The sequence below is a fragment of the Neomonachus schauinslandi genome, chromosome 2 (genome assembly GCF_002201575.2).
Source record: "Neomonachus schauinslandi chromosome 2, ASM220157v2, whole genome shotgun sequence".
Classification (NCBI taxonomy): Eukaryota; Metazoa; Chordata; class Mammalia; order Carnivora; family Phocidae; genus Neomonachus; species Neomonachus schauinslandi.
In genome coordinates this window covers 113,286,914-113,411,191 of record NC_058404.1, presented here as the reverse complement: position 1 = coordinate 113,411,191, position 124,278 = coordinate 113,286,914, and the positions used below count along the sequence as shown (strand labels likewise).

At 39.2% G+C, this 124,278-nt stretch overlaps 1 protein-coding gene across 3 annotated transcripts; it reads left to right on the top strand.

Moving 5' to 3' along the window:
• Positions 1–10,408: 10,408 nt before the first annotated feature.
• EGF (epidermal growth factor) lies at positions 10,409–111,307 on the top strand. 3 transcript variants are annotated; one of them, XM_021684486.1, is made up of 25 exons: positions 10,409–10,535; positions 35,844–36,043; positions 38,601–38,782; positions 39,354–39,581; positions 40,522–40,724; positions 54,415–54,540; positions 55,594–55,716; positions 68,290–68,412; positions 69,289–69,414; positions 70,482–70,618; positions 73,043–73,191; positions 77,553–77,657; positions 79,195–79,418; positions 83,608–83,775; positions 84,465–84,614; positions 87,910–88,020; positions 92,730–92,846; positions 93,541–93,663; positions 97,132–97,254; positions 98,615–98,759; positions 103,692–103,856; positions 105,069–105,186; positions 108,268–108,345; position 109,153; positions 110,740–111,307. In XM_021684486.1, the coding sequence occupies exons 1-25, from the start codon at positions 10,409–10,411 to the stop codon at positions 110,979–110,981; spliced, it is 3,594 nt and encodes a 1,197-aa protein (XP_021540161.1). In that variant the 3' UTR covers positions 110,982–111,307. The 3 variants fall into 3 exon arrangements, with proteins under 3 accessions (XP_021540161.1, XP_021540162.1, XP_021540163.1); XM_021684487.1 differs by lacking the exon at positions 54,415–54,540; XM_021684488.1 differs by lacking the exon at positions 97,132–97,254.
• The last annotated feature ends 12,971 nt before the right edge of the window (positions 111,308–124,278 follow it).

Genomic DNA, 124,278 nt, shown 5'->3' with positions numbered 1-124,278 from the left:
AAATGAGGGAAAACCCATAATCTTACTGCCTAGTCAAATAAATTATTATCAGTTTTTCTCTGTTCTACAAAAATAAAATACTAAATACTAAATAAATACTAAAATTGTAGGACAGATAAGAGTTTGTATATTTTTCTATTAATATTGTGGTAAACATGTCCCTTTTAATGAGTATGTCATATTCTCATAATAATTTCTTCACTATTTGTTATTGTAAATGAAAACTCTAATTTTTGCTACCATGAATAACATTACAATACCTTTTTGTATGATTATAACTTCTTTTTTTAGTAGAGAGAATATTCCTTTAGTGAGAAATTGCCAAGAGTGAGATTACATGGTCAACGCCTATGAATATTTTTATGGCTCTGAAATGTGTTGCCAAATTGCTTGCTAAAAGGGTTGTACCAAATGCAAGTTGACTTTTAAAGGTCAGACTTATTTTGATACAAGATCAACATATGTGCTATATTAAACTAACCATTTATCAACTGGTGAGAAACAAAATATATCATTTCCTAATACATAGAATAAGAATATAATCCAGGAATCATGCCAAAGTCTGCCATATTGTGAATGGGCCAGGCAATCACAAACCTCAGTTCTGTTCATTTTGGTCACAATTCTAAAGTGGATCCCTTCTAGAAGTTACATTTTGGACAAGCTGTGGCCTGATGCCCAGAGAAGATAATTTCAATGCTTCTTTTTGCCTCAGCACACAGCAGGAGGACCGAGGTCGTAGTTTTACTTGTATATATGCATAGTGAGCTCAATTTTATTTTGTAATCTCCTTCATTTGAGAGGATTAAGAACGCAGATTACAGCTAATTCCCAAACTCCCTGGAAACAAGGTAATTTTCCTTTTAAGAAATCAGGGAGTCAGATTCTGATGCATAGTTTAAAAATACACAGGCACAAGCAGTTCTATCTGTACAATGCCATAGTTGTATAATTTTGTTATTCTTGGTTTAGCTGATACATTTAATGAAAGGGCTAAAATGAATACATGAATGCATCCAGGGAAACTGGAGCCACAGGTGACCTATGAGAGAATGAATCCTTTCCATGGCATAGATTTAACTCAGGTGAATGATCACAGGATCTGAGATTCAGTGTTTTAACAACTGCCCCAGGATGTCTTGGTCTCAGTAAAAGTGGCTCAATCCCTTCCTCTCTTCTTTCTCTAATACACACAAAGTCTTTGTGTAGAGTTTGGAATAACACCATTTATCTGTTATTCCACAAACACTCATATTCATTCTTCGGGTTGTTTTCTTACATTCTCATTTGACTTCCCTGTCTTGCGTACTGAATTAAACTTCCTTGATAATCAGGATATCTGTTTATTTAATGTAATGGCTGCCTCTTTTTTCTTATTGTCTCCAGGCACATCTTTATGGATCACTGAAAAAAAACAACTTCGTTTCTCAAACAACACAACCAGCAGCCAGAGGGACCTTATCAGGTGGAATTCTCAATGCAGGGGAGACATCAAGAAGTTGGCAAAAGGGAACAGAAGGATGGATATGGTAACCCATATTTTCCTGTTGGTGCCCTGGCACAGGGGATGGGGGAGATGAGCGCCCATCTTAACATTTTTACCAAAATAAAAGAAGCCCTAGAGACCAGAGGTTTAGGCAAAAGTTCTAGAGTCAGACAGACTTGTGGTGTATGTCTCTCAATCACTTCATAGCGTCTCCATTACTCAATAGCTCTGAGACTTTGGGCAAGATCCTGAACTTCTCCAACCTCAGATTTACCTTCCATAAAATGGAGTTAATGTCTACTTTTCATAGGGCCAGGTAGAGGTTTTCTTTTCCAGTCTTTTTCCTGATGGTGGCTCCTGACTGATGGCAAGCAAAGGTAGCTGATATCTGAGAAAAAAAAACATGACTTTGTATCTTATTTTTAATTTTACTTCTGGTATTGTGGGTAAAACATTAGGCTTTGGACTCATTGAAAAAACTCCTTATATAATGAATTATTCAGTGAGGTAGTAGGATACAAAGTCCCTGTATAAAACTCAATTTTATTTCTATAAAAGAGCCACAAATAAGTAGAAAATAAAATTGAAAAACTATTCATTTACAGAAACATTCAAAAACATAAAATACAAATAAATTTAACAAAAGATACGTAAAGTTCTACACTGAAAAGTGAAAAACATTGATGAAATTAAAGAAAACTTAAAATAAATGGAGAAATATATAACGTTCATAGATTGGAAGACTTAGTATTATTAAGATGTCAGTTCTTCCCAAATTGAACTATATATTCAGTGAATATATATGTGGAGAAAAATAAACTTCTACTCCAACCTCACATAATACACAGAAATTAACAAAGATGAATCACAAACCCCAACATAAATGCTAAAACTCTAAAAGTGCCTAGAAAAAACCCAGGAGAATATATTGAGCCTGGAATAGGTGACAACTTATTAGAGAGAACACATACAAAAAAATGTAAGCATAAAGAAAAAATTAATAACTTGGACTTCATCAGAATTAAAATCTTTTGCTCATCAATGAAAACTATTAAGAAAATGAATGGACAAGACACGGACTGGGAGAAAATATTTGTAATACACAGATATGAATTTATATTCAGAATATATACAAAGAACTATAAATCAATAAAACAAAAAAATGAAAAAACCCAATAAAGAAATGGGCAAAAGATATGAATACACATCTCACAAAAGAGGCATGATCAATTAACATATGAAAAAATGGTCAACACTATTATTCATCAGGGAAAGGTATATTAAAATTGCAATGTAATATTAAGTCATGCTTATTAAAATATTTAAAATTTAAAAGATGGATAATACCAGATGTAGGTGAGGATGTGAGACAACCAGAACTGACATGCATTACTGGTGAGTGTATAAAATGGAGCAGCCCCTTCAGAAAAATGTTTAGCAGCTTCTTATGAAGTTAAACATATACTTAACCTATGAACCAGCAATTAGGTGTTAACAGAACAGAAATAAAAACATTCATTGAGCGAAACCTAAAAACAATTCAAATGTCCATCGACAGGAGAATGGATAAATTATGATACATTCATACTAAAGAATATGCCCTGCAATAAAAAAGTACCAATACATGCAAGATGGATGAATGTCAAAAACACATTGAACAAAAGAAGTCAGATACAAAAGCAAACCTACTGTATGACTGCATTCTTCTCAAGTTCAAGAACAGACAAAACTAACCTATGATAGACATCAGAACCATGGGTGCACCTGTGGATGTGGGTGGGACTGACTGGAGGGAGCACAGGGGACATTTTGGTGGTTTTGGAAACATTTTTCATCTTGGTCATTGTGTTGGTTTAAAGTGTATATACATTTACCAAAACTCATCAGATTTTATACATAAGATCTGTTCTCTTTAAATTTTATTTTAATAAAAATAAAAAACGAATGCATCTCAATTGCAAGTCAGGCTGGGAAAACCAAATGAAAGCAACTTTATTTTTGTTTCTCTGGTATTCGAAATTTTAAAAATATACCATTTACTCAAATATTTTCTACCATCTACATCCTTCCAATTTTAAGTGGTAAACTATGATTATTTCCCCCAAAATAATTTCTATCCTTGGAGGTAGAAGAAAGGAAATAACTATTTCAGTTTTATAAATATTATAAGAACAAAGAAAGAACTGCAAACTATGGTTTACATTTTCATTAGTTTCCAGCAAGCAGTTTTTTAAATTTTTATTTTAGAGAGAGAGGGAGAGAAAGGGCATGAGCGGGGGGGGGGGGTAGGGAAAGGGGGAGAGAGAGAGAGAACCTCAAACAGACTCTGCTAAACTCGGAGCCCAGTGCGGGGCTCAATTCCACAACCCTGAGATCCTGAGCCAAAACCAAGAGCGAGAGGTTTAACTGAGCCACCCAGGCGGCCCAAGCAAGTAGTTTATAGCATTTCTAGTACTCCTGTCAGCCTTCTAACAGTCTACACTTAAAAAAAAATTTTTTTTTTGAAAAAAGATTTGAGAGGAGAGAGAGAGAGCACGAGCGGGGAGGAGGTGGCGAGGGGCAGAGGGAGAGGGAGAAGCAGATTCCGCGCTGAGCAGGGAGTCCGACTCGGGACTCCATCCCAGGACCCTGGAATCATGACCTGAGCCGAAGGCAGACGCTTAACCGACTGAGCCACCCCGGCGCCCCCAGTCTATACTTAATGGAACTATGCTTCCTACAGATTCAGTGGAATTGAAAATCAGGGGAAAGAGTGTATTACGGATGATTAAAAAAAAAAAAAAGCCAGAGTTCTTTCCCTAAACCTTAACATTTTTAGAGGTTAAAAATAGGGGTGCCTGGGTGGCTCAGTCGGTTAAGCGTCTGCCTTCGGCTCAGGTCATGATCTCAGGGTCCTGGGATGGAGCCCCGAGTCAGGCTCCCTGCTCAGCAGGAGTCTGCTTCTCCCTCTCCTTCCCGCTTGTGCTCTCTCTCGCGCGCGCTATTTCCTCTCTCTCACTCTCAAATAAGTAAATAAAATCTTAAAAAAAAAAAAATAGACGATAAAAATACCTGAGAGCAAGGTGAAGGAAGCATAATTGGATGAGATCATGGAGAGGACGTGAGGCTGGTTGACCTGCCAGATGGACCAAGCAGTGGGAGGCTCCCACCTCCTCCCCTGGCTTGGAAGGTCCGTTCCGCTCATTGTTCCTGTAGCCGGAGCCATTTCAAGGATGCAACCTTGAGAGAGCAATGTGTTGCTGAGACTATCTGTAGGATATACACGATTGAATCCTGTTACGGCTTCTGTATAAACTTTTAAGATTCTGGCGAGTGAGTGCAGAGATCCACTTGTCTTGCAACCTCCTATGACGAGCCTCCTAAGTAAGTTCCCTTGCTTATTAAAACTGCCACCTCCCTAGCTTATCCTAAAATGTGTGTAAAAAGCAGGTACTTTATGATAAAATTGTGTAGTGCATGCAATGTGTGGAATTCAGAGGAAAACCCAGAGTCAGTGATTAATAATGACAAAAAATGCAGGTAAATTAGCCATTGTTCAAGGAAAGCAGTGGTGCCATTTCTCTTTTGTGGCTTTTTAGACTTTTGTTGCCCCGAACTTCCATTTTATTGGAAACTCACTCTCTACCTGGTCTTCGTTTTTTTCCTTTCTTGGAGAGAGTGGGGGGAGGGGCAGAGGGAGCAGGAGAGAGAACCTTTAAGCAGACTCCACACCCAGCACAGAGCACCGCCGCCCCCCAGGGTTCGATCCCACAACCTTGAGATCAAGGCCTGAGCCGAAATCGAGAGTCTGATGCTTAACCGATAAGCCACCCAGGTGCCCATCCACCTGGTCTTTCTTGATAGGTTTTTTTTTCTTTTTCTTTTTCCTATTTTAAACAGTTTCTAAATAAAATTCTCTATTTCAGGAGTAAAACAAAAACCAAAAAGCTTCCACTTACCCATCTGGAGTGGCCTGCCCCTTTCTTGGCTTCTCCCTGCCCTTCCAGTACAGGGTCAGTTTCAGATTTCACCCAAGAAACTCCTCAGGTTGCAAACAAACAGGCAGGCTGAGATTATGTAGATAAATGCAATAGTCTAAAATGAGCTTTTCTTTTAATTTTAAATTTTGCTGCTGCTTCATAGAATTATAAATTATATATTATAGATTGTTATGTTCTTTTTTATTTGTCCAGTTTCTGGAGGCTTGTTTCTTCCTCTTGGTCAGAGGAACCTTTCTAGGTGACTGGGGTGGACTTAGCTGAAAAATGGAGCATGGGCAAGACTCCTCTTCTACTCTTGTTTATCAAGTGCTTTTAAAAATCTGATTTCATTTGGTAGAAGAAGCATGGCATTACTTAATCTGTGCATTAAGCATAGCATTGCTTAACTGGATAGTGGATAGTGACTCCCCTCCTTTTCTTAAAAAAATAGACCATTTTTATAAAAGCAGATTTAGACTTACAGAAAAACTATGCAGAAAGTACAGAGAATTCCCATATTCCTCCCTCCCTCCCTTTCCCTTGTTGTTAATACCTTGCATTGGTGTTCTACATTTGTTACAACTGATGAGCCAATATTGATGCATATTGTTATTAACTAAAGTCCATAGTTTAGAGTTCACGCTTGTTGTACATTGTATGGGTTTTGATAAATACATTAATGTATAATGGCATATATCCACCATTATTACATCATACAGAATAGATTTAGTGCCCTAAAAATCTTTTGTGCTCCTCCTATTGATCTCTCCCTACTGCAACCCCTGACCACCACTGATCTTTTTTACTGTCTCCATAGTTTTGCCTTTTCCAGGATGTTATAAAGTTGAATTCATGCAGTATGTAGCTTTTCAAATTGGCTTAACAATATGCACTTATGATTCCTTCAAGTCTTTAATGGCTTGATGGTTCATTTTATTCATGAGTGATATTCTGCTGTATGGATATACCACAGTTTATTTTTCCATTCTTCTCTTGAAGGACATCTTGGTTGCTTCCAACCTTAGGCAATTATGAATAAAGCTGCCATAAATATTTGTGTGTAGGTTTTCTTTGTGGACATAGTTTTCAGCTCATTTGAGTAAATACTAAGGAGCACAATTGCCCTTTTTCAAGAAAACTTTTACATCTGTTATTTGTATCTTGATAGATTATAATTTGCCTTGTGTAGCTAACTCCTGTGACTGTGTCCCTCCCAATTTCTTTCCCTTAAGACCATTTCAATTTCTCTCACATATGAATCACAAGAATGCCAGACACATGTCGACAACTTTCTCTTTGAAAAGCAAGATGTTTTCAGACTTGTAGGAACTACCCTGATACACCTGATAGTCATTGACAGAAGCAGCCCATGAAATAGCTTGTATATTGCTTCTGCAGGTGGATGTTAAGTGCTAATAGTTATTCATATGGAAATACACTGCCTTGTCCCTTCGGGTTCCTGCAGTCATATGCATGTGTGTAGTATAAGCTTTGCTCTTTCTTTTGGTGATGGCCCAGCCTGTTTATTCCTATCAAAACCACTGTCAAGAAGGAGACAGTAATGACTTCAGAGTTTATGCCCTCTATAAATGGATGTGATACTGGGGAAATTTCTCAGTCTTTCTGATCTCCAGTGTCCTCATTTGTGAAATGGACCTCATTTGTGAATTGCAAGGCGGTGGGGAAGATTGGAGGTGCTGTGAATAAAGCATCTACTTCCTCTATGCCTGGCTCATTGGGAACAATCTGTTGATGGTGTGGTAGTGGTGATGATGAACAGCAGCTGGGCATACAACAAATCTGTAACCAAGGAAAATTAGGTGCTTTGTGCCTCAATAGGAAAATTTTATCTGCAGAGTAAGAATGGTGACCAGCACATATAACCATGTCTCCCAATAGCCTACCTTCTTCTATTAATGTCCACTTATGCTTAAAAACATTCACAGCTGTCTCCTTGCCATTAATGCCTAATTCTCTTACTGACCCACCAGTAGGGTTTCCTCCCATCCATCCATGTCCTCTCAGGATCTAAGGATCCAATAAATAAGCATTTATTTTCTTTGTCCATTTCCTGTTCCACGTCCTATGGTCAGCCTGGCTTTCCTCCTCTCCACTCTGATCTGAGATTTCCTGTTTATCACACGAAGCTTCACTGCATGCTCCAGTCCACAGTTTGCTGCAGTTGCCCAGAATAATTGGTGACTGGCCATTCATTAGCTCATACTCATAAACTATTTTTTGTTGTTGTTAATCCGCCTAAGCAAGCTCTTAAACTTAGGGGCCCATGACCTCTATTTCGTGTACAATATCCTATCATATATAGATGTTTAATTAATCAATGAATCAGTTAATTTGACTCTGCCAGAAACTGAAATGGGTATTTGGCCTATAAAACTGATTTCTTTTTTTTTTTTGCTTTTAAATTTGTTTTTTTTAAAGATTTTATTTGAGAGAGAGAGAGAGGGAGAAACAGAGCATGAGATGGGGGGAGGGGCAGAAGGAGAAGCAGACTCTCCGCTGATTTCTGGGCAACTTTATTTTTTTTTATTTTATTTTTTTTTTAAAGATTTTATTTATTTATTTGAGACAGAGAATGAGATAGAGAGAGCATGAGAGGGAGGAGGGTCAGAGGGAGAAGCAGACTCCCCGCCGAGCAGGGAGCCCGATGCGGGACTCGATCCAGGGACTCGATCCAGGGACTCCAGGATCATGACCTGAGCCGAAGGCAGTCGCTTAACCAACTGAGCCACCCAGGCGCCCTCTGGGCAACTTTAAAATACGGATGATGTTCATCTGCCCAGGTCAGGTTCAGGTTTATCTAGGAGTAAGAATATGGAGTAATAAAATATTGCTGCAAGTCCTTCCTGCATGGGTAGCTCTGGCTTAAGATTTTGCTATCTGAGCAACCCTGGATTTTCTGTGGATTAGCTGAGATTGATCTTTTCCATCAGTCCCCAGTCTTGATGTCCACCATAGCCATGGCTGTCTCCATCATCTCCTAAGGGGCTTATGCTCAACATTAATGACCATATTAGCCCAGGTGACATGTAATTAGGAAAGTGAGCCTTTTTATGACCAAAAATAGTACAAGAGATTCTACATCCAAATAGAATATAGTTGTGGATTACTTCATATCTGTGCTCATGTCATTCCTCCTCCTCTCCACTAATCCAGCCTGATGCTTGACTGTCCTTCTAATTGTTGTCCTCTCTAACACTGACTATGCATTTTGCTGAAGGGGAAGCTTAACAAGGTTAGTAACTTAGTGCAGGTTATTGGTAGGACACTCATTCCGAGTCTCAAGTCCAAGTGAGTCCAGAAAGCAATGGAATATTCCATATGTCCCTCCACGTGACTTCTGCTGCCCGCCAGGGTCTGCTTCTCTTGTGAGAAATCAGAGCTGTCTGGCAGAGGCCGGCTAAAATCAGAGAACTCCTGACTTTAGCCATTTCAGAAAGCAACCCGGTATCTGAGGAATGATGAGGACATAATTAAATTTGACTGAAAGGCTTGGAGTTCTTCCCATTCTCTACCAGAATGGGTGTTCACTAGTGTGACTGTTGTTTTTGTGACTATCGCTTTATCTACATTTTGACTAGCACTTGGAACACTACCTCTGGGCAACTTAAATGAAAGCTTGTTTTCCAGGATGAAGTAAACTGACAGAAATTTCCACTGTTCTCAAATCTGGTGTAAATGGTTTGCCTGAGCTGGATATTTCTGGGTGCATTCCTGACAAAATAACTGAGGAGACAACTAATGGGTATGTCAAGCTTTTATGTTCTATCCCTGAGAGGTGAAAAGAGAGCCTAAGTTGTCTGGGAAGGAACAGCAGTCAGCTCTGCTAGATTTCCAGTGCTTCCCAGATTTTGCACTGTTAGCTTATTTTTTCCAACGTGGCTCTGTAATAACAACCCACTCCTTTCCTTGCACTCCTGGCCCCTCATGATGTTTTATTATGCTCATGCTGAAAGAAAAGGTGTCTGTGCATACTGTATCTCTTCATTTGGCTTCAGGGATTTCCCTTTGATTTGGAAAGAATAATCTTCCAAATTCCGCTATAAAATATACAGGAGAAAATAAAAAAGATAAAGCTCCAGGAATGTGCACTGGTGTTGACATTTTGTTCTAATATTGCTCACGTGAATGATCAATTACTCCAAGTCTGAATTATCAGGCACTGTTTTTCACTATTGATTTGTACGGCACAGTTTAACTTTGTTTCCATCCTTCCCTGTATTAAAACATAGCCACTCTTCAGCAGGTACCCCCTAGACACCAGGAGCAACTCCACAGCCCCCTAATTGCTCTCTCCCTGGTTCTGCCCAGAATATTTATGGTGAGTCGCCAGTTATCTCCTCCCTGGCAGCCGTCCCCGCTTTCCTGCAGCGAGCAATTGACCACACTCACATTTGCAAACAGAGGCTCACTCAAGTGTCACTAAAGGAGAGAGGAGGTGGAGCCAAAAGGGCTTTGAAAAGGAAAGGGAGTCATTCTACTTTTCAAGAAGAGAAACTGGGGAGGAATCCTATCTCTGTATTTCTTCTTTCAGCCTCATCAAGGGTCGCGGTCGGAACTTTCCATCACTTTCCCTTTTTCCTCTCTCTAGCCGTGGCCTACACTGCTCTGCCTGTCGCCGCAAAAGTCAGCGGCAGACCTCTACAAGTCAGTGGCCGTGAAACTGCGAAATTTGTCATATGGGTGTCGGGTATTTCTTCCTGACTTCCTAAGAACTTCGATAAAGAAATCTTTCCCGAGGGTCCCTTTCTGGCTGCAGGCCACTGTCTTGAGTTGAAGGAGGACGAGCTGGAGGACTACAGCAAAAAAGCAGAGTGAAAGATGCCCCAGGGCTGCCCGCCAACCCAGGGGGGACACGCTTGGGGTCCGACGTAACCACTCTGCCCCGGCTATGCTCAAGCAGAGTCAAGTTATTTTCTGTTGAAAGCTCAAGCCCATCAAGATTATGCTGCTCTTCCTAATCATTCTGTTGCCAGTAGTTTTTAAATGTAGTTTTGCTAGTCTCTCAGTCCTGGAACAATGGAACTGTCCTGGAGGCTCTCCCCCAGGAAAGGGGAATTCTACTTGTGTGGGTAAGTAATCTCATTAAAAGGAATTTACATCCTCCCAGAAACTGCCTTCATATACCTGTTCATTCCGTTTTGTATACTTGGGCTTTTTTTTTCTGATTTGCCTTTGGGTGGGTACCTTTGTGTAATTTTTGTTTTCTAATGCATGTATATTTTCTTCCTGGCTGTTAGAGGAAATCTGCTACCGACTATAAAAATTCACGGCTCTCAAACTGTTCTTGTGTGTGTGAGTGAATATGTCTCATGTATAAGTAACTGAACATTTCTTTTCATGCAAACTTCTGTCTTTACTCTGACAGGAGTAACTACTCACTTAGCTGGTCAGCTTTATGTTGGAAGCTGGGGAAACAGGAGTTTTTTGGGAAACTGTTTCTATATAAGCTATAAAGAAAAAATCCTTCTTTCTGATAACTTTGTATAAGAACTCAGAAGTTGCTAAAACACCAGAGGACAATGGGAAGGAAATAGGGAATAAATGTGATTCTATCATTTTGAAAGCTAAGTTTCAAGTTAAACCTCCTCTCCTCTCTCCCCTCTCCTGCTGTTTCTGGAGCTCTGAGGGCAACTTCAGTTTTTGAGTAACAGGTGCATTGAAACTTTGAGCACTGCTAAGAAATGACAGTATGCCACACCCCTCCCATATTAAATGGGTTTTTCATCAAGGAGAAATGGGACTTTTACCACATGCAAAGAATCATCTTGCTTAAGGACTTCACCTGAAAAGCATCTCTCTCCACCCTCCCGCCGCCTCTTCCCCCTTCCCTTCTTCCCTTCTCTCCCCTCCTCCACTCTTCCTCTCTCCATCTTCCTTTTTTCTCTCTCTCTCTCTCTCTCCCTCTCTTACTGTTGATTTGGTTTGTTTACTTCTTGGGTGTGTCTCCAACCTGTTGCTCAAACAAGACAGCCATTTCTACTCATTAGAGGGCATAAACTCCCCTGACATACCTTTTCTGTCATCCTGACCTTCTGAAAAGGGGTATGGCTCCCAAAAAGAGGTAGAGGGAGGGAAACACAGTAAAGTTTCCAGAAGAGAAACCTCTGGAAGACAGGACAAAATCATGGGAATAGAGAGAACAATTCTGAGTCAAACTGCTGACTTTGGGCTCCTGCCCTGGCTCTCCCATGAAGGAAGTTCCGAATAAGGAAGTCAGGTGCTCTTGCTCAGAATCTCAGGACTCTGTCTCCAGGCAGTTCTCACTGTAACAAATGAGCAGAACCCTAGGGTACTGGAAGGAAGGACGGAATTCTAGTGACCTCTATGTCTCTGGCACCTAGAACATTTCTGCTTTTATAATATGTACTCTATAAATTCTTCCTAAATGAATGAGAAGTCTCTCCCTGGCCCGCTAATCACATTGTCCTAGAGAATAGCTACGAGAAGGGGGTGACAAAAGACGAAATGACCCCACGAGCCTGTTACTCAGCTGTTGGAGCAGAAGTAAAAGCTTTTGGACAGTTATGTTAAGTGGACTGGAGCCTCTCTGGGGTGGGAGAATTTTCTGAGAGTAGTTGGCAAATGACCAGACAGGCTCTGCCATCTGCATGGGATGTGAGGGGAGATGGTAGGAGCCAGTCAAGAAGCAGAACCTGAGAGAGAAAAAAAAAATGACAGAAGTGAACTGCTACACATAGCTTTAGAGTCTCAGGGAACAAACGGATTCCTGCTTGCAGAGGAGCCTCCGCCTTGTGCTTCTCGCTGCCCCTGCTGGTGGCTCAGAGGCGCCTTTACTGAGACTGGTTGCACCAAATAAACCTGAAGCCCAGGCTAGAGACGGTAAGTGAAGCGGGACTGTGTCACAGAGTGGAAGGTTTTAGAAGCAAACACGCCTCCTTTCAAATCCATTCTACCTATTTATTTATTTATTTATTTTAAAGATTTTATTTATTTATTTGAGAGAGAGAGAATGAGAGACAGAGAGCATGAGAGGGAGGAGGGTCAGAGGGAGAAGCAGACTCCCTGCCGAGCAGGGAGCCCAATGCGGGACTCGATCCTGTGACTCCAGGATCATGACCTGAGCTGAAGGCAGTTGCTTAACCAACTGAGCCACCCAGGCGCCCTCTACCTATTTAATACTTGAATAATACTGGAATATTGCTGGGAAATAAGACCCCATTTCAGCATTGTTGTGGGGATCACATGAGATAACACATAAAATGCACCTAGCATAGAGGCTTGCAGATGGTGCTCAATAAATATACCCTTGGCTCTTCCACGTCTTGGCTAAAACCCTTTGATCAGATCATACCAGGTAGTGCCTTATTTGAACAGTGACATGGCACAGACCCCACAGAGTGTAGAATGTCTGGATGCCACTTTGTGACTCTGCCTCTGCTCCCTCGTTCCTTGCAAGTCACGGGTTTAAACCCCCTACTTTACACTCCACGTCTCATGTTAGCTGATAACTGCCTGGGTCACACCCTCGGCCCCCTGCGTTTCAGAGGATAGTATTTCTGCTCTCTAAATAGGTAGAGTGCTAACATTGATTTTTCTCCCAATTAAATTCTCGCCTTTTTTTTTTTTTTTTAAGATTTTTATTTATTTAACAGAGAGAGAGAGAGCACAAGTAGGCAGAGCAGCAGACAGAGGGAGAGGGAGAAGCAGGCTCTCCGCCGAGCAGGGAGCCCGATGCGGGGCTCGATCCCAGGACCCCAGGATCATGACCTGAGCCGAAGGCAGCCGCTTAACCGACTGAGCCACCCAGGCGCCCCTCTACTCGCCTTTTTACTTGCCCTTAGCATTGAGCCAGACCATCTCTGGCCAGCAGGAAGAATGCTTTGTGGTTGGACAAGATTCAGGTTACTTTACGCCAGGTTGTCATTCACGTGACTGCTAGCCAGGTAAACCACTTGATAACACAGGACTGGGTTTTCTTCTCATTTCCCACTACCCCCACCACCCTTCCTTTTTTTTTTTTTTAATTGCGTGAGTATTTTATTAGCCTCTATTTGAGCTAGAGTAGGTGAGGGGAGCGCAATAAGGAATATTGCTTGGCAAGGGGCTTCTGAACTTTCAAGCCTATTTGCCCTGGAGGAGAAAAATGAGCAGAAAAAAGGAACTTTTCCTGTTTGCCCTGTGTACCTGTATTATTTGAGCTTTCTTAGTAAATAAAGGGTGAGGAAGAAGTACAAGCTAACCCTGAGACAGCTGACTGCAGGAGGGATCCTGGGGCACTAAGTTAGCCAACCGGGGAGATCACTCAGTAAACAGTGAAATCCCTGATTTCAGCACTGACTACGGCTTGGTCAGCCTCCCAGTCATGTGCAAAGTGGAGTAATTCCAGGATCAGAATCTTGTTTGTTTTTTCAGCCAAGGTTATGCAAAAGTTTGTTTTTTTTAAAATCTAACTGCAAAGAAATTATAGAAATGATCTTTTATGCTTACCATGGGAGTGAAACCACCCCCTCAAGTACACAGTGCTTTGTGGTCTTTGAGGGGTCGTCGAGCTTAGTGGTAAAAAGCTTAAGTTTTGGAGACAGACCTGGGTTCAAATCCCAGTTCTCCTGCTTGTGAATCCTGTCTCATTTTCCTTAGTGCAAAACAGAGATAATTACCCCCTCAGGATTGTTGTTGTCAGGATGATGTTAATGTATTTGTTTTCAATGCTGGCCACACATTACAATCACCAATGTCTAGGTTACCACCCTGGTCCATCTGGGTCAGAGTCTCTTCTGGGGGTGAAATCCAGGCATCATTTTCTTTGTTATTCTCCTTTGGCAATTCTAACAGGCATAATGGGCAGCCTCGGTTCAGGACCACTAAATTAATACATAAGAAGTGCATAAAACAGAGCCTGGCATATAATTAGCTCTCAATAAGTCTTAACTGCTATTAATATTTTTATTGTTGTTAACATTATTTTTATTGGTGGTAATAGTAGTAGTATTTTCTAAATGTGGTTTGGTTTCTTCTACAATAATTGAATATTTTTTTTTTTACACACAGAAAAATGCCACATTGAAAAACTTGAGGATAGTTTTACCACATTAAAAAATGTAGTCAAAATAATTTCAGCATCTATAACTTGTATTTTTGTAATCAGAAGAAATGTTTATTAAAAATACAAAAACATATTAAACTGACTTGAGTCAGTGTTCATGCAGACCTGCAATTCCAATGTTAGCCTTTCTGTGATATCAACTGATAAAAAATTGCACTAAGCACAAATTAAAACTGCTTGCTAGATTTCTTATCAGTAATAATTTTATTTTAATAACAATAACAAAAACAAGCCACTTGAAAATGATTATTTAAATTTCTTGTGTATTTTTTCCTTATATTTGGAACCAGTTTCTCTAAGATTTTTAAAGTGGTTGAGGTCATATAAAAAAATAATAAAATAATTCTTTAAATGAATTTACATTTTTGAACAAGTTGGGGTTGTCCAAATATTTGACATTCAATTTAGAAGTTGGAAGGTGGGAATTCTTTGCTTTTGTTCAGAAGAGAACAGCTAGTTGTTTCCCATTAAAAGTAAATGGACTAGTAATTTGGCTCACATAAATTCAGAATCTTGCTTTACCATCTACAACTTTGCCTTCATGAAAATCCATTTGAGATAATTTCTTGTTTAGTATGAATGGTTGTTTTCTTTTTTCTTTTTTAAAGATTTTATTTATTTATTTGACGGGGGGGGGGTGCGGGGGAGAGAGAGCACAAGCAGGGGGAGTGGCAGGCAGAGGGAGAGGGAGAAGCAGACTCCCCGCAGAGCAGGGAGCCCGATGCAGGGCTCCATCCCAGGACCCTGGGATCATGACCTGAGCCGAAGGCAGACACTTAACCGACTGAGCCACCAGGCGCCCCTCTCTTTTTTTTTTTTTAACATCAGTAGTCTCCAAACTCCATCCCGTTGAGCAAACAAAATGTGGGCACATGCTTTCAGGATGTGTTTCTTTGTCAGTTCCTTACATGTTATCAATACTACAATGATGAACATTACATAATATTTGAACATACATGCATAATATGAACACATAATATTTCCCATATTTCCTTTCCACACAATAGTGAATCTTCATACAGACTCTAAGTAGTACACATCCTACTTGGGAGAGACTGTTCTAGAGAAGTCATAAAATGATGGAACAAATGCTTTAGCTTCCACCTAAGTATGAAGAGATAAAAGGATTGCTAATTTTTTTTTTTTCAAGTAAAGGGGACTGATTCATAGTGAATGACTGTTCTCAGAGTGTATAAGAGAAGAAATAAAAATGTCCTGTGCTTCCATCCTGGGTTAGGGGGGAACCCAGTGTCCCCCTCCTTTATCTTGGAGGGTTCCTGGGCATGGGGACAGTGATGATTAATAATCAATAATTCAGTCCTTGCACTGAATTATTGATCTACTCTGTGCCTCCCTTTCCTCACGTGCTGTCCCTTTCCCACAGTCCATCACCTCACACTGGACACCACCCTGTTACATTTCTCATTTATGAACCATGAGGGTACAGATTCTAACTGAAGTCTTTGGGCAAAAACTTCTAGCCACATCCTGATCCAGCACATCAGACACTTAAAATATTTTTCTTTCTTGTTCTTAAAAAGTAAGCGATTGTTCTCTGGCAAAGTCTTACCAGCCATCTCTCTTTCTTGGCATTAGCCTTCCACTGCAGTCGCTGGCCCCCCTTTCTCCCTGGGTTGTGTTATCTGTACCTAGCCCTCTTCCCTTAATCTATTAAGGAAATCAATTAAGGCCTTCTTAATCTATTTCAAATGACCTATGCAGAACATTTTATTTATTTTATTTATATTTCCAGTATAGTTAACATACAGTGTTATATCAGTTTTAGGTCTACAATATAGTGATTCAACAATTCTATGCATTACTTAGTGCTCATCATGGTTAAGTGTACTCTTAATCCCCATCACCTATTTCACCCATCCCCCCACCACCTCCCCTCTGGCAACCACCAGTTTGTTCTCTATAGTTAAAAGTCTGCTTTTTTGTCTCTATTTTTCTTTGTTCATTTGTTTTGAATTCATATAATATTTGTCTTTCTCTGACTGACTTATTTCACTTAGGACTATACCGTTTAGATCCATCCCTGTTGTTGCAAATGGTAAGATTTCATCCTTTTATATGGCTGAGTAATATTCCATAGAATGTATATATATGTATGTGTGTGTGTGTGTGTATACACACACACCCCTTCTTTATCCATTCATCTGTCAATGAACACTTGGGTTGCTTCCTAATTTGGCTATTATAAATAATGCTGCAGTAAACATAGTGGTTCATGTATCCCTTTGAATTAGTGTTTTTGTATTCTTTGGGTAAATATCCAGTAGTGGAAATACTGGATCATAGGGGAGTTCTCTTTTTAACCCTTTGAGGAACCTCCATACTGTTTTCCACAGTGGCTGCACCAGTTTGCATTCCCACCAGTGGTGCATGAGGGTTCCTTTTTTTCCACATCCTTGCCAACACTTGTTGTTTCTTGTGTTTCTAGTTTTAGCCATTTGGACAGGTGTAAGGTGATATCTCCTTGTGGTTTTGATTTGCATTTCTCTGATGATGAGTGATGTTGCACATCTTTTCATGTGTCTCTTGGCCATCTGGATGTCTTCTTTGGAGAAATGTCTGTTCATGTCTTCTGCCCATTTTTATTTGGATTATTTGTGGGTTTTTTTTTTAGTGTTGAGTTATGTAATTTCTTTATATATTTTGGATACTAACCCCTTATTGGATATGTCATTTGCAAATATCTTTACCCATTCAGTAGGCTGTCTTTTTGTTTTGTTGATTGTTTCTTTGCTATGCAGAAGCTTTTTCTTTTGATGTAGTCCCAATAATTTATTTTTGCTTTTGTTTCCCTTGCCCCAGGAGACATATGCAAAAAAAATGTTTCTATGGCCGATGTCAGAGAAATTATTGCCTGTGCTCTTTTCTAGGGTTTTTATGGTTTCGGGTCTCACATTTAGGTCTTTGATCCATTTTGAGTTTATTTTTGTTGATGGTGTAAGGAAGTGGCCCAATTTCATTATTTTGCATGTAGCTGTCCAGTTTTCCCAGCATCATTTGTTGAAGAGACTGTTTTTTTTTTCCCATTGCATGTTCTTGTCTCTTTTGTTGAAGACTGTTGACCATATAATTATGAGTTTATTTCTGGGCTCTCTATTCTGTTCTGTTGATCCATATGTCTGCTTTTGTGCCAGTACCACACTGTTTTCATTACTAGAGTTTTGTAGTATATCTTGAAATCTGGGATTGTGATACCTCCAGTTTTGTTGTTCTTTTTCAAGATTGCTTTGGCTATTTGGGGTCTTTTGTGGTTCCATACAAATGTTAGGATTATTCTAGTTCTGTGAAAAATGCTGTTCATATTTTGATAGGGATTTCATTAAATCTGTAGATTGCTTTGGGTTTTAACAATATTTGTTCTTCCTATCCATGAGCATGGACCATCTTTCCATTTGTGTCATCTTCAATTTCTTTCATCAATGTTCTATAGTTTTCACAGGACAAGTCTTTTACCTCCTTCATTAAGTTTATTCCTAGGTGTTTTATTCTTTCTGGTATGATTGTAAATGGGATTGTTTTCTTAATTTCCCTTTCTGCTGCTTCATTATTAGTGTATAGAAATGCAATGGATTTCTGTATATTGATTTTATATCTTGTGACCATTGAATTCACTTATCAGTTCTAGGACATTTTTGGATGGAGTCTTTAAGGTTTTCTGTATAGAGTATCATGTCATCAGCAAATAGTGAAAGTATTACTTCTTCCTTACCAATCTGGATGACTTTTATTTATTTTTTTGCCTGATTGCTGTGATTAGGATTTTTAGTACTCTGTTGAATAAAAATGGTAGGAGTGGACATCCTTGTCTTGTTCCTGATCTTAGGAGAAAAGCCCTCAGTTTTTCACCATTGAGTATGATGTTAGCTGTGGGTTTTTCATATATGGCCATTATTATGTTGAGCTATATTTCCTTTAAACCTACTTTGTTGAGGGTTTTTATCATGAATGGATGTTGTACTTTGTCAAATGCTTTTCCTGCATCTATTGAAATGATCATATGGTTTTTATCCTTTCTCTTGTTGATATGATATATCACATTGACTGATTTGCAAAGATCAAACCACCCTTGCAGCCCAGGAATAAATCTCACTTGAATATGGTGAATGATTTTTTTTAATGTATTGTTAGATTCAGTTTGTTAATATTTTGTTGAGTATTTTTTCATCTATGTTCATCAGAGATATTAGCCTGTAGTTCTCTCTCTCTCTCTCTCTCTTTTTTTTTTGTCATGTCTTTATCTGTTTTTGGTTATAGGTTAGGGTAATGCTGGCCTCATAGATTGAATTTGGAAGCTCTCCTTCCTCTTCTATTTTTTGGAATATTTCGAGAAGAATAGGTATTAACTCTTTAAATGTTTGGTTGAATTCACCTGTGAAGCCATCTGGTTCTGGACTTTTGTTTGTTGGGAGTTTTTTGATTACCGCTTCAATTTCATTGCTGGTTATCAGTCCGTTCATATTTTCCATTTCTTCCTGATTTAGTTTTGGGGGTTATATGTTTCTAGTAATTTATTGATTTCTTCTAGGTTGTCCAATATTTTGGCATATAGTTTTTCTTAATATTCTCTTATAACTTCTGTCTTTTTGTGGTGTTGGTTGTTATTTCTCCTCTTTCATTTCTGATTTTGTTTGAATCATCTCCCTCTCTTTCTTTTTTTTAATGAGTCTGGCTAGAGGCTTATCAATTTTGTTGATCTTTTCAAAGAACTATCTCCTGGTTTCATTGATCAGTTCTATTGTTTTTTTTAGGTCTTTTTTGTTTATTTTTGTTCTAATCTTTATTATTTCCTTCTTCCTGGTTTTGGGTTTTGTTTGTTCTTTTTCTAGCTCCTTTAGGTGTAAGATTAGGTTGTTTGTTTGAAATTTTTCTTGCTTCCTGAGGTAGGTCTATATTGCTATAATCTTCCCTCTTGGACCAGCTTTAGCTGCATTCCAAAGATTTTTTTTTTTTTAAGATTTTATTTATTTATTTGACAGAGAGAGACACAGCGAGAGAGGGAACACAAGCAGGGGGAGTAGGAGAGGGAGAAGCAGCCTCCCCGCGGAGCAGGGAGCCCAATGCAGGGCTCGATCCCAGGATCCTGGGATCACGACCCGAGCTGAAGACAGACGCTTAACGACTGAGCCACCCAGGTGCCCCCCAAAGAATTTTTTAAAAGATTTATTTATTTATTTTGAAAGAGAGGGAGGGAGTGTACATGAGCATGCATGAGCCGGGGGAGGGGCAGAAGGAGAGTGAGAGGGAGAGAATCTTAAGCAGACTCCCTGCTGAGTACAGAGCTGGATGTGGGGCTCGATCTCACAGCCCTGAGATCATGACCTGAACCTAAATTGAGTGAGACACTTAACCAACTGAGCCATCCAGGTGCTCCTTCATCCCAAAGATTTTGGACCATTGTGTGTTTATTTTTATTTGTTCCATGTGTTTTTTGATTGCTTTGTTTTGAAATAGGCAGGCTGGGTCCAAGAACCCAGAGAGGGTCCCACAGGATCAGCCAAGAGGGTCCTTGGGTATATGCAAGACAGAAATCAAACATGAGCTAGGAGGGAATGAGAGCAGAGTTTATTGAAGATATAGAGAGAATGCAGGTACAGACAGAGGCTGGGAGATTCCGAAAGGAAAAGAAGAGAGAGTCTCATCGTTGCTTGGGGTCTGGGGTTTTTACTGAGGATTGTGGTCTGGTGTACGTGTCCTCCCAGGCATCCAGGAGCTAGTCAGATCAAGGACAAGAGCTCAGGTGTCTTCCATAAGTCACTTGGAGCCTGGGGGTCTCGGCGTCTAGATGTCTAACCCCGGTGGTCTGGAATATGCACAGGATGGCCTCACCCAGTCATTCTTGCCCAGTCTTCCCTTAGATGTTATCTATTGTGCTGGAAGACTCTAAAGAAATCATTAACTCCTTGTCTCTTACAAGGAAGACATACATTATTTGTACCATGAGGCATGTGTAAAGCGGGGGTACAGGTCCTAGCAAGAATAGAAGCAGGAAAAGGAGCAAAAAGCAGATTTTTATGGAGCTCTTTAGTTTTCCTATCTCACTTTGATGCTGGAATGTATGGAAACTTCAGTTGTTTTAGCCGAGTACTAGGCAGAAACTTTTGCTCTCATCACCTCTTGACCTTCCTTCTAAGCCTGGAGTCTGAATTGGTGTGCATGTCTGTTTTTACTTTATGACCTTGATTTTCTGAGTCTCCCAAGCCTGGCTAACCATGCTAATGTCTCTGTGTCTGGGTTTCCCAAGTATTTCCCAGGATACTGAGTACGCTGGAATTTGTGTGAGTGTGAAGGCATTTGAGAGCCAGCAGACCCCTGTGACAATGACTCATGGTTTACATTGATTTATTTGCAAGCCCCCTCCCAGTGACAGGATAGAAAAAGGCCTCTCAGAGGAAAGCACTACCTTCTCCCCTCCATTCAGAACAGCCTATCAAGGGCTATAGATCAGCTTTGTGTGGGTACCTGGGTTTCATTCATGAGGTGGTTCTTTTTGTGGGTGGGTGGTTGCTAGGATACAGATAGTCCGAACAATATCATGGCAGCTGCCTTGTTCTTCAGCACATGGTATGGCAGTTGAGAAATATTTTATTTTATTCATTTCAATACTTTTCTGGTTAAAATTTCAAAAGCTTGAAGAAGGATCTTTCTTCTGTAGATTCCATCCTTGTATAAACAGATCAATGATAGAGGATCAATCAAATTTGATACTATATAGCTGCTGACACCAATCCTGTGTATTATGGGCCCTTCCCTTATGAGGTTTAAAAACAGGCACAGAGACAGAAGCTACCAGGAATCTTCTGGTGTTTTTCTCCCTCCCTCTGAAGTATACAGTTATTCTGTTTCCTGTAGAATTTTCTTTCTTTCTTTTTTTTAAAGATTTTATTTTATTCATTTAAGACACAGAGATACAGAGAGAGAGAGAGAGAGAGCACGACCAGGGAGAGAGGCAGAGGGAGAGGGAGAAGCAAGCTCCCCGCTGAACCAGGAGCCCAATGTGGGGCTCGATCCTAGGACCCTGGGAACATGACCTGAGCTGAAGGCAGACGCTTAACCATCTGAGCCACCCAGGTGCCCCTCCTGTAGAATTTTTGACAAAAAGGAATTTAACCTCTTCTTTGCCTGCAGGGAGACTGCAAAGGTTGCTGTCATTAACGTTAATTTGCCCAGTATGTGGAAATGTAAATCTTTTAGATTCAAGCGACATTGTTGAGAATTTTAAAAGCTCTAAGTGGATCCAAAAGTTTATTGTATTTTGGAAAACAAATTTGAAAAAATCAACTGAAAGTTTTATGTCTTGGTTATCCTAATGAATCATGACTAACAATTTCATCTAAGAAGAAAAAAAGGTCCATAAGAAAAATTTTCATCTAAAATTTCATCGTATTTAAAAAGCACCCAACAATGCTCAAGAAAGGATGATAGGTGACTTTCTTTTCTTTCTTTTTTTTTTATTATGTTATATGATTTTATTTATTTCAGAGAGAAAGAGTGAGAGAGAGCATAAGCAGGGGGAGGGGCAGAGGGTGAAGGAGAAGCAGGCCCCCGCTGAGCAGGGAGCCCGATGTGGGGCTCGGTACCAGGACCTTGGGATCATGACCTGAGCTGAAGGCAGATGCTTAACCGACTGAGCCACCCAGGTGGCTACTGTCTTTCAATATTGATATATTATCTTCTGGAAAAGAAAGCCAAAAAGAAGAACACTGTTCATGGATATCCCTCTTTAACATAAACACATCAATGCACATGAAATGACCAGGTTTTATTACATCCAACAGAGAGGATGAAATGTCATTTTGAAACAAAGGACCCATTTTAAGCAGAGTGAATTGTGGTTGGTACATTACCCAAGTGGGTTGATCTTGTCACCGGAAAAAGTGGGGCAGTTGCAGACAGGTGGTTCTGGTGTCACCTTGCTTGTTGTCTTATTTTGCATGAAAGTACATGTAATTAGTTGATGAATTTTCTAGACTTCCTCCAGAGGGTCGAGCATATGTCACAGCAGGCATGGGCATTGTTTGTTTTAGGTTATTGTTTTATTTCCTTTTGTAGAGCTCATAGTGACAAATTATTAATTTGATATTTGAAGTTTAGAGAAGCAGAAAGAAAACATTTTACAGAAAATAGGTGTTAAGGTGAATAGCATTTATTTATGAATTTACCACAAGCTCAGGCTTCTTTACAAAATGCCCCAAACAAGGAAACTATTGAATTCTATAAGACCAGCAGGATAGGAATTGAATTGTTAATATTAGATTAGAAAGACCTGGAAGATCATTTAGCCCAACCGTCTCCTGTTACTGATGAGAAGTTGAGATCCAGAGAGGTGAAGTAACTCATTGGGATCCTGTAATACTTTGAACTCAGGACTCTGGACTCATAAAATCTACCATGTACATGCCACCTCCTGTGACTGATGTTTGAAAGCCCACCAATGTAATGATTAGTTCTTCCTACCAAAAAGTATTAATAATATTAAGTTGGTTTAGGTTAAGTCTCTTAAAATATCTAGTGGTTTATCTTTAAATCACCTTGAAAGAAGGACTAAGATTTCCTTTTATATAAATTATACCAGCAAATTAATTCAAATCAATTAAACAAATATTTATTCAATATTAGTTATGTGTTTGGATGGACAGTGGTGACATCACTGATCCAAATGCCCAGGATCTCCTGGGGGGACAGTGGGGTTCCCAGCTCAGAGAGCCAGGTGTGGAGCGGGCTGCAGTTTACCTGATGACTTATAGACCATATTAGTTGGATTTACCAAAACTAATTTTGACAAAATCCAACAAGTGGCTTAAAAACCTTCCTGCAAAGGAACTAAAGATTGCAGACAATGCTACTAATTCAAACTCAAGAGAATAATGATGGAAGGACAGAAGGACTCTTCTCTCTTTCCTAGAATAAGCTCTTTCTTGGTTTCATAAGAGACAAAAACAATGTAAGTCTCTTTAGACTTGACAAAAAATAAGAAATAAAAGAGAAAAATTAAGAAGAAGACAGCCTGAAAAGTGGATTTATGTTTATTAATGTTAGCGATGAACCACACAACAAGTGTAAAATTTGCCTTGAAATGTTAGCTAATGGTAATATGAAGCCTTCAGGACAAGCATGATATTTTAAAATGAGTATCCAGCAATGTGAAACGACTTTTTCTGATTTTTACAGTTGTGTTCAAAGTTTGGGTATATAAGACTATAGTTACTAAGCTTAATGATAAAAAGTTAGAAGTCTCTCAAGATTTCTGACATTACAGCAAAAATAGACAAGCCTCTTACTATTAGTGAAATATGTATTTCCCCTGCTTCCTGCTGTGGTAGAACACAGCTAAAATAATACATGGAAAACCGCATAACAACAGATTAAAATGTGTTCTTTTGTCAGCACTGTTGAAAACTTCACAGAAAGCATTACTGAAATTTTGAAGAAAAAGTATTATAAAAATTACACAGTTGAGTAGAAGTAAAGGTATTTCTAATATATCTTGGCTTATGGTATTTTCCAGAAAGTAATAGTCAACGCTTAAATGACTACTCCATCTCCATTTAAAGATGACGAAACTGTGGGGTGCCTGGGTGGCTCAGTTGGTTAAGCGACTGCCTTCAGCTCAGGTCATGATCCTGGAGTCCCAGGATTGAGTCCCACATCGGGCTCCCTGCTCAGCATGGAGTCTGCTTCTCCCTCTGACCCTCCTCCCTCTCATGCTCTCTGTCTCTCATTCTCTCTCTCGCAAATAAATAAAATCTTAAAAAAAAAAAAAGATGATGAAACTGATACACAGAGAGGTTAGGTAATGAGCTAAAGGTCACACAGCTAATAAGTAATAAGTAGTGGAGCCAGGAAATACTCAACAGTGATCTTAGCCACTCTTTGTGCATTTGTCTTTGTTTCAACAATGAAATGCACAAAGAACTAACATTTCTCTGTTTCAACAATGAAATGCACAAAGAACAAATACTTTTTCATTAACCAATAAAGGAAAAATGCATCAGAGAAGAAATTTTCTCCATAGTCAATGACTTCTTTATATATTGACAAATGTATTATGAAAAACAAGTAGCATAAGTGTACCAGTGACAATGGAACCACTGCATTTACTGGCACATCCCCAAAAAAGATTCTTAGGTAAGATCATGGTGGGCCCTATAGGACAGTCCTCGGCAGTCTCCCAGGGCGGCAGTATTGTCAAGAAATTGAAACTGGAATTGCACAAAGTGCTATGCGACACCACTGATTGTCTTTACTCCTCTAAAACAAGACTAAACTGGGTTCTTTGTGATACTTTGTATTGGATGGGGAGTAACTATGAAACTATTCTTCCCACAGGCTTGCCATAGAGCATCCTGAAGCAAAGCACTTAAGAGGCAGTGTTACATAGTTTTCTTCTTGAAAAAAGGATAAGTTTCAATGTTGTTTTTTTTACCTTTTCTGTGATTACAAATATATGTTACTAGTATGCTACTCAAAAAAATAAAACCATAGAAATTTATCCCTTCAAATTGAAGGTGACGTTCTAACAATGAGGAAGTGACTGCTGATTATAAGAAACTTGTGTATGAAAGAGCAGTTTGAAAACAGGTGTTTGGAAAAATCTCCATTGTTATGTGATTAGGTACCTAATGTCAATATGCCACCTATTAAAAATTCTTATGTCTGCACTCAAAAAAAAAAAAAAACAAACCTTGTAAACACATTTCTTGGAACTTTAAAAAACTTCTAAATATTTTTGTTCCTTTTAATTGCTAAAAATATAAAATATGACACTTTCTGGTTAGTTTGCACTTACTGGTTGAAATCTAGGAAGATAGAGATTTGCTAGTCTAATTCAATAAAATTTGTGAGTGATTGATATATTTTGTGACTTTTGTGCATACAGCCAGTGAAGCATTTCTTTCATTTGACATAGATATAATTGTGAATGAAATATGGGTGGTTTTTTTTTTGTCTAGGACAGCTATCAACGTATCAAAACATTGAACTTTAAGCCAATTTTTAAAATTCTTATGTTACATTCAATCTTTTTAGTAAATGCAAACTAACCAGAAGGTATTGCATAGTCTCAATTTTTCACATGCAGAGGGACTTTTGGGGCCGTGGGATATCCCCAGCTGGAAATGCTGAGCAGAGAGTAGGAAATATAGTAGAAAAATAGTGATTTCTGAGTCTTATCACGTGTGTATTTGTGTGTATGTGTGAACATCTGGAAAAACTTTTCTAATGCTTTAATGCTGGTGAGTGTATTTTAGTCTGGTAGCAGCAGTCTTTAAATAAAATTGAGCATAATTTACAGTGATAAGATGAGAGATACTTAAACATGCTTATTTGAGATGAGGGATTACCTACAGCACAGGAACCTTATAACAGGATTCACTGTCCTACAAAACTGCATTTTTATGAGTTTTTAAAAAGTTACACTGAGCTGTGGTATTAACCAGGAGATGGATACATAAATTAATGGAATGGACTAGAAAGTCCAGAAATGGACTTGAGCTAATATGGTCATTTGATCTTTGACAAAGGTGCAAAAGCAATTCAATGGAGAAAGGATAGTCTTTTCAACAAATGATGGTGGATCAGTTAGGTATCTATGAGCAAAATAATGAACCTCAACCTAAACCACATACCTTATGCAAAGATTAACTCAAAATGGATCATAGTTCTAAATTTAAGATGTAAAACTATAAAAATTTTAGAAAAAAGCAAAGGAGAAATTTTTGTCTTGGGGTTAACAGTTCTTAGAAATGACACCAAAAGCGTGATCAACAAAAGAGAAAAAAAGTTGATAAATTATACCTCACCAAAACAAAAACTTTTGCTCTGCCAAAGGCAATGTCAAGAGGATGAAAAGACATGCTATCTGCTGAAAGAAAACATTTGCAAATCACGTATCTGACAAAGCACTTGTATCCAAAGTATATTTTTAAAAAACCTTTCACATGTGACAATAAGAAAATAAATAACATAGTTAAAAATGGGCAAAGGATTTTTTAAAATTTTATTTTGTTATGTTAGTCACCATACATGACATCATTTGTTTTTAATGTAATGTTCCATGATTCATTGCATATAACACCCAGTGCTCCATGCAGTACGTGCCCTCCTTAATACCCCTCACCAGGCTAAACCATCCCCCTCCCCCCTCCCCTCTAAAACCCTCAGTTTGTTTCTCAGAGTCCATAGTCTCTCATGGTTTGTCTCCCCGTCCGATTTCCCGCCTTCATTTTTCCCTTCCTACTATCTTCTTCTTCTTCTTTTTCTTCTTCTTCTTTTTTTTGACATATAATGTATTATTTGTTTCAGAGGTACAGGTCTGTGATTCATCAGTCTTACACAGTTCACAGCGCTCACCATAGCACATACCCTCCCAATGTCCATCACCCAGCCACCCCATCCCTCCCACCCCCCACCACTCCAGCAACCCCCAGTTTGTTTCCTGAGATTAAGAGTCTCTTATGCTTCGTCTCCCTCTCTGATTTCATCTTGTTTCATTTTTTCCTCCCTTTCCCTATGGTCCTCTGTCTTGTTTCTCAAATTCCTCCTATCAGTGAGATCATATGATACTTGTCTTTCTCTGATTGACTTATTTAGCTTAGCATAATACCCTCTAGTTCCATCCACGTCGTCGCAAATGGCAAGATTTTTTTTGATGGCTGCATAATATTCCATTGTATATATATACTACATCTTCTTTATCCATCTGTTGATGGACATCTTGGCTCTTTCCATAGTTTGGTTATTGTCGATATTGCTGCTATAAACATCAGGGTGCATGTACCCCTTCGGATCACTGCATTTGTATCTTATGGGTAAATACCCAGTAGTGCAATTGCTGGGTCATAGGGTAGCTCTATTTTCAACTTTTTGAGGAACCTCCATACTGTTTTCCAGAGTGGCTGCACCAGCTTGCATTCAAAAATGGGCAAAGGATTTAAGCAGATATTTCACCAAAGAGAATATAAGTATGCTAATTAAGTTCATGTAAAGATGCTCAACATTATTAATTGCTATAGACTGAATGTGGCCTATGTTTATGTTTTAATTTCTGGAACTTGTGAATGTTACCTTATATGGTGAAAGGGACTCTGCAAATGTGATTCTGAGATGGGGTGGATATCCTGGACTATTTAGGTGGGTCCTAAATATAATCATCAGGGTCCTTATAAGAGGGAGGCAAGAACATGAAAGGAGGAAGGAGGCAGTGGAAGTGGAGAGATATTTGAAGAGTCTGCACCATTGGCTTTAAACATGGTGAAGGAATACATTAGATATAGGGAATACATATATATGGGATGCAATATATTATAAAATTAGAGATGCAGTTATCCAGGTGATGTAATTGTAGGAATCCATTTAAAGGGACCCACTTTTTAAACTTTTTAAATTATTATTATATAAGTTTCAGGTGTATAGCTTTATAATTTGACATCTGTATACAATGAAAAGTGATCACCACCACAAGTCTAGTTACCATCCGTCGCACATGGTTGACCCCCTTCCCCTCTAGTAATCACTAGTCTGTTCTCTGTATTTATAAGTTTGTTTTATTTTATCCATTCCTCCCTCCCCCTCCTTCCCTCTCTCCCTCCCTCCCTCCTTCCTCTCTCTCTCTTTCTCCCTTCCTTCTTTCCTTCCTTCCTTCCTTTCAGATTCCACATAGGAGTAAGATCATATTGTGTTTGCCTTTCTCTGTCTGACTTTTTTGCTTAGCACAATACCCTCTAGGTCCATCTATGCTGTCACAAATGGCAAGACTTTACTTTTTGTGGCTGAGTAATATTCTGTTCTGTATATCTATGTACCATATCTTTATTCATTCATATATATATATTTTTTTAAAGATTTATTTATTTATTTGAGACAGCGAGAATGAGAGAGAGTACATGAGAGGGGGGAGGGTCAGAGGGAGAAGCAGACTCCCTGCCGAGCAGGGAGCCCGATGCGGGACTCGATCCCGGGACTCCAGGATCATGACCTGAGCCGAAGGCAGTTGCTTAACCAACTGAGCCACCCAGGCGCCCTATTCATTCATATATTGATGGATACTCCATTTGTTTTCTTGTATTGGCTAGTGTAAATAATGCTACAGTGAACATAGGGGTGCATATATCTTTTGAACTAGTGTTTTTATATTATTTAGATAAATATCCAGAAATGGAATAGCTGGTTCATATAGTAGTTCTAATCTAATTTTTTTGAGGAATCTGCATACTGGTTTTTGTAGTGACTGCACCAATTTACAATCCCAACAGTGTATGAAGTTCCCTTTTCTTCATATCCTCACCAACACTTGTTACACTTGTTATTCCTTGTCTTTTTGATAATAGCTATTCTGACAGGTGTGAGGTGTTATCTCATGGTTTCGATTTGCATTTCCCTAGTACGATTAGTGATGTTGAGCATATTTTCATGTGTCTGTTGGCCATCTCCTTTGGAGAAATGTCGACTCAGATTCTCTCCCCACTTTTAAATAGGGTTGGATTTTTGTTGTTGAGTTGTAGGAGTTTTCTATTATTTTGCATATTTACATCTTATCAGACACATGGTTTGCAAATATCTTCTCCCATTCAGTAGGTTGCCTTATCAGTTGATGATGTTTTCCTGTGCTGTGCAGAAGCTTTTATTTAGGGGTGCCTGGGTGGCTCAGTCATTAATTGCCTGCCTTCGGCTCAGGTCATGATCTCAGGGTCCTGGGATTGAGCTCTGCATCGGGATCCCTGATCCGCGGGGAGCCTGCTTCTACCTCTCCCACTCCCCCTGTTTGTGTTCCCTCTCTCGCTGTCTCTCTATCAAATAAATAAATAAAATCTTTATAAAAAAAGCTTTTATTTGATATAGTCCCATTTGTTTATTTTTGCTTTTGTTACTCTTGCCTTTGGAGTCAGATCCACAAAGACAGCACTTAGACCAATGTCAAGGAGCTTACCTCTTATGTTTTCTTCTGGGAATTTCATGGTTTCAGGTCTTCCATCCAAGTCTTTAATCTATTTTAAATTAATTTTTGTGTATGGTATAAATAATAGTATAGTTTCATTCTTTTGCATGTGGCTGTAGCAGTTTTCCCAACACCATTTATTAAAGGGACTGTCCTTTCTCCACTGTATGTTCTTGGCTCCTTTGTTAAAGGGACCCACTTTCTAATCAGTTCCTGGAACGTGAATGCAGAGAATCTGGCCTTAGGGTGAACATACCTAGAGTAGTGTTTCCTGAAGTGGGTTTTTTGACACAGTTGAACTATGAGACACTATCCAGTAAGAATTCCTGTTAAATTCAATTTGAGATAAACATTACAGCATGATGTTTAAAAGCTGGACTCTGTGATCAGAAAGACATGACTTTATTATTTACAGATAACATAAATCTGTTATTTATTGGCCATGTAACTATGGCAAGTTAACTGCTCTAAACTTCAGTTTCTTCTTCTGTACAATGAAAATGCTGAGAGCCCCTACCTCCTAGTGTTACACAATTAATTGAAATAATGCATTCAATGCACTAGTGATAACACCCAAGATGTTGGCTATTACTATGCTGGTGATATTTATCACCTACCTTCTTGGAGCATCAAAAATTGTCATGGCACATTAAAGACTGAGAAGTCCTATTGAAAAAAAAAACAAAACAATTTTGCAGAACCTTCTAGTCTCAGTTAGTATCCTGAGAACCTGGGAGTAGACCTCTTAAGCCTGACAATGAGAATCGGGCTAAGGATTAGGTAGGAGATATTTTCTGCTTTAGATGATACATGTCCACCACTGCTCTGGGACTAAATAGGCAAACTTCATTCACATATTCCAGAAAGCAAAATTGAACCCCAGAGCTTGTCTTATAGAATTAAGATTTAAATTCACCTCTCTGGCTCCCATTTCTGGATGTATTATTTCTGGGTCACTTGGTGTCTCTCTCACCTGCCTTGAATGCTGACACTAATGAACAAGCTGAGAATAAAGATATGATTGCTCCCAAATTAAATGTGTGCCCTTTCAAGTATGGTAATTAGAAGAAAAACAGATGGAGATGGACTTTTAGAGTGAAATAAAACTTTCTGCACTTCTTAAAACCCAAGTCAGCACTGAAGTCAGCCCCTTGAGAGGTAGACTTTTATTAGGGGTTTATGGAAGGAGCAGTGAAAGGAGGTGTCAGGCTTTCTTCCATCAGGTCTGTCAGTTTGTTTATTTTTATTTTATTGTTTTTTAAAGATTTTATTTATTAGAGGGAGAGAGCGCATAAGCAGGGGGAGTGGCAGAGGGAGTGGGAGAAGCAGGCTCCCCACTGAGCAGGGAGCCCGATGCGGGGCTCTATCCCAGGACCCTGGGATCACGACCTGAGCCGAAGGCAGTCGCTTAACCGACTGAGCCACCCAGGCGCCCCTCACAAGGATATTTTTTTTTTTTTTTAAAGATTTTATTTATTTATTTGAGAGCGAGTGAGCACGAGCGGGGGGAGGGGCAGAGGGGGAGGGAGAAGCAGGCTCCCTGCTGAGCAGGGAGCCCGATGTGGGACTTGATCCCGGGACCCTGGGATCATGACCTGAGCCGAAGGCAGTCGCTTAACGACTGAGCCACCCAGGTGCCCCAGTTCTGTCAGTTTAAATATATATTCTTTTTCCATGGTGTTGTTGAATCCTGAAGGTCCAGAGCTCCCTTTTCACTGTCTGTCCTGTGAACCTTCAGTCTGTCTCCAGATTTAGAGCAGGAAACCAGTGGTGGGGAGAGCAGGGTGCCATGCTGGCCCGAGAGAAGACGAGGATTTTCTGTTAATCTGGTTGCAGGACCATTTCTGTGTTCTGTAGTTCCTGTGAGTCTTTGCCCCCAGGTAGCTGAAGACCTTTGCTTTCTCTTCTCTCTGACCTCTGTGAGGCCACTCCCACCAGTTCAGAGCCGATGTAGAGGTGCCTCTTGTGAAATACTCTGTTTCTGCTGCCCGCTTCAATCAAAACCTGCTTGTCCTAACTGACCTCTGAACCAGTTCTTGGAGTCACTAATAAAAGTCTTCAGCGGGCTCCAAACATCCTGGCCTCCTTTCTTATTTCTGCAGATCCCCTACTAATCCCCCAGGTTGGGAAGTCAGAGGTTCCGATTGATTTCTGTGACCTGTTTGCTGGCTTTGGGTTTGTATTCCTTAGAAATGATGTTTGATTTTCTATGCACTTCCCTCTTGCTGAATGGCACCCAAAATGAACGGCATAGGAAAGTTTAGCTGTTCAAATATGCACACCCTGCTGACATTCAAATCCACGGATTGTACCACACACTGATATGTACAGAGTCTCTGACAAGCCTGAAAACCCTAACTGATTACCATTTCCAGTGGTAGTACAGAATGACTATTCCATCAAGCCTAATTCTCAAAGTCTTTCATTTTTAAAAAAATCATATTCCATTTCAGGTCTACAAATAATTACCCAGGCCCTGATTTATACAAAATGATGCCCGCAGTGTAGAAAAAGGAATGAACAGTGTTTTGAGGGAAGTGGAATTAAAATCAGTTACATGGGGACGTCTGGGGGGCTCAGTCGGTTGGGTGTCTGCCTTCGGCTCAGGTGATGATACCAGCGTCCTGGGATCGACCCCCCACATCGGGCTCTCTGCTCAGCAGGGAGCCTGCTTCTCCCTCTGCCTCTGCCCCTCCACCCCCCACCACCCCTCCACTTGCGCTCTCTCTCGCTCACTCTCCCTCTCAAATAAATAAATAAATAAATAAAATCTTTAAAAAGATTTTAAAAAATCAGTTACATGGGGACATCTGGGTGGCTCAGTTGGTTAAGCGACTGCCTTCGGCTCAGGTCATGATCGTAGAGTCCCAGGATCGAGTGCCGTATGGGGCTCTCTGCTCAGCAGGGATTCTGCTTCTCCCTCTGACCCTCCTCCCTCTCATGCTCTCTCTTTATCATTCTCTCTCTCTCTCAATAACTAAATAAAAATCTTTAAAAAAAAATCAGTTACATAAGTAAAATGAACATAGTAATGTCTTGACACATGACAACTCAGACCAAGGCAGGGAAAAGGGCAATGTTTGACTGCTAATTCCAACTCTGCCACCAACCAGGGGTGGGTCTTTGGGAAACATCACTGAATTTCCTCATCTGAACTAGATCTATGATTTCCAGTTCACCTAGTGTAAGAATCATCTGGAGTGTCTATTCAAAACACAGATTGCTAGCCCTTGGCCTACCCCTACTGAACTGGAATCTCAAAGGAAGGGATCTGCAAAAGACACACATACTCACAGCACCCCGTGTGATTCTTTTGAACAACAATTTTGGAGAACAATGAATTAGGTAATATTTAGGGTTCTTTTCAGTTCCAAGAGGCTATGATAAACCCTGGGTGCCATGATTCACCAGTGAATGGGAAAAATCTGAAGAGAAATTTCATTAGTTAATTCACACTTAGTAATTTAATAAATATTTTCAATTTATTTTTTGAAAAATTACTGAAGTTAACGTTATGGTTCATGTTTTATGGATCTAGGTATTCTTTAGATTTCTCTTTTCTCTTTGATTTATTCGTTGTAATATCTGGCCTGTCTAGTTCATGGTGTTATGTTAAGCATAAATGAGATCAGGATGTGAAAGTTTGTTGCTATCATTATTATTATTATTGCTATTAGTAAAATAACTATTGTAGGATTGACTCTGCTTTTATGAATTTGATGTATCTTCTGGTGTCTTCAGCTTTGTTCCTATGGCTAAAGCCAGACAAATGAGCAAAACACATTTATTTATTTATTCAAAAATTTTGAGTACCTATTATGTACAAAGCATAATGCTATATTCTGTCTAAAATGTTTAGAGTGCCTTTTCTTTCTCCTTTTTTTTTTTAAAAAAAGCTGGAAACCTCCCATTTAGTAGTACTTTTATTTTTTTAAAGTTTTATTTAATTCTTTTATAACCTCTACACCTGAGGTGAGGCTCAAACTCATGACCCCGAGTTCAAGATTCACATGATCTTCTGATGGAGTCAGCCGGGTGCCCCCATTTAGTAATACTTTTAAATGAATAAAATGTTTTATTGGTCTTATCATGTATCAGTGCACTAGAAAATTAATAATATGGGTACATTTATTCAGTTTATAGAGAATGCATGATACACATTTCAAAGAAATGACTCCTAGTGATAAATCTACAGGCCCACAGATCAGTAGCTTTCAGTTTAGGGTGACTTTTGTATTCATTCCTTTCCTCTAAGACACATTGCTATGGGAGAAATGAGTTACACCAATGTTCTCATCCAGGGGTTCAACCTGAACAGTGGCACAAACCTATGTAGTGAGACCTTGGTTCTGGGAATCAGCAATGGCAAATTATATTTGCATAGTGCTCCACAATTAATAAAATACTTTCTCATCTAAAATTTTATTTCTGGGATACCTGGGTGGCTCAGTCAGTTAAGTGTCTGCCTTTGGTTCAGGTCATGATCCCAGGGTCTTGGGATCGAGCCCCGCATCGGGCTCCCTGCTCAGCGGGGAGTCTGTTCTCCCTCCCCCTGCTCTTCCCCCTTGCTCATGCTCTCTCTCTCTCAAAATAAATAAATAAATTCTTTAAAAAAATACAACTTTATTTCTTTCCCCATTAATCCTCTAACACAGGCAGGGAGGTCCAGTGAGATGTGTGGGGAAGCTATGGTGCCAGGACTAGAAACAAGGCCTCCTGGCTCTCAGTCCAATGCCCTTCCCATTTCTTCTGTGATACCTCTGGTTCTACAGCTGGAGTGGCAATAGAAAATGGGCTCTCCTCCATATCTGTGCAGGGGTCTTCTATCGTGAGAAAGATATGGGAAGAGTGATTTGAGCTAATTCTCTTAGATATGTATGCTGGCACCGATTTCAAACTCTCATGATCTTGCACTTCTTCCTTCCTCTTGTATCTATTCCAATATCCTCTAAAGCGGAGTTAATGTCTTCTGACTGTACAACAGAATCCCTGAATAAGAGGAGGTTAATCCATCATTTCGTTTAATCCTCAGAACAATAAACACATTTACTATGTTACATTAAGGTATTAAAGGCTAATGTGAAAACAGAATAATGTAAACCTAATGGGGAAGCAAGAATATGTTAGCATTCATCTCCAACGTCCCACTCATCCCAGAGGCTCCAGAGTTATCTAAAGGCACAGTGGAAGGAGCCTCGTCACCCTCAGGCAGAAGAGACCAAGGCAACTAACCTGGCTGTAGGAAATGAAGCTATTCTCTGGCATTCTCTTGAAGCATCAAAGGCAAGCTCTGCAGAGTCAGCCAATGATTTGTGTTGAGGTTTCCAAAGAGAGGTATTGGATTCCCAAGCAGGTGCTGACTACCTGGGAGTCTGAATGGGAAGGTGGCCATCACCTGGAACAGGAGATGATAGGGTTAGAGTTCAGGGCAAGGTCCTGCAGGAATCAAAAATCCAGGGAGGTCCACTACCCAAATCTAGCAAATAAAAATATATGGCAACTAGTTAAATTTGAATTTCAGGTAACAGTGAAATAATTTTTTAGTGTAAGCATGTCCCATGCACTATATATGCAACTCAAATTTGACTAGGCATCCTGTATTTTATGTGGCAATGCTAACAGGGACAAAACACTTCAGAGCTTTCACAGGATGGCATCTCAGTTTTCCCTGCTTCCACTTAAGACCTCTTGTTTTCGGGCGTCTGAGTGGCTCAGTTGGTTGGGTGTCTGCCTTCAGCTCTGGTCATGATCTCCGGGTCCTGGGATCGAGTTCCACATCGGGCTCCCTGCTTAGGGGGGGGGAGTCTGCTCCTCCCTCTACCCTTCCCCCCTGCTCATGATCTCACTGACTCTCAAATAATTAAAATCTTAAAAAAAAAAAAAAGATCTCTTGTTTTCCCTATTTTCTTCTCTGTCATTACCCCGAGGTTCTGTTCAAAAGGTAAGAAGAGGAGGTAGGTTCCATTTCCAAAATGATAGTATCTGTAGTATTATTTCCAATTTGCATAATTAAAATTTACATTCATCCAGACCCTACCCACAACAGAGTATAGGAGGTGGTTTCTTTTTTAACATAAAATGGCATTTTACAGGTAAGAGTAGAAAGTGGTTTTCTTTTCAAATAGTTCTTTCTTCCTAACTTGGCAACTTTCATTTCTTACAATCAATTTGTGAAGAAGATGATTTATAAAATTAATGGTGAACATCCACAGGAACTTGTTCTTCGTATAACATTCTCTATTTAAAATATAAACCAGGAATTAAAAATTAAGCCTACTTGTACTGGTTGTCATGGGGAAATATTTAGTCTAAATCAAATAAAATATTGAAAATATACAGTTTGGTTTCTTTCTTCCCACTCAGGTCCTGCACCCTTCTTAATTTTCTCCCATGGAAGCAGTATCTTTAGGATTGACCTGGAAGGAACTAATCATGAGCAACTGGTGGCAGATGCTGGTGTAGCAGTGATCATGGATTTTCATTACAATAAGGGAAGAATTTATTGGGTAGATCTAGAAAGACAACTTTTGCAAAGAGTTTTTCTGAATGGGACAAGGCAAGAGGTAAAGTACATCCCTGAAGTATTTAAGAGATTTTTGTATAGGCTGACAAACACGGTATCATTAATTAGTAATGTACAGATGAACGAAAATTACACTCCAATTCAAATGTTTCAGGCATTTGTAGATATTTGTTTAATTTGCATCTGTGGCATGTTACTGAACAAACCCACTGATATTCAGAAGACCCCAAAAGGAGTCAGGATGTCAATGGAATTTTGAAACTATACATGTTTATTAAGTCAGATCACCATTTTATGGTTAAAACAGATTATTTACATGATTATTTTTGGCTCCAGTGGTTCTCAGCTGAGGACAGTTTTGCCCCTCCAGGGATATTTGGCAAAGTCTGGAAAGATTGTTGGTTTTCACAACTGTGTTGGGAAGGAGAGAGAACGTGCCACTAGCATCTAGTGGGGAGAGGCCAGGGATGCAACTATATCCTAAAATATACAGGATGACCCCCACAACAAAGAATTATCTGACCTTAAATGTCAGTTGTGCTGAGTTTGGGAACCCTGTTTTGTCTAAAATGTCTGTCATAGGTTTTAGCACCTGGTATTTAGGAAGAAAATCTTTTTTGATTCTTTTTTTCTTTAAAGATTTTATTTATTTATTTGACACAGAGAGAGAGAGACAGTGAAAGAAGGAACACAAGCAGGGGGAGAGGGAGAGGGAGAAGCAGGCTTCCCAAGGAGCAGGGAGCCCGATGCGGGGCTCGATCCCAGGACCCTGGGATCGTGACCTGAGCTGAAGGCAGACGCTTAACGACTGAGCCACCCGGGCGCCCTTGATGATGATGATTCTTCTTCTTCCTTCTTCCTTCTTCCTTCTTCCTCTTCCTTCCTCTTCCTTCTTCTTCCTTCTTTCTTCTTCTTCTTCTTCTTCCTTCTTTCTTCTTCATCTTCATTTTATTTATTCATTATTCACTTGAGAGAGAGCACAAGCAGAGGGGAGAGCCAGAGGGAGAAGCAGAATCCCCACTGAGCAGGGAGCCAGACGTGGGGCTCAATCTAAGGACCCTGGGATCCTGACCTGAGCCAAAGGCAGATGCCCAACCATCTGAAACACCCCAGACACCCCACCTTTTCTGATTCTTAAGGTGTTTGCACTCTGGAAGAAAAATAATAAAGCAGGTGTCAGATATAAAGTATTTTGCTTCAAGTACATACAAAAGATCTTTAATCTTTCTCTGTAACTGGTGGAACCTTTAATTGAGTCCCAGAAGGAATGTTCTCTTGTTTCCTGAGAGATGGATTACAGAGACTCGTGACTGGAGAAACCTTAAGCATTTATTCCCAGCACAAAGTGCTCACTGTTTTGTTTGTTTTTCTTCAAACCTTTTTCCCTTCAGTTATTCTTAAAAGCTTCAATTAAAGTGCTAATTTCTTTTATCGCATCTCTTCTCTGAGACTTAACTAATGTCACCTTTAACAAGGATGGCTACTCATTATTCTCCAGCCATTGGTAGAATAGTTTCAAAAATCTTGAGTCTCAAAATCTGGGAAAAAAGTTAAATACTTGTGAATTTGTGTCAAGTCATTAGGAAAGGATTGACCTGATGCCTAAAATCCACCATTGTATCCTCTTCTTTGAGTTAAAACACAGTTTACAAAAAAAAAAAAACAAACCAACACCCGTTAAAATACAATTCACCTGGGTGAGCTAATATATTAATATATTAGCAACTGGTTCAATGGATTGGCTAGATTACTTTGCATGAGGTATAGGAATAGTGCAAGCTGGTGAGACTAATCTCTGCCTCATCCGAGTTCAGTGATGTCGTGTCAGTGGCTAGAAATCAGCTATGGTGGGAATATTTACACCAAATGGCAGGAATATTTACAAACCAAGGAAATCTGCAACCACACAAATCAGGGCTTCTCCCTACCTCCCACCCTCCACCCCCCAAGAAGACTGACCGGTTTACCTGCACACGCTGGAATTAGGAGATAAAAGAGGTTTTTGTTTGGTCGTTTTATCATGAGAGAGCAGGAAACACTACACGCAAGAGGCATAAAGAGAAGCTCTGGTCTTTGGGCCATAGGGTCATAGTGTGAGGGCCCTGAAGACTTGTAGAAAAGATGGGGCCTGATGGAAGAGGAGGGGCCAGGAAAGTGGGGCTCTAATGAGAAATTCATTTATTTTAGAGCTCTGTGCACAAAAGTCAAGGGCATCTTGCCAGATTTTGGCAAACCTTAGAATTGGGTTCAGGTGAGAATATGGAAAATTCCATTAGCAAATGGATACACTGTCTTTAAGATAGCATGGAAATTTCACTGTTATTATAGTGGAAATCATTAATACATTATGGTTGATTGCCTAATTTCAAGAAGCATAGGATAATTTTCCATTTAAAGCCCAAAAATACTCATGTGGGAGGGTTAACATTGCTCCATCAAAACAATGGCACCATATCTGTGACTATTTTATGATTTAAATAGTTTTATGAATGCACAAAAAAATGGCAAGTACTTAAAAGAATAGACTTTTATACATAAAGATAAAAAATGTTGATGTGAATGAAAAAATATTAATATTTTGAAATTTGATTTTACAGAGAGTATGCAACATAGAGAAAAATGTTTCAGGAATGGCAATAAATTGGATAAATGAAGAACTTATTTGGTCAAATCAACAGGAAGGAATCATTACAGTAACAGATATGAAAGGAAACAATTCCCGAGTTCTCTTAAGTGCCTTAAACTATCCTGCAAATGTAGTAATTGATCCAGTAGAAAGGTAACTGCTGTTTTCAGACATTGAAATATATCAAAATCTGATGATAATTCATAGACTTATAATATTTTGAACTCAGAAGGACAAAGGTTGTCTGGATTTGAACCAAGGCAGGCTTCCTTCTACAAATGGTGCTCTTGATTATCATGATTTCCTACTAGAGAAGAATAATTCCTTTTTAAAAAAAATTTTTTTTAAAGATTTTATTTATTTGACAGAGAGAGACACAGCGAGAGAGGGAATACAAGCAGGGGAGTGGGAGAGGGAGAAGCAGGCTTCCGGATGAGCAGGGAGCCTGATGCGGGGCTCGATCCCAGCACCCTGGGATCATGACCTGAGCCGAAGGCAGATGCTTAACGACTGAGCCACCCAGGTGCCCCAAGAAAAATTCCTTTTTTAACTTGAAATCACATGGAATGTCCACAGCAGGGCAATAAATATTTGTTGAATTGGAATTTCATTCAAAATAGTCCAGCTCCTCCTGTGCGGACATCCAGGGACTGAAACACTGAGAGTTGGCCATTTAAGTGACTTTACCTTCAATTATGTGTCTATGTAATGTGTTTGCTCTCAGGTTTATATTTTGGTCTTCAGAGGTGGCTGGCAGCCTTCACAGAGCAGATCTCAATGGTGTGGAAGAGAAGATTCTGTTAGAGACGACAGAAAGAATAACAGCTGTGTCATTGGATGTGCTTGATAAACGGCTTTTTTGGATTCAGTACAACAGAGATGGAAGCAATTCTTATATTTGTTCCTGTAATTATGATGGAGGTTCTGTCCATTTTAACAAACATCTTACACAGTAAGTTTTGGTTTTAGTGCAAACTAAAGTAATTGCCATTTGAAGTTTGTCCAGCTGACCTAGCGGAGTGGCTTAGCACAGATTTGGAAGTCTAAAAACTTGATGAGTACATGTCCTAGATATACCATTTATTGGGCAGTTGGCTTTGGGAAGATTACACGACTTCTCAGTTTGTTTGTTTTTTTAAGATTTTATTTATTTATTTGAGAGAGAGAGAGCACAAGTTGTGGGGGAGGAGGGCAGAGAGAGAGGGAGAAGCAGACTTCTCACTGAGCAGGGAACCTGATGTGGGGCTCGATCCCAGGACCCCGAGATCATGACCTGAGCTGAAGGCAGACACTTAACCAGCCGAGCCACCTCAATTTCCTTTAATGTGCGGATAATAGTAGTAGCTATTTCTTGGGGTTATTGTGAAATGTAAGTAAAATTAATTAAGTAAAGACATGCAAATAAAAATAATTAACAGAGTTTTGGCGACTAATAAGTTCTCACTTGTTGGTTATAAGTTATAGCTAATCTTTTGGAATTACTATGTCCTGTATTTGTGAAGCACCTATTTCATTTGATATGCTCTCTTGCCTGTGACTGACTCACCAGCTTGTGGTAAGAGGCCGAAATTAGTCAAGTGTGAAATGGATACAACCAGAATCCACTCTTAGAGTATTCCTATTTTCTTCCCTGTTTTACATTCATCACACTTAAATGCTGATTAGCAAAAGAATGGGACAATGAAGCTGAAGCTAGAAATTATATCCCATTAATTCAGATTATGAATACATAAATAAAATTTTAAACTTAGTATCTGCTTCTAAACCTAAATGAGATACAATTGAAAAGGTAGGTAATTAAAACTCAGTCAATAAATTAAAATGAAGTGAAATGTTAATAAGCCTGGGAAGAAATGTTCTGCCATTCTTTATATTTTTCTATTGTTTTTTAGGCACAATTTGTTTGCAATGTCCCTTTTTGGTGATCGGATCTTCTATTCAATATGGAAAAAGAAGACAATTTGGATAGCTAACAAACACACCGGGAAGGATATGGTTAGAATTAACCTCGACCCATCATTTGTACCAACTGTTGGAATCAAAGTACTGCATCCACTCTTACAGCCCAAGGCAGAGAGTGATGCTTGGGCATGTGGTGAGTCATATTTGACCTTGAATGGAGTCTGGCACTTCATCCCCACCCGTCCACCTACTCAAGCCAGACACTTAGAGGCCATCCTTGGTTTCTCTCACTGCCTCAGTCCCAATTTTCAATCTACTGCCAAATCCTTTCCATTCTACCTCCTAAATACATCTCAAATATCCGCTTCTCTCCTCTACTGCTACGACTATAGTCTAACAACCAGCATTTCTTGCCTGGCCTATTGTAGTAGCCCCTCAACTAATCTTTCTGTTTTCCCCTCTTGCTTTTAAATAGTTAATCTGATCCATTAACTCCCCTGCTTAAATCCTTCAAAAGCTTACCTTTGCATTTGGATCAAAATGTAACATTTTACCAAGCCTATCAATATCTGATGAAACTGATCTAACACTCCTCCTCCTCCCCTCGCTAGAATCTGACTCAAGTCTTTCCATAGTTGCTCAAACATGCTGTCCCATTCATGCCTTTGGGCTTTAGCAGTCACTCCTTTCTCGGCCTAGACTTGTCTTCAGTTCTGAGCTTAAGTATCATGTCCTCAGATTAGCCTTCTCTGGTCATCCAATCAAGAGGAGGTGAAGAGGCCTACCTCTCACCTCCGATTTTTTTTTCAGTACACTCTTCACTGAACTCATCCCAAGATGTAATTACATATTATTTTGCTTTCTTTTTGATATTCTCTCCCACTTGATTATAAATGCTGTGTAGACAGGGACCAACGCCTATTATTTATTTATTTGTTTGTTTATTTATTTATTACTTAAACCTCCCTCTATTCAGTGGTTACTGATGTATTTATAAATGAAGAATTTTAAATAACATTAGTTAAATGAATGGTTTGATTGAATCTAGTCGCAGTCCCAAATTTCTACTTTCAAATGTAGTCTCTGAATTCTTTAGCATATACTTTTTTTTAGGTAGGCTCTTCAATATGGTTTATATACCACACAAATGATGTTGTACTAACATTTTTTATATGTAAAAGGTTAATTTCAAGCAGGCTTTGACATATATTTACTCTTATCCCCAATTAGCCAGGAGAGGTTCTGAAGCAGAGATCGAATTCTTTGTTTTCTTTCTATCTATTGGGTGCCACTAGGGTTTGGTAATAGTGTGGGAAATGGTTGGGACTGTGTGTCCCTGCCACAGTTAGTAGATGAATGTGTTTGTTCCTGCCCTAGACATAGCTCCTGAAGAGAGCTGTGGAGACTGAACAGGACAGGCACGAGATTGCTGAAGGGAGGCTGGAATCTAGGGCAACTGACATTATTATTTCTTATATCCTCAAAGAGTTAACTAATAGAAGGACTTTTTAACTGATTTCTTTAAAAACTTAGGTAGAAACCATAATTTAATTTGTGTAATGACTCTGCTTTCAATGCAAGTGATGAGGAACTTCCAAAGATAAAATAAATTCCAAGAGATGGAGTGTTTACTCAGATAAATTATTTTTTTACAAACGGATTTACTTGAATTCAGCTGTGGGTTGGAGCATAACATTAAGTAACAACCTAGTGGCAATGTTATAAGTGAGATGGTTGACCATTATCCATGCAGTAAAGGCAGCGAATCTGATATTCTGCCAGATACCTTCCATGGGAAATTTTGACTCAAGCTGTCTTCACATATGACTCATTGTCCAAGTGGTGGTGACTCACTACAAAAGTAGAACCAACCACAACTATGAATAAGTAATTATTGAGTCTCATTAGTAATAGTTATAGATATGTCCATCACCGTCTCTTAATTTCTGTGTAATCTCTTGCTTTCCAAAGTATTTTCATGAACATTATCTTATTTGTTTGTCACGGTAACATTGTGACACAGAAAGATCAGCAATTATTGTACTTATTTCATAATTGAGAAATCTGGAGCCTAGAGAAGTAGAGTGTGTTTTCCAAGATTACACAGCTTGTTAGTAAGGGATTTTTGGAAACGACAATCTTGGTGATGAGTCTGTCAGTTTATTATTCTTTCTACCATAAACACTTGAGCTCTTTAGAATCCTCCACTGTTACTCAGCTTTTTTGATAGGGAGGTCAAATACGATCACTGAAAGCATGAAGTTTAGAAGAGAATCTATAGTGATTCATTAAAGAGCAGCTTCAACCCATCTGGCAAATCACGGACTTTGGTTGGGAAGCCATGGCCAGCTGCAGAGCTGCAGGAAGACCTGAAATGTAGAAGGCAGGTGGCACTGGACATACTGGTTCCAGTCAGTGACCAAAGAACGTGCTTCACATACACCCCAAGTGCAAAGGACTTTTGATTTCAAAAGCACTGTTACTTTAGCCATCATTAAATAGGTTTGCATTTTTTAGTGTCTGGTAGAGCAGGAACTCTTCAAGTGGGATTTAAGGACTGTGAATCTCTTGACTGTATGGGTTAGATGAAAATATGCAAGTGGCCCTCCCTACGCAGGTGGTATACAGCTGTCATCAGCTTCTTCAAGCGCCTTCACATTTAAAGACATACGACTTCTAGAGGCTGGCTAGTTCCTCCTGGATAGTGGGCTTGCAACCTCAGCTCCTCTGGAGAGGTGGATGGTGGCAGTACTTGGTTTGCAAGGCATTTAGTAGTGAGATTACTTCAATGGGAAGATGGCTGAGAAAAATCATGTAACCTGGTGGGTATTATTTTTCACATAAAATTTAAGTATTTATACACACAAGAGTCTCAATAGACTTACTTCATGCAAAATGACTAAACTATCATTTATCAAAGCATCTTCTACAAAACACTGGTTCTGTGGGGTTTAATGGGATTATTTGGGGGCAAAAAAGTTTCAGGGTCAAATGACTTAGATAGGCCAGGTTAAAAAAAATTAAACAGGGTGTCTTTTCCCCAAGTGATTTCTTAGAACCACTCATATGGTTAAGTGCATTGTTAGTCTCTAAGGGCCATACAACCTATGGCATTTCCCTTTAAAAAAAATTTCTTTTAAAGATTTTATTTATTTATTTGAGAGAGAAAGAGTGAGAGAGAGCATGAGAGGGGAGAGGGTCAGAGGGACAAGCAGAGTCCCCGCTGAGCCGGGAGCCCGACATGGGACTGGATCCCGGGACTCACGGATCGTGAGCTGAGCCGAAGGCAGTCGCTTAACCAGCTGAGCCATGCAGGCGCCCCAGCATTTTCCTATTTTATTTCCTTGCAGCAGCCCACTTGACTCCCAAATCTATTATTTCTAGCTCCGACCTCTTTCTTGAGATCTAGACCAATTTAAAAAAAGAGAAAGACTGAGGCACAGTGAGAGTTAAGCTGCAGAGAAAATTGATTTAAAACATTGGGGATTTATTCAGAGCATATGAAAGTGAGCAGCCCCAGTGAATACTGTTGTCTGACCAAGGGCAAGGTGGGGTTTACAAAAGCGAAGCCACACAACCTCACAAAGAAGACTACAGCAGTTTGTCGGTTTAAATAATCCTTGTCTTATTGATTTGGATGGGCTGGTTACAGAGGAGCTGGCTGCCCCTGGTGGCTGAGCCCCAATCTACGCAGCAGAGCCCCAGTTTCACCATCGGTCTGGTTTTCTGATACTTCTACCCAGTTTCCTGAGAGTGGTCACTCAGGTCCCTCATCTGAGCCACACCTGCTTGCTGTCTGCACCCAGCAGGCTCAGGGTCCTGCTGTGGCACATGGAAAATTTCCTTATCAAGGCCCATATATTTATCTGCTTTCTGAGCATTTCTGCTTGGATTTCTTGCAAGTGCCTTAGGCACAAAGGAAATAGTTGACCTACCAACTTCCACCTCCCTTCTCCCCAGCTCCAGTGTCCCCATCTGAGTGAGTGGCATCTCACCTCCATCTCCCAAGGCAGAAATCTCGGCGTGAGCCTTTCCTCTTTCTTTCCTCACTCCTACCCCATGAAATGAACCTCCAGCCCCCAACAACTCCCCCGCCTGCAATCGAACCACTAGTGCCCTTTTCTGCAGCAATTCGTCCCTAAGTTCTGCTTAGTCAGCATCTCTGCCTCCCTTCTCCATGCTGCCAGGAGCATAACCCTTCAGAAATGAGAGCCCAGTCATGCCATTCCTCGGTTAAAACCAATCAACAATTCTGTTGCCCATAATGAAAATCCAGTCTCTTTATTTACCCTGTTCACAGCTGTTCACAGAAGGTTCTCGGCTGCACCTCTCACCATTGTCTGCATTACATTGCATGCTGCAACCCTGCTCAAAGATTTAATTTCCTTCCACAAGACGTGCTCGCTCTGAGCCCTCTTCCCCCCCTCCCCCGGCCTTTTGGTATGTTCAGAAACATGTTTTCTCCTCTGCACTGGCTCACTTTCTTTGTCCTCCGAGAAGTAGCTCAAACGTTACCTCTTTTCAACACCTTCCCTGCCCCACTCACAGGTGAGCCTCAGTTAGCTTTTCTCAGAATAACACATTTCCCTCACTTGGCTCCCTTGCTTTTATGAGGACAGGTGGACACCTTCCGGTTGTACTCCCAGTGCCTAGAGGACATTTCATAAATAATAGTTGAAAAAAAAGAAATTGCAAGAAGCCCAGAGATATGTTAAGTGTTTTGTATAGCCTATTCCATAACCGAAAATAAAAGATTTATTCTATTTCATAGAAGAAATTAAAAAAATAAACAATAGTTAAAAAAAAAGAATGAATAAACACCCTTTGTCACTTTCTCCCCTAAAATCCTGATGAAAAAGTTTTAAAGAGGTATCATATCTAAGTATGTGTCATCTTCCTTAGATGTTGTAAGAGCCCCCCTTCCCTTGGTCTGACAGATAGTCTGCTCCCTTTGGTATATTATGACTAAATCCCCAATGTTTTAAATCAATTTTCTCAACTAACTCTCACTGTGCCTCGGTGTATTTTTATTTTTCCCTTGAATTGGTCTGGATCTCAAGAAAGAGGTCTGAGCTAAAAATAATAAATTTGGGAGCCACATGGGCTGCTGCATAGGAAATAAAATAAGAAAATGCCACAGGCTGTGTCATCCTTAGAAATAAATTGTCATAGGGGTCCCTGGGTGGCTCAGTCGTTAAGCGTCTGCCTTCGGCTCAGGTCGTGATCCCAGGGTCCTGGGATCGAGCCCCGCATCGGGCTCCCTGCTCCGCGGGAAGCCTGCTTCTCCCTCTCCCACTCCCCTGCTTGTGTTCCCTCTCTCTCTGTGTCTGTCTCTGTCAAATAAATAAATAAAATCTTTAAAAAAAAAAAAGAAAAAGAAATCGTCATAATTATTGAGTGTGTAAAGAATGATCTGCTGTGGTGTTACCCATATCATCTCATTTAATTTTCACAACAATCCTATGAACTAGGTGTGATTATTCCTACCATTTTATAGGTTAAAAAGCTGAATTGCAGAAGGGTCATAATAGCATGTTCAAGGTCACACTGTGGAGGAATTGGGATTTGAACCCAGGCAGATTGACACCATGCTTCTTCCTCAACCATGCTAAAGAAATTCAGCAATATTTTATATATTAGCAATAATATCACTATTCTCTCTCATTTCATATCTTAGATTTTGCTTTATTTGTTTGGGGGAAACCTGTAATTTGGCGTATTCTTAGCTATCCATGGCCTTCTGGTGGTTAAATTCTTTGGTGTGCATAGATCATGGGGCCAAAATCTCTCTCTCTCTCTCTCTCTCTCTCTCACACACACACACACACACACACACACACATATACACACACCCTCTCCCCTGGCTGTCACAGCATTGATCTCCCATTATTTCAAGTTCAACTTATATGGATTTTTGCAACTAGTTTTACTGCTCATATATACTGCTATAAAAGGTCCAAATATTTTTGCTTTCTTCTGTACTCTTGAAATGTAGATTCCAGTTTTATGCTCATAAGAGAGTTTCCAAAGCATATTCTTTGGAAAATGAAGGGTGTCTACCATCAGCACTGTGCAAAATACTTTACATTCATTTCATGCACAAAAATACTACTGAATTTCTTTGGTTCTGAGATTTCATGAAGGAGAATTGCTTCCACCTGGAGATCTACCTGCTTATGGAAGTGATTAGTAGAGTTAAAACTGCCCGGGTGGGACTCTGATTCATTTTGATTATGTCATTGCTGGAATGTCTACTGTAAAACCTTGGCTATTTGGAAACCTCTAGAAAAGAATCATCCTAGATATTTGAGTATTTTTTTCATACAATTGTTTTCCAAATTTTTTCATTGTGGTTAACTACACATAACATAAGATTTACCATCTTAAGTATTTTTAAGTATACATGGGGCACCTGGGTGGCTCAGTCTGTTGGGCATCTGCTTTGGCTCAGGTCATGATCTGGGGGTCCTGGGATTGAGTCCTGCATCAGGCTCCCTGCTCAGCTGGGAACCTGCTTCTCCCTCTGCCTGCCGTACCCCTGCTTGTGCTCTCTCTCTCCAAATAAATAAATAAAATTTTTTAAAAAGTATTTTGAAGTGTATAGTTCAGTGGCATTAAGTACATCCACACAGTTGTACACCACCACCACCATCCATCTCCATAATATCCATAACTCTTCTCATCTTATAAAGCCAAAATTCCATACACATTAGCTATACCATCTCCCAGCCTCGGGCAATCACCATTCTACATTCTATCTTTATGATTTTGACTGCTCTCCGTACCTCATAGAGGTAGAATCATACAATTGTCTTTTTGTGGCTGGCTTATTTAACTTAGCATAATGTCCTCATTTCATCCATGTGGTAGCAGGTGTTAGAACTTTCTTCCTTTTAAAGGCCGAATAATATTCCATTGTGTGTGTATATACCACATTTTGTTTATCCATTCATCTGTTGATGGATATGTGGGTTACTTCCATGTTTTAGCTATTGTGAAAAATGCTGCAATGAACATGGGCATACAAATATCTCTTCAAGACTCTGCTTTTAATTCTTTTGGATATATACCCAGAAGTGAATTGCTGGGTCATGTAGTATTTCCATTCTCAATTTTTTGAGGAATCACCATACTATATTCCACACAGTGGCTATACCATATTATATTTCCACCAACACTTTTTTCTGTTTTCATACAATTTTAAATGATCAGTTCAAACACCCAAATCTCTGTAATTTTTCATTTCTAAGAGAAATCTTAGTAAAATATGGATGGCTTTATCTTCCTAACATTATTTATAGATAGTTATTGACATTTTGTTAATGATGAGGGTCACACAAAGGTACATGCCGGTGGGGCAATCATCAGACTGGTTTGAGGCAAAGCTGGGTTTTATTTTTATTTTATTTTATTTTTAAAGATTTTATTTATTTGACAGAGAGAGAGAGACAACTAGAGGGGGAACACAAGCAGGGGGAGTGGGAGAGGAAGAAGCAGACTCCCCACTCCTCAGGGAGCCCAACGTGGGGCTCGATCCCAGGACCCCGGGATCATGACCTGAGCCAAAGGCAGACGTTTAATAACTGAGCCACCCAGGCATCCCCAAAACTGGGTTTTAAATGCGAATTTGCTCTGACACCAAATTGCTGCCACTTGAAATATCTTTTAAATACTTGGAATGGTTCTCTATCACTTTTCTCTCTTCTTTCTTGCTGTCAACTCTCACTTTTTGCTGGTTTCCACATGCCTGGCTGGGGACTCTATTTATTTTCTAATCTGAGGCATTTCTTTGCCATTTATTTGTTGAGGAAACCAGATCATTTGTCCTGTAGCATTTTCCACAATTTGGATTTTGCAGAGTATAGCCCCATGGTGTCATTTAACATGATTCCATACATCCTACACACAGATCGTTTGGGCCTAGAAGCCTGATCAGATTCAGATTTTTTTGTCAGAGCACTTAGAAGGTGGTACTGCAGGTGGCATTGTATGCTTCCTACAGACCACACCAGGGGTCGTGTAGTGCCTAGTTCTGGTTCTTATTGTGATGTTCAAGATTCACTGGCAGTTTAGGTGTTGCCGAAGTGGTCCATCCATTGTAAAGTTTCCCATCAGCCTTTCACATAATAGCTTTAGAAGCTATTATGATTGCCTCGAACCATTTTTTCGTTAGAGTTTCAAAGAGATGATATTCTAACTCTATCATTGCTTATGCATTTGTTAGCTGAAGAACTTTTCTACATCAGCTATAATTTCCCTGGGGAGGATCTTTTATAGGAAAAGTAAACTAAATGTTTGATTCTTTCCTTTATCTGTTTTCAGAATAAAGGGTCTTTTTTTTTTAAGCATCTTCATAAACTCAGAGATTTAAAAAATATTTGACATGTTTCTTTTCATTGCAGTTATTATCATTTTGACATCAAACTGTACCACCTTTCTCCAGGAGGAGCCCTGAACTGAGGCTTCTAGTCTTTGTAGAAGAGATGACCAAGAGGGATCTCAGCGGCCCTCTCCCAGTAAGGCCAGTCTAGAAAGCTGGGCTGAGGCTATGTCTGGGCTCACTGGAATCATGCAGTCATTTCTGGCAATGGGGAATGCAGTGGGGGTGGGGTGGTGACCATGCGAGTGGCATGGACACCTTGCATTTCCATCTTTATGCTAGGGGCTGGCCATGGTCACATTTGTCAGAAATGGGTACGAAATAAGAAATGACTGAGTGGGCCCAAGGGGCTCATCTGGAGTAAAAAGCATGTATTTTTTAACTGCTCAGAGGCTGTTGATTTGTTTACTTTCTGATTCTTAGAGGGGTTTAGATGGATAAGGATACCAAGTAGCTGAGTTCTGGCTAAGTGGTTTTTGTTTTTACTGTGATTAGGAATTCTAAGAAACTATTCTTGTATTTTCTTCCTTGTTATTTTCTATTAACAAAGAAGAATAAAGCTATATTATACAGTCTCGGAAGTTTTTTGAGGAAATTGAAGAAGTCATTTATTCAGGGAACTCATTAATGAGGAAGACAATAAATAAATGAAACAAAAACATAACTAGGTTCTGGGGTGCTTGGGGTGCTCAGTTGGTTAAGCGACTGCCTGCGGCTCAGGTCATGATCCTGGAGTCCTGGGATCGAGTCCTGCATGGGGCTCCCTGCTCAGCAGAGAGTCTGTTTCTCCCTCTGACCCTCCCCCTCTCATGCTCTCTCTCTGTCTCATTCTCTCTCTCCAATAAATAAATAAAATCTTTTCAAAAAATATATATTATATATATAATATATATATTTTTTCTATAAAAACCCATAGTTATATATATGCACATAAATACAGGTGTACATATATATATACACACAAGTATGTGCCTATCTATCATCTATCTTCTATCTATCATCTAATCTATCTATCTATCTATCTATCTATCTATCTATCTATCTATCTATCTATCAAGAGGTGGGTCTACAGCCAGAAGGCTTGCCCATAGTTATATATATGCACATAAATACAAGTGTACATATATATATATACACACAAGTATGTGTCTATCATCTATCTTCTATCATCTATATCTATCTATCTATCTATCTATCTATCTATCTATCTATCTATCTATCTATCTATCAAGAGGTGGGTCTACAGCCAGAAGGCTTGCCCATAGTTATATATATGCACATAAATACAAGGGTACATCTATATATATACACACAAGTATGTGTCTATCTATCTTCTATCTATCATCTATCTATCTATCTATCTATCTATCTATCTATCTATCAAGAGGTGGGTCTACAGCCAGAAGGCTTGAGCTTGAATCCCAGGTTTATCCCTTATTACCTTTATGTGATCCTTAAGACATGGTTTCCTAATCTGTAAAATGAAAGATAATATGTGCTCTGCATAGCTCAAGGGCTTGTTATGAAAATTAAATGAGATAATGTAAATGCTTTATAAAATGTTATTTGAATTTTTGACCGTATGTGCTAAATACTGGGTGTGCTGATACTGAGGTATAAGACTGGTTAAAGTGAATGGGTTCACATGGAAGAGACTAGAAAGGCTTTGTTGCTGAGGCGAGTCTTACCCTGAATTTGAGGTGGAGGAAAGCTGATCAGTCGATGGGGGAATCCCATGTGCATTGTTTCAGAACTGGGCCAGGGTAAAATCTATAGATTTACTCGGCGGTAGAAAAGCTCACGAGAGCCTGTGTGTTAGGCAGTTTTTGAAGGTGCAGTTTGTGGTGGACATTAACTCCATGATTAGGAGCTTTAATTTGATCTCAGAGGTAATTAAGCCACACTGCTGAGCTCTGGGAAGGGGTGTTATCTGAGGTCAGCAGCAGCTGGTTGAGCACTAGCTTTGGCCTAATTTGAAGCTAAAGAACAGCAGAAGATTACGGAGATTAAACAAAAATATAGCCCTCAATCCTCTATGTTTTACCACTTCCTAAAATGACCTTTTAAAGTGTTTAGCGCCTGAATTCAGGTGGCATCCTCAGCCTAACCATTTAGAGAAGAATGGTGATTGCTTTCCTGGCCATCTTCATCATTAAAGAGTGATATATATTGCTAATAAGTACCATTCAAACCATCAGCAGCATGGTATCATGGAAGGGGTACTGGGCTAGCATAGTCTGAGTTCTAACGCTAAGGTTGACTGGAAATTCAAGGAGAAATGAAATAAAGGAGTTAAGTTGCAGGTGACATGATCACAGGGGTTTTTTTTGTGCCTGAAGTCTATGTTTGTAGTATACCTGTGTTGTGAAAGGCACCAGGCTAGGTGCTGTTTGGGCTATAAAATGTGAATGGGTTACATGCCTTATCCTCAAGAAGCTTATTGGTTAATGGAAAAAAGAAGCATATATATAATCGTGATGACAATGGGATGATGGTGATGATGATGATCAGAGCACAGGTAAGTGCAGGCGAGAAGTAGGAGAAAAGTACAAAGAAGGGATAAATAATAGTGGAGCTAGATGAGTAATAGAGCATTTCCCGTACCCTGGACACTAATTGTTTTTCTTCAATAAGCAGTTTGAATCCCTATTAACACATTATGAACAGTGATTAAGGCTTGAGACTCCTTAGAGGTATAAACTTAGAGGAATTTACCACAAACATCTGATTCTGTATAGAACCATAAAAAATTTTTTTTTTAAAGTAAGGGATTTCAGAATATTTACTCCAAAACTTTTAATTCATGGATTAGGAAACCAAGGTGAAAGAGAGGATGATTCGATGTAAAGGCAGAACCAGAAAATTTGGTTTTCCTAGTCCTTAATCCAGTACTCACCTGTCATGCTGGGTTTGACAAGACTTTTACAAGGGATATTTATAGGGAGCATAATTCCTTAATTTTTTGTTACGTCAAGAAAGTGGTAACACTTTGGTGCCTTTAAAAGGCTGAGTCAGAGGACTGCCTCTTCACCTGGTAGATAGGGTCCTGGTGGATTCATGAATCATTTAATAAAGCCAGTTAGATCTTCAAATTAAAAAAGAAAGGCCAGGGACACCTGGGTGGCTCAGTCGGTTAAGCATCTGCCTTCAGCTCAGGTCATGATCTCAGGTCCTGGGATCGAGCCCTGCATCAGGCTCCCTGCTCAGCGGGAAGCCTGCTTCTTTCTCTCCCTCTGCCTGCCACTCCCCCTGCTTGTGCTCTCTCTCTCTCTGTCAAATACATAAGTAAAAATATTTAAAAAATAAAAAAAGAAAGGCCAAGTCAGACATTTCTGTATTTTTATTGCTGTTATTCCCTTGCAAACTTTATAAAAATTAAAGTTCAAAAAAATACATGTATTTTTTTTTTAAGAAATTTGAAGTGGGTGCATTTTGTCTACTTTTAAAATTTGGATCATATTATTTTTTCATTTTGCTTAGTTAAAATTTGGTAAGTAAAGCATGTAGGAACCTGAAAGCAATGTAGCTCTATATGTGTGATTGGTAGAAAAACCATGGATAAGAAACAAAATACTTGGAATCAATATCCAAGAATCTATTCGGTGTAAATCCGAACTGATTCAGTAGGTAATATTGCAACAGTATTGAATAGTCAGCAAGATTGATTTTGTATTTAATTCTGTCATGAGATCTGAATAAACAAGTTTAAAATAACTAAGTTCACAACACAGACTTGCTAAAAAGAGGTATTCATAATTGAGGGGAGGCCGGGATGTTTCAATAGTACATCAGGCAGGTGTTTTTCAAAGTGTGTTGTGAAGACTCTTGGCAGCAGAATCACTCTGATTCAGTTGAAAATGCAGATTCCTGAGCCTTTCTCTTGATTCACCAAGTCAGAATCTCTAAAGGGTGACATGCCAGGGAGTCTCAATGCACACCAGGGACATTTTCAAGAGGGAAAAAATATGTTTTTACTGTGTCATGGTGTTATTGGTCAAGAGGAATGTTTAGTGACTTGGAATAGAAGGAAATTGGTAGAGTCAGGGTGAGGAGACATCTTTATAAGTAGATAAACAGAGGCCAGAGGAACAACCCTACATGGAGAATGGTCTCAGCTTCTTGCACAGCTGAGCTCAGGCTCTCGCTGGTTTGTTCCCTATGCCATTCACAGCAAGACTGTGTTTTTAGCAGTCCTTCCGTTGGGTCCTTAGCTCTTCTCATTATTCACAGACTCTCATTGATCTCAACCCTGCCTTGACTCGGGATCCATGACCCCAGTCTTCCCCTGCTGTCACCTCTTGCCAGAGTTCTGACCTCTGTATCTACTTGGATCCTGAAATCTGCCCTCAGACTCAGGATTAACTCTGTATTTCCCAGAACTTTTTACAAAGGTCCTGTCATTGTTAAAATTGGGAAAAAGTAAGAAGGAACAAAATTGGAATAGGGATATATGCATTACTAGTTTGTCTCTTGACTCTGGCTCTGAAAATCAAAGGTACAAAGTTGTCCATTTATTGTTCCATGTATCTGGCTAATCCAGCCCCAGCACCTACCTCACTAAACAGATTTTACTATTTTCACTGGGCTATTTTGTAAAACATGGTATACCACCAGCAATGGACTCAGAAATTTGGGGATAAGACATATGGCAGTGGTATATTTTGAGTCTGAAAGATGTTGTTCTTTAAATAAGAATCCTAAAAACAGCTAAATATATATATAGATCGGACCTATAACTATTATACTTAAAAAAAGATGTTCTTAGGATTAAAGATTTTTGTTTCTTAAACAGATATTTCATTTTCAGAAGTTTTGTTTATGTGCTTTATTATTTTTCTTTTTATGAAAGCAAACCAGAATGAGTGAAATAAAGGGGATTAAGAGTACTCTTATCTTGATGAGCACTGAGAAATATATAGAATTGTATATGTATAAATATACATACATATAAAATAAGTAAAGCAGAGGGGCGCCTGGGTGGTATAGTCGTTTAATTGCCTAACTCTTGGTTTCCACTCAGGTGGTGGGCTCAGGTCATGATCTCAGGGTTGTGAGATCCGGCTGGGCATCGGGCTCATTTTCAACCCAGAGTCTGCTTAAGACTCTCTCTCCCTCTCCCTCTACCCCTCCTCCTTGCTCTCTCTCCTTCTCTCTCTTTCTAAAATAAATAAATAAATCTTTATAAAAAATAAGTAAAGCAGAATGAAAAAGCTACTAGTGTTTAGTGTTTACAACCCAAGGAATGAAATCTCCAGCTAATTAGGATGTCCAATCCTGACTGCTTTGGTAGGAATAATACAATTAGAGAAATAAGTGGGCTGCATCTCTGAATGCTTCAGAATCCAGGCTAACACTGTTTGGCTCCAGAGCAGTGCCACCACGGGGAAAGACAGCACCCCTGCTCCTGTCACGGGGAAATTAGACTTCTAAGAACCACAATGGGATCAAGCAGTGTCCCCGTCAAAATACATCTCCACTCCAAGTAAACCATCTTCTCTTTTAGATCAGAAACCCTGCAAATGGAGGAAAGGTAACTGCAGAGGTAGCATGTGTGGTCAAGACTCGAAGTCCCATTTGTGCACATGTGCGGAGGGATATACTTTAAGCCAAGATGGAAAGTACTGTGAAGGTAACGTGCAGGGGGGTAGCTACCTAAAGCAAGGACAGCCCACCTGAGCCCACTGGCTGGTCTTCAGTGGGTCATCCAGAGCCTTGAAGCAAAACAACTTGAGGATCTCCCCCGTTTTTCCCCAGAAAAATTATTTTTTTCTTCTGTTGTTAAAGCTTCTGTCATAACTTTCAGATCTTTATGTGCTGTGTTCCTGGATCCAATACTCTTAGAGGCTACTCAGAGCTTGATACACGGCAGGGATTCTCTGAGTGGACACCACAAACCTCTGTGGGTTTGACAGTATGCAAAATGTCAGTATTTTCAAATTTTTGCAGTTCCATAGCTATCATTAGATCTTCAAAGAGTAAGTGACTCCTACACCACATCCCATAAAGTCTGGCAGGAATCTTGAGAAGCTACGCACCAAGACTGTTTATCTGGGGCTCCTCCTATTTTGAGGCTTCAGGCCCAATTCAATGAACCCGGGAGAAATACTGTATTCTTTCACCTGGGGGGTGGGTCCAGTGGGTTACTAATGAAAAGCATCCAATGGCTGTTAGCACACATTCAGTAGAATTAGTTGGGGTGTGATATCAGGTAAACCTGACATTGAAGTATAAGTTAAGTATATGTCTCCTGCTCACCTGGGACTACTGGGGAGAGAGCTATAGCATAGAACAGTGGCCTGGAAGGCTGGGTTTCAACCGGAGTGAAGCTGCTGGGGAATGTACCCACATTCAGGTGAAGGGCTCCTGTCAGCTCTGAGAAGACTTTCAAGAGTCCCTGCCTTCAATGGCTACATCTTTTCATGGGAAATTGTACTACTTTTTCCTGAAGGCAATTCTAGTATGAAAATACAGATATATTTGAAAGTTTAAACTGTGACAGTAAAAATGGCTGTCATGACAATTGAACTGACTTCTTTCATTCTTTGCGAGGGTGGCAAAAACAGTCTTTCCATGGTCAGTTACAGCAAATTCAAGTGTGAGATATTCTACTTTGTGCTGACTTAATAGCAATATTACAATTTATTTAAAAAAATAACTATGTTTTACTGTTGTCATTGTATAGATGTCAATGAATGTGCCTTTTGGAATCATGGATGTACTCTCGGATGTGAAAACATCCCCGGTTCTTATTATTGCACATGCCCTGTAGGATTTATTCTGCTTCCTGATGGGAAACGGTGTCATCGTAAGTATTTATTGCATTTTTTTCTTTCATTTTCAGTGATGTTTCCAAGGTGGCTATGATCTGGGTTGTTGGTCCTTGATCAGCAGTATGCATCAGAATTACCTTGATGTTTTATTATGTACATGAATGACAGGACCACAGACCTATTAAATCAAAACTTCTAAGGTTCGGAAACAAGTATATAGATCTCTCTCTATATATATTTCTTGTTTCTTTATCCATATTTTCTTATGTCTCTCTGAAAGATAAGTGTGTAAAAACATAATCGTGATACATTATTATATCTAAAACACTAGCTGTAATTCCCTGCTATCATCTATTATCCAGTTACTTTTTGGGTATAATCACAATACCATTGTCACACCTGAAAAAATTAGCAGTGATTCCCTAATAACACCAAATGTCTAGACAGTGCTCAACTTACCTTAAAAAGTTTTTTTAAACAGTTGAATTGTGTGAATAACTGTCCAGACAAGAGCAATGTGTTTTATTAGCTTAATACTTCTCTTTTATTCTACAGATTCCCTCACCTCTGTTTTTTTCTCCTTTCAAGTATTTGTTGAAGAAACTGTTTTTTTCCCCCGTGGCTTCTCACATTTTGGATTTTACTGATCGCACTTCTGTGATGTCCCTGGCTTTCTGCAAACTTGTAGTTAGATATAAAGGCTTGAGCAGATTCAGCTTTGACATTTTTTTGGCAGGAATACTTCCTAGGTGTGTTTATACTTCCATCAGGAGACACATAATATCTGGTCATTTCTCTTTCTGTCATCCATTATAAAGTTCCTCAATAGTCTTTTATTTTTCTTTTTTAAACAAGCTCTGGCCAGTTTTTTTTTTTTAAAGATTTTATTTATTTATTTGAGAGAGAGAGATAGCAAGAGAGAGCATGAGCAGAGGCAGGGGGAGAGGGAAAAGCAGGGTCCCTGCTGAGCAAGGAGCCCGATGTGGGACTCGATCCCAGGACCCTGGGATCATGACCTGAGCCAAAGGCAGACGCTTAACTGAGTGAGCCACCCAGGCGCCCCTGGCCAGTTTTAATAAAGAAAAATTTTGCATGATTTACTTTTCACTAGTCTGTTCTGGCATATTTCTTTCTTTTTAAAACATATGTGTTTTGCTTTATTTTTATTCTTTTAAAAAATTTCCAGTATAATTAGCATACAGTGTTATATTAGTTTCAGGTGTACAATATAGTGATTCAGCAATTCTATAAATTACTCAATGTTCATCAAGATAAGCATATTCTTAGTCCCCTTCACCTATTTCACCCATGGTTCCACCGATCTCCCCTCTGGTAACCATCAGTTTGTTCACTATAGTTAAGAGTCTGTTTCTTGGGGAGCCTGCTTCTCCCTCTGCCTGCAGCTTCACCTGCTTGCACTCTCTCACTCTGACAAATAAATAAAATCTTATAAAAAAAAAAAAGAGTCTGTTTCTTGGTTTCTCGTTTTCTTTGTTCATTTGTTTCCTAAATATTACATATGATAAATTCATATGATATTAGTCTTTCTCTGACTTATTTCACTTAGCGTTATACACTCTAGATCTATCCATGTTGTTGCAAATGGCAGGATTTCATTCTTTTCTATGGCTGAGTAATATTCTATTTTATATATATGTATATTTATATATACATATATATAAATATATATATCACTTCTTTATCCATTCATCTGTTGATGGACACTTGAGTTGCTTCCATAATTTGGCTATTGTAAATAATGTGACAGTAAACATAGGGGTGCATGTATCTTTTTGAATTAGTGTTTTTGTATTCTTTGGGTAAATACCCAGTAGTGGAATTACTGGACCATAGAGTAATTCTATTTTTAATTTTTTGAGGAACCTCCATACTGTTTTCCACAATGGCTACACCAGTTTGCATTCCTACCAACAGTGCACAAGGGTTCCTTTTTCTCTATGTTCTTGTTGTTTCTTGTATTTTTGATTTTAGCCATTCTGACAGGTATGAGGTGATATCTCATTGTGGTTTTGATTTGCATTTCCCTGATGATGAGTGATGTTGCACATCTTTTCATGTGTCTGTTGGCCATCTGGATGTCGTCTTTGGAGAACTATCTGTTCAGGTCTTCTGCCCATTTTTTAATTGGATTATTTGTTTTTTTGGGGCTTTGAGTTGTACCAGTTGTTTTTATATTTTAGATACTAACCCCTTATCAGATATGTCATTTACAAATATCTTCTCCCATTCAGTAGATTGGTTTCTTTTTGTTTTGTTGATTGTTTCCTTTGCTATGAAAAAGCTTTTCTTTTGATGTAGTCCAGTAGTTTATTTTTGCTTTTGGTTCCAATGCCATATCTAGAAGAAATATTCTATGTCACAGAAATTAGTACCTGTTCTCTTTTCTAGTGTTTTTATGATTTCAGGTCTCACGTTTAAGTCTTTAATCCATTTTGAGTTTATTTTTGTATATGGCAAAAGAGAGTGGTCCAGTTTCATTCTTGCATATAGCTGTCCAGTTTTCCCAATACCATTTGTTGAAGAGACTGCTTTTTCCCATTATATATTCATTCCTCTTTTTTCAAAGATTAATTGACCATATAATTGTGGGTTCATTTCTGGGTTTTCTATTCTAGTCCATTGATCTATGTATCTACTGTTATGCCAGTGTCATACTGTTTTAATTACTACAGCTTTGTAATATAACTTGATGTCTGGAATTGTGATACCTCCAGTTTTGTTTTTGTTTTTCAAGAAGTCTATGGCTTTTCAAGGTCCTTTCTGGTTCCATACAAATGTTAGGATTATTTGTTTTAGTTCTCTGAAAAATGCTGTTGGTATTTTGATAGGGATTTCATTAAATCCGTAGATTACTTTGGGTTTTAACAATATTTGTTCTTCCTATCCATGAGCATGGACCATCTTTCCATTTGTGTCATCTTCAGTTTCTTTCATCATTGTTTTCACAGGACAGGTCATTTACCTCCCTTCATTAAATTTTATTCCTAGGCATTTTATTATTTTTGCTGTGATTGTAACTGGGATTATTTTCTTAATTTCTCCTTCTGTTACTTCATTATTAGTGTATAGAGATGCAATGGATTTCTGTATATTAATTTTATATCTTATGGCTATTGAATTTGCTTATCAGTTCTAGAACTTTTTTGGTGGAGTCTTTAAGGTTTTCTGTATAGAGTATCATGTCATCAGCAAATAGTGAAAGTTTTACTACCTTCTTATTAATTTGGATGCCTTTTATTTATTTCCTTTTTTTTTTTTTTTTGGTCTGATTGCTGTAGCTAGGACTTCCATTTCTATGCTGATTAAAAGTGGCAAGAGCAGACATCCTTGTCCTGTTCCTGATCTTAGGAAAAAAGCCCTCAGTTTTTCACCATTATGATGTTAGCTGTGGGATTTTCATATATGGCCATTATTATGTTGAGGTATATTTCCTCTAAACCTACTTTGTTGAGGGTTTTTATCATGAATGGATGTTGTACTTTGTCAAATGCTTTTCCTGCATCTATTGAAATGATCATATGGTTTTTATCCTTTCTCTTGTTGATGTGATATATCACATTGATTTGTGAATATTAAACCACACTTGTGCCCCAGGAATAAATCCCACTTGATTGTGGTGAATGTTTTTTTAATGTACTATTGGATTCAGTTTGCTAATATTTTGTTGAGTATTTTTGCAGAGATATTGGCCTGTAGTTCTCTCTTTTTTTTGTAGTGTCTTTATCTGTTTTTGATTATAGTTTAGGGTAATGATGCTTCAGATTGAATTTGGAAGCTCTCCTTCCTCTTCTAGTTTTTGGGAATAGTTTGAGAAGAATAGTTATTAACTCTTTAAATGTTTGGTAGAATTCATCTGTAAAGCCATCTGGTCCTGGACTTTTGTTAGTTGGGAATTTTTGATTATTGCTTCCATTTCATTGCTGGTAATCAGTCCATTCAAAATTTTCTATTTCTTCCTGATTCAGTTTTGGGGGTTACATGTTTCTAGTAATTTATTGATTTCTTCTAGGTTGTCCAATTTTTTGGCATATAATTTTTCATTACATTCTCTTATAACCCCTGTATTTCTGTGGTGTTGGTTGTTATTTCTCCTCTTTTCATTTCTGATTTTGTTTATTTGAGTCCTCTCTCTCTCTCTTTCTCTTTTATGAGTCTGGCTAGAGGCTAATCAATTTTGTTAATTTTTTTCAAAGAACTAGCTCCTGGTTTCATTGACCTGTTCTATTGTGTTTTTTTGTTTGTTTTTGTTTTGTTTTGTTTTTTTTAGTTTCTATTTTTTTTTCAAGTTTATTAAATTCTATTTAGTTAACATAAAGTGTAATATTGGTTTCAGAAGTAGAATTTAGTGATTCATCACTTACATATAACATCAAGTGCTTATCACAAGTTCCCTCCTTAATATCCATCACCCATTTAGCCCACCCCCTGACCACCTCCCCTCCAGCAACCCTCACATTGTTCTCTATAGTTAAGAGTCTCTTATGGTTTACTTCCCTCTTTTTTTTTTCTTCCCCATGTTCATCTGTTTTCTTTTTTAATTAATTAATTTATTTTTTATTCTTATGTTAATCCCCATACATTACATCATTAGTTTTAGATGAACTGTTCCATGATTCATTGTTTGTGCATAACACCCAGTGTTCCATGCAGAACGTGCCGTCCTCAATACCCACCACCAGGCTAACCCATCCTCCCACCCTCCTCCCCTTAGTTTCTATTTTGTTTAGTTTTTCTCTAATCTTTATTATTTCCTTCTTTCTACTGGTTTTGGGTCCTGTTTTTGTTCATTTTTTTCCCCCTAGCTCTTAGGTGTAAGATTAAGTTGTGTATTTGAGACTTTTCTTGCTTCTTGAGCTAGACCTGCATTGCTATAATCTTCCCTCTTAGAACAGCTTTTGCTGAATCCCAAAGATTTTGGACTGTGTGTTTTCATTTGCATTTGTTTCTATGTGTTTTTTATTTCCTATTTGATTTCTTGGTTTACCCATTCATGGTTTAATAGCATGTTATTTAACCTTTATGTATTTGTGTTTTTTCCAGGTTTTTTCTTGTGGTTGATTTCTAGTTTCATAGTGTTGTGGTCAGAAAAGATGTATCGTATGACTTCAGTCTTTTTGAATTTGTTGAGACTTGTTTTGTGTCCTAACATGTGATCGCTTCTGAGAATGATCCATGTACACTTGAAAGGAATGTGTATTCTGCTGTTTTAGGATGGAACCTTCTGCATATATCTGTCAGATCCATCTGATCTGATGTGTTAAAAATACCACTGCTTCCTTGTTGATTTTCTGTTTGGATGATCTAGACATTGACATAAATGGGTTGTTAAAGTTCCCCACTATTATTGCATTACAATTGATTACTTCCCTTATGTTTGTTATTTGGTGCTTTATGTATTTGTTGGGTGCATAAATACTTACAATTATTAATTCTTCTTGTTGGATTATTCCCTTAATGATTATGTAGAGTCCTTCTTTTTCTCTTGTTATAGTCTTTCAGCACTTTGAATATCTCATGCCACTTTCTTCTGTCCTGCAGAGTTTCTGCTAAAAAATCAGCTGATAGCTTTATGGGGTTTCCCCTGTATGTAACTGTTTCTTCTCTTGTTCCTTTTAAAATTCTCTCTTTATCAGTACTTTTTGCCATTTTAATTATTATGGATCTTTGTTTGGACTTCCATGGGTTGATTTTGTTGGGGGCTCTCTGTATCTCCTGGATATGGATATCTGTTTACTTCCCCAGTTTTGGGAAGTTTATAGCAGTTATTTCTTCAAATAAATTTTTTGCCCCCTTTCTCTCTCTTCTCCTGGGATTCCCATAATGTGAATGTTGTTAGGCTTGATGGTATCACTGAGTTCCCTTAACCTGTTCTCATTTTTTATTATTCTTTTTTCTCTCTCTTGTACAGTTTGATTGCTTTCCATTACCCTGTCCTCCAGCTCACTAATCCATTCTTATACTTCCTCTAGTCTATTATTTATTCCCTCTAGGATTATTATTGCAGTTACTGAGTTCTTCATCTCTGATTGGTTCTTTTTTATATTTTATATCTCTTTGTTGGGGGTCTCACTGAGATAAGCCACTCTTTTCTTAAGTCCAGTGAATATCTTTATGACCATTACATTAAATTCTTTATAAAGCATATTGCTTATTTCTATTTTTGTTTATCTCTCTTGCTGTGATTTTGTCCTGTTTTTCAGTTGGGATATGTTCCTCCATCTCCTCACTTTGTCTAACTCTCTGTGTCTATTTCTTTTTTTTAAATTAAGATTATTTATTTATTTATTTTAGAGAGGGAGAGAGCATGAGTGGGAGGGACAGAGGCAGAAAGCATCCAAGCAGACTCCGTCCTGAGTGTGGAGCTCCATGTGGGACTTGATCCCAGGACCCTGAGATCATGACCTAAGCCAAAACCAAAAGCTGGATGCTCAACCAACTGCGCCACCCAGGTGCCCCGTTTCTATTTCTGTGTGTTAGGAAAGTCAGCTATGTCTCCTGCTCTTGAAAGTAGTGGCCTTATGAAGAAGAGGTCCTGTAGTGCTCTGTAGTGCAATGTCCCCTGTTCACCAGAAACTGGCAATTTAGGGGTGTCTTCTGTGTGTTCGGTGTGCCCTGTTGTTGTGACTGAGCCATGTTTGCCTTTAGTCCAGTTATCAGCAATGGCTCTCTTCACTTGTTGTGGAAAGGATTTGGTTCCTGTGTTGTTCATTTTTTTTTTTTTTTGGTCGTGATAAGTGCACTCTTAATCCCCATCACCTATTTGACCCACTCCCCACCCAATTCCCCTCTGGTAACCATCAGTTTGCTCTCTGTAGTTAATAGTCTGTTTCTTGGTTTCTCTCTCTCTCTCTTTTTACCTTTGTTCATTTGTTTTGTTTCTTATATTCCACATATGAGTGAAATCATATGGTGTTCATCTTTCTCTGACCAATTTTTCTTAGCATTATTCTCTCTAGCCCCATCCATGTCATTGCAAATGGCAAGATTTCATTCTTTTTTATGACTGAGTAATATTCCATCACACACACACACACACACACACACATCCAATTCTTTATCCATTTACCTATTGATGGACACCTAGGCCACTTCCATAATTTGGCTATTGTAAATAATGCTGCAATAGATATAGGGGTGTATGTATCCCTTTAAATTAGTTCGTATTTTTTGAGTAAATATCCAGTAGTGCTATTCTGACAGGTGTGAGGTGATATCTCATTGTTTTTATTTGTATTTCCCTGATGATGAGTGATGTTGAGCATCTTTTCATGTGTCTGTTGGCCATCTGTTGGCTGTCTTTGGAGAAATATCTGATTATGTCTTCTGCCTATTTTTAAATTGGATTATTTGTTTTTTTGGGTGTTGAATTATATCAGTTCTTTATATATTTTAGATACTAACCCCTTATCAGATATGTCATTTACAAATATCTTTCCTATTCAGTGGTTGCCTTTTTGTTTTGTTGATTGTTTCCTTTGCTGTACAGAAACTTTTTCTTTTGAGGTAGTCCCAATAGCTTATTTTTGCTTTTGTTTTCCTAGCCTTAGGAGACATATCTAGAAAAAATATTGTTGTGGCTAATGTGAAAAAATTACTGCCTGGGCTCTCTTTAAGGATTTTTAAGGCTTCCAGTCTCATATTTAGGTCTTTAATCCATTTTGAGTTTATTTTTGTGGATGGTGAAAGAGAGTGGTTCAGTTTCATTCTTTTGCATGTAGCTGTCCAGTTTCCTGACACCATTTGTTAAAAAAGACTGTCTTTTTCCCATTGTATATTCTTTTTTTTTTTTTTAAGATTATTTATTTATTTATTTGACAGAGAGAGACACAGCGAGAGAGGGAACACAAGCAGGGGGAGTGGGAGAGGGAGAAGCAGGCTTCCCGCGGAGCAGGGAGCCCGAGGTGGGGCTCGATCCCAGGACCCTGGGATCATGACCTGAGCTGAAGGCAGACGCTTAACGACTGAGCCACCCAGGCGCCCCCCCATTGTATATTCTTGACTCTTTTGTCAAAGATTGTTGACGATATAGTTGTGGGTTTATTTCTGGGCTCTCTATTCTGGTCTATTGATCAATGTGTCTATATGTGTGCCAGTACCACACTGTTTTGATTACTACAGTCTTGTAGTATATCTTGAAATCTGGGATTGTGATACCTCCCATTTTGTTTTTCTTTTTCAAGGTTGCTTTGGCTATTCGGTCTTTTGTGGTGCCGTACAAATGTTAGGATTATTTGTTTTAGTTTCATTCTGTGAAAAATGCTCTTGGTATTTTGATAGGGATTACATTAAATCTGTAGATTGCTTTGGGTAGTAGAGACATTTTAACAGTATTTGTTCTTCCAATCAATGAGCATGGAATGTCTTTCCATTTCTTTGTGTCATCTTGAATTTGTTTTATCAGTGTTTTATAGTTTTTAGAGTACAGGTTCCTCACCTCTTTGTTTAAATTTATTCCCAGATATTTTGTTGGTTTTGGTGCATTTGTAAATGTGATTTTTTCCCCCTTAATTTCACTTTCTGTAGCTTCATTATTAGTATATAGGAATGCAAGAGATTTCTGTACATTGATTTTGTGTCCTGTGACTTTACTGAATTCATTTATGAGTTCTAATAGTTTTCTGGTGGAGTCTTTAGGGTTTTCCCTATATAGTATCATGTCATCTACAAGTAGTGAGAGTTTTTCATCTTCCTTACCAATTTGGATACTTTTATTTCTTTATGTTGTCTAAGTGCTGTGGCTAGGATTTCCTGTATTAAATAAATAAAATAGTGGGTGTGGACATCCTTGGTCCCTGTGTTATTAATGGGTCAGTCTGGAGCCACTTGGGGCTTGAGTTGGGTCACAACAGATGTTTGCCAGAGCTGTGGCTGCACCAAACTCTCCCTGTGTTGTCTCCTGAGAGGTTTTCAGTGGTGGCTGGGGCTTGCATTCAGACTTGCTGTCTACCCCAGCCTACTGCTGGACTTGTAGTCAAACTGGTGTGTGTGCTTATGTTCCCCTCTCCCAGGACAGGAGTCCCTTTGGAGTGATGCTGACCCCTGACTGGGCTGCTTGCATAATGACAATCTTGTTGAGCCACTTTGGAGAACTCTTGCCTAGGGCAGGTTAGATGCAGTAGGGGTCTATAGGAGAGCGTGAGGGCAGGGTGTGTTGTTAGTAAGCTAGGTGGAGAGTATTGGCACTACTGGTTCCCACAGGTGTCTGTGTATCTGGGCCAGAGAGTGGGGGAGAGAAATAGCACTAGCCAGCTCTTTTGTTCTTGGGAAAGTCTCCTAAAGATCCTTGCCCCTCCTGCGAACATTCTGAGATTAGTAAATAAATCTCCTTCTTGTATACTCCAGGTGTTTTTCTTTTCTTTTTTTTAAAGATTTTATTTATTTATTTGACAGAGAGAGACACAGCGAGAGAGGGAACACAAGCAGGGGGAATGGGAGAGGGAGAAGCAGGCTTCCCGCAGAGCAGAGAGCCCGATGTGGGGCTCGATCCCAGGACGCTGGGATCATGACCTGAGCCGAAGGCAGACGCTTAATGACTGAGCCACCCAGGCGCCCCACTCCAGGTGTTTTTCTAACTGTTGCTTGTATGCTGTATCTCAGTGGGGCTGTTTGTTGTATTATCTCTTTAAGGGTTGGGATTCAGTTTCCTTTTGCCCTCCAGCTCTCCCAGAGCTGAGCCCACTGGTATTGAAAGGCCCTGGTGTTGAGCCAAGCCCCTCTGGTTTTCATAGCTAAATATAATGGAGCTTCATCTTCCCAGTGTGGGTCTCCCTGTGCCTGGGGTACCTGTGGTGGGGTCTGCTCTTGTCCATTCTTCATGCTTGCAGTGGCACTCCCTCCCAAGGGATGTCTTGCCATGTCAGTTTGTTCCCAGCTATGTCTCTACAATTAGCTGTGGAGAGTTTGTTCTGCTAGTCTTCAGGTTGTTTTCTGGGTTATTTACACTGATGTGGGTGTTCTCTAGGTGTATCCGTGGGATGAGATGAGCTTAGTATCTTCTTACTCTGACACCTTCCATGAAAGCTCTTTGGGCATAATTCTAATGATATCAAAATCACCTGGGTCATTAACAGCTAGTGTGTATACTCTCTGATATTTTCCACATGCTGTGCCTAATTTAATGTTATTGCCACTGTAGTGATGGACACCAGTTTTGGCCAACATGGCACAGTACTCTATTTTAGCTTTCTGCAAGGCTGGGCAAGAGTTGTTGGTGAGGATGACCACTTTTGTTTGCCTTGTCTAATCATTTTCAGAGTTTTCTTGTACTGTACTATGCACTTTCCACTCTTCATAATGGGTTGGAGCCTAGAGTTGATCTATTCCAGCAACTTTTTCATGTTCTGTGAGGCCACCATCTTCCTGCCTTAGGTACAGGACAGTTTTCAAACAAAAGAAGACACTAGGATGGTTGAGAGTGACAAGAGTCCAATAGTCTTTCAGCAAATGGTTGTAGCAGACATTAACAATAATATACTAGGTCTATTACTTCACCAAGGGTTTCAAATGGTGATATCTAGTTGTATTATTTAGTTTTAGTTGTGCTTCATAAAGAGCACTTTCTCTCATTAACTTTTTTGTTACCTCAAGATACAATTCTTACATTAAATGCAGGATAAATGTTGGATTTTTTCCTTCTTTCTTTATTTATATAAGTAAACTATATGGTTCCTTAACACTTTTCAAAGATGAATGGTGAGTGTTTTTTAAAAATTAAATATTATTATGAACTCATGGGTTTTTAACATTTTTAATATGGTTCAACCTATCGCAGTTGTTATCCTTACCGATGAGCAAATTGTCTTCTCCTTGGCCAGTGGGAGCCTCTTCCAAGACCCCAGTAGTCTTCAGTAGTTGCCTTGTTATCTCATAGGACGTATTTTCCAGGCTTGTCTCGTATATTCTATGTTCTAGACATGGCATTAGCAATTTCTTAAAGAGCAGTGCTCCTTTTTAATGAGAAAAGTTATTTAGAGAACATATCTGCTACTAAGTCATTGTGTCTAGCCTTTTGGGGGCATCAGAGCTAGGAATACACTTTTAAAAAAGAGAAATATACTATGAATTTATATGGACATGCCCATTTTCAATTTAGGATCATATACTCAGGTACCTTCTTATAGGTTTCTTATTGAATCTACTAACATAACTAAGTAGAAATTAATGTTTAAAGCCATGTATATTGTCTAGTCCTGTTCCAGAAATGATGGTGAATAGGTCAGTCTGAGTGTCATAAGTGCTCATGGCATTTAAGGCATTTAAAAATAGATGGTAATGAATTTTTTTGGAAATTACCCACTACATTTGTGCCTGTCTGTGGAACTTGCCCTTCTTCTAATACCAAGTGATTTACCTGTTGGCAAATATACTAAAGTGTATGATGTTAATCTGTTATAGAATCCACTATGTGCCAAGCATGACATGCATAATCTCACTTGATTGTCAAAACTTTTAAGACCTCTATGGTACACATATTTTATATTTTAATCTTTGATTTACTTGGAATTTATTTTGACGTATGGTGTAGGGTAGGGATTTAACTTTTGCCCCAAATCATTTCTCAGTTATTTATGTGTCATATTGGATGATCTTTTACATGCTCAATAATTTAAAATACCTTTACCACAGGGGTGCCTAGGTGGCTCAGTCGGTTGAGCATCTGACTCTTGGTTTTGGCTCAGGTCATGATCTCATGGGTCCTGGGATTGCATCAGGCTCCGTGCTCAGCGGGGAGTCTACTTGAAGATTCTCTCCCCCTCCCCCCCTCCCACAGTTCGTGCATGCACGCGCTCATGCTCCCTCTCTCTCTCTCAAATAAATAAATAAATCTTAAAAAAAGAATACCTTTATCGCATACTACATTCTTTTTTTTTTTTTTAAAGACTTTATTTATTTATTTGACAGAGACACAGCGAGAGAAGGAACACAAGTAGGGGGAGTGGGAGAGGGAGAACCAGGCTTCCTGCAGAGCAGGGAGCCCGATGCAGGGCTCAACCCCAGGACCCTGGAATCATGACCTGAGCCAAAGGCAGATGCTTAACGAACGACTGACCCACCCAGGCGCCCCCACATACTACATTCTTATGCATACTTGAGTCTTCTAAAATGAGCTTTCTCTCTGGTTCTATTGTCCTCTCTGTCTATTCCTGCACTCATTTAGTTAATGCTCCTTAATGATATATTTTGATGTTTGTTAAGAGCCTTTCATTCTCTTCCTACACCTAACCATGCTCATACAATGTTCTTAATTTTTTTTTACATATACAATTAGTTTTCCAGATGAACTTGCAAATCATTTGGCTAAGTTCCATTTAAAATATTTTGATGACTAATAACTTTGAAAATATTATTTGACATAAAAGAAACTTAGAGGAAGCTAGAAGCACTTTCCAAAATGAGGTCTTTCTTAAATTTTTTTAGATTTGAGATTTTTCTTTATTTTTACATCTCCCTTACCACAGCATTTCATAAATGTCTGATCCTTGGTTTGACTTACTCTTTTTAGCATAGCATTTTTGTTAGCAGTTATTTTGCTAAATTTTCACAAATCTGATTTAACACTAATCTTGACCTTATGCTTCATTAATTAGAATTAATTTCCTGTCCAAGCAATACATCCAAATGTAGCCATGACTGTGTTCTGACATCAGATGGTCCCGTATGTTTTTGTCCTGAAGGCTCAGTGCTTGAGACAGATGGAAAAACATGTAGTGGTAAGTTAATTTACTTTTTGTTTGAAAACATTAATTTTCTGAGTGACACCTAAAGATCAATCTTATTTATAAAGGAGAAGAGACTTTCCAACATCACACATTAAAAGATATTTGTGCAACAGAGTAATATATAGATTTATATCAGGTTTTTACTTGTGTGTTTTTTTTGTTTTTAGATGGCATAGTGTAGTAGTTACGGGCAAGGGCTCTGAAGTAGCACTACCTGTTAGTAGCAGTGTTATTTTGGACTAGTTACTTGCCCTCCCTTAGTCTCATTTTTTTCATCTGTAGAAGCTAGTCAGCCCTGCCTCCTGGATTTGTGGCCAGCATTGAGCAAGACGATGGACGCAGAGTTTTTAGCCTATTCCTTGCAGCTAATAAATACCTCTCTACTTTTATCTTCATAGAGACTTAAGCATATAGAGGGCTGGATGTAACTTAAAATTAGCATAAGAGTTATGTGTGGCTCTTTTTTTTTAAATAAAGAAAGCAAAAAGAAAATCACAAGGCCAAAAATATATGTGAGAAAAAAATATATTACTCACTAGCAAGAGTTGGACCAGCTGTCAAACTCATCAAAATATATTTCTTATTCCAGCCACTGTCGGTGCACTTGGTCTTCAAGCTCAGTTGTAGAACGGAGGACAGGGGTTTTTGGGATGTGAAGGGTTAACATTCAAGCTATGAGGTTATAAGAAAATAGAATACGGTGACATTTTGCTCCTAGTCTCTGAAAAATAACCTTGATTGCAGCAGTATAAAAGATTGTGGAAATGGTTTTAAAAACCTACATATACTGGTTCACTCAATATTTTGATGAAAAATTATTATATTTTTGAATGGCGTGGCATCATTAGCAAGTGCTTGTTTTTGTAGGCTGTTCATCACCTGATAATGGGGGCTGTAGCCAGCTCTGCCTCCCTCTCAGCCCAGGCTCCTGGGAATGTGGTTGCTTTCCTGGGTATGATCTACAACTGGACAAAAAAAGCTGTGTGGCGTCAGGTTGGTGCTGTGGACGTTTGAAAGTGTGTCTGCAAAAAGATTATGTGAAAACATTTTATTTAGAAAGGTGGGGAGTTAAATTGCTTTTGGCTTCTGAGTGGAACGTCCGATTTTTTGTTTTTGGAAATAGAAAACAAATCACATTGTAAATATAAATAAGAATCACATAAATAAATAACCATGTTTTTGAGGAATGTGTCTAAGTTCATTAGCACTCGGCAAAGATTTGCCATTACATCAAGTATGACATTCCCATATATGTGAAAATCATGACCAGAATAATTTTGAAAGACTTCATAGTTTAGAGGCTTTTAATAAATATTTGTTGATTGATTTGATTTTCATCTCTTCAGTGAATGTAACCATCATAATACTTTGACAGATTCTGTCCTTTTTATGTCAAGAGTTAATAAGCAGTTGAATGCTTGAATAATTTTCTCGTCTTCTGACATTCTATCTCTTGTGTCCTTTGACCAGCCTTGGATTCCTAGATTTATACCGAATTGATGTTATCTCTCCCTAGGTTCATTATGTTTATAATCTGGGATAACATAATGAGGAGCCTGCAGAACTTGCCTTAGACCCCAGTACTCTTAAGATCTTAGAGCCTTAGTGAATATAGCATAATCTGAGCTCTGGAAATTATCAGGGGTCTTGCTATTAATTCAGATAATCATGCCTCTCTTTCAGAAGTGCTCAGGTCAGAGAAGGGTATTTATTTGGACATGAATTAATATAATTTGCTAATATTAGTATGTTTCCATACGTGTGAATCAAGGAGATTATGGCACTAAGACTTGCATCATCTAGCTATGGTGTTGGCTGTTTGATGTTGGCTCTTTTTATAAGTAATTTGCATTTTATGCAAGTAGGATCCAGTAAAATGGAATTCTGGTAGAATGTCACCTCATAGAAGAAATCTTTTTGCCTGTCTTAACCTACACCTCACTGGTGGGAAATAGAGAAGACAAGAACTGCAGAAAGAGGGTACAATGAAAAGGAAAAGTCAGAAGTGCTTACTGGGTTCCAAGGCATATTTTAAATGGAGGCATACTTGAATTTAACAGGACCACAACCATTTTTACTGTTCGCCAATTCTCAAGATATTCGACACATGCATTTTGATGGAACAGATTATAGAACCCTGCTCAGCCAGCAAATGGGAATGGTTTTTGCCCTTGATCACGACCCTGTGGAAAATAAGGTATGGTTTTGTCTCTTGAGCAGATGTGGCTATGGTTTAAGGACAGAGTAGAGGATTTTATCCTAACAGATGACCTGAGCTACTTGACAATCCTCTGTTAAGCTCAGAATGATTAGGTGCAGAAAAATGTAGATACAGACATTGAAGCATAATTTGGGAAATGTTAAGGACGCTTCTGTTCTCATAACCCTACCCTGGCCCTTACTGTGACTCAGACATTTTATTGGGAATGACTGAGCAGAATCTTAAATTTAGTTTCCTCTTTGGAGATGAGGTTGGGAGGCTAGCACAGTGCTGTACACACAGGAGGACTGCTCTAAATAGGTTTTTAGTTATTTGCCAATAGCAGAATGAGTGGGAGGCTGGGGTGGGTTATATTTGTGCTAGGTTAGAATGTGCTTGAAATGATATGTTATGGTGTCTTCTGGAGTTTAATCACCCAGTGGTTATAAATTTACGTAGTTATTAATTAATTATTTAGTTATTACTAGATAGTGCATTCATTCCTAGAATTTTAAACTTTGTATTTTTTTTTTTTTTTTTAAACTGTAAAGGGTACCTAACAGACCTCTACATTTTTCTTTTTTTTTTTTTTTTTAAAGCTTTTATTTATTTATTTGAGAGAGAGAGAGAGCATGAGACGGGGAAGGGTCAGAAGGAGAAGCAGACTCCCTGCTGAGCAGGGAGCCCGATGCGGGACTCGATCCCGGGACTCCAGGATCATGACCTGAGCCGAAGGCAGTCGCTCAACCGACTGAGCCACCCAGGCGCCCAAAACTTTGTATTTTTTTTTAAAAAGATTTTATTTATTTATTTGACAGAGAGAGAGAGGGAGAGCATACAAGCAGGGGGAGCAGCAGAGGGAGAGGGAGAAGCAGGCTCTCCACTGAGCAGGGAGCCCAATGCGGGGCTCGATCCCAGGACCCTGGGATCATGACCTGAGCCAAAGGCAGACACTTAACCGACTGAGCCACCCAGGCGCCCCTAAGCTTTGTATTTTTGTGTCTTCCTGATTTGAAGCAGTCTGGTAAATGGTCAAAAGAGACAGAGTGAAGCTGATTGATTCTGTGTTTAATTGCTATGGATTGATAGCCAAATATAACTCTTTTTGCAAATAGAAGTTTTATACTTAAACACTAGCAAAAAAAAATCCTCCTTTCTTTTCCTTGAACTGAATTTATATGACTCCCTGGAAGAATTATATTAATAGAAAATAATTAATAGGAAAAATCAGTTCAAGATTCATTTATTACCAAACTAGTTTTTTTCCTACACAGTCAGCATTTTTTATAAGGTGAATAAAGAGACCTAGAATGAACTTGTAGTCATGTGGCTGTTTTTCATTTCCCTGGTCAAGTTCTCATGTTCTTGCTCTTCAAACTGTGGTCCTTGGACCGGCAGTATCAACCTCACCTGGAACTTATTAGTATTGCAGACTCCCAGGCTCTGACCCCTGAAGCAGAACCTGCATTTTAACAAGATTTCCAGGTGATTTGTGTGCACATTTGAGTTTGAGAAGAGCTCTAGCTTAGTGTTTTTTTTTTAATATGAGAGGTACTCATTTTTGTATTGTGGAATAGAACCTTTTCTAATCTAGAAAGATGACAACCCATTAGCTAATGAATTACCATTTTATGAACATTCTCATCATTGATTATAAGTTTAGGTACATATACCTACTCAGCTAAAATTCCACCAACGCTATCATTAAATTATCAGCTGACCCACGGCAGTTTTTAACACTCACAAAATTCTTGTACCGGTTTGCTAGTCTGCATAGGAGACTGAAAAGGAGCTTTGCACCTGCAAGTTATGTTCTGTTGAATAAGATGGATTAATTAAAAAGAAATTAAATATGGTTAGAGATGAAAGAAACTTTAGCAAATACCTAGTCTAACTTTGTCATTTTTCCAGTTGAGAAAATTGAGGTTAATGACTTGGCCAACTCAATTAAACAAAGAAGGGCCCAAACCAGGAGAGGAACCTGTGTATCCAGACTTGCAGTGAAGTGCAGGGCTGTGGATTGAGCGGGGGAAGTCACAGCCCAGCTTGAGGCCCCCACTAACTGCTCATCATTGCTCCCTTTCAGACAGTAGGGTTCAAGTACAATGGCTTGGTTATTCACCAATTATCGAAGATTAATGAATTACCCAGTAGCAATAGAAATATGTGCCAGGGACAGGCATATATATATATATGAAGACACTGAGTGTCTGAGACTTGGAGGAACTTGCTTATGTTTACTCACATCTGGAAAGCAGCAGAGGTGGGAGGTGGAATTCAGTTGTAGGTGTGTCTATCTCCAAAGCCAATCTCTTAATGATTACACTATATGATCTGAAGATTTGCTAACCATGTTTGTATATATGCCACATTAATTTTTAAAAACAAATCAGATAGAAATGCCTATGTTCTTTTTTGTAGATATACTTCGCCCATACAACCCTGAAGTGGATAGAGAGAGCTAATAGGGATGGTTCCCAGCGAGAAAGGCTTATTGAGGAAGCAGTAGATATGCCAGAAGGTCTTGCCATCGATTGGATTGACCGTAAATTCTACTGGACGGACAGAGGGTAGGGCTCCTCCTTCACTTTTAAGCCACGTGGGATGGGAGTGGTGACGTAGGTGACACCACTGGCCTCATCCTCCACTTTGAACCCAAGAAAATAACGCTGGGTGCTTGGGTGGGACTGGAGGAAAGATGCCCCTAATGTTCTTCCCTCCCTTCCCTCCACACTACCAAGCAGGATGGTCCTCCTTTCACCAAGACTGGATCTGTATCCAAGGGAGAATTGTGAGGGCCCAGAAAGTAACATGTGTTTTTGCACTTCAGGCTGTGGTAATCAGAGAAATGCAAAGCCTGTCTGAATACAATCAGTGAGCACCCTTTGAGCATCTGTTATGGATAAGGCCGTATCCTGGGTAACGTGGGAGATGCAAAGGAGCATGAGGAGTGTCCATCTTTGCAGTCGGCTCACAGGTTAGCCAGGGAGCTAAGGCACATGGACCCAGGAAAACCCAGTACAAAAGCTTGTTCTACATATCAGTACAAGAGATGTACAAAGAAGGCGGTCCATAAATAATTGCCAATGGAAGGGTGTACACACCCAGAGGGAGCTTTAGAAGAGGCTCCGGGAATCAACTAGCCCAACCCCTTCATTGTACAGACTAGAAGGCACATGCTGTCTCCCCGTGAATAAGCCTGAAGGAGGGAGCAAGGCTGAACGTGGGAGTTGTGAGCCAAGTCCTCACGAGGTTGGAGAGATGGTCTACTTGCCCTGATGTGGTAAAGAACAGAACTAGAGAGAAGCTATGATGTTTCTGCCCTCTGGGCGTACTGCTCTTGGGGCTGTAGGGGGGGGCGGCCACGCTTGGTGTGTGTGGGGCTTGTGTGAGCCCCAGGAATGGTGGTGGTGGGAGGAAGGTGGAGGAGGGAAGTGGCTGCATCTCTCATGTGTGCTACTGAGAGCCCACTCCTTGCTTCCGAGAGAGGCAGCCAACCACAGAGTACAGACAGCTGACCCAAGATAGTCTTAGAAATTCGCTGTGCTCTAGGATGTTTTCTCAGAGTAACTTAAGGCCGCAGAGTGTAAGGGTAGTCAACCTATGCAGCTGTGTTGAAGTAAAAGAAGATAGAATTAATTAGGATTTCACCTCTATGAAGTCAGCGGTCCCAACCCAGAAGGAGAAGTCCCAGGGAACAGGTTTATATGCTTGGGGGTAGGTTTCCTATGTCCCAGAAAAATCTTTTAGTCTGGATAATCCATGGGAAACAAAAGGTGTTTTAAAAATGAGCTACGTGTGCTGCCGGTGTGGTGTATAGTTATCAATAATACGGTACTTTTATATCCAGGGTAAGTCCATTTTCATTCATTCATTCATTTTTGTTTGTTTACTTGTCATACCTTTATTCCTTTATTCTTTGGATATTTATTTATTATGTAACTGAAATGCATCAGACACTGTAAATCCCAAAAGGCTAAGTTTTCTTATCCCCAATTTAAAGATGAAAAAATGGAGAATTAAAGAGGTAAGATACCTTTCCCAATGGCAAGCAGCCAGCAAGAAGTAGATCTGGAATTTCAGTTGTAGTAATGATAAAAATCATAATAACAGCCTCCTCTGTGTTGAACCTACTTAAAAGGACGTTTTAAAATGTCAGCTGTGCATAATAACAGAGCTTGTCCGTGGCTGTTCTCAGAAAGGTAAACGTTGATCAGGACAGCAGATGTGAGCCACTCCGGGCCCCTCCGAGCATGCCAGGTCTTCTCGTATTTCCCACATTTGCATGGCACCTTTAATTTTCAGTGTTTGATTAATGGCCCCATGGTACCTACTGCAAGGCAATGCCTTCAGGAGATAGTCACGCACCTCCGTGTCCCGGAGAATCAGACCTCAACTTCCGGAGTTCATTGACTTCGGTAATAACAAGCCCTTCTAAGTCCTCTTCCCTCTAACGGCAGCTGTTAAAAGAAAACCTTTCATTTGTCTGGAAATGAGAGGTTTATAGCTTGAAAACCTTGATATTAGCTAGAAATTGGATTTAAATAACTGAGATTCCAAGCTCATGATATTAGATTCTATGGTAACTTTTAGCCAATTAAAAGAACCCAAGTGGATGCTTACAGTTTATATTGGCTGAGGAAAAGACAGAGTCAAATTAACATCTCACTGTAGGAAGGAAGCTAATTAATCGTTCCGCTGGCAATGCTATTATTTAGCATTAAGGAATCCTGATTCTTAAAGTCAAGTGCCCAGTAAAAATGAATCAGGAGGGCAAAAATATATGTTTGCTCATGATTTATACCTACCAGTAGGTATAAATCACTCTTCTAGGGTTCTGGATGGACAAGTCCTGTCCTGGAAACAGGGTGGGTTTTGGAGCATCCCAGTAGCATCGAGACCAGTTAGATCATGGAAAGAAAGAGAAAGATGCTCCACTAGATCAAGGGTCGTGCTTGAACTCGTGTGCACCCAAATGTCCGTGCTTGCCTTGCTTTCTCATTACCCACACTGGAGTTAGAGATTTGCTTTCTGGCTGAATCAAATAGAGGTGTATTATTGGGTGAACCCCTCTGAGAGCTGTGAAAGTAAATTCCAGCAATCCTGCCTAAGACAGATCCAGAGTCAAGAGCTTATGTCCATCTTGATTCTCATCATTTCACTCCTGCCAAAACAGTAAGAATTTAGAGGTGATGTAACAGTGAGATCAGAACTGACAGTTTTATCTCCCCTGGTCACAAGCAAGTGGCCTCAGAATTCCTTCCCTCCCACCCAGGGACAGGCTCAGTGACAGTTGTGATTGAGTGAATTTGACACATTGAGTTCAAAAATACCTTCCACCCAGCAGTACCTTCCCGACGATCACTTCATCTGGGAATAGAATTATCTTTTAAAAGGGGCTCTGTTGTACAAATGGCTTCCAATTATCCAGCGCCCTGAATTGGTAGTTTGCGCAGTGTCCTTGACCAGCACAGGCCCTCAGCCAATTTTGCCTTTGCCTGTCTCCTGCATAGAAACTATGAGGAGGACTTTATGAAGCCCCTTCCCCACCGACTGGCTAGAAAGTACACTGGAATAAACCACCCAGAGACCTCCTTAGTGTTTAGTAGAACAGGGAGGAGAGAATAGTTCTGCCTTGTGTTTCTGGGCAGGCCTGTTTTATGCGGACATTGCCCACAAGAGCAAGGGATAGGCCTTTCCGGATGTTGGTTGAATGAATCAAAGATAATTATACTTATTAGTTTGTAGTAGGGAAACAGGCTGAGCAGACAACACGGGGTGGGGAGGGGAGGTTCTTCTTATCCCTTCAGCCTGTGGTCCTGCCTGCTCCTGGATGCTGCTTGGAAGCCCAGGTTGGTACACAGGGTGAGGGCATGCTGGAATAAGGCATCTGTCTGAGTCTGCCACTTGCAGTCTTTACATTCTCTAGACTATGATTCCCTGTCCCTCTCCTGCTGAACTCTAAGCTCTGTAAGGACAAAGACAGGGTTTTGTTTACTATTGTCTCCAATGCTTAGGCCAATCCTTGACACACAGTAGGTGCTCAGTAAATATTTATTTGACAATAAAGGTCAGTTTAACAAATAGATAGAAAAATCAGGAAAGGAGGATTTTCTCCTCTGCCAGATTCCAAAGGGTTCTTTTTTAAAAATTTTATTTATTTATTTATTTGACAGAGAGAGAGGGAGAGCACACAAGCAGGGGGAGCAGCAGAGGGAGAGGGAGAAGCAGGCTTCCCACCGAGCAGGGAGCCCAGTGCGGGGCTCGATCCTAGGACCCTGGGATCATGACCTGAGCCAAAGGCAGACACTTAACCAACTGAGCCACCCAGGGGCCCCTATTTTTTTTTTTAATGTAAAGATTAGCAAATAATATTTCAGTACTCCCATTTGTCTTAGAATCATATGGAAGAAAATTAAGTCAACGGAAATCTCCCCTCTGTTGTCCTTGTGCTGGCTGTCTCTGTGGCCCTTCGAAGCCTGCTCTCTCTCCTTCCTGTGATCTGTGACCATGAAGATGGTAACTCCTCCCCTCTGGCTTTCACTGGGTTCAGCAGGAGCTGGGAGGTTGTGAAGAAAAGGGGTTGGTGGTTACACCTCTGGCTTTGTCCCTGACAGGCCCCTGACACAGTCCCCTCTTACCTTATCCTTTCACTGTGTATTTTAGTTGTGTGGGATAAATATTAGGATGCTGATTAAAAGACTGTTTTAAAATAATAGAATTTGTGGGTGTATGTCCTGATGTGTGTGCGTGTGTGTACGTATGATGTCCCTTACTTGTGTTGAGAGTGTGTGTATGTGTGTGCACACATGTGATGGAGGTAGTTTAGAATGCTCATCTTTGCATTTCAGTAAGTAACAGGCAAAAGGAGTATGTTTGTTTAAGAAGCAAAGCTGATATAACAAGCTCCTCTATATTACATGCATCTTAGGAAATCTCTCATCGAAGGGAGTGATTTAAATGGAAAACATCGTGAAATAATCATTAAGGAGGACATCTCTCAGCCACGAGGAATTGCTGTCCACCCAATGGCCAAGTAAGTATTTGTGAAAATAAATCACTTTCCTATAGAGGTCATGAGGCAGTTCATGTTTGATATACTAGTATCCAAAATTTGTCTTAAGACCTCAGGTGTTCAGTGGAATCTGAAATCAAGAAAATCGGGGCACCGGGGTGACTCAGTCGTTAAGCATCTGCCTTCGGCTCGGGTCATGGTCCCAGGGTCCTGGGATAGAGCCCCTCATCGGGCTCCCTGCTAAGTGGGAAGCCTGCTTCTCCCTCTCCCTCTCCCACTTCCCCTGCTTGTGTTCCCTCTCTCGCTGTGTCTCTGCCAAATAAATAAAATCTTAAACACACACACACACACACACACACACAGAGACTTAAAAAAAAAAAAAGAAATCAAGAAAATCCATGAGATTGGTTCAAACTTTCAGAAATGATATAGCTAGCATGACTTCCTCATCCTTTCATGTCTTTTGACTTTCTATTCTTACATAAAAATTTTGTTATTCAGATAACTGTCCTTTTAAGCCAATTTAATTTTTTAAAAAAGAAGTGGGCTGTAATTCATTAACCAATTAGATGCAAGCCCACAAAACTATTTTCTTTAAAAATCTATATTTTTATAGAAATAATATTTTTATAATAATATTTTTATAATAATTTCTGAGCGAAGGATGGTATTTGGATTGCATGGCTTATGAATTCTACTCAGAAAAAAACATCAGATGAGTTCGAATGATAGGTCATTCCTAGATTTAGATAAGTGGAAATAGAAATCATGAAAGATTAGAGGACTATGTTGTTAATTGTGAATTAGTGACTTATTGGTGACAAATGTTAGTTTAGGTTTAGAGAATTAAGGAGAATAATGGATTCCTTCCTAGTTGTTAAAAAACAAGGATTAAAAACATCATTTTATTTATAATGGGAATTTATGATGGTCTATGGGAAATAATATACTGGCAGTAATTGGTAATTGATTTGGAGCCAGCCACATGATTAAAAGAGTGAGAATGTAACCATCTCTAAACAAACCAGTATAAAAGATAATGAACCATATTGACCTCAAAAAAATGTGCCTCAGCATCCGATTTATGGAACTTAAAATTGACCAAGTTAACTGAGTACATTGTATAAAACTAGATAACAAATATTCAATTTCCTTTATGTTGTAATTTTACATATATAGTGAGTTTTATAAATGCATAGCAGAAGGACAGGTTAACAAGATTTTATTGCCTTTTGCAGCATGAAACGCTAATTTAAGAATATGCTCTTGAACACATTTTCAATTAGTAATATAGTACAATTTTTCAAACTAATAATTTCTTCTTTATCCAATGATCTGAGCCTTAATTCAGCATTTCCTGTCCAAGATGTTCTACATAGAAAAGATAATTTTTGCTATCGAGAATTATTTGTCCGATGTACACTGCTATACTTTCTATATTCCTTGGCGTACCACTTCAGTTTATTCTAAAGTGATTTACACTGACATTTTCAGTGATGAAAGAATGGAAGAATTTTTTCATGCAAATTTTATTTGTTGTATGCTTTCTTGATTAAAGGAGATTATTCTGGACTGATATGGGGATTAATCCACGAATTGAAAGTTCTTCCCTTCAAGGCATTGGCCGACTGGTTATAGCTAGTTCTGATCTGGTCTGGCCCAGTGGAATAACGATTGATTACTTTACTGACAAATTGTATTGGTGTGATGCCAAGCTGCCTGTGATTGAAATGGCCAATCTGGATGGTTCAAAACGCCAAAGACTTGCCCAGAACGATGTAGGTGAGGCTTTGGGATGGGTGATTTCTTCCTCTTGACCTGAGTGTTGACAAGTGTTAAATACAAAATGTGTTTACACACACACACACACACCGACTCACCCCCAGACACCCCCTTCCCTCAGCCTTATGATGAGAGAGAGATGGAGACAAACAGACTGACAGACTTCTCTGGGGATTTCTGAGCTACAAAGATTAACTTCACATTGGAATACTGGATAAAACACAGTGAGATATAATCATTTCTCTTTGCCAAGTTTTCCCAAAATCAGAATGAAAATATTAAAAATTTTAAGACCTCTTTAGGAATAAGAACTTGATTCAGTTGTTGTCATTTGTTATGTTTTAGACAATGTCATTTGTACAACTGTGATAGTTATCACCTTTAGCTATTAATGAATATCTATTCATATGCAAAGATTAATACATATAGTTTTATTTCCTATTTTCAGATTTTTCACTGGGTGTCATGTATGTTCATAAATATATTTAAAATGCTGTATTCTATGTTAAATGTTAAAAGAGAAATACTGGGGATGCCTTGGTAGCTCAGTTGGTTAAGCATGTAACTCTTGGTTTCAGCTCAGGTCATATCTCCAGGTAGAGAGATTGAGCCCCATGTGGGGCTCCCTGCTCAGTGGGAAGTCTGCTTCCCCTCTGTCCTTCCCCCCACTCCCGTGAGCGTGCACTACCTCTCTCATAAATAAATAAATCTTTAAAAAAGAGAGAGAGAAATACTGAACGTACCAGGAGCCATTGCATTTTCTTGAGCAGGAAATGTATTTGATAAGACTGGCACCTCACTATAACCACTTAGGTAGCAATATAAGGGTTGGGTTGAAATCTGGAGAGAAGGAAATTAGTCGGGAGTCTACAGCAGTTGTCCAGTCAACAGTCGATGAAGGCCTGAGATAGAACATTGCCATTTCAAAGTGGAATGGAGGATTAGAGTATTAAGAAAAAAAATCACTGTGAATGAAAAACTTAGAGGATTTGGGAGTAGATTGAATATCAAAATGAGAGTCAGAGAGATATTGAAGATGCTTCAGAGATTCAGAAACTGGTTGGTTGAGAAGATTCAAAAAATCTGGTCTCTCTCTTTTACGAAGAAGTGGATTAATAATCTGTATATTTATTTTGTCCATTCTTTTGGTTTAGAGGAGATGAATTTCTAGATTTGTATTATACATTGAATAGGTCATAAGTATAATTGAAAATTTTACATACTTCTAAGATTCCTTAAAAAATTAAAGGTATACTTTATAATAAGTCATAAGCTTATGTAAGAACATAGACTTTATTCATCCATGCACTTAACAGATATTTATTGAATCATCTTGGGAAGTGGAGATACAGTAGAGAGTAAAACAAAAATGGTTCCTGTGAGGTCATGGAGTCTGGGGGTAGGGGTGTATGTTATTAAAAAAATATATCACCCAAATAAATGGGAAATTATAGCTTTGATATATGAAGGCATAAAGGGATTTGAAAATTCCTAACCAGAATGTAAAGATACCATATGCTAAACCAAAAAGTATAACAGATACTTTGTGAATAATTTCTGTGCTGCCGTAATCTGTGACTAATACAACTTCCTATTAAAAGCCATTATTGATGGACTTTGGGGAGGGTATGTGTTGTAATGAGCACTGGGTATTATATAAGACTGATGAATCACAGACTTGTACCCCTGAAACAAATAATACATTATATGTTAATTAATTGAATTTAAATTTAAAAAAACCCATTATCAGATACTTGTTAGAAGATTTAAGTGACCATTTCCATCATTACAGTGCCATCTACTGGCATAGAGAGGTGGCTTCTCAGCTGCTCACTGGGTTTTCAATGTAAAGATTGAAGGATTCATTCATTCATTTCTTTTTTTTTTTTTTTTTTTTGCGAGACTGCGTGCACGGTAGGGACAGGGGAGGGGCAGAGGGCAGAGGGAGAGCGAGAGAGAGAATTTTAAGCAGGCTTCGGGCTCAGTGTGGAGACTGACACAGGGCTCGATATCATGACTCTGAGATCATGGCTTGAAGTGAAATCGAGAGCTGGGTACATTACTGACTGAGCCACCCAGGTGCCCCTGAGGAATTCATTCTTCATTTAACATTCAACTGTGGCTCTTCTATTTAAAAAAATAAGGAAGATTATGTCTAGTGTGAGGTATTTGTTGAAAAACTATAGCTAATTCTCAATATTAAAAATAAGAAAAAGGGCGCCTGGGTGGCTCAGTCGTTAAGCGTCTGCCTTCGGCTCAGGTCATGATCCCGGGGTCCTGGGATCGAGTCCCACATCGGGCTCCTTGCTCGGCAGGAAGCCTGCTTCTCCCTCTCCCACTCCCCCTGCTTGTGTTCCTGCTCTCACTGTCTCTCTCTCTCTGTCAAATAAATAAATAAAAATCTTTAAAAAAAAAAAAATAAGAAAAAAAAATTTTTAAAAGATTTTATTTATTTATTTGACAGAGAGAGAATGAGAGAGAGCACATGAGAGGGGGGAGGGTCAGAGGGAGAAGCAGACTCCCTGCCGAGCAGGGAGCCCGATGCGGGACTCGATCCAGGAACCCCAGGATCACGACCTGAGCCGAAGGCAGTCGCTTAACCAACTGAGCCACCCAGGCGCCCGAAAAATAATTTTTTTTAAAGATTAAAAGAAAACATAGCTAATTCTGACACATGCTACAACATGGGTGAACCCTGGGGACATTATGGTGAGTGAAATAAGCCAGTCACAAAAGACAAGTACCATATGATTCTATCTACTTGAAGTATCTAGAATAGTCACATTCATAGAAAAAGTAGAATGATGTTTGCCAGTGACTAAAAGGGGTGGGAAACGGGAAGTTGTGGTTTAATGGATATTAGAGTTTCCGTTTTGCAAGATAAAAGAGTTCTGGAAATTGGCTGTACAACAAAGTGAATGTACTTAGCACTACTAAAATGTACGCTTAGGTTAAGATGATACGTTAGATGTTTTTTGCCATAACAACAACAACAAAAACCTTATAGCTATATAAAAAAATTTCCTTGCTGCATTTATGGCTTTAACTGGGAACAAAAGGCTAGAGACTAAAATGTATTTTAATGGCCCTGGTCAATAATGATGGATGGAGACTCGTTGTCACCAGAACAAGTCATTTGAGTTTGCTGCCAGAAGAGGGAGATAGTCATTCTAATCCACCAAATCCATTGCTCATTTGCAAAAAAACTGGCCTGGGAAATGTGACTGGACATGATTAAAGCTTCCAAATTTGGGGCTCCCTAGCTTTAGCCTCTAGCCCCTTGAGATAGTGTATTCCAGCATTTCCCTGCTTACTATAAATACTTGAATATCTTATCAGGGCAGTTGCAGGGGTGTGTAGGGGTGGGTTAGTGGAGGTGGGGTCAGAAGAGCCCACTTAGGGGTTGATAGGCGCCATGAAAATGGAGGCAGTAGATAATAAATGACTTTTAAACAGCTTGGCTAATAAGGGAAGGAAAAAGACAAAAGGAAGCTAGAGGGGCCTGGGAGATGAGGATATTAATCAGCTAAGAGAAGGCAGCTAGTAGAATGAAGAGAGTGAAGATGTAAAAGAAAGGGGTGATTGACAGAACAAGGTGCAAGAGAAGGCAGGAAGAATGAGACCAGAAGTACAGGCCAAAGCACTAATACTAGATAACAGGAGAGATAAGGAGGTGGGGGTCCGATGCAGGGAAATGTGTTGCTGGAGATGGGAATTTAAGGAGACTACTATTTAGTTACTTCAAATTGTTAAAGATCCTTACAACGACCTGTGAATTTAGTCTACTACTTACTGTTGCCACTCAGAAGACAAGGAACTTAATGCAAAGAGAGGTAAAAGAACTCACTGAAGTTTAGTCTATAGTGACAGAATCACCAAACACAGAAACATTGCCGCCCTGGCCTCCTCCTTCTTGATACTCTGTCAGTCAGCCCACATTCTCCCACTCCCCAAATGCTGTGTGACAGTGTGAGGACCTCATACCCCGCGGTTCCCATTCTAAAAGGAGGTTCCCTCATCATCTGGGTCTCCTTGCTGCAGGCAAAAGTAGGGGCATGTATCTTGCTTAGCAGCTCTATTAAAAGAATGCTTTAGTGTGGGAATTGTGTGAGCATGTTGTAAGCCTTGTTCTTTTAAGAATATTCATGGCAAAGACAAGATGTATGTAATGGATTTAAACTGCTTCCAGGGCACCCATTTGCTGTGGCTGTGTTTGAGGATCATGTGTGGTTCTCGGATTGGACAATGCCATCGGTAATAAGGGTGAACAAGAGGACTGGCAAAAATCGGGTACGTCTCCGAGGCAGCATGCTGAAGCCTTCATCACTGGTTGTAGTTCATCCATTGGCAAAACCAGGTACACTGGACATGTCACACAGTGTTTCTTTGGCTGGCATCTGTAACTATTTTAACTGATAGGAGAGGAGGAGGGGGATATTGCAATTCTCACTAATTTGGGTAGATATTAAGATTTCCTGAGATTTGGATTGGGTTTAAATTGAGACAATCTGATAGTGAATTTGGGCTTTATCTCTCCATTCTCATGTTGACTTCTCCTGACCAGCTTCTACTTAAATTGTTCCTTTTCAAGGAGTCTTGGGTTAAAGTCACTGAGGGTGAGGATGAGGGATGGGGGCGATTTAGACAGCTGCAGTAGAAGCTTCTATCTCTACTGGGGCCTTTCCCTAAGCCCCCCATCCCCCAGAGTGCCTGTGAGTGAGCATCATTCAGTGTCCTATAATAACTTCCTTCTGAATTGCCCTTTGTCAGTTTGACTAGATTATGAGTCAGGAAATAGGGATCACATCTGCCTAAAGAGCTTCTTACCAAAGTACTGGCTATACTCAATAAATACTCACAAGGTAATAACATTCTGAGCTGATCTTAGAACTGGCTCCATTAGGAACTCTTCTGAAATAGCTCTTGATATAGGCTCCATTTAGATATGCTGAGTTTCTCCCCCCAAAGGCTGTACCCTGTGACTTGTATCAATGGCACTTTTTTGATCTCCAAGCCCATCTGTGAATGTACCTTTCTCCCCCCAAGGAGCACAGCCCTGCTTACATCAAAATGGAGGCTGTGAACATATTTGCCAAGAAAGGTTTGGAACTGCTCAGTGTTTGTGTCGTGAAGGTTTTGTGAAAGCCCCAGATGGGAAAACGTGTCTGGCTCTGAATGGTCACCAGATACCGGCAGGTAAGATGATAAATTGTATGGCTAAAGTATCTTATTTTGGCTCAGGAATATAGTTATACATCAATCTCTATGCTTTTGCTCATGTTTAATATTTTGTATTATTAAAAGCTTCCCTGCTTTGGGGCACCTGGGTGGCTCAGTCAGTTAAGCGTCTGACTCTTGGTTTCAGCTCAGGTCATGATCCCAGGGTTGTGAGATGGAGCCCTGCATCAGGCTCTGTGCTAGACGTGGAGCCTGCTTAAAGATTCCCTCTCTCCCTCTGCACCACTGCCCCCCCAAAAGCTTCCCTGCTTTTAGGGATGCCAAGTATTTTTGTTTTGTTTGTTTTTCTCCTCTGATGTGTTTGGGCTCCTTATTAAAGACTAAATTCAATTGACCTCTTCTAGTTATAAAATTAACAAACAAAAGATAATATCCAAAATGTTGAGTTCCAGTCCTCCAGCCCCCCATTTACAGTGGAGTGGCCCAAACTTGGAAAAAATATGCCAGCATTTTACCACCCCAGATAATGTTCAGAGACATTTTGTTTAGGCATTTTATGGCCTCAATTTTAGCGTAGTCATATACAATCCTTCTACTACATAACTGGTCTTAATATGAAAAACAAAGTCCTTTATAGTAAATAACTTTAGGATAGTAAATAACTGTAGGGAATGTGGCCTGAGAAGGCTTATGATCCATGTTTAAAAAACTAAATATGACTTTGAGGAAGAGGAAGGAAGAAGAAATCAAATGTGTTGTGTAACCAGTAGTGCTGATTTGCTTCCCTTGAATATGTATGCAAGCAATGAAGGAGTCATTGGATTCATCTCTTGATATCTTCATACCAAAAAGAATTTAAATGTTATTAAAGATTTTTTTTTAATTCGTTTATCTAGTAGGCATGGTATAAGTTAGGTGATAGATTAGCAGCAAACAAGTGGGTTGATTATCCATGGACCAGAACTGGTGATTTTGGATTTTCAGAATTTTCTATTGATTGTTGCTTTAGAAAAAGAGTTCTCAATATTTTTGGTTTTAGGACCCCTTTACACTCTTGTTTTAAAAGATTTATTTATTTATCTTAGAGAGAGAGAGTGTGTGCGCCTCCCCACTGAGCACAGAGCCTGACACTGGGGCTCAGGGCCACAACCCTGAGATCATGACCTGAGCCAAAATCAAGAGTTGGACACCAGGTGTCACCCAAGGACCCCTTTTCACTCCTAAACATAATTGAAAACCCCAAAGAGCTTTTGCTAATGTGGGTTATATCTATCAATATTTATAATATTAGAAATTAAAACTAAAAGTTTAAAAAATATATCTATTAAACTTACAATAATATTCCAATATGTATGAGCAGAACATATTTTTAGGGAAATAAATAAAATAACGATTTTTTTTTTAAAGATTTTATTTATTTATTTGAGAGAGAGAGAATGAGAGACAGAGAGCATGAGAGGGAGGAGGGTCAGAGGGAGAAGCAGACTCCCTGCCAAGCAGGGAGCCCGATGCGGGACTCGATCCCGGGACTCCAGGATCATGACCTGAGCCGAAGGCAGTCGCTTAACCAACTGAGCCACCCAGGCGCCCAAAATAATGATTTTCTAAAACAAAAATATATAGTGAGCATAATGGCACTGTTTTGCATTTATATCCTAATGTCTGGCTTAATATAGGGCAGCTGGATTCTCATATCTGCTTCTATGTTAAATCTGTTGCTGTGTTGTTTTGGTTGAAGCCTACGAAGAAAATCTGACCTCACATAGACATGGATTTGGAAAAGAGAGGATTGATCATTTAATAGCCTTTTCAGATGACTTTTTTGTATATCTTCTTTTGATACCATGGCAGAACTGGAAAGGTCATTCTTAAACCATAGTTGCAGTGTGGAATCTGAAGCCGTATCAATAAACTTTTTGTAACCGGCGATGTTAAAATCCAGTGGTCTGTTTTGTACTTTGAGTGGCTCTTTTACCAATGCATGATTTTGTGGCATTATGTTGGTCATTTGGAAATACGGATTGGCTGAGTTGTGTGTATCTTCCAAGCGTCACACACACTTACAAGTCACATTCATTAATTGTTACCATCAAACTCATTAGACAGGTCTTTGAGTTTTGGGATTTTCATCAAGCTCAGGGTAGTGGAGAAAATTTTTCAGAATTCTACTTTTCACTTGAAAGCTGAACTTTTATCATTGGCAATAAGTACTGTCAATTCTTTTTCTTGAAACGACAGACTCACCTCATTTTTGAAAAAACGCTTGCCAAATTTCCAAGTGTTAATAACATCCCTTGTCAGTCAGCCTTTCAAGTAAAAATTATGTTCAATGAAAAAAGAGGCTAGTTTCAGTTTGCAACTCGAAGAGTACGCAAGTGCTTTTCCTCCAGACGACCAGACGTCCATCATAACTTCAGAATGTACCCAGAGTGTTTTATATATACTTTCCATTTAATTATATAGAATATTAAAGAGCCAAGTATTCCATGGTTGAGGTTTTAAAAAATTAGTATCTTACCGCTTCATCATGGTTCTTCTTAAGTGAGACAGGATTTGTGTGTGTGTGTGTGTGTGAGAGAGAGAGAGAGAGAGAATGTGTGCGGCGAAGAACATGACTTTAGTTGAGCTTGGTACCATTGCCTTAATTCATGCTGAGATGCCAGCAGTCTTACATAATGTCTAATGTCCCATGTATTTGCATTTTGCGAAAATAGTTTTGACCTTATGGACTCGGTGCAATGGGAGCCCCGGGGGTCCATGGACCACACTTAGAGAACACACTTAGTGTTTTAGGGGATCCATTTTTCCCATGTACTGGGGAATTGCATAGGTCCCATACCTATGTTAAATTATGGCTTGTTTATGCCCTTCCACATTTCTAAATACAGGCAAAATAAGGCTAAAATAAGTATTAAAGCAGCCTAAAGGAGAAGGAGTGTATATGGAAGGCAGGTTGGGGAGATCATCTTATTAATTTGTCCTTAGTGATGGTGGGCTGTGACTGTGAGTTGATTATGTCCATAAGGATTTTAGTATTCTACTCTTATTGTTTTTGCCAGTACCTAAAAGAGTCCTGTCTTTTTGCCCTCTGGCTCCCCCGACCCTCAACCATCAAGTGCGCTGAGTGATGCTTGGAGGGTATGGTATAGCAGGCAAGATTTTCTAAGTCATCAGGACACTGCTAGTTTCCCTGAATGCTCTTACTGTAAGAGTAAGTCTAAACTTAAAACCAGCAAACAGCCATAAATATAAATTAAATCAAACTTTCTTGATCATAAAAGGTACAGTAACTGTAACTTCTGCCCTTCACTAGGTAGTGAAGCAGATCAAGTAATGCCATTGGATGTCTTATCCAGGAATAGAGGATTTGAAGATAACATTACAGAATCTCAGCATTTGCTAGTGGCTGAAATCATGGTATCAGGTATGAATAAGGAGTTCAATATAGCTTTGGTTCCAACAATTTCCATCCTACCAGTTAGAATCCTGAATTAGCTCTCTAACTTTGGCTAAGTGTACACAAACCTAGTGAAGCCAAACTTTGGACTCAAACTTTGGTCCTTCTTCTTTTCTGAACCTTGTGCCTGAGGAAGATGATTCCATGTTAGACTGGACATGAACTTTACTCATTGAGCGTCTTTGAACTGAAACTTTTTGGAAGAAATCTAACTTAGAAACAAAGGTGAAAAATAAGACAGAACAGATTTGAGTGTGTCCCCATCCATACCTAGTAATTTTGATATTTAGCCCATCTAGCTATATACTTCCATTAGGGTGAAAAGTAGATAGTAACTGATAAGCAAATATAGGTTGGTTGCTTCAGCTGCTCCAGAGTTTACAAACAGCAAATGTTAGAATTGTGTTCTTCTATATTGCACATTTATCACCAAGATGCTAAATAATTTTTCAGTATTTAACAACTTCAGGGAGCCTAGTTCTTTTATACTCTATATTCAAACTGGGCTTCACTCAGCCCTAGAACCTCTGTAAACCTCACCCCTTCTTCACTGCTCTCTACTTGTAATCAGTGCAGATCTACTTTGAAACCTTTTATTTATTTATATTTCTAAGATTTTATTTTAACAAAGTATCTGTGGCTAAAAATAAGTTTGAAGTCTCCACATTAAGACCTTAGATACACTGAAAGTGCTCATCCAACTTTTGTGGTCTACAGACTACTTTGTTTGTGTATAAGACCCTGGAGACCGCTTACCTCTCCCTGTAAGAACTTATCCATACAGCGGTGCCTGGGTGGCTCAGTTGGTTAAGCGTCCAACTCTTGATTGCAGCTCAGGTCATGGTCTTAGTGTTGTGAGATCGAGCCCTGCATCAGGCTCCCCAGTGGGTGTGGAACTTGCTTAAGACTCTCTCTCTCTCTCTTTTGGCCCCTCTTCCCTCCCTCTCTCTAAAAAAAAAAAGAACTTATCAGTATGATTTTTTTATAAAATACACAGAGGTGGATATTTTTGGTAATAATAATTTGTATGGAGCTTTAGAGTTTACCAGGCACTTTACCCTCTAATTTGATTCTTTTTTTTTTTTTTTTTTTTAAGATTTTTTTTTTTTATTGGGGGGGGTGGGGGGGGGCACAGAGGGAGAGGAGAGAGAATCTCAAGCAGACTCCCTGCTGAGCACGGAGCCCACCATGGGTCTCGATCTCACAACTCCAAGATCATGACCTGAACCAAAATCAAGAGTCGGAAGCTTAACCGACTGAGCCACCCAGGCGCCCCTCTAGTATTTTTTAAAGCACATAATATATATATATATAATACATATATATGTATAAGTTCTAATTTTATTCTTATCACAATCCATCACTTTACAGATTTGAAAACTGAGACTAAGATATATTAAGGTAATGAGTTTACCAAAAATTTTTGAAAATTATGACCAAATAATTAATTCATGTCAAGAGAAAGTCTAGAAAACAGCACACTAAGAATATTACTCATTTAGTGATTATTTAATAATTTTCTACATGCTGTGCTAAGCACTAGGGATATGATGATGAGCCAAATATAGCCCTGTTCTCCAAGGTCACCATCTGGTGTAGAGACAAATAAATGATAGAATAAAACAGTATAAATAAATATTAGCAGTATTGAAAACCATTTAAAAGTTGCTAAGGATCCCTGAAGGTTCCCAGAGCATAATTTGAAAGACTCATGTTTGGGAGATTCAAAGACCAAGATAATGACAGATAGTAAACTGACACATGGGTGGGATAGGGGAGTGATGAGAAGGCCAAAGATTTGGAATACATATACTGTATAATAGGCTGTGTTTGGCTTCATACGTGAGACTTTATCTTGTGCAGAATAGATGAAATTGACTGTCTTTGTGAAAACTGCCTCATCCTTCCACATCTGAATTGGGTTCTATTTTGTCTTAGTCTATAAAGTTTTAGTTCTACTCATGTTAAGCTAAGGGGTCATATTTATATTTTGTAGTGAGATTTCATTTAAATAAAGTGTCTATGCTAAAAAGAATTTGAAAACTCTATAATAGATTTTAGGTTAGGATCAATATATTCTTATTCCCCAAAGACATACAGACTGCTATGTAGCAAGTAGATCTATATACAACAAGACAAATTCAATCATAAAAAGGTTTCATTGTCAAGTTTACTAAAATAACGAGTTCTTCTAAATTCATGAATAAAATTTAAAATTCTTAACATGGCCTGCTGGATGCTAGCTGAACTAGTCCTTACACACCTCACCAGCCTCAGTGTGTGCCTTTCTGTGCTCGACTTTTTTTTTTTTAAAGATTTTTATTTATTTGACAGAGAGAGAGAGAGTACAAGCAGGGGGAGGGGCAGGCAGAGGGAGAGGGAAAAGCAGGCTCCTTGCTCAGCAGGGAGCCCAATGTGGGGCTCGATCCCAGGACCCTGGGATCATGACCTGAGCTGAAGGCAGATGCTTAACCATCTGAGCCACGCAGGCACCCCTCTGTCCTCAACTTTCTTTTTTTTTCTCTCTCTTTTTTTTTAAAGATCTTATTTATTTGAGAGAGAGAATGAGAGACAGCACAAGAGGGAAGAGGGTCAGAGGGAGAAGCAGACCCCCCGCTGAGCAGGGAGCCCTATGGGGGACTCGATCCCGGGACTCCAGGGTCATGACCTGAGCCGAAGGCAGTCGCTTAACCAACTGAGCCACCCAGGCGCCCTGTCCTCAACTTTCTATGGCCGGCTTCACTTACACTGGCCTTGTCTGTAACAGACAGATGCTGTGTTCTCAGCCCACAGTGCTCTTTCTAAACCCTTTCAAGTCCTGTGTATCCTTCAGATCTCAGCTTCAGATCTCACGCAGAAAGCTTTTCCTAGTCCCCTAAGCAGGTGAGATGAGAGTTATTTCAGCTCTCTTAGAACCTGGGGCTGTTTCTTGAGAGTGCTTATCTTACCTGTACTTCAGTAACTAATTGTACAAGAAAGCAGAGACCCTGTCTGTGTTCTCCATCACTGTATTTTCAGCTCTCATGTAACAGGTACTTTTAAAAATTAATTTTCGTAGTTTAACTAATAGGCCCAAGAGTCTTTTCTAGTGTGATAAGGCTAATTCTGATTCAGACTGTCACAATACTCTTCTTTATCACCCGTATTTACATATGTATAAAATTTATTATTCTCAAGTCTTTTTTTTTAAATCACTTTTTTCCCCAAGTCCTTACAATTATCATGTGAAGTAGACTGGACAAAAAGTGTCACCCATATTTTGGAGAAGAGGGATGTGAAGCCCAGGCACTCATTCCTTCCAGAGCTAACTTGTGGAAGAAAGAACTTTGGCTATAGCCCATCTCCCACCCCCCAATGGCATATCCATTGCTTTTCATTATGCAAAAGCTGCCTTGGGGTTTGCAAGTTACCAAATAAATCCTGAATCATATTCTAATTTAAGGCAATTCTGCAAGTGATTTAAAATGTCTTGGGTAATTGGATCTTGTCCACTATATACTGAACAAGCCTTGTGACTTGAGAGCTAGTCTTCCAAATAAATGCCAGATCAAATGGATAATTGCTTTAGTCTGAACTTATCCATCTTGAAGAGTCATGAGTGACAGGAGGTGACCAAGCAAGAATGAAGGGCATGTGTTCCCACAAGAGAAATCTCACACAAATAGCTAAGCAAATCAAATGCAATTACCCAATGTCTGCATTCACATGGAACCTGAATCCTACTTAGATCATCTAACTTTCTTTAATTTATGGGCAAGTTTAGAAGGCTCTTTTACCTCTTCTGTACTCAGATGAGCAAACTTACCAGTGAATAGAGAGATGATAGTTTATATCCTGCTGTGGTATGTCAGATCCCCCCAACTGCAACTGTGGCATTTGGAGAATGATTATATATATAAGTAGTCAAAAGAAAAAAAAAAAAAAGAACTTGCTCATGTTTATGGCTCAACATGCAGCTCTGTCCCCTGGGGGATTTGCATTTCAATGGAGTATGAAATGAAATGATCCATTTACAGCATTTAGTTTATATGGTTCATGACTTTGTAAAAGTGCCTTGAGGTTTGCAAGTCACTGCATAAATCTTGACAATAAACATACATTGTGACATACATATTCTCATATATATGAGACATAATTTTAGTACATTGACAATAAATCTTTTTATTATATCTTGTATTATTGTAATAAATTCTTATTTATTGTGTCTCTGCCATGTTGGTACACAGACCTACTTGTTAAATATTAGTCTGTGTCTTTTGGGGAGATAAGAATATATTGACCCCTATCATAAGTCATAATGGTTGAGAATTCTCAAATAAACAATAAAAGATTTGATATTTGAGTCCATTTACTCCTGGAAATTTTATAGTTCAAGTTTGCTTTAAAAAAGCAAATGCTTTTTAAAAAATCATAAACAAGTTCACACAGGGCTCTTTGAACACCAATAGTTCTTTAAGACTAAAGATTTACTGAAAGCATGTAAATGGGAGCATATAGCTTATGGACCTTTTAATATAGATATAGCTTACAGGTCAACTAATTGTTTCTCTTTGGAGGTTAGGCTGTCCCAGAACTCGGGAAGAAAGTACTGGAATATTCTGTAGAACCCAAAACATTCAAGCCCATTTTCCCCCTAAGGTCTGCAAATAATCTGATGGGGTTCTCGCTGTTTGCAGATGCTGATGACTGTGGTCCTGTGGGATGCAGTACACGGGCTCAGTGTGTTTCAGAGGGAGAAAATGCCACATGTCAGTGTTTGAAAGGATTTACTGGGGATGGAAAACTATGTTTTGGTAAGAGCAAAGGCCAATACACATATCTGGAAAATAGTGAACCAGAAACATTCTTTCAGATAATACTGATTCAAAAGCTCCAGAGGATTTATGTAATCAGCAGGATGGAATAAATTATTTGATATTAGTTAAAAAGACAAAGGATGGCATATATAGAGTATATGAAACATATAGTATGTTGTTCTATTACAGTGAGTTTGTATTAGAATTATATAATATATGCAGTTGCTATTAAGGAGAAAATTTTATAATTGGCTTCAGAAACATGAATTTGAGTTTGAGTCAAATTTATAAATTCACCAATTACAATAAAAACACAACTTTCCCCCCTAAAACCTGAGGTCATAAGTTTTAGTTTAATAAATAGATTGTACTGGGATAGATTCCATTTTATATTGAATGCCTTGAAATTTTAAGTTAGTGGTTACTGTAAAAATCTCAGTTTTTATGGTCTGAAACTCTGGCACAATCTGATTTATTTACACATACTTAGCTAAGCAGACACCTAAGCAATCTGTAAAAATTGATTCGGAAATGAACTTTATGACCAAGATGCAGAGTCTGCATTACATTTGCAAACAGTATCTGTGAGTGGCTGAATGATGATATGTCAGCTTATACTTATTTTTTCCTACGATTCTCATTTATGCCAGGATTGTCTACACATTTCACTAGTTCATCGTTTTGCCCACAGATATGGATGAATGTGAGACGGGCATCACAATTTGCCCTCCCACCTCCAAGTGTGTCAATACTGAAGGTGGCTATGTCTGCCGGTGCTTGGAAGGCTACCGAGGTGATGGAATTCACTGTCTTGGTAAGAGAGCGTGTGTGCCTAGGGAGGGGCCTCAGAGGATTGGGAAACACTGTGGGTGTGGTGGGTCGAGAAAAGACAGGCTATAATTTAAGTGCCATACATGTTAAGACTAAAAGAGAAGTTGCGTGACCTGTTCAAACTGACATATCTCAATTCTGGATGAACAGTCAGGGTTGTGCCCTTGTGTTAGGATGGGACTAGTCAGCTTCAAGACCCTGCAGAGGTGGCGGGCCCCTCTGCTTTCCAAATTCTTTCTCTCGCATTTGAGTGACGCCAGTGCCTCATCAATACTCCACACCTCGAGCCATCATGGGGTTCGGGGGGGAGTCCTACAGCATTTTCGTTATCCTTGGATTTTGCAGGTGAGCCATGGTGAACTGCAGAGCTGATCTGATGGAGGCTTGTTGGAAGTCCCTGCTCTGTGCATAAAGGAAAGGGGGAGTGGTTCTGTGAAAGGGCTCATCGGGCGGCTCTTGAGGAGTGTCAGTAGATCGGAGATTCAAGACACTGACATTTAGATACAAGTAAAGAGTGATTAAGACCTCTTTCATAATCACCGTCCTCTGCCAAGGTCTGGGTGTGGCTTCTGGGTTGGGAGCTCACTCAGTGGATGTCTCGTACCCTGCCAGGTGTCAGTAACATAGTAGCACCCCCCAAGTGGGGACCTGCCTGAAGTCATCCTAGCCCAGTGAAGTGCTTACCGGGAGTTTAACAGGGCTTTCACATGTCTCTTCCAGTATTTTCTTTGCCTTCTGAAAACATACAAATCTTTTCACAGTAAGGGGCAGATGACCTGATAAGAAACTGAAATGATACTGCTTTCTCCCACATGCTGAGCTTAAAGATGAAACATCAGTCATGACTCCCAAGTTTTTTTTGGATCTGGCTGGTTTAAATCAGACCTTTATCAGATTAGTTTTGTGGAGTCCACAGTCCCTTGTAAATACTCTTTTCAGCACATAGTTGGCTGTCAGTTAGGAAAATGTTACTGCTCTAATTAATTAGGCTCATAGATAATTTAGACAAGCAGGCTTTCTATTTAATTTACTTTGAAGAGAAAAGAAGGCATACTTTTTGGATGTTTAAACTTATTAAACTCTGTTTCTCTGTTACTAACCTACCTCCTTCCAGTAGTGAACATGCAAAAGGGTATCACGGCCCAGCGTACCTGGTTGGCGTGGAGTCCTCACGCCACATGGAAGAATGGGCTTATTCCTGTTTCTCTCTCCCTGCCTTTCTTCCTCTCTGTCTCCCTTTCCCTCTTCCTCTCCCACTATCTCTGCTTCTCTTTCCTGCTCTCCTTCTTTCCTTCCTCCTTCCAGATATATGTAGCTATAGTGCTTTAAACCATGCTTGGAACATAATAAATGCCACACAAAAATAATAAGTTATTCTTATTCTTAGGAGTGGTTGTATTTCTTGGCTGAAAGTATATCTTTGTTCTTGCTTCTTGGAAAAGCTCTCTCTGACTCTCAAGGTTCATTGAGATTATAGAAATTATAGAGATATAGAGACTATAGAGATTTCATAGAAATTACAACAGAAAGTAAGCAAAAAAAAAAAAAAGACTCAATTTGAGTCATTTGGGATAGCAGCAGTTCAATGTGACAAATAGTTATTTGGCACCTATTAGTGCAAAGACAGTACTCATTAGTGTGAGGAACACCAGAATGATGGAGGTAGTGCTTGCTTGTGAGAAGAGTAGGATCTGAGAGACAGGGAGCTGTGAGAAGTGGTGAAAAGGGGTATGCATTATGAGGGAAGTAAAAACTACAGTGAAAGTTCCCAACTGGAAGAATATCTGTTTGAGGTATTAGGAAAGACTTCATGAAGGAAGTATCACTGTGGATGGACCTTGGAGCATGAGTAAATTTTCATTAGGCAGAAATGGGAAGGAACGGGGAGAATTCCATGCATGAGCATATGACAGGTCTATTTGGGGGCGGAGAATAGCCTACAGGAGCACTAAGTATAGTGTATGTAAACTAGATGGCCTTTCTGCTGTGGTTTGGGGATAGGGGATCTGGTGTCTCTTCCTTTTCTTATAAGAACTTCAATCCTATTGGATTAGGGCCTCACTCATGTGACCTCATTTAACTTTAATTACTTCCTTGAAGGCCCCATTTCTAAATATGGTCACACTGGGGGTTAGAGCTTCAACATAGAGATTTTGGGGGAGATACAATTCAGTTCATAACAGGTGGGTTGGATTACATATGTAGAAGACTAGAAGCTGAGGGTCAGTCATTAGGGTTTTACTTCTCTAGACAAACCCTATCCAGTAGAACTATAATATAAGCTACCTTCATAATTTAAAATTTTCCAATAGCCGCATTACAGAAAGTACAAAGAAACAGGTGAAATTAATTTTTATATTTTATTAAATCCAACATATCCAAGATATTAATATTTTAATATGTAATCAACATAAAAATCATTGAGGTATTTTATATTCTTTCTTATTTTGGTACTAAGTCTTCAAAATCTGGTAGATGTTTTACACTTGCAGCATATGTCAGTGTAGACGAGCTGCAGTTCAGGTGCTCACACACACACACATGGTGATGGCTGCCATATTGGGCAGCTCAACTCTAGGCAACAGAGAACATTTGAGTCAAGGGGTGCAGTGATGGGAGATGTGCTTTAGGACGTTAATCTGGCACTGGTGTTTAGGAGTAGAGTGGGGGAGATACGGGATGCAGGGAATGTAGTGAGACTGTTCTTCTTATAGTAATGTAAAATTGAGGAGAAGAAGGATTTAAATGTTAGGCTGGTGGTAATTGAGAAAGAACGGGATGACGTAGTTTATATTTATGCAGAAATATTTTATTTGCTATAACATGTATGTCAATGACTGGATGTCTATTTGCAACAGTTAAGAATGAATCTTTCGGATCTGATTTTCTAAATGTTTGTCTAGAGCTAGTTTACCCATCTCCAACCTTCCCACTGAACTGTGTGTTGGGATGTCTCCTTTCCTCCCAAGCACTGGGAAATCATCCAGCCTTATTTCAGGAGTTTAGAACACCTGAATGGGCAGGCAGCTGAGGGATCCAGTTCATCCTTGTGTCCAACATTCATGATCGAACTTTTTATTATTTATTTATTTATTAAGATTTATTTATTTATTTATTTGACAGAGGGAGACACAGTGAGAGAGGGAACACAAGCAGGGGGAGTGGGAGAGGGAGAAGCAGGCTTCCTGCAGAGCAGGGAGCCTGATGCGGGGCTGGATCCCGGGACCCTGGGATCATGACCTGAGCCGAAGGCAGACGCTTAACGACTGAGCCACCCAGGCACCCCCATGATAGAACTTTTTAATCAAAAAAATACAGAGGCTCTGAGAGCATGCAGCATGGCAGAGGTTGAAGATGCTCCCCTCCCAGAATGTTGGCTTTTCCAATAATATAACCCTTTGTCCTCTTCTGCACCTCACTTTTCTCTTCCCTACTCCTTTGTTTCTGGCAGATATTAATGAGTGCCGATTGGGCATACACACTTGTGGGGAGAATGCCACCTGTACAAATACGGAGGGAAACTACACCTGCATGTGCGCCGGCAGCCTGTCTGAACCTGGGCGGATATGCACTGGTAGGTTGGTGGGTGGTCTAGGCCCAAGGAAGGGACTTAATTCTGGAAAATTCTATACCCCAGTGTATTTGCTCTAGAGAGTCTAGAAATCATTCGATTCAACCCGGCTGGTGAGTTTACGTTCCTGATTAGGTGGATGCTAAGCTTGGGAATGTGAAGCAGTCCAAGTTTTCTTAATTTGATAACATCTGGAAGAAATTCTTTTTTTATTATTCACAATTCAGTAAAGGTGGGAATACAGGTGGTTCTCTTTATGCGACTAATGTCTTAATTTGTAATGTTGATTTCTGGGGCTGCTGGAAAAACTTTGCAGGTCAAGGCAGGTCAGGAAGGATGTCTGGACCCTTAGCATTTTGAATCACTTTTAAAGCTTTTAAAATATTACCTTAAAAAATTAGTGTTTCTTGATCTGAATTGGAACTGCAGCTCTTTTTTCTTTCTTTTTGCATGTTAACGGTTGACTTCTGCTTCCTTGAGGCTCTCCCCAAATGGCAATATCTTCTCACCACCTGTACCCCAGAAGGGGAGCTGGCTTCACCCAGACCCTGGAAACCAGGATCGGGGGCTCTTTTGCCACCACCTCCCAGCTGTTTACCTGTTTCAGCTCTGCAAGCAGGAAACATCTTAAGAAGGGAAATTTCCGCACTTATTTGGGTGTCTTTTTTTAACACATTATTTTTCTCAGATAATTTGCTCTTCCTATAGTATTGAAAGACTGCTAATATTTATATAGTCAGCTACACACCCTAATGTTTTCCTTTTAATGAGCAGAGAACTATTCAATAAAAGGGACTTTACCACTTTGACATTCCCTCTGTTATGGTAACATTTCTTTTCTGTCAGATTTGCTAGTCTTGTCTTTGAGGGCTCCCCTGATATTTACATCATTTTTAGAAGAAAAACATTATATGGGAGAAATTTTTGAGGCTTCCAGGATACTGGGGGTAAGGGGCTGTATATTGGTGGGTAGTTTATAAACCATAAAGAGAGATTTTGTTCAGTGAGACCCTCTTAAAGCTAGCTGTCACTTCACATCATTGGTGGGTGTTTGTGGATGACAGATGGCTTTCATAATGAGACCAGTGACTCAGGATTCATGCAGTAATTTAGAATTGACCATTCTCTTACTTGCCTCCAGTATGATTTATGTCAGACAATACTGAAGCTAAAGAAAGAATGGCTGGCTTCATGGTGAATGACATGAAGTCTGGTTAGGAAAGTGAAAACTAGAGTTGCTTCTGAGTTCCTGTCACTAAAAGACACTAGATCACAAATTGTTCACAGAGACTAGTTCCGGATATTGACCCCTGAAAGGCCTAATCACTTCAGAAAGTAAAAGTAATGTCTTTGATTCTTGTAGACTCTACGTCTCCTTCTCATCTCATGGAGGATGGCCACCCTTCTGTGAGAAATGGTTACCGGGAATGCCCCTCATCCTATGACGGCTATTGCCTCTATAACGGTGTGTGTATGTACATCGAAGCAGTTGACAGATATGCATGCAAGTAAGTCAAGCTGTCCTTGGGATGGCACAGAGATATGAGACTGCAGTCCATACCTTTTAGCTAATTCATAAAATTCGTTTCAAGGAGTTTTTTCTGTAATTCGGTTTTTGCTAGGGAAAAGCATATAAACACACACATATAAATTGTGTGTGTGTGTACGTACGTCCTGCACCCTCCCTGCATACCATCCCCCAGCCCCCAAGCTGCCAATGGTAAATATACATTTAAAGAATTGGTGATTTTCCCTTTTACTTCACTTGATGTCACTACTGGTACAATCTGGGGCCTAAACCTCTTGTTCTGGCTGAAAAACTTAGGTTTGTGAAAGAATTCCTTAAAACTTTATTTTCTGCCTCGTATGTGGAGAACATCTACAATATATTTCTGAATTTACAAAAGTGTTATATATACACACTGGACTTCTTACCTTCAATTTTCAAAACTAGAAAAAAAATTATTTTTCTTCAGTTTCTAGTAGTTGGTGTTTACATTTCTGTTACTTAGTAACAATTGCTGGAAGCAGTCCCTGCTTCTCTTTGTTCCTTTTTTGTCCCCGTGATGGTTTCACAGTGTGCACAGTCAACTGAAAAGTAGGTTTAGGGTGACCTGAAATTATAGGTCCTCCCACTGTACTTACTCAGAAAACATTTCCCCTGCGGCAATATCTAGTTCTGCATCAGATTTTACTTTTAGTGGATTTTGTATTTTCAGGTCAATCAGAGGAAACTGATAGGTCCTGAAAAATAAATAGGCCCCCCGTGGCTAGACTCCTGACTCATTGATAATTTCTCCATGCCTGAGGAAGGAGTGATAAAATATTCTGATCCTCAGGAATAGATGCTATAAGCTTAAAGGGTTTTATTATTTTATGAATAATAATCAGCAGAAACATAGTCTAAATTGTTAGAAGAGCAAGTTATATTCTGTGACAAAGTGAATGGCCTTGCATTATAAATCATGTCAGCTGGACAAAAGTAATGAAAAATGCTCGTGAATATTAGTGAAAATGACTCAATTCTCATAGAATTCTACCCTCATGTTCGTATTTGCATGCTGTAATTTTCTAACCTAAGATAAGTCCAATCTTCACAATAGTTATCCCTGATTTTGATAAAAAGAATCAATTTTTTTTCTTGTTCATGGTTCCTAATTATCCTAAATAATGAAATTGTGAAGATAAATGTCCTACTTTATTAGATCATGGTTTGTTTTTCTCGATGATACTTTAACTTAGATTATAAGAGACATTACAGTAATGTGAAGGGTACTTCACAATTACGAATTGCATTTAGTACATTATTTTCATTTGACCTGATAGCATCAATTCATTAAATGATTTATGAACTCTTTAGTACGCTGCTTTTCTTTCTGTCATTAAATCCTGATGAAAATATCTTATTCCCTGATAATGTTTTAAACATGAGTTGCTACAAAATGACGATTAAACTAGAGATAACATTCACATTTAAGGACCTTTAATCAAAAGCAGTATTTAAAATATCACCCAGAGGTCCCACTAATCTAGATTGTAACTTTGTTTTTGAATTCTACATTTAATAAAAATGTGGTTTAATCAGACATCCAACCCTTTCCTCCTTTTGTCTCGATGACTTCACCTTGTATTTTTAAAATTCTATAATAACACATCTCTAGGAGTGCTCACCACTCTAACTTTTATTAGAAACACTTCATCAGCATCATTCTGCAGAGTGTTCTTAAGACCATGAGAAGGTTTATAAAGGGCTGTTCTTTCCTTGCTCGAAAGCAATGGGAGCTCCCCTTAGATACAGAGAGCCCCTGGCTGCCTGGGGTGCAGAGGATGTGAGAACTGAAGTCTCTGTGCCTCATGTCTTCCTCAAAGGCTCCCTGGTCTGGAGAATCTCAGAAGACCAAGCCTCCTGAGCTAAGAGGAGGTCCTCATTCATTCTGGTTTGGCTTTGAACCAACCCACATGCTTCTGGCCAGGTCTTCTTTAGACCAAGCTGCCCCAACACCAGTGCTGTGAAATGTCTCATGAAAAAAGAGTTGTGTGGTCAAATCAGTCTGAGAAATGCTACATACTCTAGCCCTCAGTTCTTTTTTTTTTTTTAAAGATTTTATTTATTTATTTGACAGAGAGAGACACAGTGAGAGAGGGAACACAAGCAGGGGGAGTGGGAGAGGGAGAAGCAGGCTTCCCGCTGAGCAGGGAGCCCGATGTGGGGCTCGATCCCAGGACCCTGGGATCATGACCTGAGCCGAAGGCAGACGCTTAATGACTGAGCCACCCAGGCGCCCGAGCCCTCAGTTCTTGATCATAGTACACCACGATGTGAAAAGTCTTGTTGACCTTTCTTCAGTCCAGAATTTCTTGAAATTATTTGACCAAATAAACTCAGATTTGAATAATTTATCTGAATAAGTAAACCCAGAAATCTTTTGCTTGGTTTAACAGAACTAATTAATAACCCAAAGAACTAGTAGTGGGGGACCCATCCATGTGAAATGCTGGCCAACTGCTTTGGGCCATATATGGCTCAGGGAGGCCCCAATATGACAGCTTGCCTTTGCTCCCCAGGACTCTTGCCCATGTGATTGGCATATTCCTTGAGACCCCAAAGTCTCTGAGATTAACACCCAACAGTTTAAAAGTGCTGCTAGGCATTGGTAATAAATGACTATAACCAAAGATAGTTAGAATTAAAACAGTATCCAGGAAAGCCTGGAATAACGTGATGGTCCTTTGTACTTCCTACACTTAGATCCTATCACCTCTTTCATGATCCGTTCTAGAAGAATAGCTTTTCAGGGGTGCATAGAGCATAAAACCCTTTTAGGAAGTAGCCCAATGTAGCAGAGAGAACACAGGCTTTGAAATCAGAAAACCATTTGGATCAAACCTGTCATTCACTGGCTAAAAGCAAAAAGACAAAAACTAACAAGTATTGGCAAGGATGTTGAGAAAAAGGAGCCCTCATACACTGTTGGTGGAAATATAAATTGGTACAGCCACTGTGGAAAACTGTATGGAATTTCCTCAAAAAATTAAAAATAGAAATACCATATGATCCAATAATTCTATTGGGTATTTACCCAAAGAAAAGGAAAACACTAATTCAAAAAGATATGTGCATCCCTATGTTTATTGCAGAATCATTTACAATAGCCTAGGTGTAGAAGCAACTGAAGTGTCCATTGATACATGAATGGATAAGGAAGTGGGGGGGGGGGGGGGGGGGGGGGGGGTGTGTGTGAGATGGAATATTATGCAGCCACAAAAAGGATGAGATGTGCCATTTGAGATAACATGGATGGACCTAGAATATATTAGGATAAGTGAAATAAGTCAGACTGAGAAAGACAAATACCATATAATTTCACTTCTATATGGAAGCTTAAAAAATGAATAAACAAACAAGAGGCAGAATCAGACCTGTAAATACAGAGAACAAACTGATGGCTACCAGAGCAGTGGGGGTGGGGGGATGGGCAAAATGGGTGAAAGGGAGTGGGAGATACAGGCTTCCAGTTTTGGAATGAATAAGTCACGGGAATAAAGGCACAGCATAAGGGGTATAGTCAGTGATATTGTAATAGTGATATATGGGGACAGATGGCAGCTACACTTGTGGTGAGCAGAGCATAATGTATAAACTTGTCAAATTGTTACATTGTACTCCTGAAACTAATGTAACACTGTGTGTCAGCTATATTCAACCAACCAACCAACCAACCAACCAACAAAATCCCTGCCATTCACCAGCTGTATGACCTGGTACAAATTACTTAACTGCTTTGAGCCTCACTTTTCTCACCTGTAAAATGGGAATCTGCTCTTGAAAGTAAAATGCGTAAAAGTGCCTCGCACAGTGTCAGTCAGATACATAGCGTGCTTAAATGCTAGTTTCATTCTTCTTCTCTCTTAAAGTGACTTTCCAATGCTCTTACGACCATCTCAAGGTAGAACTGGGACTAGGATCTAGATCTTCTGCAGCTTCATCTCATGCTCTTTCCGGGCTGTCTCTTCCCACCGGGAGGACCAGTATCAATTCCCTGGGCATTCATTCCTTCAGGTCCTTTTGGAATGAGGTGTGGATAGATAGCTGACCCAGCGCTGAGCGGGGAGGAAATTCCTAACAAGTGAGCAGCTCAAAATGCTTAATAAATTATTTTTGAAGTTTATGCTCCTGTGAAGAGTAGAATACAATTGTACCCAAGATCCCGTGATTTCTGGAAGTATACATTCCCAGTAGATGGCAGCATTGTTTCATTTACTTTTATCTACGTGTTTGCAGCGTGTGGTGGTGGCTGGTAATGCTAGTTAGGGGTTTCACTAACGAAACACCATGAAAGCCCCTTTTCTTCCATTTAGTTTTTTCTCCCTTGAGGAAAGTACACAAACGTTCACGTGTCGCCACTGAGACCTTTTCTCTTGGGCCAGTGGTGATTTTTTATTTCCTTGGCTAACAAGGCTGTACTTCCTGTTCAGAGACTACACGCACACTTTTATAAGCCTGGTCTCCAGTGAAGGACTCTGCCTTCAAATTCTTCCTTCCTTTGACCTATACTCTCTGCAATGTGGCCAAACATTTGTTCAAAAACTCTCTTGGCTCTTAGGGCAGAGTTGCTTTGTGTTGGTCTTAGAGGTAGCTCCTTAGGATTTTAGCCTAACAGAAGCTGATCTTTAATCAATGTTCTGCAGTGCCTTATAGAGGTGGTATGCAAATAATCCCTCATCAATCCCAGGGCAAACAGACCACAGGGGGAAGTCCATGCTGCATTAACTTGTAAATCAGAGTGTTCTCAACTGACCCCTGATGGATTTTCCATATGCTTCTCAAGAGCGGAGTCTGGAAATGCAGAGGGTGAAAGACAGCCGGATATCGAATCTGAAAATATATAAGTGGTTTTTGGCCAGGGCTTAGCGCTGACCTCTGTTGTGTGTTGTTACAGCTGTGTCTTTGGCTACGTGGGGGAGCGATGTCAGCACCGAGACTTGAAATGGGAACTGCGCCACGTTGGCCAGGGGAGGCAGCAGCAAGTCACCGTGGTGACCGTCGGCGTGGTGGGGCTCGTCCTGCTGCTGCTGCTGGGGCTGTGGGGGGCTCACTGCTGCAGGTGACCTTGTCTTTACGTTGGCACTTTCAACCTCCTTCTAGCACCTCCCAAGGGAACGCCTGCCTCCTCGAGATGAACTTTTTCTACACACTTGCCACCTTTGTTTAAAAGGGGCAATAAGAGTAAAAGAAAACAAGAAATGGCTGAGGATTTCACGGCTCTAAAGTATCAGTGGTTTTACAGTCCTTGTCAGTATATCTACATCGTTTATGGGGTTGTTACTGAGCATAATGCATTTTTATATTCCACTTTTTTTTCTCTTAGGCATCACCTGCTTCCCCCCCCACACCCCGCATAGGCTGCATAGTTAATTTTGCGTGGCTGCCTTCCACTCAGTCAATTTCCCGCAAAGTATTAACTTCTGTTCAAGAGAATCAGTACTTTCCTTCACTTGGAAGGTCCTTGGGGTTTGTGTTTTCAGTAATTTCAAGGTAAAATTTAAAAACTGTGGAGCAAAAACATTTAATTAAAAACATTTAACTAAAAAAATAATACTACATTAAGGTGAGGGGATCATTTTCCATTTTCTTGCAAAGGACTTTATCTCCCCCTATCATCAGCGTCGAAAGACGTCGTGTGTACTGTTACAGTTTGGGCTGTACAACATTATTGAGCCATAACACTTTTGGGCAGAAGGGAACTTTGTAGAATTACCTAATTTAACCCTGAATAGCCCATGACCCGCTTAACTAATGGCCCCAGTTCTCTGGGAATTTAGGGAATACCTGTACTACCTTCTGCAGGTGAAAATCCTCCCTTTACTGCCCTTCCCCTCAGGGCATGACGCCATGCCTTCTATAGACTTTGTGCTTTGCGTTTGTGAAACAAATAAGTATTTATAAAGCTAGGTTTGGAGGCAAGAGACCTGTTCTAGTTCCTAGCATGGCAACTCTGAGATAGTATTCTCTTGGGTCCTCAGATGCCTCTCTGTGTGCGTCTGATGCCTTTGAGCAGGAGGGGGCACCAAACTAGCGGGAGGAGCCCAGGCATCTCACAGAACCTTGGAAAAAGTGAAATGTCTGGGAAGTTCTGCAGAAAAGAACGCCTTAGAAAACCTAAAGTTATGCTCCTAGTTTTCTTAATATTTCTTCTCTCTCAGACATTTTAAGTACCTACATTTCAGTAGCAAAAGCAGTTGTGCCTGACCATCACTGAGTGGGCTACTAGTTGTGTTTGGTTTTGAAATTGTCTCACATTTTGGCTTTATTGCAGGACTAAGAAGCTGCCATCAAAAAATTTAAAGAATCCTGATGAAGAGTCGAGCAGAGAAGTTTGCAGTAGCAGGTCTACAGACAGCGAGGCCGGGATGGCCTCTTGTCCCCAGCCCTGGGTAATGTGACCAAAGTACACGAAGCAAGAAATTGACTTCATATGGATCCCAGTTCATTTTTTCTCTTTTTTTTCTATCCTGTAGCTTCTTATGGCTTATGTGAAAAGCCTTTCCCAATTTTTAGGTAGTCTCTTTCAAATTGATGTCTTAAAAGCCCAAGATTATGCTCTACTTCTCTTTCTTTTTTTTTTCCCCTTGTATTTGTTTTTATTTTATTTATTGTGTTTGTTTATTATTTTATTATTTCCCCTTGTGTTTGTTTTTATTTTATTTATTGTGTTTGTTTATTAACTTACTTTATTGAAATGGAGTTGATGCTCTAATTTTCTTAAGATTTCTTTTCTTAAAAAAAAAAAAGATTTCTTTTCTTCACATACATTTTAAATACCAAATTTCAACAGCAAAATAATTGCCAGATGTAGCAAATAAAAATACAGAATGCCTCGTTAAATTCATACTTACAGTGAATGTTTAAATTTAAATTCAAATTTAGCTACGTGTCTTGTATTTTATCTGGCAAACCTATACATTTTCCAAAAAGCACAGAGATTGGGAAGTTCAAAATGCTTCATAAATTACCCACTTCAGTAACTGATCTTGAAACCATATAGGGCAAGCTTGGGCTAGCCTAAGCTCCCTTGAAACTGTTGGAATTTCCATTTCCAGGCACCTGTCAGTGACAACTTGAGTAGTTCAATGTGTACTGCTGGTATTATGTGTGGCATGAATTGCAGAAGAGGCTGGAATATATGGCAGGTCCATGGGGGATTGAAACCTGTGGGTAAATAGGGAAAAGTTTATCAGGGAGATGTTTTGGAGGAGTAGAGGCAACATTTCTCTCCTTCCCGACCACGTCCCCATCCCCCGCCTCCACTCACTGTGCTTTCCCAGAGAGGAGCTTCCTTGTGGCCATGCTTCTACTGAATCGGGGATCGCCGATCCTGCCTCTTAGAGGCATTCAGTGTATACTTGTTTTCTGGCTGAGACTTAAACTACAAATACTTAAAATACAAAAATCAAATAATAAATGTGAAGTCTAGCCTGACCCTCCTACTAATTGACTGTCTTTTCTAAAAAAAAAAAAAATTTTATTTATTTATTTGTCAAAGAGAGAGAGAGAGAGCACAAGCAGGGGGAGCAGCAGAGGGAGAGGGAGAAGCAGACTCCCCACTGAGCAGGGAGCCCGATGTGGGGCTCCATCCTAGGACCCCGGGATCATGACCTGAGCTGAAGGCAGATGCTTAACCAACTGAGCCACCCAGGCACCCCCTAATTGGCTGTCTTAATCTTCAGCAAGTCACTGAACTCCTGTTTTCCTCTTCAGGACACTGACGGGTTTGGATTAGATGACTTCTGAGATCCCTTCTGTACCTTTGGATTCCATAAGTGTGTGCTCCTGGGTGGACTTACCTACAGAAGGTCCTCAGTTCCTTGAGCCCTCATGACTGGGGACTTCTAAATGACCTATATTGTGCCTGTCGGTCTATATGGTGTCTCATTCAGGTTTTGGGTAGCAAGTTTAATTCATGGTATTGAAATCATGGAAAGGAGGGAGAAACAATCTGTATCTAGTTTAAAAAAAAAAATTAAAATACTTGGCCACTGTCATTAGCAGCTTGTTGGCTCAAAGCTGTGGTAGGAGGCCTCGGGCTGCTGAGCTCCATCCCCCTCACCATCATAACCATCCACCATAATTGTCATTCACACCAGCCACTGCTGCAGATAGCAGTGGGAATGGGAGAGAGCCGAGCATCTGAACTAGCTGGAGAAGCAGCAGAACCGAATCTGGTTCCATCAGCTGTCTCCCCACCTCAGCCCAGAATTCTAGGACCTCTGTTTTTCTGGCAGAAAAACATGTGGCTGGGAAATTTGCAGTGCAGAGGGCTGGATTTTGACTTTAGTCAGAAATAATGGGTATGTGCCCTGAAACAGTGGGTCGTGTATTGATTTGGCAATATGTTGCTGCAGGGAGACCATTAACGAAGAGAAAGCAGTGAAGGATAATTAGCATTGTGCAAAATAAGAAAATGAAAACACATGTTCATGGGATTCGCCAACATTTCTCTCCCTAATTGACTCCAGTCGTTATTCTTCCTACACTTTTCTCAAAGAGAAATACGAGCAGGGAGGTGGTTGTTTTTTTTTTTTTTTTTTTTCCCCTATTCCCTTTTCCTTATTGTATTTCTGAGTTATGGGCTCCTCCTGTGGAGGCCCCATTTCTGAACCAACAGAGAGCATGATCAGCTAAAATCTTGGGGCAGTCCCTCTGCTGGGTTACTGATTGGTGAGGGAGGACTTTGCAAATTGCACTCTTTGTCCTAGGGCATGAGATAACTTACAGCATTGATCTATTCTTTTTTTCATTGATCTATTTTAGTATCAAATCTATCTAGTGTGAATGTGGGCCAGTGGACCCTGGTCAGCCTGCATGGCAAGTGCCCAATCAACTGTGGGTAATATAATAAGGACAAAAATAATTTTTTTTTTTGACCAAAGAGAAATGCTGAATCATTCTGGGCCTGCCTTTTAGAATTCTTGTACCCAATGTGTTCGACTATGAAAAAGCATTTGGTGGATCCCTGAAAAATAGTAGTTCTCCTATTAGTTATTATTACCCATTAATGACCCCAAATTACTCAGAACTTGGTAGCATGTTTAAATGAATTTTATTAACTAGACACACACACACACATATTTGAAAAATTGGAGCACATACATATATATTAGATCTTATTTGTCTGGTCTTTGGGCAATGCTTAGAACACTTAGGGATTCTTGGATTGCTTAAAGTGAAATAGTGCGATCCTTCGGATCCATGACCCAACATTTGGGATTCCAGAATTAGACTGGATTCTTCAGTAAAGGTCCTGGTAGTGCCTAGTTGCCTTAATCGACATAAGGCTCCTAACTGAAAACTGAATCTTTCATTAGCAAGAGAAAGAAATTTGCCAGGGCCTTTCAGCTTTTACCTTCCATACGATGAACATAATGAAGCCATAGAGTTTGGTTTCATGTATGTTGAGATAATTGATGAATTATGGCAATGTCCTCTCTCTCCCTCCCTCCCTTTGTTCTCTGTAGTTTGTGGTGCTAAAGGAACACCCAAATCTCAGGAATGGAAGTCAACCTGTGGCCCTCAAGGATGGTGAGCCAGCAGATGTCAGCCAGTTCTCCTCTCCGGAGCCAGGTGAGTGGCTATCTTTACCTGGATCCTGAATGTTTTCCCGAGTGGGAAAGTCTCATGGAAGCACAGACACAATAGTTAAACCATGTATAAGCTGTGTGAGCAGCTGGGCTGTATTGAAATGCCAGAGAGCCTTAGAGAACTGTATTTGGATTGGATTCTTATCTTGCATGAGGTTACCATGTTCACTCAAAACTCTGGTCACATACCAGTCTGCTGGATCACTTTGAGCAAGCACACAATGAGTGACTCTCTCTTTTGAATTTGGTTGGGTTTTGGGGTCATTCTTGGGGTTTGGGATCTGTACTGGTAGCTGTAGGTATAGATCTGGTGAAATTGTAAATGGCCCTAAGAAAATGTGTTCTGTGTTCTAGTAGGAAGGTTCCTGTGAATTTAAGTTGATCTGGGGGTCCTCCTGGGGATTTGGGAGCGTTCATGTCTTATCAAGGGCTGGCCCTCAGCCAGATGCCTGGTCATCTGTGAAGTCCATGCAAGCTACTGGAAGAAGGTCCATATAATCAACCTGGGTACTCAGGCTGCTCTGGGACTCAATCTGCGTCAGGTGGAAATGGAATTAGATACCCTTTAACGTAATACTTTTGCCAAGAGTTACATGATGATAAACATCTTGGGCCTGGGGCTCAGATGTCAGTTTTATTTCATAACTCAGAGGACAAGGTTGAGCACGTTTTGAATCATAAGTGGTTAGAAAGTTTCAAAGATGGGGTGCCTGAGTGGCTCAGTCATTAAGTGTCTGCCTTCGGCTCAGGTCATAATCCCAGGGTCCTGGGATCGAGCCCTGTCAGGCTCCCTGCTCGGCGGGAAGCCTGCTTCTCCCTCTCCCACTCCCCCTGCTTGTGTTCCCTCTCTCGCTGTGTCTCTGTCAAATAAATAAATAAAATCTTTTTTTTTTTTTTTAAAGAAAGTTTCAAAGAAACTTGGAACCAACAAAAAACTGTTTCTTGGGATGCCTGGCTGGCTCAGTCGGTTAAGCATCTGCCTTCAGCTCAGGTCATGATCCCAGGGTCCTAGATCAAGTCCCGCATTGGGCTCCCTGCTCGGCGGGAAGGCTGCTTCTCCCTCTCCCACTCCCCCTGCTTGTGTTCCCTCTCTCACTGTCTCTCTCTCTGTCAAATAAATAAATAAAATCTTAAGAAAACAAAAAAAAACCAGTTTCTCTGCTGAGAGGGGCTTCAGCTCTGCTTGTATTTTCTGATGTTTGCCCTTTGTAAATATGCTTGTTACCTTACTCTTCTCTTCAGATTTCCTCAGAGAGAGAACGTAGGATTCTTGTTTTGAAAAGCTCATTCTACATCTGTCTCGTGTGTGCATTGCCATGTAACCCAAATTCAGTAGAACTTTTTTTTCTTTGACAAAGGCCTTGGATATTAAGGTACACTTAAGAATTGAATATTAAAACAGCAATAAATATAGTTTTATATATAAACTGTTCCCAGTGTTGTTACCTTCATAATGAAAACATTCGGCATTTTCAAAAGTTGCTTGGGTTTTGTTGTTAATACTAACATTATTAGAAAGTAATAGAATATCTTATAGTTATATATTAGTTTTTCTTGAAGAGCTAAAAGCACATAATTCTTTGTTACAAAAGTAATTCAATGTAGAGATACATATAATTTTTCCAGTCAATCAGTAGCACAATGATTTGACCAAGGTGTTGTTAAACTCAGAAAATAACTAAGGACTTGGTTAGCTGAGTACACAGGAAAAAATTAGAATATCTCCCTTTTTGCTCACTCTATTACAGTTTGCCTCACTCTCTGTGGGCCATTCATAAAACTGTCTCCCAGTTTGAGTAATCACAACCCCCCAATCATGGCCAGCTGTCTCATTAAGTGCATGAGGTGAAAGTGCACAAAGAGATCTAAAGTAGGGAAAGGGAATGGAGAATGAGATAAAAGATCGAAATTCGCTGAGCCAATTCCTGCTCTGCTCCTGGAAAACCCATTAAAACCCAGGCTGTACTAGTGGTGGATCCATGGAACCATATGCATTGACCTCAGCCAACATGAGTTGGTGCAGGTTAAGTTAGCATCGTGCTACGGCGGAGTACCATGCTAGGGAATAGGCATACAAGTGCATCGAAAACCTGAGCTCTGTTCTCAAGTCTCCCAGAAGGGGAGAGAAGTGCACAGAGAAAGTCAAAGAGGACTGTCAGGTAGCACAGCCTTTGAGTCCTCTCATCCAACCAAGACTAATTTTTGAGAACTTGGGTCCAGACAGTCTGAGAATGGATTCATTCTGTGTCTCATCTTTCAGGCCTATTCGCCAATCACTATTATTAGGGCCTCTCTTGCTGGACATTGTAAATGATGTGGATGCTCAAGTTTCTTTTTCCTTTTGTGTAGGCACACTGCAACGGCCGTCATGGAGAAATGAACCCCAGGTGTATATGGGCACAGAGCAAGGCTGCCGCACTCCACCACCCAGTGACAGAGGCTCTGGTCCCCAGGCAACGAAGCAGAGCTTTTCTCTCCCCTCCTGTGGGGCACAGCCCATTGCTTTGGGGGTTGAGAAGCCACATTCTCTCCTGTCAGCTAACCCTTATTGCAGCAAAGGGCCCCAGAGCCACCACACCAAAAGCAGCTGACTCGGTGAAAACTGGAATTAAAAGGAAGGTCAAAAAGGATAAGCTGTACCAATAGATGGTAATACTCCATTTCAAAAAGTAGAGGGAAGATACAGATTTGGGTTCCACAGTCTCTGCAACTGATCACCCATTCAGGCTCCTGGAGACAAATAGGGAGTCATCCTTTTTCTTCCTTCAAGCAGTCCTGTTGCCGATTTTCAAGTATGAGTAACTGGGAGAATCACTAGGTAACTCATTAGAAATCAAAGCACAGTATTACTTCGTAAGCTGTGTTGTCTTCAATAGTCAATACAGATAGGTACTTTTTTCTCTGCAGCTCCAGAAGAAATTGGGTTAAAGCAGGCAACCACACTGGTTTACTCAGTTATAAGGGAATTCCTTTTATCTGGACAGAACATTTAGCTCAATCTCAGAAAATGATTAGAATATTAAAATTGCTGGTATGATACATTGTGGGCATTTAACCTATCACTGGTGTGGGCCATGCTGGTAATTTCACAGAATGAATTTTGATAAATTAACCAAAAAATGTATTAACTTAGAACCTGATTTCCTCAGAATTCGTTGCCTTATTTTTTCTATTTTAAAATCTTTGAATGAAAACATTTTATTGTAAAAAAATTACCCAGGAGACATCAGTGTTTCTCAAGCATTACTATCCCTTCCCCACGGAATTTTTTTTTAATGAAAAAAATGGTAAATTTTCCTTTCATGTGTTGGCACAGAATTTTTACTTACTTTCAAATATGAGACTGGAAGCAAATTTCCAGGTTTGTTTTCATTTTGAATAATCGATCTCTTCTAATTATTTAAATAAAATCACCATAAAACAAACATTTTCTTGTATTCCTGGTTAAGGAAGAAATTATAGTTCAAGGAATATTAGATTTGAATGAAAGTGATTTGCCAAAGTGATTGTCAAAGCTTCCTATTGTTACATTTCTAAAAATAATTTTGAAATCTATTGTTGTAACTTTATAAAGTAAAACTTCCTAAGGTGTTCTAATTAAATCTTATTCTTGTAGCTAAGATGTTGTTACTACAAATTATACAACCTAATACAGTAAGTGTAGACTGTTTGGGCCTTTGGATTATTCAGTTTATGCATCAGCTAGTCCCTTTGCTTATCTTTTCTTGCATTTTTCTTCAACTCAGACTTTGGTTAGACCAGAAGTCAGCATAAAAAGGAGTTGAAGCACATCTCTTCAAGTAGATGCTTGGAAATTTTGGTAAAGATTTAGTGGTGAGGAGGATAACTTATTTAATTATTCAGTATGACCCCTTTCCCAGATTTATACAAATACAGATTTTTCTGTATTCTATATAAAGTTTTGCTGTGACAGTCGATACCCTGAAGGATCAGAAGACCTATTTTTTTTTCTCAATGAATGGAATGACCTCAGAAAACAATACTCAGAACATTGCCAACTATGGGGAAATTATATTCTGAAGTGTGAATCTTTTTTCTCCTCCCCAAAGTGAGTATTTCTGAAGCTTTCAGGGTGTAGATAATACAATTTTTTAAAATTTTATTACCTCTTTCTTTTAGAATTTCAATGATAATTAAAGAGATGACATGAGACCACAGTAGCTCAGAATGTAACATTATCTTTGAACCAGATAATCCCTTTTCCTTAAAGACTTTCAATGAATCTGATACCTCATAAATTGGGACCATGTTAAATCCCAAACCAGGCTCTAACACTGGCTCCCGGTCAGATTAAAGGAAAACATCCTTAGCGTTCTGTAATCTACAAGTCACCATAAAGAGATAGCTTCCTTTCTTGTGCTTCCACGTTTCTACTAGAAATACCCTCCTTTAAAAGTTTATTTTTAGAAAAGAGCATTTTCATCTGAGATGTTTGATTTGCATTTTTTCCAGACTGAATATTTTTATTTCCTAACTCTCATGGTCTCATTGGGCACAATGCCTGATTGTGATTCTATTTGACTACATGTTGCCTACTACATATAAAATGAGCATTCAGAACTCTTTTCTAGCATCTGATGAAGGCTTAGGACATGGTATTCTTTTAAAACCAGTTCCACATATTAGCCTTGATTTCCAGCTCATGTCCTCTTCATGTGAATAAATGATTATTGTGTAATAATTTGAAAATGTGTTAAAAGCACTAAATAATAAATCCTTAAAAATAATTCTGGGAGAAAAAGAAAATACCTAGTCGTTTTAAGTAGCTGTGACAGGCAAGGTATTGTTATGCTTTGCTTTGTTTTACTTTTTCTTTCTTTTTTTAAGTCTTTAAATGAGAAACCCTAGTTCTATGCATTGTTTCAACCTCAGCTCTTCAAAGTTAGACATGCCTGAGGCAGAGAACCCTTTCCCATTTAGAACTTCATAGGATGTCTATAGCCAGTGGCCATACGCTAGCCACAGCAGAGCTCCATAGGAAAATACGTGCAGACATTTAGTATCATGTTAATCATGGACACATCTGAAACAGAGGCATCTAAATTATAAAACAGGAAAATTTCCTAGCTGGTGGTCAAAATTTTTTTCCCCTCTACAGGGAATATTTGGCCCTTCTGACATGATTCAGTTTCTGATGGGCCAGAAGAAAATTAAGATGTGCTGCACTCAACAATAAGCCTTCAGGATGCATTCTTCTTTTTTTTTTTTTAAGTTTTTATTTTAATTTCAATTAGTTAACATACAGTGTTATGTTAGTTTCAGGTGTACAGCATAGTGATTCAACACTTCCATACAACACCCCGTGCTCATCACAAGTGCCCTCCTAATCCCCATCCCCTATTTCACCCATCCCCTCACCCACCTCCCCTCTGGTAACCATCACTTCGTTCTCTATAGTTAAGAGTCTGCTTCTTAGTCTACCTCTCTTTCTTTTTTTCCCTGTGCTTGTTTGTTTTGTTTCTTAAATTCCACATATGAGAAAAATATGGCATTTGTCTTTCTCTAACTGACTTATTTCACTTAGCATTATACTCTCTAACTCCATCCATGTTGTTACAAATGGTAAGATTTCATTCTTTTTATGGCTGAATAATATTCCATTGTGTATATATATACCGTATCTTCTTTATCCACTCATCAGTTGATGGACAATTGGACTGCTTCCATAGTGTGGCCATTATTAAATAATGCTGCAGTAAACATTAAGGTGCAAGTTTTTGTATTCTTAGGTAAATCCCTAGTAGTGCAATTGCTGGATTGTAGGGTAGTTCTATTTTTAGCTTTTTGAGGACGCTCCATACTATTTTCCACAGTGGCTGCACCAGTGTGCATTCCCACCAACAGTGCACAAGGGTTCCTTTTTCTCCACATCCTGGCCAACACCTGTTGTTTCTTGTGTTACTGATTTTAGCCATTCTGACAGGTGTGAGATGGTATCTCACTGTAGTTTTGATTTGCATTTCCCTGATGGTAAATGATAATGAATATCTTTTCATATGTCTGTTGGCCATCTGTACATCTTTTTTTGGAGAAATGTCTGTTCGTGTCTTCTGCCCAGTTTTTAAAATGGATTATTTGTTTTTGGGATGTTGAGTTTTAGAAGTTCTTTATGTATTTTGGATACTAACCCCTTATCAGATATGTCATTTTCAAATATCTTCTCCCATTCTATAGGTGGCCTTTTAGTTTTGTTGACTGTTTCTTTTGCTGTGCAGACGTTTTTATCTTGATGTAGTCCCAATAGTTTATTTTTGCTGTTGTTTCCCTTGCCTCAGGAGACATATCTAGAAAGAAGTTGCTACAGCCAATGTGAGAGATCTTACTGCCTATGTCTTTTATAAGATTTTAATGGTTTTAGGTCTCACACTTAAGTCTTCTTTTTTTTTTTTTTTAAATTTTATTTATTTATTTGACAGAGAGAGAGAGAGAGACAGTGAGAGAGGGAATATAAGCAGGGGGAGTGGGAGAGGGAGAAGCAGGCTTCCCTCGGAGCAGGGAGCCTGATGCGAGGCTCGATCCCAGGACCCTGGGATCATGACCTGAGCCGAAGGCAGATGCTTAACGACTGAGCCACCCAGGTGCCCACACTTAGGTCTTTAATCCATTTTGAATTTATTTTTATGTATGGTGAAAGAAAGTGGTCCAATTTCATTCTTTTGCATGTTGCTGTCCAGTTTTCCCAACACCATTTGTTGAAGAGTCTGTCTTTTCGGGGCACCTGGGTGGCTCAGTCATTAAGCTCTGCCTTTGGCTCAGGTCATGGTCCCGGGGTCCTGGGATCGAGCCCCGCACTGGGCTCTGTGCTCAGCCGGAGGCCTGCTTCTCCCTCTCCCACTCCCCCTGCTTGTGTTCCCTCTCTCGCTGTGTCTCTCTCTGTCAAATAAATAAATAAAATCTTTAAAAAAAATTAGGAAAAAAAAAAAAAGAAACTGTCTTTTCCTACTGGATATTCTTTCCTGCCTTGTCAAAGATTAATTAACCAAATAGTTGTGGGTTTATTTCCGGGCTGTTCTGTTGATCTATGTGTCTATTTTTGTGCTGGTACCATACTGTTTTGATTACTACAGTTTTGTAATGTAAATTGAAGTCTGGAATTGTGGTGCCTCCAGCTTTGCTTTTCTTTTTCAAGATTGCTTTGGCTATTTGGTGTCTTTTGTGGTTCCATACAAATTTTAGGGTGGTTTGTTCTACCTTTATGAAAAATGCTGTTGGTATTTTGATGGGGGTTGCATTAAATGTATAGATTCCTTTGGGTCGTATAGACATTTTAACAGTATTTTTCTTCCAATCCATGAGCGTGGAATATCTTTCCATTTCTTTGTGTCGTCTTCAGTTCCTTTCATCTTTCATTCAGTGTTTTATAGTTTTAAGAGTACAGGTCTTTTACCTCTTTGGTTGGGTTTATTCCTAAGTATCTTATTATATTTGGTGCAGTTGTAAATGGGACTGTTTTCTTAATTTCTCTTTCTGCTACTTCATTATTAGTGTATAGAAATGCAACAGATTTCTGTACATTGATTTTGTATCCTGTAACTTTACTGACTTCGTTTATCAGTTCTAGCAGGTTTTTGGTGGAGTCTTTCAGGTTTTCTATATAATGTATCATGTCATCTGCAAATAGTGAAAGTTTTACTTCTTCCTTATTGATTTGGATGCCTTTTGTTTCTTTTTGTTGTCTTATTTCCGTGTTTAGGACTTCCAGTACTATGTTGAATAAAAATGGTGAGAGTGGACAGCCTTCTCTTGACCTTAGGGGAGAGGCTCTCAGTTCTTTCCCATTAAGAATGATGTTTTTGGGTTTTTCATATATGGCCTTTATTATGTTGAGGTATGTTCTCTCTAAACCTACTTATTGAGGGCTTTTATATGGATGTTATACTTTGTCAAATGCTTTTTTTTGCATCTATTGAAATGATCATATGGTTCTTATCTTCTCTTATTGATATGATGTGTCACATTGATTGATTTGCAAATATTGAACCACCCTTTCACCAAGGAATAAATCCCACATGATCGTGGTGAATGATTTTTTAAATGTATTGTTGGATTCAGTTTGCTAGTATTTTGTTGAGAATTTTTGTGTCTATATTCATCAGGGATATTGGCCTGTAGTTCTCTTTTTTAGTGATGTCTTTATTTGGTTTTGGTATCAGGGTAATGCTGACCTCATAGAGTGAATTTGGAAGTTTTCCTTCTTTTCTATTTTTTGGAATAGTTTGAGAAGGATAGGTATTAACCCTTCTTTAAATGTTTTGTATATTATGCCTGTGAAGCCATCTGGTCCTGGACTTTTATTTGTTGGGAGTTTTTTTTTTTATTACTGCTTCAATTTCATTGTTGGCAAGTGGTCTGTCCAAATTTTCTTCTTGTTTCTGTTTTGGTAGTTTATATGTTTCTAGGAATTTATCCATTTCTTCTAGCTTGTCGATTTGTTGGTATCTAGTTTTTCCTAATATTCTCTTATAATTGTATTTCTGTGGAGTTGGTTATTATTTCTCTTCTCTCATTTGTGATTTTATTTATTTGAGTCCTTTCTCTTTTTTCTTGATAAGTCTGCCTAGAGGTTTATCAATTTTATTGATGTTTTCAAAGAACCAGCTCCTGGTTTCATTGATCTGCTCTATTGTTTTTTTTTTTTTTAAGTTTCTATATCATTTATTTCTGCTCTAATAGTTATTATTTACTTCCTTCTGCTTGTTTTAGGTTTTGTTTGTGTTCTTTTTCTAGCTTCCTTAGATGTAAGGTTAAGTTGTTTATTTGAGATTCTTCTTGCTTTTTGAGGTAGGCCTGTCTTGCTATAAACTTCCCTCTTAGAGCTGCTTTTTCTGCATCCCAGAGATTTTGTCCGTTGTATTTTCATTGTCATTTGTTTCCATGTGGTTTTGTATTTCTTCTTTTATTTCCTGGGTGACCCATTCATTGTTTAGTAGCATGTTATTTAACTTCCATGTATTTGTGGTCTTCCAGATTTTTTCCTTGTGGTTGACTTCTAGTTTCATAGCCTTGTGGTCAGAAAATATGCATGGAATGACTTCAATCTTCTGAATTTGTTGAGGCTTGTTTTGTGGGCTGATGATATGTGATCTATTCTGGAGAATGTTCCATGTGCACTTGAAAAGAATGTGTATTCTGCTGTTTTAGGATGGAATGTTCTGAATATATCTGTTAAATCCATCTGTTCCAGTGTGTCATTCAAAGCCACAGTTTCCTTGTTGATTTTCTGTTTAGATGATCTGTCCATTGATGTGAGTGGGGTGTTAAAGTTCCCTACTATTATTGTATCATTATTGATTAGTTCCTGTATGTTTGTTATTAACTGTTTTGTGTACTTGGGTGCTCCATGTTAGGTACATAAATATTTACAATTGTTATATCTTCTTGGATTGTTCCCTTTATTATTATGTAGTATCCTTCTTTGTCTCTTGTTACAGTCTTTGTTTTAAAGTCTACTTTGTGCGATATAAGTATTGCTACTCCCGCTTTCTTTTGACATCCATTTGCATGTTAGATGTTTCTACATTCCTCTGTTTCTTCCAGCCTGCTGTTCATTCCATCAGGCATGTTTCTCATTTTGTTTATTGAGCCCTTTATCTCTGCTATGTTATTCCTTATTTCCTGTGTTAAGGGTCTCACTCATGTCTTCCACTCTTTTCTGAAGTCCAGTGAGTATCCTTATGATCATTACTTTAAATTCTCTATTAGGCATGTTACTTATACCTGTTTCACTCAGATCTCTGGCTGGGCTTGTCCTGTTCTTTCATTTGGGACAAATTTCTCTGTCTTCTCATTTTGTCTAAGTCTCTGTGCCTGTTGCTATGTTTTAGGAAAGTCAACCACCTCTCCTGTTCTTGAGGGTAATGGCCTTATGAAGAAGAGATCCTGTAGTGCCCTGCCATGTAGTGGCCCCTGCTTCCTAGGGCCTGGTGCTTCCAGGAGTGTCTCCAGTGTGTGCTGCATATGCTGTGCTGTTTTGTCCTGGCCACTTTATCCTTCAGGCCAGTCATTTGCAGCAGCTCTCTTTGCCTGTTATGGGCAGTATTTGGTCCCTGGCCTGAAGGTGCTGTGTTTTAGCCAGGTGTGTGCTGGTCTGTTTGTGAAATGAGCCCTGTCACCACCACCACCAGAACCAAGGCTCTGCAAAACTCTAGGTCAGGAGATGGTTTGAGCAGGGCTTTGGGCTGGTCTTCTGGGGGAGGGGACCTGCTGTGCTGGGACTGAGGTAAACATGACCGGGAGGGGCAGTTCTAGGAGAGTGCAGGGAGGTGGGGCTTGGTGGTAAGCAAGTTAGGTAGTGAGTATCGGTGCTGTGCTGGTTCCCACAGGTGGTTCTGTGTTTATGCTGAGGGGTGAGAGAGGGACATGACACTGCCAGTTTCTTTGTTCCCAGAGCAGTCTCTCCATGAATGTCTCTCTGGGATGTGCTCTGAGATGAGTGGATAACCTCCCACTGTGTGTCCCAGGTGATCTTCAGATCACTGTTTCCATACTGTGTGTTTCTGGGCCGTTTGCCAGCCTTTTCTCCAATAGCAGCCGAAGTGCCCTCCAAGCTCTCCCAGAGCCAAGCATGCTGACCTTTAAAACTCCAAACTTTAACCCCCACTGGTTGCAAGAACTCATGAAATTTGGCCCCTCTTAATTTCCAAGCCAATTGCTATGGGGATTCCTTTTCCCTGTGTGCTCCCCTGTGTACTAATCTGTCTTTCGTCCTTCTCTATGATCATGCTCCCCACCTCCAGCAGTGCCGTGATCCATTTCTCTCCCAAGCCCATCTCCACACTTCCTACCTTCTTCAGTGTGGCCTCTTCTCTACCTTTAGTTGTGTTTAGCTGTCTTCTGGTTCATTTCTGCGGTATTTAGGATGATTTCATAGTTATCTAATTGTATTTGTGGGACAGGGAGAGCCTTGGGTCCTCCTATTCCACTGCCATCTTCCAACCAGTTGCCAAGATGTATTACAAATGAAGAGTTATAAATCCCAAATTAATGCCTGATTTATTTGGGTTCTTATTTTTAATTTATATCATTCATCTGCCAAAATAATGAAAGTATAGTAAAACTGTTATCATTCAGAACATTTAGGGAGTCATTTTGGATAGTGAGCTAAATGTTTGCACCTTGGTTTCTTTAGCTCTAAAATGAAACGTTCTTTGTGTGAAAACAACTTAAGTCCCAGCAAGCACCAATACACACTAAGGTATTATTACTATTTCCAACATATTGAGATACTGTAGGCCTCACTGCTTTAAATACCAATGTTCTTTTATCAGTCTAGGATAACTCCTCTATCATTATATAAAACATGTTGAGCATAAGTATATCTATCATTGTATAAAACATGTTGAGCATAACCTGGGTGGCTCAGTCAGTTAAGCGTCTGCCTTGGGATCAGGTCATGATCCCAGTGTCCTGGGATCAAGTTCCACATTGGGATCCCTGCTCAGCAGAGAACCTGCTTCTCCTTCTGCCTGCTGCTCCCCATGCTTGTGCTCTCTCTGTCTCTTTCTCTGACAAATAAATAAATAAAATCTTTAAAAAATAAAACAAAACATGTTGAGCATAAGTATACATTTTCTTGATAAAATAAGAGCTTCATTAAATATCAGCCATAATAAAGTGCCATCATTTTGTGATGATCAGAGCTCCTTTACTGTATACTAAAGGTTCTTAAATCTTGAGTCCAAACATTTTAACCTATTATTTACATTACTTTTCCTGTGGACTTTCAAGCTGTCAGCCCTCATGCCTCCATCAATTACCTTCCATGCAAGCTCCTCATCCCACCTTCCTTGTTGCTTCAGTTTTGTAAATGTGGTGTTCAGATAACCAAGCAAGTTACCATTGTAAATAAAGTAAGAATAAATGTATATTGAAGGCAAGTTTACAAACATTTCCTAAGTAAAGTATATAAATTTTAGCTCTTAGACTTTTGGCATGTTGCATCCTTTTATTTTTTCCTTACTGTTTTCAGCTGCATTATTAGCTTGCAGATACAACAATTCCAAATAGACGAGGTGATGTCATTATGTATATAATGACAATACATGATGTAGTGGTTAAAAAGATGGTCTCTGAAGTCCACAGGACTGGAGTTTACTAGCTTTGTAACCTTGTTCAAACTACTTAATCTCTTTAAACTTCAATTTCCTCATCTCCACAATGGGAAGAATAACATTACTGTTGCCATAGGATTGTTGTGCTTTGAAGTGAAATAATGCATGCACGGTGCTTACCATTAATGCTTGCCACAAAATTAAACTATATTATTATTGTTATTATTTTGCCTCTTCTCGAGACCACTGTTTCAATAGTATTAGCTTATAGTATGGTAAACTTGTTTGTACTGCTTCTAATCCAGGCAAGTGGCACATGAAGATGGGGCTAAGAGCAGAGCCCTAAACACCTGGGTCAGAATTTCAAGAGGCATTGTACACAAATATCAAGACAGGTTAAACATTCAATTTCATTTTTACATTAAAATGACTACTTTAGGCATATATGTTTGGGATATGTTGGTCATTTATTCATCAAGTTTTGTGCACTGGATAAAGAGCATTAATTATGACTATATTAGTATGAGACAACATTGTACAGTTTATCTATGTCCAGGTAGAGCTGGGGAAATTATTTTTTTTTGTTTTTTTTTGTTTTTATCTATTTTTTTTAAAGGCAAGATGCTTATAAGCAGAAGAGGTTTTTGAGAAACCTCATAAGGCTTCTGAAAATCTCAGTTTATTTTCATAATTCAAATAGTAATTAAATATCCCATGTGTTATGAGAATAACCCCTTTGTCTATATATTCTAGGGAGATATTTCTCTAGCATTTGTTGGCAGCTGTTAAGCCAAGTAGAAATACACTGTCAAATGTGGACCTTAGTTTTAAATATGTATTAATTTGCTAGATTCGGAGACAGCAGCACAAAAGACATAGGTGGTGGCTTCTAATGATAGGTAAGCAAGTATATAATTAGAGTTCTAGAACCACTTGATCATTGTCAACAGCAACTTTCAAAAATTTTTCACTATCATCACCTGCTTTTATTAGGTCCCTAATAAAACTATCAAAACGTCTTTGAATCTGTGGAATTAAAATATTTTTCTCCAGAATTATATCTTACATTTTCATTGTGGCTTCTAATTCTTGTATTCCTTATCTTATTTGACCTCATTAATTCTCACATCCAATCTAAAAAAGTTAGTGGAGCAGATATTTTTTTCATTTTACTTTTTCTTAAAGATCGTATCCAAAGTTGAAGAAAATTGAAGATGAATAATAAAATATATTACTAGAGATAAGAAATTACTTTTATCATTACTTCATAATGATAAAATGTTTATTTTTCCAGAAATATATTACAATTTTAAAATCATATATATATAATACCCATCCTCAAGTATATAAAGCAAAAAATTGACAATTTATCAGAAGTATTGAAGAAAAAAGCATCACAGTAGATTTTACCATACTACTCTTGGTAATTAATAAACTTGGGAGACAGAAAAATTAGTAAGGACATAGAAGACTTTAAAATACAGTAATTAGAATTGGATATATATGGTGCACATATAACTTCATGGAAATTAATATGTTTGTGCTAGTCCATAATGTAGCTTCAATAAGTTTCTGGGGACCACATGAATATAGTGATATAGACCATATTCTCTGATTGTAATGAAATTAAGTTAGAGTTAATAATAAATTGATAATTAAAATGTTTGTAAATTACAAAAACATTTCCTAATAACTTATGGGCCAAAGAAGAAATCATAATGGAAATTAGAAAATACATAGAACTGAACAATTGTGAAAATTCTATATACCATAATGAATGGTATATAACTAAACTGGAATTGAGAGGGAATTTTATTGGAATTATATCCTATAAAGGATATATCCTTATCCTTATAAAGGAAAAAAAATAAAATTAATGAGCTAAGAAGCACCCAACTGAAGAAGTTAAAAAAGAAAAGTAGAATAAATCCAAAGTATAAGCAAAGATTTCATAAAGATAAGAGGAGAAATTACTGAAATAGGAAAAGAATTATAAGAAAGGATCAAAAGAACCAAAAGTTAGTTGTTTGAAAAAGTTTAACAAATACACAACAAAATCAAAAGAAAAAGAGAGAATGAACAACTAATATTATGGATGAAAAGGGCATAAAACTACAGGCATGGTAGCAATTTGAAAAGTAAGAGAATAGTATGAATGACTTTCTGACAATAAAATTTCAAATTTAAGCCAATGGACAATTGCTTAAAAAAAAAAAAAATCAGCTTACCGAAACTGACAGAGAAAGAAACAGAAAACCTGAATAGTCCTAAACCCATTAAAGAAATTAAAAAATTTAAAAATCTTTCCACAAGGAAAATATAAACTTTAAATATTTTGTATCTTTGCATTGTGTCAACTTGGTCAACTGGAACTGTTTCCCAGAATTTTATTTCTGTGTGTTTGTGTGATACAATTGGTCGGTGCCACTAGGTCTCACTCTTCCCCGTGGTGATTGCTGTCAGGTTGCAGATTGTTCTCCCTCTGCCTTACTTGGTGTTCATCTCTTTTCCTTGACTGTTAGGTCTAATGCACATCAGTGATCCCAAGCCACCACTTGCCACAGATGCAAAAGTCTTCCATTAACCTCTACACCAGCTCTGCTTCATGCTCCCACTTAAGAAGGTGAGAGCACCTGACTTTGTAGATTTTTCTGCAAACTTTACCTTATCCATTCATCTCATTGCATCAGGAGTGCTGATCAGTGATTTTCCTCTGATCCTCTAAATTACCAGTCTGGGCCCTAATTTCCCAGTTCCTCCTGAAATTATGCAAGATCTAATTCCTTTCTTTTCTTTTCTTTTTTTTTTTTAAGATTTTTTTGTTTATTTGACACAGAGAGAGAGACAGCGAGAGAGGGGACACAAACAGAGGGAGTGGGAGAGGGAGAAGCAGGCTTCCTGCCAAGCAGGGAGCCTGATGTGGGGCTCGATCCCAGGACCATGGGACCATGACCTGAGCCGAAGGCAGACGCTTAACAACTGAGCCACCCAGGTGCCCCACAAGATCTAATTTCTATGATAAATTTTTTATTTTATAATATCCAGTGATGTGCTTCCTTGATTGAGTCCTAACTGATCTAACAAGCAAATTCAACCAAATATTTAAGGTATGCCTAATTTTTATATTACACAAATTTTTCCACAGAATAAAAAAAGGAAAATATACAGATGTCATATTATAAGCATAAGAAAATGTGCTCCACATCATCTTAAATTTGCATTTTAAAACAATAATGAGATACCACTACACACCTATAGAATGGCCAAATTCTGGAACACTGACAACACCAAATGCTGGCAAGGATGTGAAGCAAGAGGAGCTCATTTGTTGCTAGTGGAAATAAAAAATGGTACATCCACTTTGTAAGACAGTTTGGCATTTCTTATAGAACTAAACATACTCTGGGGCGCCTGGGTGGCTCAGGTGGTTAAGTGTCTCCTTTGGATCAGGTTATGATCCCAGGGTCCTGGGATTGAGTCCCGTATGGGGCTCCCTGCTCAACAGGGAGTCTGCTTTTCCCTCTGCCCCTCCCCCTGCTCGTGCTTGCTCTCTCTCTCTCTCTCTCTCTCGCAAAAATAAATTTTTAAAATCTTAAAAAACAAAACAAAACTAAACGTACTCTGACCATATGATCCAACAATCAACTTCTTGGTATTTACCCAAAGGATTTGAATATGTCCACACAAAAACCTGTATATAGATGTTTGTAGCAGCTTTATTCATAGTTGCCAAAACTTGGAAGCAACAAGATGTCCTTCAGTAGGTAAATGGATAAATAAACTGTGGTGCATCCAGACAATGGGATATTATTTAGCA

Excerpts from the sequence above, each read along its gene's own strand:
- EGF (XM_021684486.1), top strand. The coding sequence starts at position 10,409 with ATGCTGCTCTTCCTAATCATTCTGTTGCCAGTAGTTTTTAAATGTAGT. Across the intron at positions 39,582-40,521 it reads TTTAACAAACATCTTACACA|GCACAATTTGTTTGCAATGT; the intron begins GTAAGTTTTGGT and ends ATTGTTTTTTAG. Across the intron at positions 79,419-83,607 it reads ACTTGCCCAGAACGATGTAG|GGCACCCATTTGCTGTGGCT; the intron begins GTGAGGCTTTGG and ends AACTGCTTCCAG.